Below are 135,831 nucleotides of genomic sequence, written 5' to 3'. Positions count from 1 at the left end.
GTCATTGCCCTCCTCTCAGACAGGAACTGCGCATTTCCATCACCACCATGTTCTGCTGTGATTCTCCATCCCTGAAGCTGAACATGAGGATGATGCAGATGTAATAGCTGGAATTAGATGCTCTGCCTGACTTCCCCATGATCCAGCCTGCGGAGGATACCACATGTTCAAGCTTGTGTTTCTCCCCAGGGACATTCTGATAATATCAAGGGCTTTTAGCTCACATTTTCACCACTGTTAGTTGAAGAAATTCAAGGAACATCAGAGAGATCATTTTTGCTCTGTGAAACACTGCAGCAGCTGCACTCTGTCAGGACCATAAAGATAACAAAGGCATGGATAAATCACATTACACTTGAAATAGGCAAAAGTATATATGCTTTATTTCAGCTGATGGTGATTCAAAAAGCTACCAAAGTTTGCAGTGGAATCTTTCAACAACAAAATCTTTCATCACTGTTTTTCTGAAGAAATTACTCAGCTAAAATGTGAATTCAGGCAGGGTCTCAATAGTCTGTCAATATGGAAGATCAAACCACATGAGCACAACCTTTTTTAGCTCTACATGTACAAGATAATGGCAAGAAAACATTCTCAGTAAGGAGGTTAGGCTATGGATTACCATAGAAGTCAGTTCAAAATTCTGGGCAACACAAAAAGAGTGTCCATACTGCAGGAAAGAATGTGTACAGGATGGTCTGGTGTTCTATAAAACACTTTGCCTGAAGATCCCTTGTAGTGATTTTGTTATCGTTGCTTTCCTTAACCTACATCCTAATCTTTATCTGGAAAAGCATTGCTAAAGCCAGCAATATTTACAGTGGATTGTTAAAGTATTTGCATTTGAACTATGAAACTCCTACAATTACAAACACAGGTCTATATTGGCATTGACACAAATGCAGAAATTCAAAGAGCAGCTTTCTACCCAGCCACTATTCCATATCTCTATAAGTCTCACCTTGAAAACTATCCACATTTTCTTATTCTTTCTTTACTCCAAGCACACTGATGCCTACAAAATTATGTAAGCATTTCACCCAGTGGATCAACAAAGAATCATAACAAACTTTCTGCTTTACTGAGTTTTGAAGTATACATCACTGTTTTATAGCAAGTTAGTTCCCATGTCATTATTTGAATAATATCAGTTTTGGAAAGCCCAATGATGTGTTTCTCAAAAGGTCACCTGTAGCAATAGGTGCATCAGCTTCCAATTTGTTACATAAAACACCTTCTATGGTTCTGTTTCAGAACCTGTATTTGTTGGTTTGTATCAAGTTTTACATATGTGGGTATTACAACTATATCTCTAATTTGTTCCTTTGCCATTTTTCTCCAATGTCAAGACAAATCCTAATGCTTATAAAAGAAGAACAAAAGCTGTTAGTAAAGCATTCAGAAATTCTACATCAAATTATTGTAAGTCAAACCAGGAATTATTTCAGGCTATTTTTTGCTTAGGTACTCAAGGTCTTTCATTCCAAATTTATCATCAAAACATTTCCAAAAAGAAAGAGAGACAGGGGTGGGGCTGATGGGTGGAGGTGGTGCATTTTTATTATCACTGATGCTGTCATAATGGTTTGGACCTCTGGTTTTACTGGCAAAAGGAACCCCTAGTCCTCTGATTTCACCAATTAGCCAGTTTTCCAATAAAGTATCTTTATTTGAAAATGTTTGATTACTTCATTATTTGACTTTCATTGGGGTTTATAAATTAAACGCAAAAAATACACTTAAAATTATGTTTATAGCCCTCATTAGAACTAATACTTCAGTTCATTTCCTGATAATCAACACAAAGCAAATAGTGATCATCCTTTGGTATGAAACAAAATTAATAAGAAAATAGCATCTGACAAAGTAAGATTCCACATATAAATCTTACTTCCCTGATGTGGAAATCCAAGCATGTAAAGTCCTCTCCAGTAATATTATAGCACCTGTTCCTGCCCCAGGAGACCACAGTTTTCAGCCTGGGAGGGCAAACAGTACCAAAGTGCTCAGGGATCAGAGTGAGCAGCAGGCTGGATTTCAGGAGAAGACAATACAAAGAGCAGGAGGAAAAGGAGCCCAGGACTGCTGAGCACCATGACACTGCCTCTCAGGCTCTCTCCATCATTTTCCATCACCCTGGAACCTCTATTTAAGAAGTAAAGGTGTAGTTCCAGGAGTAATGAGATTCAACTGCAAGTGTGCCCTGAGCCTTCCTTTCACCATGGTTATGCTACCAGTCTCTCTCCTCGCCACCCCATTTTGCCTGCTTCACATCTGCACTCCCACAGGAATACAGCTTGAGCATCAAAGCTTTGTTCCCAGCAGGACACTTTTCTGCAATCATTAAAAAAACACCCCATAATTATTAATAATTCTCATACACATGTGTAAGAGATTTGTGAAAACAAAGACAACCAAATTGAGAAGTGATTATCTAGGGTGGCATCATTTCATTTATCTGTCACCCATTGATTTAGTTCATTACATACATTTTCTACTTTCTTTTTTTTTTTTTTTAATGTCTTTTAATTTCCACAATGAAAAAGAGAAAAAAGATCAAATACTGAACCTTATTCCAGACAGCTCCCAAAAGCTTGTTCTCAAATCTTTATTCCACTCTTTCAATAGTAGACTACATTTATGCTGGACACAAAAACAAGTTAGTTGTTTTCTCTACCATACATCAGTGGAGCACTAGCGGGATCAAATCTCATCATCCCGATTTAGTGGGAATTGTTGTAGTAGAGTAACCCAAAGCAGATATTGCCCTTGGGAGAAAGGATCTGGATAAATCTCTGATCTGAAATTATTCCTTTCCAACAGTTCACAGTATCACCAAGAAACTCTTAAAAGATAGTGTAGAAAACTGTACAATATTTTCTATTAGTAGATACAAACACAACTGCAGATGCAAAGGCATATTGGAACAGGCAGGAGGTGAGAGTCCTGGAGTGTTCCACTGCTGAACAACAATTCAATATGAAGTGTCACCCCTATGTAGGAATTGAGACATGTCCACTACCAGAATAAGATAGCTCTTATATAATAATATATAATATTAAATATTAGAATAAAATTTAAAATAAAAATCTTGAGACACTTAAACCAGTAATCAAAGGTTAAAACATAGTTTTGCTCTACGATAGTTTTGAGAACCATTAATATCCATTGGCTTTTTAGGAAGAAAAGGAGACCAGCACAGTGATGACCTACAGCCCCCTGATAGCTCTTACGCTTTTTTCCACTTAAAAACAACAAAGCTAGAATAGATACCACAAGATAGGCTGATTCAAATAAAAATCTTGAAAACTACTGGTCCCCAAACTGAGCACACTCAGCTGTCCCTTGTCACTGGCTTTCTCTCTTCAAAAACAGGCTTTGCAATGTGCCCTTGAAAGTTATTATTTTAATATCTTGAAAATAAATGAGGCATACTGATAAGACAGTGAAGCAAAAACTGCATGTCTTCCTTCTGTGCTGCATTGTACTTATTAAAAAAAGTTTCATCACAAGCACCATATACTTACTTCTCATGCCACAACAGATAAAAATGAATAGTGGTCATGTACCAGGTTGACAGTTTAGAGGACATCAGGACCTCCAGTATGACCTGTTACCTGTGGTTTTTAATGTAGGTTTGCTACTATTCACACCATGTGCCCTTTCAAGGTATTAGCTATCATCCCAAGTGTTCTATTCAGTAAGGCAGGACTGGTGCAGACAGCTGAGGGATTTATCGACTGTTTCAGGATTGCAATACCTCTATATAGGAATTTAATGCTATCTTGACGTCAATATAAGTACGATAACACCCACAGTGTTCTAGTGATAACTGTTCATGAGCATTTCCAGGAATCTAAAACTCATTTGGGAGAATTTGAAGTGAAATTTGACATAAAGTTTAGAAGCAACACTCTGTACAAACTGTAACCTAGCTATCTCAATCTTTTATAATTTCAGAGGTTATATTCTATAGGCATGTTTACATATAGTAGGTACAGAGGACTCCTTGTCCTCCTAAACAGTTTCTGATCGATTAGAATCTGGCCAAACCATGGTGCAAAGTGAAGCATGTGAGATGTATGTGAAATGCTTGTATGTAAATACATGGTGTATGTAAATACATGTATGTAAATGCATGGTGTTTCTTAATTCTTGAAAACAAAGCTACATTTCTTAGATTTTTGTACTGAATCATAATGGGAAATGTTCTTGGCTCTCCAACAAAGTATGTGGGCTCAAGCCCCAGTATACTAAATACCATGCAACTATATAATGAGACCTACTTTCTAACACAAAGTTCATGATCTAATAGTCAATCAATGGTGAGGAGAAAAGAAGGTGAGATAAATAAAAGAACAGTTAAGAAGCATTTGTGAATAGATGGTGCAGTGTCTGTACCAAGCAATGGCATTACTATGAAAAGCCATTCAGTTCAACCTAAACTCTGCATTTCCTTGTCTCTTAACACAGCCTGGGTTTGTATGTTGATTCATACCCATGGTCTTCTGGGGACAACATGCGTCTTGAAACTCTACAGAGACTTTCTGCACATTTATGCACCAAAGCGTAGGTGTCAAGAGGTTTTCAATGTCTTTAAGAATTCATGTGTACAAGTCCCTTAAGTGACCACAGGAACAGCTAGACCATATTCAGCATTAAGGAGGGAAATTTCAAATAAATGATCACTTTTTTTAAGTTTAGTGGGGTTTTATCAGTAAAAAGTTTTGGAACTTGATTGTATTTGTCTTCTCCTGGAGACATTCACTGAAAACTACAGTAGTAATTTATTTTAAAAGCAAATATATGGAGATCAATGGAAAAGTAGAGATTTGCTTAATACTTCTATATATTTGTATCATGATAGGTTAAAAGAGGCTTCTTGTCTTTGTTTCAGAAAAATGAAGGAGAGGCAAATTGTTTTCTGGAGTGCAAATTATCCCCTTCTCTCTGACCGTCTTGGCCCTCCACTGATCTCAGCACCCCTTCAGCTAGCAGTGCCTGCCTGTTCCACTAAGACAGCCCTATTGCTTCCCCAGCACACAGTTCAGACTGCTTCCTTACCCAAACTTTACAAGTACCCAAATGCAGAATGGAGTTACATAAATTTAATCCCTGAGATCAGTGAAAATGGACTCCTTGGGAAGAGAGGTGTTTACTAATGATTAATGGGTTAAAAAAAAAAAAAATCCCCAAGAAGCACTGACTTCATTTATGTACATCCCAAGGTCATGACTAGCTCTAGACAGCTTCCTTCAGGTAAACTCCACTGAACAGAATTCCATTCCACCACACTGCTTTTTTCTGTTTCAGATTTAAAAAAACATACTCTGCATGCAGATTCTGCGTAAAATAAGACGTGCACCTTTTCAACACGTGTTTCACAAAGGCCAAGCAAACCACAGCAAAGAGTGCAGCATGGCTGCACTGTTCCATAAGTTATACAACAGAGTAATGGTACCCTGTGTTGTTATTGCATTGTGTTCTGCAGGGAGTGTCTGATATAGTATTCAACTTCAAATTAAAATAAGTAGATTAAGTCTAGTATAAATGAAATTGTGAAACTGGAAAGCAAACTGCAAAGTATATCTGTTAAAGTTTTCTCACTTATCTCAGCCTGGCTGGAGCTGTTCCCAGCACAGCAGTCAAATAAGATGCAATCTCCTTTTCACATGAATCCTAGAGGAATAAAATTACACTTAATTTGTGATAAATTACAGGAAGCTGAGCAATAAGTTAATGCTGCATCATGAATTTTATCCTTCAACAACTACTTTTAAAGAGAATGGTTCTACAGTCCTTGGAAACCAAAGGTGCTATCTTAGCCACTACACAACTGGACTGAAAAACTTTTCTCACAGAGTGAAAACAGCAGCCCAGTACACCTCAGCCTGATACAAACAGCTAGTAGATATGCCATTTTGCAGGCTGCCTGCTTTAAGAATAAAAAGGCAAGGTCACAGATGAGCTGGCTTGTGCTGATTCTGCAGTATCAGAGGGAACAAAGCTCAGGAAGCCTTGTCTTCCTCAAAGCATGGCCCATATCAGAGTCTCAGCAATTCATCAGCTGCATGGCACTGCTGGTCTGCAAGCATGAAAGCTAGAAAGCAAGAAAAATATTAGATTACCTCTTTTCATCCTACAGGCTGATGAAAAAAAGAATTATTGGCAAGATGATAAACATAGAAAAACAACTTTAAGAATATTTCTTTTTTCAAACAGGAAATATTTCACCTTGCCCTCAGATAGGACAAAGATCTGGCAAAAAGGAACCTTGCCTCTGCAAATGAGGTCACACTTAGCACAGCAGATGTAGTATTTCGAGGTGCGGAGCTCTACATCCTGAGTCAGTATACAGCACCAATAAAAAGTTCTGAAAAAGTATCAAGCAAGGATGTTTATGACATCAAGTTCATGGGGTTTTTTTATGAGGAGAATAGTACTACAAGAATGTATTTCTAGGCATTAAATAACTAACTTGATCAGTTCTGTGGTTTTCAGTTAGCAAATAGTTAATCTCTATGCTCCTGCCCCTCCAGAACCCTATCAAGGAAAATTAAGGTTTAGGTTTAGTAACATAGATGTAAACAGACATGGGTTTCAAAATCTTGACTTTATAATGTGCAGAGAAACTCCCTCTCAAGAGGGAAAACGAACACAAATTTGCACTGAAAACAGGTGAGGTTGAAGACGATCAGATCCTTGAGGATTTGATCACACAGATTTACAGCATGAAGAAATAAGAAATTGTTACTTGTTATTTTCCTGTGTTATATTTCAGTAGTGGCAAATCACTTACTTAAGAGCACTTTTCCAACCAAGAGTTCATGTATCAATCTAAGTTTTAAAAATTTCATGTTCTTTTTTTACATCCTATTATAAGAATAATCTTCTTTACTATAGTCAACTACCATATACCTGTGACCTGCATTAAGAGTATTTGTCCATGAAGAGATTTCTATTCAGTGCATTTATCATAAGACAATGAAATGTCAATGATCACTTTTCAAGAAAGCAAACGACTTTGATAATATAATAAAACACTGCTCTATATGCAATGGAATTATCTTCTCATTATCTTTGTATGAAGGACATCGACATCTTCTCATCTTTCTTAGTCGCAGGAATCCTGATAACAAAAAATTCTACAAACTCTCGTGCATATGGGAGTCAGTTTTTGATTAAGCACTTCCATTGATGCTCCATTTTGCGAGTGGTTTTGGCTTGTGTTTAATTTGGTGTAGTTATACTATGTGTTTGTGTTACACTCATGCATGTGAATGAACTCACTTTAAGTCAAGGAACCAACTCACACATTCTCTGCACTTGGGATTCCTGATTTAGAAGAATATAGATTATTTTGGCCCCACTGGGGCCAGAAAGAACCCTCAAAAGGTTTAAAATAATTACACATCATTTTCTGAAGAGCCTGTAGCAGAAATAAAAACTGTATACTAAAAAATTACTTTTTATTCACTTGTATTTCCTTCTGAACTTGTTACAAAGACCTTTTTTCCATAACAAAACATTTAGATGTTTAAATGATCTGCGAATGATTTTTCAGATGTGTTCACATCTCTTCTTTTGCACTGACTCTCGCCTTAGCCCACTGATTTCAATAAGAGCCACTAAATCTAAGAAGCCTACCAGAATGATGTTTCACTTAGGTTAAAGGGAGGTTTTATACAATTATGGAAGCCTCACTTCTTTTTCTTTTTTTTTTTTGTTTAATCTTTCTTTCTTCCTGACATTTTCCAGATTGGAGTATTAAATAGTTTCACTTGTGAAGGAGCTGCTAGATCCTTTACCCTAGCCTAGAAATTGTTCAAGTTTTGTTTCATTGTTGTTATAATTTGAACCATTCTTCAAGTCCCTACATCTGCCAGCCAGGCAGAACCTGAAATTTTGACCAAGCAGATAATAGGTGAAAACTTTAATTATCAAGAATATATATTTTTCCTCTGCAAATCAAAAAGGAGCAGAAAATTATGTCACTCCAATTACTTTTTTCTTTGCAGATCACCCTTGAAATGAAGAAGGATAGAGCATAATACCAGAAAAGCAAGAAAATAGATAAAATGATAGAATAATTGCATTTTATTCTGGCAGTTGTATGTACTGTCTTGAAAAGCAAAAAGAATTCATCATACACCTGATACATTTCTATAAAATCATCTGCTTCCTGCTAACAGCTTTTGTAGAGCAAAAGTCACGAAATAAAAGTATTGATGTTCATAGATGAACATGGATATGAAGAAACCTACTCATTTTTAAAAAGCTTTGATCTTTATTGTGGATGTCATTCTTGTTAACATTAGTCACTATAATTTTCAGATACAGAGTCACTGTCATATTTCAGAATTACCTTATAAACTGCAGTATTATGTGCCTCCTTTTATATAGTATTATATATTTTGTATTATATATATATTTAGCAGATTGTCATATCACCCAGGCTGATCTTGACCATTTTAATTACATAGGATCAACTGGGCAACAACAGAACTATCCAACATTTGACTGCAAATGCCTAGTAGCATCTCAGTTTCCTGAGGTCCAAACTTGCTTTATAATTTAGAGATGCTTAGTTTACGAAGAAGATACACAATATAAGTAGTCACACACAGCTGCAAATTATTTGACATTTTCCTAACCTCTGGTATACTACTACACTGCCAACTCTGCCCTAATTAACCATGAACACTGAGATTAGAAATGAAAATATAGTTTAAAATATTTTCCAGTAGTGTAGCGCAGAAATAAAACAAGCCATGTCAAAAGGTTGTACAGGAAACAGAAGGGGAACATTTTTCGAGCAACACTAAAAAATAATTCCAGCAACAAAAGACCTGTTTTTTTCATGAGACTACTATGGCAAAGGTTCATTACTTGAGTGTGTGAACAAAGAACAGAAGCCAGTGAGCCCAATGCAGAGTTTTGTGCACCCTCACAGGCAATAAAGGAATTACTCTACCATAATGACGTCTTGCATTATTCTACTAATAAAAAAGACCAGAACGAGAATCAAAATGACGGCATGACTGACTAGAAAGAAGAGGAAGAGTGAAAACTTACATGGGACCTACTTTGTTGTGAATTTCTCTTTGCTGATTTAGAGCATTTACAACCTGGGCACTGATGAAAGCATTTCAGCTTTAACTCAATACCATACCATAACATAATTTATTAATTTATTAGTCCTCAATGCTGACACTACTTAATGTTTCCTTCTACAAGAATCCTTGTTAACTTGAATTGTTTAGCTCATTTCTTCAGGACTGTAAGTTTTCTTACTTTCTATTTTGTTTCGATTTGGTTTCGTTCTTTAAATTCAGGGATGCCAAGTATCTACAGAAATATCTCTGTAGAAAAGACATCGATATAGCAAAGCACAAAAACAGAAGCAATAATTTTTTTAATTTTTTACAATCTCTGTTTATTATGTTGAACATCTCTGTAGATCTACACTTCTTCTGAACAGCCTTTGCTGTGAACAAAATTTTAGAGGCCTTTAAAAATAGTGCAGCTGCATCATTTTACTTCATTTCCAATAAAAAAACAGCCACCTTCAACTGATTCCCTGGGTATATGGAATAACCATCTGTAATAAAAACAATTGGCCCACTACACTAACTAGAATGGAGAGTTTGATGCTAGAAATGAATGGGTAAGTGAAAATAAATTATCTTAGTAACTACTATCCAAATTCAAATAATTGTGATGCAGTCCTCTCCTAGGAATGAGAAAAATTTTTTTGAACAAGGCGGCTTTGGGCAACAGTAAATGGAAATCAGATGTCAACATGGTATGCTTCTCTCTGATGGTAGCCTTTGAGCCTGTGGACTTTGCCTTTGCATTAGCCCTAAAGAAAAAAGTAAATCATAGTGCTTCAAGGAATCTATATTTAGCAGTAAGAATAAGCAACCATAATCCCCTCATATTTCTCAGTGTTGTAGGCTGGTAGTACTACATCAAGGACCCAGTAACAGCTAATTCCCCCATAACCTTATTGTTGCAACAAGACTATACATTCTTTAGAATTCCTATAAGTCTTATGTAAGGAAAATATAGTCATTTATAATTCTTACACAAGACTTTATTATTGGGCAAGCTGAGAGTAGCTTTCATGGCATGGAATCCAAAACAGAAATGGAGGGAGGAGTAGATGAGAACACCCGGGGCTAGTGGTAGCACTAATGCAAATGCAAAGAGCAGTCAGGAGACAAGACTTTGAAAAGAAAAAGAATGCACTTACATTGTATATGAAATGGTACATCGGGAATTTTCGAGGGGCACAGCAAATTTCCAACTGAAAATCCACCTGCCTTGTGCTGTTCACCCTTCAAAAGTTGCACACTTAGACTCTTCCAAAGTCCAAAATATCTCTGTTAAAACTAAAAAAGCAACCCATTGGTGTAAGATGACTTATCTCAGGTCACAGCTCTGCCCCCTGTTTGTTTTTGTTTTCTTAAATAACCTAACTGACTGTGAAATCTGTAGTAAGAATTTGAATAAGGATTCTCCTCAGTTTTCCCTTTAAACATCTTTCCACTTGTAAAACACCTCATCTCAGTTTTTCAGTAAGGAACCTCAGATTCAGGGTTCCTTTTGCTAGAAGCTGCCTTTGTAGTGCCTCTGCCAGCTACACTTCCAGAGCTGTCCTTCTACCTGCCTGCCACTCACCCATTTGTTACTGGAAGAGCTAATTGCAAAGTGGGCCCAGAGCACTTTTATCTTGTCATGGTTTAACCTGAGCTAGCAATACAAACATGAGAGCCGCTCACTCACCCACTCCCAGCGCCTCCCCCTCCCCCCCCGGTAGGGGAGAGAATCAAAAGGGAAAGGAGAAACTTGGATTGAGATAAACACAATTTAATAAAATAGCAAAACACTAATACAGTACTAGTAAATATATATATATATATATAAATAAAAGATACCCAAGACAATTCCTCACAAACTCTACCCACAACTGAGCAGCCAGTTCCAGCAAGCAGGAACTGGTCCCCAACAGCAAAAAAAAAAAAAAGAGGAAAAAGGCAGAAAGGCTCAGAAGCCTCTGCAAAACAGCAAAAGCTGGACTAAAGGTCCGGACTAAAGGACCAAAGACTCCCTCAGCTTCATCAAAAAGAGAGAATAGAAGAAAAACAACACACACAAGAGAAAGCAAGAGAACACGCCTGAGAAGCAGGAGAAAAAGGGGACAAGAAACCAGAAGGCCCCACTCTTAAATCTGGAACATGACGCTAATGGGATGGAACACTCTTACCGATCAGTTTGGAAGTCAGTCAAGCTCTGCCCCATTTCTGCCCCCTTTCCTGCTGTCTCACACCTGTAAGCAAGGCGCTCAGAATGTCCTTGGCTCTTAGACCAGAGCAATTAAAAATATTAACTCTGTGCTGGGGTCTTATCTGCTTGTTCTCAAACTAAGTCCAAATAATGAGCATGCTAGCTGTGAAAATGAAAGGCTTCTAACTGCATGAAGAAAATTAACCCATTTTCAGTCAATCCAGCACATATCTAGCATCAGTTTTTTGGTAGAGCCTGGACAGTAATATAAAGCTATGAGGTGGGCAAAAACAAAATCTGAAAATGTTTCTGAAAAGGAAATGTCAGAGGATTTCTTGAAAACCACCAGTAACTTCTGACACCTCATGTTCTCTGCTCATCTCAAAATTTGTTACAGAAGAAAACATATTTTGAAAATACAAGCCTTTGGTAACTGCTCCCTGTTTATAACACTGCTCTGCAGCAACAAGAGCGTTGTCTGAAGATTAAAAATACTACTATACAAAGTAACACAATTAGAATAACTATTTGAAATAAATTAATTGCCATAACACACATCTGGTAAGAAGGGTTTTAAACAAGGAAGCAATGTCTAAAATGCAGGTTTTCCTACAAACATATTTTTTGCAAAACTAAAATAAACATGTGTCTCACACATTATAAAAGTGTCTCCAGTTCTGAAGGCCACAGCAGAAGTACAGAAACAAATATCAAATCAGAGTAGTTTAAAATTATAAATAACAAATACAACAAATCTACAAGCAACCAAGCTAAAAAGCTGTTTAAAATGTAAAGATCTGCTGGTCCTCAGCAAAAATTGAGCAATACGTGGAAGAATACATACCTATGCTACAAGACAAACTCTTGGTTTAAAAATTATTTCCGATCTCCTAATGCCTTAAAACAACGCGGAGTCTTCAGAGAAGCCAATGTTCCTTAAGCTGGTGGCCTCCTATGTTCCTTCAGTTCTCAAAGGTCTAGAAACTTCAGCTTTTGAGAATTTTGTATCATCAGTAGTTTCTAATTCTGAAGGATCAGTTGCAAAATACTTGTACTCTCAAGCTGTTTTCCATTCTGATTTTTAATCTTCTGCTGGTGTGCACATGAAGATGGAAAAACAGCTTTGTCCTTTGACTCACCTTGAAGAAGTGGCCAAGCGAAAAGTTGCTACTACTGAACGATTTATAGGATTAATTCTCCTTCAAATGAAACATTTTACCTGTAACAACCCCACTGAATTTTTCATAAGTGATCCTACAACAGTTTGTTAGTATGTTCAGTCAACATCGGTCTGGAACTGGGATTTGTAATGTCATAAAGAGTGTAGGTACACACTCTTCACAGCTCCAGCCTTTGGACCAGCACTCCGTAGGGTCAAGTGTACTAAGGCTATTTTATTCTTTGATTAAGGGATAAACATGGAGAAAATCAGATAACTTGTTAGTGTCTTTTTATTAGCAAATGTACTTTATCTATAACTAGCAAAATGCCATTCCACGTGACTACATCCAGAAAGCATGTTGAAGAGCAACAAAAAAGGAAAACAAACCACTGCTAGAGGTAAAACACGTGTTTCACAACTTCAGAAAAGTCAGAACACAGGGGTTTGGAAAAACACTGTTTTACTGGTGTCAGAGGGAGTGACAGACTAATTTGCTAAACTTGAGAGCCTGTTACAAAAAATTGTAAGTGGGTAAAGAGGTGAGTTTAGTTCAGGAAAGGAAGAGTAGGTTGACAGAAACTTTCACTAGCAAGAAGCCAGTGAATGCTTATCACAACATGAAAGAAAAACATCTTATAAAATAGGAACTAAATTTGATTTTCACAGTTTTATCTTATCTTAATATGCAATGTACCTCCATTTGAATACATAGTACATTTATAAGCTTTTTTCAAAATATTGATAGTATAATATTGCAAGTTGTGCGTCACACTTACTGAAGGTGAAGGAAGAAAATGTGTCAATATATGGGCTTGCCTGGTTCCCATGAAGAAGCACACGGTACCCAGGTTGGTGTCCCAGTGCTTGGTCACTGCCTCCTCTCAGTAACTGGACTGCAGCTTTTCAGCCTCGTGAGGGGAAACAAGTCATGCTTGTCTTCCAAAAGGTGCTCTTGGGAGAACTGGAAGGCATCTGAAGCAAGATGTGAGTAGCCACCAGGATGAGGTACAAGGACATTTTCAAACATGTGGCAGACCTGCTGGAATAGAAATGTGCATGTTCATCCAGAGACAGGAATCGCTGCAGCCACATCCACCACTTCCCCTCCTGGCCTTCCTACTGTTCCTGCATCAGCAGCGGAACGGCCAAGGACATCACTCCAGTACAAGTTGGCATCCTTTACCCGCCAAGGAAAGGGCGAGCCAGTAAATGACAGGTGCTTAAAGCAATAGTAATTACATGTTGAGCGCTGTGAGACTGTGGGGAATGCACTGCAATGGATTGTTCTGCCTCAGATCCTCTCACTGACCTGCCAAACACCAGCTGGAAGGACAGAAGAAGTTGCATAATTGGAAATGGGTGCTCTTTCTCACAAATCGTCAAATCGTTTTCATCTCCTACCTGTGACTCTTTCCTCCTACAGCTCTCATGGACAGGTAAAAATGAAACACAAGAAGGTTTCTGGGTGGCATCTGCTTTGTCTCAGCTGATTTCCATATGCAGGAGATAGGGTACATTTTAAGTGTGAAATGGTTCTCAGTAACATACTATGGATCACTAGTCTTACAAAATACTGCTGGCCAGGAACCTCATTGCCTCAAGGTACTAAGTTCAGACTGATGCACTTAAAAATGCCTGCTTGAGACCTCTCACAGGGTTCAAAGGAAAGTTCTTACATTCTGCGCATTTATGGACAACTGACCAGCAGTCTGCATGCAAAACAAGTTTTATGGAATCAGTTTGCATCAGATCATGTGAACTGGTTTTATTTTAAGACAAGTGTATGAAATCTGTGACCTTCCACACAGGAAAAATTCCCCAATAATAGCAAAGTGACTGAGTGGCATCCTTGTGATTTGATTTTTATTTCAAGGTCTCACTGACGTTTATTTTTAGAACCTGCTCTCATTTCAAGTGCCACTACTGCCATATAAAACTGAAGCACGGAACACACTGTTCATAATAACCTCATACAGAGTTTTACGTATATACATAAATTTATCTGATTTCTGTTTCATTTTGCGCACAGTTCTGGAGGTGGAGGTACAAAACATGGATCATTAACTTACTTTGTTTTGCCAGCTCATCTGCCTCCTTTCTTATTATCCTGAGCTATGATGAAAACCAGTGGCAGGATTACTAGGAGTGTTTCAATTCCTGTGAAAAACAGCTTTTTGCTCCAGGCTTACAAATGTGAAAAGATGGGGAAAGAAGCTCAATTATGATAGATAGATAGATAGATAGATAGATAGATAGATAGATAGATAGATAGAAAATTCAGGTGCAATTTCTATGTATCATAAACCACAAAGACATTTTTAAAGTCATCTATGGTGATTTCATGTTGAGATTCTTCTAACACTGCCCTCTTCTTAGGACAGCAGGATTTACGACACAACTTATTTTGTGCACACTAGGTTTTTCCTGAATCTAAAACCAGAAGAAAGTTATTTAACATTAAGTTCCTCTTCACGCTTTTCTGTCTAGTATAGACGGCACTCAGATACAAAATGTTATAGGTTAATAATCTTGCTTGTACCTAAGTTCTACCTAAAAACTTAGCCTTGATGTTTAATTTTCAACACATACATAGCTTGAGTTGCTAGCATAGAGAGCGGGCCAACAGTTAGAGTAAGCAAGCTCAAAATCAGTGAACCACTCTGAAGACAGGTTTAACATCACTTCTTATTAATTAATAATTACAGAAGTATAGGTGAACATCATCTATATCCACAAATGACTTATCCTACGCAGTATTCAAACAAAAACTAAAGTACATATTGGCAGAGTTGGTTCACTTAATCAAGTCTGATTTCTTACTACAGAAAAACATTTAACTGAAGATATGCACAAAAAGACAGATGGTCTGCAAGCTCTGCCAAGCCAGTGGGTCTTGCTATTAATAAATCAATGACAAAAGCTATGAAAATTAATTTACCTACTGATAATTTTATCTCTTTTAAAGGTAAAGTCTCAACAACTGCTAATAAATCTACTCATACCATAGATAGTGTGTTTGATGGAAGGTTCATAACAGGGAAGACAAGCGCTGCATTTCAAAAACTCAATGTATAATGAAGGTCTAGTGTGATTAGCAATAAATTCAAATTAAATGTATGAAGCAATGACATTTTTAGTCAGTTTACACAGCACAGTTTTGAAGAAGGCTGCTCAGTCTGTATTGGAAGAACCTGCAATGAAGACACCTGTGCTGAGTAACTCCAATGGACATTAAAAAGTCCTTAATATTTATTCTAAGCACAATCACAACTGACTACAAGCACACTCAGTCATGGCTCTGGCAGCAGTTGTAGAAAGGAATTCATCTCATGAAAGTGAGAAAAAAAGCTGAGGAAGAAGACCTATACATGCTGTATGTAGGGAGGTGTCAAACTCAGTCATCTCCCAGTCCAGCACTTCCTAGCACCACTTTTATTATCTACAGTTAGCAAGGGGTCAATAACAGAGTATAGTACATAGGTGTTACAAACAAAAAAAGTGTATTCGCAATTAGGATTATAAGAGAAACAGTAAAACTGCCATCGCCTCAGTAGCTGTAGAAGAAAGTTGAAGGACAAAACCTGGCACTTTGAAAATGAGAAGCCAAATTTTCATTTGGTACTGCAGCAGCCTACCGCCAGAATCCCTGGCAGGCTACCTGGGCAGCCTTCAGTCATGATGAATGCACTGTTTTCACTTCTTTTTTCTGCACAAATTCTTTTGTTCTGATCCGAAAGCTTTCTATTTTTCTTTTCTCTCTCTCTCTTTTTTTTTTTTTTTCCAATAAATTCTAAAGTCCTGAATAAATGTTCCTGCACCACAATATTTACTGAACCATTGCACAATTTACGATCTTCCCATTTGGAAGAATTATGGTTTAGATTTTGATCTTAGGTTAGATAAGCTTCTGCTCTACATATCCAAACACTAATTTTTTTTTGAAGAATTACTTCTGAATCTTTAAGTTTTAAAAGGCTATAAACATGAAGAAAAGGGACTGGTAAGTTTGACATCAGCTGAAGAACAGAAGACAGCTGACTTTCCTTAACAGGAGTCACACAAGATGCAGTTTAGAAGAGGTGAAAAAATAAGCAGCTCAAACTCTAAGAACTTGACAGCATTAAAAATTTTCCAGTTCATGTATCTGTAGAGCTTGTTCTATGAATCATTGAAGAATAGTGTTGGAAATGGGTCTAATGTCTTGCAGCTGAATAACTCCTGGTTGTGTCATATTAGATATTTGTTTTTTTCTCTCTTCCTCAGAAAAGCTTGCTCAATTCATAGACGTCACAGCTTTTGGAGAGAAAAATTTCAAAGGAAAACATTTATAGTTTGGTAATACTGAGCATTTAAGTGCAGTGTGGAATATACTATCGTTCTTACAAGATAAACTCAAAGATAAAGTGCAAAAAAACATAGCGAACACATAATTAAGACCTTTATTTTGTGCACTCCATTAACCCTGGCCTGAATGTAAATAATTTTAAATTACTACATAGATAGTTCATGGCTCAAAGGGGCTGACACAGGACTTCAAGTACAGCAGCAGGCAGTGTGGACCTAACACCATCCTTTCCCGCTATGGGCTCTCAGTCTTTCCACCTCCCCATGCCTCCTTCCTCAAGGCAGTGGGTCAGTCCCCAGCGCCCCCTGCTCCTGACTAGCCCTTTTTTAATTCTTCTTTCCCAACAGAGTAAAGCTTGAGCTGGATCATGTGTTAAAGAAGGAAAGTAAGGGTTGGATCAATCCTTGGAGAAAATTCTCCAAGCACAACTGAAACATAATGAACTATTACCAATAAAATCCCAGAACTATGACAGTAACATTAAGAATCAATAGTTTGGGTAAATGGTGAGAGAACTTTTAAGTAGCTTTTTCTTCATCACAGCTGAAGTAATGCTGACAGTGTCAGGGCAGATTTATCTCCTTAGATATACAGTATGGATTAACTCTCAGGTACATTATCCATTTTCTTAAGTTATATTTTTTTTCCATATCAGCAAAATTGATTGTACAGCTACAAATAAAAAATACTTTCTAAATTAAAATATTTCTGCATAATAAACCACCATAATATCCACTCCACCTAATTAACTACTTTAGTTAACTTACATCAAGCCTGATTCATATTTATGTTTTGGAATAGCAAACAATCAACTCTGCTAACGCGAATTAATTTATTTCAATAAGGGCTTCCCGGTGACATATATCACAGCTGTCAAGGTTTTGATTGTGGGGTGACAATAAAATCATGGCAGATGTATTGTTAAGCCCATCTCCTACCACCTCCCCCTTCAGCCCCTTCCTCTCCCCACTTCCCACTCAGGACAGGCGATCTGGAGGGAAAGAAGGACAGAGAGAAGAGAGTTGGAAAAATTAAAAATGTTTTACTAATGCTACTAATAAGAATACAGAAAATAATACAAAATATACAAAACCAATCTTGAAAGTCTCAGCAACTGCAGAGCTGGCACCCAAAGTCCTGGACTGGACTCTATAGCCAACTGAAACTGGATTCAGTCTGTCACTAGGTCTCAGTTCGCAGGGACGACTCACAAGCTCTTCTCCTAATGTCAGCCAGAAGGAAAAAGGGGACGAGATCCTCGTGAGCTCCCACTTTTATATGAAGTATTCACATGAATGGGATGGTATACTCTTGTTCAGTTTCTGGTCACCTATTTCTCGTTGCCCCTCTCACGAGATGTACATCAATCCTTATCAATAACCTGGCATTCCATTTCTGTGTTTACCAAAACATACATCTGGTTTTCCAGGAAAATGCAGCTAATATGAAGGCTTTAGCTGACAGGCAAATTCAGTAAAAGAGAAACTTGTTTTTAACAAAACCAGGACAACAGTCTTCACACCAACATCAAATATTAGGATGGTTTGAGGAAATGGGTTCCTCACTACAGAGGCAAGCTCTCCAGGAGGGCTGCTCAGGACTGCGCTGCTCCAGGACACTTTCTAAATTTAAGAGCCCTATTAAATGCACAGACTAACAAGCCAAGTTTTTTCTTTTTATCCCAAGCTCATTAATGGAGAGAAAGGCATCATGGCAAGGAAGTATCAGTGGAGTTAATGATGCTCTTGTAGAGGGTAATATGAGAACAAATTATGGACGCACTGGAACAAAATCCTCATCACAAACCTGTAAACAATTCTTGCCCTCCAAACTGGGCTGACCCCAACTCACTCTTTCATAAACATACAGTCATTCCCTGCAGCCATAGAGCAGTTTTCCAGTCCTTATGTCTGCGGGATACCTCTGTGCCTTCCTTACAAACAGCTCCAGAACAGCCAGCAGAAATGCAGAAGCCCTGTAAGTTTCTTGAGTAACATTTACTTGACAGATCCCAGCATCACTTTTCTGTTGTTGCAGTAGAACAAAAGCAAGCTGTCCATGGCCTGCTCTGCTGCTCTCAGTAAAGATGATCACCGCAGCAATGGTGATGCTGCCACCACTCTAAGAATGCACATGGAACAGAGCAAGCAGTACTTCTGCTCCCTCAGCTGGATAAAGCTGCTCTGCTTCTCCCTCACCGTAGAAGTCAGAGAATGTGCTGCAGATGAGAAAGCAATAGCAATTCTGCCTTATACAATTAATCCATCCTTGGCAATGCTAACATGAAAAGTACTGGATATCATTGAGTAATGACATATGTAGGAAAGAATAACCTATACCTAAAATAGGAGAAACCACTAACAAAAACAGTATACAAAACTGAGCACTGATTGCATCCATTTGATTTTTTAAAACTCAGTGTTACATTTCTGAAGCTTATAGTAATTCTCCTTCTAGATATACAGGCCAAGAGAAAAAGTCAACTGAATGACAAGATTCAAAACTTTCAGTCAGAGATATTTCGGGTCACTGGACATTAACCAAAGAATCTCACACCTCTACTTCACTTTGCCAGGGAAGAGACTGTTAGACACACATGCCAAAAAGTGCAATGTCAATGATGAAACCAACATTGGCTAAAAGCAAAAAAAATTGCAGAAAACTGAGAAACTCTCTGTGCATACATGTACATAGGTGACACTGTAAGTGTACATACACTGCCAGTAAAAGATGATCAAGATAAAAGTTGATTCCAATTAGCACTTGCAAGTTTGATATTAATGTGATCAGATCATACTTAACTAACCATAAAATTCATTTCACTCTAGTTCCCACAACTGAAAATTGATCATCACAGATGAAGCTGTAAACACATCAGCATATCTGAAAAATAGGTATGCAAATTTAAGATTTGATCCTCACAGCCAGGTAAGGAACAGATGTTACTGTAGACATACTTTCCAATCACATTGGTTTTCCAAGCACGGTCCAGAGGCACCAGTAATGTGTAATCTACCTGCAGTGCTTGTAATGGGCAATATAAGCTACCCTTACTCATCCTGTCAAGACAGGTGGGTAAATTTTGTATGTTTGTAATTTTGTACATTTGTATACAAGGAACAAAGGGTCAAGAAATTCTAGACCTCTGAACCAAACACCTCATCGAGAGTCTGCTAGCAAAACAACAGCAACCAGATGATCACAGCCATAGAAATTAAAGCCATAATGGCATATTCATGCATTCCATCTATTTCCCCTAAAAACTCAATATCCTTGCCAGTTCTTTGTGCAATTCCCTCTCACTATTTTTATTGTTGCAAGTTTTTCTTTCACCTTTAGGGTCAGATGCACACTGAGGAGAAATGGCTTGGAACGGTAAAACCTATTCGTATATCTGCAGAGAACTATCTCATCTCTCTTATAATCATAATCTTAGTTTATCAGAAAAGTGGTAAGGAAAGGACAAGTGATTGTCACGTAATGTTTTCATATTTTAAAATTATTGCTACAGTTTATATTTCTGACTTGAACAAAAATAAAAGTATTTTTGAGCTAATTCTTCTGTGCTGATAACTTCTGTCCTTTAAATTGGAAAAGAGATGAAGTGTAACTTCTTGTTTGAAGTCTTGTTTTCACTTATTAATATATATATATTATAGGAAACATAAGACAGTAGGGTACGGCAGCAAGTATGTACTTTCAAAATGAAGGGAGCTAGCGATATGGAATATCTAAGAAATGTATTATTCAAACAATGCAGATATGTTAAAATTATAGAAACTAAACTGAATGGAAGATCTTAAGGTAGGCATCACAAAATTAAGGAAAGCCTGGAGGGAAATATCTAGCTTTGATTTCAGTTAATCCTTATAGAACCAAAGACACAATTCTCAGACAAAAGCAAAACCACAATTCTAAGCATAATTTTGCATTTTGAATGTGTCTTCTGAAAACTCAACATAACACACGAAATCCCTAGTGAAAGCTGATGCTTGATTTCTGAGAAGAAGAAAGTTAGAATCCAGGCATACAACAAAGAACCACTACTTCTTGAGTTGATGTCCTGAGCTGGAAGGAACTGACAAGGATCATCAAGTCCAACTCCTGTCCCTGTATGTGACAACCCCAAAATTCACACCACGTGTTTGAGGGCACTGTGCAATCACTTCTTGAACACTTTCAGGCTTGGGGCTTTGACCACCTCCCTGGGGAGCCTGTTTCAGTGCCCCACCACCCTTTGGGTGAAGGATAGGGTCAATTAACTCACAAAATGCTGAATACAAATATGTTACTAGTTTCACATTAATCATTCATCTTTAACAGGAGTTGCTGATTAGCACTCTCCAAAAGCAGTGATATGAAGGAATGAGAGCTGGTGTTTTCCAGGTTTATTTTTGGGCAAAAAGAAGTTTTGTTGCCACTAAATTCTGCAAACATGACATAAGCTTCAGACATGTCAATGGTCAGACATGTGCAGAGAAAGCAAAAGACAAATTTCCACTACAAGATTCTATTTGGGAGGGAAATTTGGGATAGGGAGACTGAGTGACTCCTGAATACAGGAACAGAAATTGCCTTTGAGAAGTAAGGATACAAACAGGAAACCTAACTGTAGGCAGTATTTCTCTATGTACTCAGCACATTGGCCTCCCAACAAACCTAAAGCACCAGCAAACTTTGTGAATTTTAGTAGCAAAGCAGGAAAGGTCCTGTTTGTCTGTATTTTTGGACAATCACTGCCTCCCAGGTGCAGTTTAATCACCAGCAGAAGCTCCCTGTGCTGATCACACATCCCCACTCAAGAGCCAGTCACCCTCCTCCACTTTCTGGGATGGCTGCTCTGGGTGCCCTCTTTGTATTCAAAGCCATCAGCCTTCACTACTCCTGTGGACTGCAACACAGCACCCGGAGGAAGGGTGGTCAGTGTGGGATGTCAGCTATCTCAACGGGAGCAGGAAAGTCTCCCAAGCTTTGGGACTGCTCCTTAAGACACAGTGATCTGGACAAGAAAATTGAGAAGGGACATGGAAAGCATGGGCCAAGAAAATCCCAGCAGGTCTGTCCCACCGCACGTGGTCCTGCTCCCTCGTTTGTACCAGCAACATGGCTGGAGTAAAGACATTGGAGAAGGAAGGAAGGAAGGAAGGAAGGAAGGAAGGAAGGAAGGAAGGAAGGACGGAAGGAAGGAAGGAAGGACGGAAGGAAGGAAGGAAGGAAGGAAGGAAGGAAGGAAGGAAGGAAGGAAGGAAGGAAGGAAGGAAGGGAGGGAGGGAGGGAGGGAGGGAGGGAGGGAGGGAGGGAGGGAGGAAGGAAGGAAGGAAGGAAGGAAGGAAGGAAGGAAGGAAGGAAGGAAGGAAGGAAGGAAGGGAGGGAGAAAGGGAGGGAGGGAGGGAGGGAGGAAGGGAGGAAGGGAGGGAGGAAGGGAGGAAGGAAGGGAGGAAGGGAGGAAGGAAGGGAGGAAGGGAGGAAGGGAGGGAGGAAGGAAGGAAGGGAGGAAGGGAGGAAGGGAGGGAGGGAGGGAGGGAGGGAGGGAGGAGAGAAGGAGGGAGGAAAGGAGGGAGGAAAGGAGGGAGGAAAGGAGGGAGGAAAGGAGGAAGGAAGGGAGGGAGGGAGGGAGGGTGGAAGGGAGGGAGGGAGGGAGGGTGGAAGGGAAAGAAAGCAGCACCAAAATCACAGCACAATTATGTGAGCTGAACATGATTATGGAGGCACAGATAGAATAGCAGGGTCAACCTGACCTTTTCCCCACCTTTTCGAGCTTTACAACCTGTTTCCTAGACAACTGCTTGGCCACCCCCACACTTTCCACTTCTATTCCCCTATGCACATCCCCCTTTTCAACATAAAGAAGGCGAAGTATTTGTAAGGAGGTGTACCATCTGTAGTGCTGATTTCTGTAACATCTAGATTTAATCGGGCATTCTCACACCTACCTGTTTTCAGCCAGCTGCAAACCAGAATAGGTTTCACAGAATACAACAAAACTCAACAGTCAAAATGAATACAGGGAACCACAGACTATTCACCTCTGGCCTGTATGATTCTTGCTCCTAAAATTCCTGCCATACAGTTTTCTGACATCAGATAAACCAGAAAGTAGAAAAGCATTTGATCTCTGTAATGATTTTTTCATATATACCTTTGACTCATAGAACATTGCTTATCAAGTCAAGAAAATTCATATATATATATATGTATATATGTATCTCTCTGTATATAACTCAACCAACTGAAATGTTTCTTGCTCTGGTTCTAGGGAGCATAACAACAATTTCTTGTAGTTTAAGCTTCAAGATATTGTTTGGTATGAGAAAGCATTGTAAGAAAATAAAACCTCAACAAAGTAAAGCATTATAGGGAGTAGAAGTAACTATGAATGAAGATTACCCCACATCCTGAGATAAGAGGCTTCAGAAACAGCACTTGTGCATCTTTTGTGGCTTTCCTAGAAAGTTTTGGTGCTAAATCCTGAATCCTGCTGACCTAAGTGGCCTGTCAAAGAAACAAATGTTCATAATGCAGCTCCCATATTACAAACAAGCACAAGGGTTTATTTAGTGAGTTTTAAGTGGTTTAGGAAATGCACACAGGCAAAGAAACTGAATCTGGTTGTCTACCTAAAATTCAACACAACCAAACTGGCTTGATAAACAGGTCTGAAATCCCAGTAGAATTTTCTATAACAAAAATCCTTTTTTTCTGTCTTGGCTCAAACACAATATACAAATTTCTGCCTTCTCCTATTCCACATTAACTGGACCACAGTAGCACTCCTACATTTTTTCTTCTCCATTTTAACATCCTTTTTCTCACTCCAGAAACCCCACTCTACAAAAATAATACAAATGTGCACCAGTCCTTATTTTATCAGTACATATATTTTACTGTTTTGTCAGCCCATCCCAATTTTTGTCCAGTGTGAACATTAAATTCAAGAACAACAAAGCTTATTCTGACTCCATCAAAACTTACGTTATCTTTTGAAACGCAGTGATGTCTGAAATCCTTTAGCCGGAATGAAGTTATTCTGATATTTTAGACAACACCAGCAGCAGTAAATAAATTAACCTCAGAATGTGATATAACCTATACGGCCATTATTGCCATTCATTACACACTGTAGATGATGAACAGGACTTTTCTGAGGCTTGATAACCAAAAGTGATGCCAAGATCCAGTTTATTACAACTCTGCCTCCTGTTCTAACCTGCACAACATAAAAATAATCACAATAAAGTGAAGGCATTGACAATGTTTTAGAAATTTGCAAAGCTATCTCCAGAAAATCACTGCAATACTATAAAAATAGGAGTGTCTGTCATAGGTAATCAAGGGACAGCTATGAACCTCCCACTGAACATATGCACATACACACACTGCAATTATTATAGAAAAGCTGCAAATGGTAAGAAGTACAACATGTTTACTGTTTTTATTTCTAAAGGACTGACCCTTGTGAATAATCATCCCATCAACAGATTCTAGAGGAACACAAGAGCTGAACTTTCAAACCTTAAAAAATTCTCATGTTTATTCCTTTTTAAGAACTATATCAACACACTGACCCAAATGAATAACTGATGACAAATTCCACCACCTCAAGTGGAATTTTTCAGCTAATATTTAACTGGGGGCTAATTTTTTTAAACGACATTTTATTTGTCTCAACTTTGTTCACAAGCACACTCAAACCACAGCATTATCAACAAACTATTGCATCATCTTTGTATCTCCATGAGCACTTTGCATTAAGCTTTGTCATCATTATTCAATCTTTTGTAATACCGTCATATTCCCACTGAAAGCCTATCAAGAAAATCAGTTACTACACATGAAGATCAGCTTTTGTTCACCGAATGAGACTAAAACCCTCCTAAAACAACTTCATGTCATCAGCCCTGACATCAGTGTCAGATTCTTTTACCCCTTTTTACAGCAAAAGGCATTGCAAAGAGAGGACTCAGAGCAAAGAAAACAGAAAAGAACATAAGGTGAAGCAGCCATAGTAAACTTGCTGCAGAAGTCTCTCTATAAAAAACGCAGCTGGTTTAATTTGAGCCTTATGTTTGGCTCAGTGGTCAGACACGCTTCATCAGTGGGAGAACATGTTGTTACTATATTAATACCTTAAGATTTGCACAGGTTTCTGAGGTGCTGGCCCCAGGAAATTCTAATTTCTGCTCAGTAAGAACTGCAGGTCAACCCAAAACTGAGCATGGAGCAAACACATCTACATCTAGGTTGCTCTATCACTACTGCAGGGAAACTAATACTTTTGCATCTGATTTATCTGAATTATTTTAGACTGCTCCTTTCTAGGGACCTAAGATGACCAGCTCTGATGTATGCACATCTACTCTAGGGTATTTATACTCCACAAGGCTCATCTCAATTTGAGCCTGTACTAAGAATTATGCAACTGCACAGGTATTTGCATATATGAAAACTATTCACACACTTCAAAAGGTTGGCCAGATGCATCATAGCTGAAACGTCAAGTAAATAGCTAAAAATCAAGTAAACTAAGACAGTTCTTGCTTGAATGCTGTGTACAGTTAAGCTTGTGATGGAAAAAACATTATGCAAAGTAAAACTATTTTCAGACATGCCACATACTGGTTCTAAAACTGTACAAATACACATATTGTCCCAGGTTTCTTAGTAATGATTCTCTAGAAATGCAAAACATCTAACTCTTCATTGCAAGAACCTTCTCTTCTGACAACTTGGCTTAAAATATTTTGTCTAATAAACACTGTCTCTTTGATCTGTGACAGCTCCAGACTTAACAGGCATCCAGCCTTCATCTAGGCTTTATCAATAAGGTTGCACAAAACTGATCAGCTTTGAATAGTGCAGAGCCTCATGTTAATAAAAAGCCCACCTTATCCTGTGGGATACCATCTTCCATCTTCAGGTTTTTGTTTTTACGCATGCTCCCCAAAAGCACATGCAGCTGGTGAACAGCTTAGTCTGCACTGCCTGATGCTTTTTTTGACACAAATTTTTGTCCCAGAGAAACAAATCTCCCACTTTATGTCTCTCATATTTACCTCAAACTTATCACTAGAATTATCAGAATCTTTGCTCTCAACCTACTTATTGCCTCGTTAATGCTCAGAGGACTGACATTTGCAAGCAGTCTGGTAAGTGAATTGCTGAAACCTTCCTTTGAAATACTCAGAGCTACATTCTCATTGTGTCCTGAAACACCTCATAACATCAGACAAGACAGCCCAGTATCTTTTATATAGTTCCCACAGATTATTTTTCCACATAGAATCCAAAAATGCTGTGCAACTCAATAAGAAAGGAAATCTGTTATGACAGGAATTAAAGAAGAAAAAGGAGATTTATAATAATACAAAGAATTTCAAAAACTGACATCAAGAACGATTGTGTATTCTTGATATATTGTAAGTAAAGTTCTGGCATCCACAGTTGTCCTGCAATAACTTGGGATCCACTTCAGACAATGGAGGAGGGTTGGAGGAACTATAGTTTTAGACTTCAAAACTTCAGTTGAATTTGCTCCTTTCTCTGATTCCATGGCTTATGCTACCTCAGGAAATACAATGGTGTTGCAAGCGTATACATTATAAATATATATCTCTGCAATCCCTCTCTCATTGCTAACAGCAGGTGTTTGTTATTGTGTGTAACTCTAGTCCAAGGATATATGTGGAACTCACAAAATGTTTCATTTTATATTGTATCTCTAGAGTAGAGCCTCAGATAAAATCTATGCTATTTATAGTCTTTACAGCTTATACTATTTTATCCTTGTTTATTGCAAAATGAAGATGACTTAGAAGTTCAGTTTAATCTGGAACCTGTACACAAAGTACCTTATACTTGCCTGGACTTAGGACTGCTTAGTGTTTTATTACTGTAAGATTGTACTGACTTCGAAGTGCAACCATAACTGTCGGCAAGAGGGAATAATACAGATTTCAAATGTAATTTCTACTGAAAGAGATGTTAAAGAAACTTTGAGTGAATTTAGTGTTTGGTGGACTGACAACTCCAGAGAAAAGATCATACAAAACACCCTCTGACGGGGGGGGTGGGGCAAATATCTTACTGTTTGGGTACTGTTTGGTTTTAGTTAATGAAACCCACACTTCAAAGCCATGTTTTCCACTGGTGAAACCTACAGTAAGGCTTTACATTTGTATTTGGGGCATGAAAAAATGATCATGAACAATCGGGTTACTGTCACTTGGCGGCTTACCGCTGATTAGGTGCTGTTAAGCTCTGAAGCTCTACAGCCTTATGCACCTTTGGTGTGAATTCATGGTGGAGTAAGCAAAGCATTGTACTGCCTATTTAGAACAGCGGGGGAATCATACACAAAGAGCATACTAATTCTGCCAAGTGGCAATTCAACACACCATGCTTTCTGTCGCTGCTGTATGAATATGGCTTTAACCACCAAAAAGCTTCTTCCTCCAAAACGAGAAGTTCTGGCAATATTCTGAATGTGTTCACATTCAAGTTTCAAGGGCTTACTTCACTAGGGCGGCTCTGAAAAATATATCAGTCCTGGTAAAAGGCATGGAAACACAGATGAGTGCATGCACATATACTAACATGTGTACTGAACAGAACATTATTACTCTAACACTATTGCCTGTGTTTTCTTCACATTTTCCATCCTTTTGTACTTATCATTTTCATAGAAGTATCAAACACTTCTTGATTGTTCCCATGTCAACTCCCATCACTTTCCTCTTTCTTTTTCTTTCCCACTCTATTTTTCCTACAGAATCCATTTTTTCTACCTTCTTTCTCCCTAAGTCACACAGAATCACAGAATGTTAGGGATTGGAAGGGACCTCAAAAGATCACCTAGTTTTCCAGAGTAGGAGACTCCACAACCCCCCTGGGCAGCCTGTTCCAGTGCTCTGTCACCCTCACTGAGAAGAAGTTTCTTCTCAAATTTAAGTGGAACCTCCTGTGTTCCAGTTTGTACCCATTCCCCCTCGTCCTATCAGTTCATTTCTCTTCAACTCCTGCTGAGGCTATTTTGCACTCACTTGTTTTCTGTAAGCAGGCAGCTGAAATTGTCCTACTCCAAGCTATGCAGAAAAACCACATAGCAGAGAACATAACCAGCCGTGTTCAAACTCTGCTGAGGACTCACTGGCAGTAATGTGCAATTCAGATAACATTAACCTGCAAGAGTGACACTGTAGAGTCCATGCTACTATCCCAATCTCCAGGCCAGAGAGAACTGGTTTAACAATGCAGTAACTAAAAAGGTGCACTTGGAATCATCCTCAAGTGCCAATAGAAGCAAATACAGAATATTTCTGAAAGCCTGAGAAAATCTCCAAAATTTCTACCTTCTGCTGCATGAAAGTCTGCAAAGATCTAGGGCCAGTAGGATTGTCTAATGATGCTGTTCGTTATTTAGTTACAGCTTTTGGCTAACTTGCTTATTCTTACAATCTCTAAAAGCAATGAAGCATATTAACAATGGCGCAAGATACATACATCGATGGTAGCTGATACAAGATACATTCATCGAAGGTTGAAAAAAAGAAAAAATCAACAAAACAAAACAACAACAACACAAACAAAAAAACACAATAAATTATAAAATAGGTTCAGAATAAAATATAAAAACAGAAGTGCCTCTGATCTGGTCTCCTAGGTATAAGTTGCTCTGTTCAACTCCAATATTAACTAAAAATAGGGAGAAAGTGAGAGAATACACTAATATTGATAAGTTTCTAAAAAAAAAAAAAAGTTAATGTCATTATTTTACTATTTACAAACAGATTTACATAAAGTGCAAACTAAACCAGATCATTCTGTGCAATGCCTGTTGGCAGTAAGACATTAAACATTTCAGTATATCTTCGGTGTTTAACTGACACTTATATCCTTATGTACTATAATAAAATAAGGGCCTTGAATTCCAGAGGTAGCAAGGTCCATGGGAGTGCTCATGCTGTCATGAAAAAATAAGTAAATATTCTCATCTCAAATTAGGGTTAAATATTCCTTACTGTTTTATTAACAGTCCGAGACAACACTGTTGTTTTTGTGTTGTGATATAAGTATGAGCATGTCTGGGTGCATATGAGTTTCCTCCAAACTAAAAAAGACATTCAGGGTTCATCTGTCTCCAGTTGTGAAAATTCACCTAAGAAAATAGGACAAAATTATTGAGTCTTTCACTCTTCAACTTCAGTGCAGACTTTGTGAAGAAATTCAACCTTAAACACTACAAGATCAAATAATTCCTTCTACAATTGATTTGCCAGCTGTAGGCCCCAAGGCAGAAAGTCTTACCCAAATCCCATTCTGCCTTTCCCTAAATCAGATGTCCTTCCTTTACAAGCAATCAAAATAAAATAGCACCTCAAGTTTTCCAAAGAGGTCATTACCTCCTTCTGGTCTTGCTCTTGAAATACCATCATTATCAAGGTTCAGATATTTCTTCTTCTTCATTATAGAATTCTGTAAGACACCTCCAGTCTGTGGAAATCCCTATCTTCTTGTTACCATGGGTCCACCTAGTCTTCATACCCTGACGCTGAGCAATTCTCTGTTGTAACCCACAGCAGTACTGTTTCTTTTCCACACCAATGAACCTTAAGATCCACTGAGATTCACCATTTCACCTTCCTTAGAGGGAGGATTTTTCCAGCCCACCATTTACCCTGCAGTTTTCCTCCTGAAAGCTCTCTACAATAAGAGACTCTCAAATCTTGAGGGATCTTAGCAGTGTGTATAAATACTTGATAAGGGGGATGAAAGCAGAGGGAGCCAGACCTTCTATGTGGTGCCCACTGGCAGGACCAGAGGCAACAGGCACAAATTGAAACACATGAAATCCCATCTGAACACAAGAAAACACTTTTTCATTGTCACAGTGGTCCAACAAGATGCTCAGAGAGGCTGTGGTGTTGCCATCTGTGGAGAAACTCAAAACCCAACTGGACATAGTTCTGGGTAACCTCCTGTAACTGACCCTGCTTGAGCAGTGGAATGGACTAGATAACATCAAGACATTCATTTCAACCAAAATTATTCAGTGAAATCTCATTTCCAGCTGCATGAGCTTGTTCAAAACCTTTCTCTCCCTGAGCAACTGGACTCTCTAGGTTTCCATTTCATCAGCCTCAAGGAAAATGTGACTCACAAGGGCTGACTCTGAACATGTTGCAAGGCTGTTGAGCATTTCCCAGCACTGAAGCTTCATCTTGCCTTCGTGTTGCTCTACTGCCCTGCTCAGTTGTGTTGCTTACAGTTCCTGTTTCACCGGAAATTTTTGCCAGTACACTATTGATCATCACTTCCAAATAATTAATAAATTTTTATAAGAATCAGTCCTAATACAGAACTTTGAGGCATCTCACTATTAACTTTTTGCTGGGTTGAAAACTGCTTATTCACCTTCCTGCTTTCCAACTCTCAGTTATTTAGATGTTAAAATTTTATCTCTGACTGCACAACCACCAAATGCCTCTATGCCGCAGCCTTCTGAAATTCCAGCCCCTGTCATTCAGCAATGCTTTTGACATTGGACAGGGATCTGGGGACAAGCAACACATGCTGCATTACAGTATCATTGAATAAAGTGCATAAATATCCTTGAAGATAGATAAGAGAATACAGGGCTCATTGTTTCCTACACCCACAGCTGCTGGATAAATGAATCTCCTGCCTGTTTTATCCCTGACCCGAGTGCTCAGTTGCCTGCATGCAAGGATTTCATTGGCGTATTTAAAAACTGAAAAGCTCAAGTGCTAGGGAACCATCAGGCACTTGCTACAGATGTGGTATACAAAAAGCAACTTCTGGTAGTACAGAGTGCGAAAATACAGGGCAGAGCATTTCAGCAGCTGAATGGGACAAAATGTTCTGCTGCAGGTACAAGTTATGCCTGTGCTCTTCCTCATACACGCAGCTGATGTTTAAAGATGGGGCGGGTGAACCATCAGGGTGAAGGTGATGTTTCCTGGTCTCTAATGTTTCCCCTGTAAGCTCAGTTAGTGAGTCAGGAGCCATAAGCTCTGTAAGCATGTACAAATTCCCTCATTCCTGCAGGATGAGAGTTTCTAGTTTTCCTCAGTACACTGCAAAAATGCAGGGAAATATCTGCAAGATACATTTGTCATTTTTTTTTTTAATTAAACTATAACCACAATAAATTTCCAGTTGAAAGAAAGATCATTTGGTTTAAAATACTTGAAGAAAATATTCAGAAATTATTCAAGGTGTATTTTTGAAACACTGTCAGGCAGCAAAATAGCCAGATCTACACTTTCTCTGCTCAGAATTTACCTGTCAGCAATTCTAATTTTCTCAAGTTGTTAAGTTAATGGATAATATTTGTCTATGCTGTATGATTGATTCACTGGGTTTCCTGAATAACTTATGAAGCCTTTTTAGCTTAGACCACAACCACCAGACAGGCCCCACAGTGCTCTGCTCCTTTCCTGAGTAGCACTAAAGATTTTGCTGGTGCAAACACTGGAAAAACAAATGTAACTTTTTGGTCATACATTCACTTCATTTAAACATTTTCTGCCTATTTTTAAATGCCGCTTTAATAGTCTTTCTTCTAGGAGGCAGTTAAAATTGCTGTGGGAAGTGATGACAACCCACAATCACAGTTAGTATGACTAATTTTTTGCTGTTGTTTTAAACACCAATGTGTCCCTTTATTAGCATTATATTCCACAATAGAATTGGATACAATTTCCAGAGGTTAATAAAATGCAGAAATTGAAAACTAGTTTCTTATCACCTGAAACATTACGCAAGCTCAGCAAATGGGTTTACCTACAAATAAATACTTATTGTAAATGTTCTAGGCTTCTGACATGTTTAGAAGTAAAAGCTTCTAAAAAAGTTTAGAAGTAAAAGGTTTCAATATCAGTTTGTATTTTATTAAGAGCAGGTTAAGAAATTTAAAGAGAGAAATACAATATTTAACCTTGACTCAAATAAAATACTTCTGTCAACCCACCATTTTTCCCTTCTTCAGAAAGAGAGTAAAAAAGTCAATTACTTGCACAGCCTAGGAGACATGTTTTGCCACCTGCCAACATCCACTGCTGACTACAGAAATGACACATACCTCAATGTGGGATGTGATTTTATTCTGTATAATCAACTTTTAAGGGACATGGTTTAGTTACATTTATGTATCGGTGGTGGAATTTGCTTGTTTGCAACAAATTCACTTTTGCTACTTTTCAGTTAATTTTAGACTGCTCTTTGGAAACTGGTCACCTATTTTGTGTGAAATTGAAAACAAATTCCTTCATGATCAATATTTTTAAGCAAGTAACGGATACTAGTCAGTGCAGTAGTATGCACTCAGCCTCTCAAATGGTGCCTAGCCAGTGTGGGGAGCAGAGAATGTAACATTTTTAAGCAATCCTTATGAATCCACAATACATTTTTAAAGGGAGTTGGGTGCAGTTAATTTGATTTCATTTTCTTCACAGTCAGCAAAATCTGGTATGAACAAGCTATTACACTTTATGAAAAGTTTCTACAGAACTAGTCAAATATGATTACTTGATGATTAGTCATCATTATTAGTCATAGCTAGCAGTAAGATGGAAGTTGTGAACATTTTAAAATTAGTAATTAATCATTTGGGTTTTGGAGCAGCAGCATTGAAGCAAGACAAGTAATCGAGTTTGGAAAGCCGTCAAAAGTGTACCTTAATGACGAAGGTGCTGCTTTTGCTAAGTGAAGATGTGGCATGTTCAGCAGTTCAAAGAACACCATGAACTGCACTTAAGAGTATCAAAGGAGTTTGGAACTACATACAAATTTAAAAAGTAAAGCATACTAAACATTATTAAATCTTATTGACTGCATTTCGGACAGAATGTCTGTGTTAATATGATCTATAGAAGTGATTTTATCAATGAACCATCAAAGAAATGAGCCCATCTGTTACAACTTGCAGCTACAAGCTGTGACTCCACTCAGGACTTTGGCCATCACCGCCGGTGCCCTGGGACAAGATGTCTGACCACCTGCTGGGACCAAGAAAACAGAGGATCACGAGTAGGTTTGCCAAGGGTCATGCACTACACAGTAGTCCCTTTTTGAACAAAAAATGTGGTTCAAACCGACTTCACAAGAGAAAGGATGAAATCTTAATGCTCTAGCATCCTTGACTTCAGGACAGTATTTGCTTGAATAATTCAGCTTTCAGAGCAACTGCAGCAGCAATTCCCTCAGGAAGATGCTGGAGCACTGCAGCAGCCAGGTTCCCTCCTGCAAATTCTCTGAGGCTTCCCTGGAACCATCAAACCCCTTCCCAATTGAGGCAAAGACAGCAGAACACCCCCTGCTACTGATCAATGACACCGCGAGCAATTGCTCACCTGACAATAAGAAGAGTTTTCCAAAAGTGCTCTTGAAGTGTCCCGCAGCATTGCAGCACCTGCAGGCAGCCACCGCGCCGTGCACGCTGCCTGCATCCTCCTGCACCACCATGACAGCAGGTTATGGGGAAATGGCCTGGCTCTGGGATTTATTCGCAAATGACGCAAAAAACCCCTATCGCTTCACTGAGGGTATGAGGCCACAACCTCCCTCACGGCGAGGCAGGGAACACCGTGACAGCACAAGACCTCTTCCTTGCCCACTGCAAGCATGGTGGGAGTTCATCCGTCTCACCACAGCAGCGGGTGCCCACCATGAGGAGGGAGGCCCAAGGGAGCTGCTAAAGGCTTAAAAATCATCTGTTTCATCGGTACACCGAAGTTCATTTATTTGAAGATGGAAGCAGAAGAGTTAGTCCTCTCAGTTTCTTTCAGCACATAGCTTCAAAAGACATTTAACTATTATAAGAGACAGAAGAAGTTTGTCTTCAGGTCACAGTCATTGCTGTCTTTGAAAGGGAAACTGATAAAACATGTAACCCTTAGAAATTTAATTGTGCTGCAGAAAAAAAAAAATCCCAATTTTTTTTTTTTTTAGCTTGAAAAATAAAGCTCAAACTGCAACAGGATCAAAGATCCTCCTTCACAGTAACTTCAGAAACTGTATTTTACTGCTTTGGTGTCAGGCAATTTGTTGTATTCGGTTTCCTTACTTCCTGAAGAAGCTAAAGTCAGAAATTTCAACAACAACAAAAAGGGTTAAAGCTTGCTGCAGTCCTAATCCACAGCCTTCCAGTGGACATCTAATCCTTTATATTAGGTATTACATATAATGTTTTTCTCCTGTTTTAATCTGAAATTTCTCCACTTTCTCAGTACTAGACTACTGCTGGGCACAGACGGACACTTGTTTTGCAGTGTGCTAACAGTGGTTGTCACACAAGGAGTTACGTGATGATAATTGTTTTCTTTTATAGCCTAAGCCTTGGAGTAAAATCTTCCAACATGAAAAGCTTAACACCTAGTGTCCTGGTTTTGTTAAAAACAAGTTTCTCTTTTAGTGAATTTGCCTGTCAGCTAAAGCCTTCATATTAGCTGCATTTTCCTGGAGAACCAGATACATATTTTGGTAAACATAGCAATGGTATGCAAGGTCACTGATAAGGATGGATGCAAGTCTTGCAGGAGGGGCAACAAGAAACAAGTGACCAAAAACTGGCCAACAGAGTATCCCATCCCATTCACATCATACTTCATATTAAAGTGGGAGATCACGAGGATCTCGTCCCTTTTCCTTATGGCCAACGTTAGGAAAGGACCTTGCGAGTCGTCCCTGCGAGCTGAGGCCTAGTGAGAGACTGAATCCAGTTGGCTGTAGAGTCCAGTTCAGGACTTCAGGTGCCAGCCCTACATCTGCCAGAGCAGTTGTCAGGGTCGGGACTTTCAAGATTGGTTTTGTATATTTTGTATGATTTTTCCTCTATTTTATCAGTAGCATTAGTAAAACATTTTTAATTTTTCCAACTCTCTTCTCTCCATCCTTCTTTCCTTCCCGATCGCCTGTCCTTAGTGGAAAGGGGGGAGAGGGAGGGGCTGAAGTGGGAAGCAGGGGGAAAGGGGGCTAACAGTACATCTGCCACGGTTTTATTGTCACCCCGCAATCAAACCTCGACACCTAATGACAAATTTAACTTGTTCCCTAACACATATGAATACACTTATTCAGAGGCATTACTCAGAAAGTTAATCACAATATTATTGTGCCATTATTAGCCAAAAGTATGTCCATCATTCCTGGCAGAGCCTGCGCCAACGTAAGTTATCACGCACTAAAATAAACTGCAGTTAACACTCCACCACATGAGGTAATGGGGGCTTGAATATCTTGGCGAATGAGGCAGGCAGGCAGGTCTGGCTTAGCTGTGCCCTGTGCAAGCTGCTGCACAGGGAACATGGCGGCTCAACCATGCAGCAGAAACGCAGAACAACCTGCCTTTCGGCCAGGGCTTGACACTGCAGGTAGGACCTCACTGTCTCTGAAATGTCAGGGTGCACCAGTCCGTGCTGCACAAGTGATTTTACTGAATGGTGATGGAGAAGTATTGCTTCGCGACCTGAGGTTCTTCTGTATGCCACAAAGTCATGCCATGCAGTGTCAAAGCTAATGAGGTCGACCAGACCTGTGCTAGCTTCACACCGAGCCAAAAGCTGAGGGTGTCTGCAGATTAACTATGCAACAAATGCAATTTCAGTCAAATGCTACCAGTTTCTGGTAACTGTAGTTCACAGCTCAATGGGACCATTAGCACACTGAGCCCATTCCCTTGCAAGTACCAAACATAACCAGCCAAAACTCTTAATTGTGAGAATTGATGTTGTAGAATGATTGAAGAAATGTCATGCACATAAGAGACAAATCGCAACAATTCTTCTAACAAACCTCCCTATGCGAAGGTAAAAAGCAAGAAACACTGAGTTATCAAACAACTTCTGGAGACAGACGCTGGCAGCTGGGTACAGAGGAGGTTTTGCATTCAGAGGTGCCAAGAGCCCCTGCAGCCTCTGCCACTGAAGCGCAGGGAGGATGAGGGAACTGTCAGGCTTACTCTGCAAACAGAAGGAACATTTCAAAAACAATTACTCCCTGAAGGGTCAGTAAAGATAAAAGCTCAGATTTTAAAAATCATCTGGCTATCCGGTAAGGTTATCAGAAGCATGTAGGTGTGTTTAAACAGCTAATTCTCCCTGGGGAAAAAAAAAAAAAAAAAAAAAATCTGTCTTAACAGCTTAATCATCCCTTAGCACAGCAAATAAAGTTGACTTCAACTTCGAAAGTCGAAGATCGGAACTTAAAAGGAAAATCTCAAAATGAAAAAGAGACTTTTCTCTCCCCTTCCACCCACCAGGTAGGAAAGACAAAGGCTCATTAGAAAGGAGTAGCTTTATATTGTCATTCCTGCAGCTGTACAGTTAACTAAAAAAACTCAAAGTGAGACTCACATTTGTAAATAATTATTTCAACCATGACCATCTGGGCTCAAACTTTTCAGTAACAATTATAAAGTATCCTGATTATATGCCTTTGATGAAAAAAAGCAATGAATTGAGCTACTGAACAACAATTTTAAGTAGTACAGGTACAGCCAAGAATTAATTGAATTAATTACTCATCTACCTTGGGGGAATTTCTCTGTGTTATGACAGGTAAAAAAAAGCAACAGAAGGAATTCAAAAAAGCAAGAAATTTTTCATAATAGAAATAAAGAAGTTGGTGACAAAAATGAAAATCCATATGTTCATATAGAGATATACATTGATATTCTATAATGCCTCTTCAAATACAATTTAAGCATTAACAATCTATGTTTTTTTTCTCTGAGACAATTGAAATGGGAATTACCTTTCTGTCATGAAGGCAAACTTCCGCTCACAGTCTTACCGCCTTCCTAACTCTTTCTGCTTGTATGGTTGAATGAATGGTCATGAAAGGGTAAGAGGAAGGAAAGCTATAGGTATACAATATCCAGAGAAGCAGATACTGATACTGAATTATACTGCTGTATTAACAGACACTTCTCATTAATATACATTACAAACTTCCTCCAGACCTCTCAGTTTATGACATAGCTTTGTGAACCAAAAAGCCAGTAATGATACAAAAAAAATGGTGCTATCTAGGACAGCATATATGATCTTAGGAGTCATGGAAGAGATACTTCAATTATAAAACCCTTATAATAAGTACCTTGTTAAAAAATAACAAAGCATTACCAAAGTCAGTTTAATAGCGACAACAGAAGCTCATTTCTATTTTCAACACAACTTTTATTCAGTGTTCAGTAGGCTCTTCCATACAAGTTGGAAGGCTACTTTTGTATTTTTTTTTGAAAGTGAAACTTGATGTACAAAATCTTTTTTCGGCTTATTTAGAAGCCTTGCAAAAATTCTTGTAGCTGTGCAACTACTTCTGTATCCACGGTTTCCATAAGTGCCTGAAAACCTTGCTCTCCCAGTAATTCCTGCTGTGCCTTTAGCTTCTCATAGATGAACTGCTGCAATGACACAGTGTGTACAGGGTCCTTCAGTGCAAGCTGTGGAAAACATAAGAAAAAATTACATAATAATACACTTTAAAATACTCTGTGATTTACTCATCTTTTATAACCTCAGCGCAAGACAGAAATCTTCTGCTTTCCGTTGTTCTTATTTGAGAAACAAGAAGAAATACTCCTGTAAAGCAAAAACCAAATTATTATCAAAAGCAAAATATCAGTTTAAAATTATTTGAAAAGCTCTCAAATCATGGATCCAGTCTGCTGTAGCATATCTGTAAGATAAAACAGTTTCAAAGCTGCTTTGTTAATTACTGCTGAATGAGTTTCCCGTAACTACTAAAAACCACATCAGATGTTACTATGATAAGCACTTTAGAGATGGTATGAACAACAGTCAGTTATATTTTAATAGTGTAGAAATAAAACACTAAAAAAGTTGAATTAGTTTAGATTATATGACAAACAACAGCTAAAATAAACTGTCCATATGCATAAAGAATAGACACACTTCTATATTAGTAGCTATACAATCTCATCAGTCCAGCTGGATTATGCAATCTTCTTTTGGGCACGGAGCAACAGCATATTTGTTGCTATTTTCCACATTTTAACTATCTCTTAATGAAAGCAAAAAGAGGTAAATGAAGGGGCTACATTGACAGAGGACCTATTCTTAATTTTAGTATCAGAAGACAGATGTGGGCAGGCTAAGGACATGGATAGTTCTGCAGAACTTGCCCATCAGCCCAGCAGGCTGCACGAAAGGGGATGGGAAGTGAAGATACATGGAGCTTGCAGCATCATAAAGAAATATGATGTTGAAATAAAGAGGAAATTACTGCAAATCCATTGTTCTTAGTATCAAAACTAAACAGCACTACTATTTATGCTGGAAGGTCAGGAAACAAAATATAATTCTGGATCTCAAAGCCTACTAAAATAGAAGATTTCTGAGCTCATAATACCTTGCTATCCTGCTATTTCGATATAAATGAGGCATATTAAACTTGCATATGGAGTGAAAGACACTATACCTTAAGATTATTTACTTATTTATTAAAGGATATTATACCTAAAGCAGGAGGAAATACTGATTGAAACAGACACATATATATGACAGAGTAAAGCATCCAAAAACATTGTAATTACCACAAAAGAGAAGTTAGTCTTATTTCTCATTAACAACTCCAGAGAAAACACAGGCTGCTTTTTAGCTTCTTCTATTAGTTATTGCAAGTCCTTTTTTCTCACCATGGTCACCTCACCTTTCATATTGTAAATCTCTTAATTGTTCATTCAGCATTCTTAATATTGGCTTCTTAGCCTTCGATCCTTCATAATTTCCTACTGTCCAGCTGTTTTACATTTCAAAAGTAAGATGTGATCCTTTCATCACTTATTCCTAACATTACACTCTTTTGAAAATGGGAGTAATTGCAAAAATACCTCAGTATTCTGCAGTAATTCTTCTGAGTAAATGTAATCTGGTCTCTAGAATATAAACAGAGTTTTCAAATTGCAATTTCAAATTTCTAAACCATAGTCACTCTAATCACGGTCTGCCAAGGTTAGGAATACCCTTTTGTAACAGCTTTGGCACAATCTACAGGGTAAAAAAGACTGTCCTGCCAAGTGAAGATTCTACCAGTTTCTGAGCAATTCTCATTTGTTAACCAACAACTGTCATTTGGGACATATAACACATTTCTAAGTAGTTAGTTCCTGTAAGTTCATAGCTGTAAACCAGGGGTGTCAAACTCGGGTATAAATGTAGCTACAATCCTAAAATTAAATTTGGCCCTTTGAAGGCAACTGTGAGGTTGAAGTGGCACCTGGTGAAAATGCATATGAGACCCCTGCTGTAAATAGCTATGTTTAAAAGTACCACAGGGAATTCTGCACAGAAAAACAGGTATTAAAATTACCATAGACAAGTGCTCTCAAGCTTGTGATCCCAATACAGCAGCAACCAGATGAATGGCATGCATTACAAAGTCACCTTTGAAAGAACCACCAAAAAGCCATTCTTTAACAAACTTATAGCCTGCAAAACAATTAATCTAGACATTTAGTTAAAAATATGACTTATGTGACCCCACCATAAACCCTTGTTAAAGTACTCAGAACTAGAATTGGAACTCAGAACAATTAGCCTTGAAATATCAACTTCATTTACTTTCTTTTTCTACTTTACCAAGACAAATTTATCTAAACAGCAACTTCATATTACATATTATTCTTTTGATACCTGCTCCCCTCCCACAAATAAAAGCTGACTTAAATGGTAAATAAAGCTCTCATTTCTCATATGTCAGTATTTACTAATAGCCTCAAGTCTAAATTTCTTCCCAATTTTAAGAAGCTATTAGAATGCAAGTACATGTGTAATGCTGTTCTAGCACCCCAATGATTGTTTTCAAACTCTGAAAAGAAGTGCTGTATTGTTTTGAAAAGAAAAAGTTTGAATCCTTGCTTATTTGCAAAGCTTGCTGGAACTCAAAGTCTGAGCAATCTCTAGCATCTATTACAACAATAATTACAGAGACACTCTCTAGCACCTCTCATACATGTTAACCCTCTAGCACCTGCCTCATGGCAGGTGACAATGGGTTTCCAAATAATCTTCTGAATCAGCTCTGCAATTCTACTGAAAAGTAATTAACAGTGAAAAAAAACTAACAAAAGTGAAGATGACAAAACTTAATATGTTACAGAACTCAAATTTAGTATTTTTTTAATAGAGCTGCCAGATTTGCACAAAACTAGGAGCTAAAGGAAAAGGCTATCGAATGCAATGCAACTTTGGTACAGAATTATTTTGATTTCAGAAGTATTATAATTCCATACTTTCTTTCTTGTAAAACTTCAGTGAAACTGATCAGCTTCACACGTAGTCTTCCCATTAGACAGGAAACTAGAACACCTCTGCTGCATATCTACCAATGTGGCAGTACACTCCCCCCGCACCTCCCCCCCCCCCCCCCCCCCCCCGCCTCCTCCCCCGCTGAGAACTGATGTGGCAGTTGCATGTGTGCACAGCCCCCCCTTCCTTCAATGGGGCAGCTAATGGCTCTTATTGTGAGACCCAGGCCAGAGTCGTTAGGAGAGAGGAGAGGACGCACCAGCCACAGCAGGGGGGTGCAGAGGTGCACGTAGCCACAGTATGGGGGTGCCAAGAAGCCACGAAGCTTCTAGACTGCCCACAGCGAGACCTGACCAGACCACAAAATGGGACTTCCTGCTGACGACCATTTGTGGTCTTCTTAGAGCTGCGGGTCTATGCCAGAAGCCTTCCCTTAGGCAGGATCGCTGCCTAAATTAACCTTCTGGGATTGGGACAGCCTCGCCGCCTCATTTGGGTGAGCGGTAACTTACTAGATATATCTTTGTATTTTCCTTGCTGGACCAGCAAGTGTATTCCATGCTTAAATATAAGCACGTGTAGTTTCCTTGCTTATACTGCAAGCATACTTTCCTTGCCAGACTCAGGCAAGCGTGTATCCTTAATACAATCCCTCATTAGACACGTGAGTGTATTTTCCTGGAGTCAGGGATGACTCTGTGTCCTGGTTTTGTTAAAAACAAGTTTCTCTTTCAGTGAATTTGCCTGTCAGCTAAAGCCTTCATATTAACTGCATTTTTCCTGGAGAACCAGACACATGTTTTGGTAAACCTAGCAATGGAATGCAAACTTACTGATAAGCACGGATGAACATCTCGCGAGAGGGGCGACGAGAAACAAGTGACCAAGAAACTGACCAACTGTGTATAACATTCCATTCACGTGAATACTTCATATAAAAGTGCGAGATCACGAGGATCTCGTCCCTTTTCCCTTCTGCTTATGGCCAACATTAGGAGAGGACCTTGCTAGTCGTCCCAGCGAACTGAGGCCTAATGAGAGACTGAATCCAGCTCCGGTTGGCTGCAGAGTCCAATCCAGGACTTTGGTTGCCGGCTCTGCAGTTGCTGAGACTTTCAAGATTGGTTTTGTATATTTTGTATTATTTTCTCTATTCTTATTAGTAGCATTAGTAAAACATTGTTAATTTTTCCAACTCTCTTCTCTCTGTCCTTCTTTCCCTCCTCATCACCTGTGGGAAGGGGGGAGAGGGAGGGGCAAAAAGGGGGAGGTGGGGGGAGGAGAGAGGGGGTTAACAATACATCTGCCAGGGTTTTATTGTCACCCCGCAGTCTTAACCCTCGACAGATAATTGGCGCCCAATGTGGGGCAAAGAGAAAGGGGTAAATTTGACAATTTTTGGCTTTTCTACTGCTCTGACGTACCTTTCAGTTTTCTTGGCACGCTGCCAACTCATAGAGCTGTGATACTCGCGCATCCGTTTGCTTTGGATATTATTTAGTTGTATTAAGGCAAAGTGAATTACACTGATTTAAAGATGTTATGGCATAAGTTGTATCAGTTATTTTCTACATTGTGCTCACTGATTCCATATCTGTGTTGGGCCTTCTTTTTAAATCGAAGTATTCGTTATATAACAAAAAGGAACTGGAAAATGGTCATGATGATATTGTGTGGTTTGTCACTGGTTTATTTCATTATACTGCAGCCGCTAATGAATTTCTACTCGCTTCTGCTTTACCTTGAAAAGCCTCCAGGAGAGATTAAAGAGCAGTACGGCTCTGTGTTTGCTAATTGGTTGAGCGAATCTTTAGAAAGGCTGAGTAACAATACTTTCGTTTTTTCGCTAGGACAGTTCGCAAATGGTTTAGAGAAATTTGAATATCCTTGGAGTTTTGATAGAACTGTGATGGTGTTATCTGGTTATCTGGTGAATGTGTGTCAGTTTATGCTTCTGTTAAGAGAAATGGCGTTCAACAGGAGGTTTGCGTCTCTTTGTTGTCCTGAGATTTGCAGTGCGTCTTTGGAAGCTTTAGCAAAAAGCACTCCAAGCTGCTCGAGAAAGAGCAAAACAGCAAAAGCTGCCGCTGCAGCCACTGCCCCCCCAATGGCGGCTTCCAAGGCTGAAGCTACAGCTCCTCCGCAGAGTTCCTCTGCCAAGGTCGCTGCAGATAACATTACTTCTCCAGCCTCAAAGGCTAACAAGGCAGCCCCCCCTTCTTCACACACTGGGCACTGTTGCTGCTGTAACCACAGTAATCACTGTGACAGTCATTCCGACTCTGGAAATGAATCAAATGATGGTGAACCCATATCAGCATCAGTTGCTGGTTGTAAGAAAGTCACTAGAAAGACTACCCGTGCAGCAGATGATGGCACAGGGCCAACATCAACTCAAGGGGCATCACCAGGACAGGGAGGAGATGAAGTGACCACCACTCGGTCCTTTTCTCCAGGTGAGCTGAGAGATCTGTGAAAAGACTTTAGTCATTGTGAAGGCGAGAATATTTTAACCTGGCTGCTCCGATGCTGGGACAATGGGGCAGAAACAATTGAATTGGAAGGTGGTGAAGCCAGGCAGCTGGGATCTCTGTCAAGAGATTCCACCATTGATAGGGCAGTTTCAAGAGAGTCTAATGCCACTACCCTCTGGACCCGACTCCTGGCAGCTATGAAAGTAAGATTTACCTACAAGGAAGACTGTATATCCAAGTTAGGAAAATGGAATACTATGGAGAGAGGTATTCAGTTTCTGAGAGAATTGGCTGTGCGAGAGATCATCTGTTTTGGACCAGACAACCAAGAGGGGACAGACCCAGATAGAATCAATTGTACACGACCTCTGTGGTGCAGATTTGTACAAAGTACACCCCCTGCATATGCTAAGTCATTGGCAGGAATGGTCTGGTCAGCTGGAGGTGTACAAGAGATTACTGAAGTGATTGAGCAGCTCCGGAACTTTGAGGACAGCCTTGCTGGTTCTCTACGGGCTTGTGTCTCTGCTCTAGAGAAACTGTGTGAAAAAGCGGATGACCGGTTTGAAAAGATATTGCAAGAAATCAAAGAACTCAGAGAAGACACATACCATTCACGACCTGCACAAACCTATGTTTCAGCTATTAGGAAAAGGCGTTTCCAATCTCGAGAGAGAGGACAGAGGCAGCCCACAAAAAGAGGTTCACTGTGGTTCTTCCTACATGAGCAGGGAGAAAACATGAATAAGTGGCATGGAAGACCTACCTCAGAACTTCAAGAACGAGTATGTGAGATAAAAGGAAAAACTCCTAGGAAGGTGGCTGCTCCAGTTTATAAAAGGAGCAGAAGAGATTCTGATGCTCTCGAAGGAACCTCTAATTCACACCCAGAGACTGTGCAAAACAGAAATTAGAGGTGCCCTGCCTCCAACCAGATGGAGGAAAGGGATAACAGAGTATATTGGACTGTACAAATACGATGGCCTGGTACAACACACCCCCAGCAGTACAAAGCTTTAGTGGACACTGGTGCTCAGTGCACGATATTTCCTTCTAATTATAAAGGAACGCAATCCATCAATATTGTTGGAGTGACTGGGGAATCCCAGGAACTGACTGTTGTAGAGGCTGAAATGAGCCTAACTGGAAAAAACTGGCAAAAGCATCCCATTGTGACTGGTCCAGATGCTCCGTGCATCCTTGGCATAGACTACCTCAGGAGAGGGTATTTTAAGGACCCAAAAGGGTATAGGTGGGCATTTGGTATAGCAGCTGTGGACACTGAGAAAATTGAACAGCTGTCTGATTTGCCTGGTCTTTCAGATGACCCTTCTGTTGTAGGACTGCAGGTGCCAATTGCTACCACGACGGTGCATCGCCGGCAATATCGCACCAACCAAGACTCTTTGATTCCTACCCAGAAGTTGATCTGTCAATTGGAAAGCCAGGGTGTGATCAGTAAGACTCGCTCACCTTTTAACAGCCCAATCTGGCCAGTGCGTAAGTCTAGTGACAAGTGGAGACTAACTGTAGACTATCGTGGCCTGAATGAAGTTACGCCACCACTGAGTGCAGCTGTGCCTGACATGCTAGAACTGCAATTTGAACTGGAGTCAAAGACAGCTAAGTGGTATGCTACAATTGACATTGCTAATGCATTTTTCTCTATTCCTGTAGCAGCAGAGTGCAGGCCACAGTTTGCTTTCACCTGGAGAGGCATCCAGTACACGTGGAATCGCTTGCCCCAGGGGTGGAAACACAGTCCTACCATCTGCCATGGACTGATCCAGACCACGCTGGAGCAAGGTAAAGCTCCAGAACACTTGCAGTATATTGATGACATCATCGTATGGGGCGACACAGCGAAAGAAGTCTTTGAGAAAGGTGAGAGAATAATTCAGATTCTTTTGGATGCTGGTTTTGCCATAAAACGAAGCAAGGTCAAGGGACCTGCACGAGAGATACAGTTTTTAGGAATAAAATGGCAAGATGGCCGTTGTCAGATCCCAATGGATGTGATCAACAAAATTGCAGCAATGTCTCCACCTACTAATAAAAAGGAGACACAGACTTTCTTGGGCGTTGTAGGTTTTTGGAGAATGCATATTCCTGACTACAGCCAGATTGTGAGCCCTCTCTATCAAATGACTCGTAAAAAGAACCAAATTGAGTGGGGCCCTGAACAACGACAAGCCTTTGAACAAATTAAGCGTGAGATAACTCATGCAGTGGCCCTTGGACCAGTGCGAACAGGACTAGATGTTAAAAATGTGCTCTATACCGCAGCCGGAGATAATGGACTTACCTGGAGCCTCTGGCAGAAAGCACCAGGAGAAACCCGAGGTCGACCCTTAGGTTTTTGGAGTCAAGGATACAAAGGATCTGAGGCCAACTATACTCCAACTGAAAAAGAGATACTAGCAGCATACGAAGGAGTTCGAGCTGCTTCAGAAGTGATCGGTACTGAAGCACAGCTCCTCCTGGCACCTCGACTGCCGGTGCTGAGCTGGATGTTCAAAGGGACGGTTCCCTCTCCACATCATGCAACCGAAGTTACGTGGAGTAAACGGATTGCATTGATCACACAACGAGCTCGAATTGGAAGTCCCAACCGTCCAGGAACCTTAGGGGTGATTACAGACTGGCCAGAAAGCAAAGACTTTGGGATGTCTCCAGATGAGGAGGAAGTAAAATGTCCTGAAGAAGCACCACTGTATAATAGACTTTCAGAGACTGAGAAGCAGTATGCACTGTTCACAGACGGATCCTGTCATCTTGTAGGAAAACATCGAAGGTGGAAAGCTGCTGTGTGGAGTCCCACACGACAAGTTACAGAAGCCACTGAAGGACAAGGTGAATCTAGTCAATTTGCAGAAGTGAAAGCCATTCAGCTGGCTTTGGACATTGCTGAACGAGAGAAGTGGCCAACACTTTATCTCTATACTGACTCATGGATGGTAGCAAATGCCTTGTGGGGGTGGCTACAGCAATGGAAGAAAAGCAACTGGCAGCGCAGAGGTAAACCCATTTGGGCTGCCACACTGTGGCAAGACATTGCTGCTCGGCTAGAGAGCCTGCCTGTGAAAGTTCGGCATGTAGATTCTCATGTGCCTAAAAGTCGAGCCACCGAGGAACATCTAAACAACCAACAAGCAGATCAAGCTGCTAAGATTAAAGTAGCTGAGGTGGACTTGGACTGGCAACATAAAGGTGAACTTTTCCTAGCTCGGTGGGCCCATGATGCTTCAGGGCATCAAGGCAGAGATGCGACATATATATGGGCTCGCGATCGAGGGGTGGATTTAACTATGGACACTATTTCACAGGTTATTCATGAATGTGAGACTTGCGCTGAAATCAAACAAGCGAAACGGTTAAAGCCTGTAATGGTATGGGGGGCGATGGTTAAGGTATAAGTATGGAGAAGCTTGGCAGATTGATTATATTACACTTCCACAAACACGTCAAGGTAAGCATTATGTACTTACAATGGTGGAATCAACCACTGGATGGTTGGAAACATATGCCGTACCTCATGCTACAGCCCGAAATACTATCTTGGGCCTTGAAAAACAAGTCCTTTGGCGACATGGTACACCAGAAAGAATTGAATCAGACAATGGTACTCATTTCAAAAACAGTCTTATAGACAATTGGGCCAAAGAACATGGTATTGAGTGGGTATATCATATTCCATATCATGCACCAGCCTCTGGGAAAATTGAAAGGTACAAGTATCTAGTGGAGTGTCTCAGGGGTCAGTACTGGGGCCAATATTATTCAATATATTCATTAACGATTTAGACAAGGGAATAGAGTGTACTATCAGCAAGTTTGCTGATGACACTAAGCTGGGAGGAGTGGCTGACACGCCAGAAGGCTGTGCTGCCATCCAGCGAGACCTGGACAGGCTGGAGAGTTGGGCGGGGAATAACCTAATGAAATTTAACAAGGGAAAGTGTAGAGTCCTGCATCTGGGCAGGAACAACCCCAGGTTCCAGTATAGGTTGGGAAATTACATATTAGAGAGCAGTGTAGGGGAAAGGGACCTGGGGGTCCTGGTGGACAGCAGGATGACCATGAGCCAGCACTGTGCCCCTGTGGCCAGGAAGGCCAATGGCATCCTGGGGTGTATTAGAAGGGGGGTGGCTAGTAGATTGAGAGAGGTCCTCCTTCCCCTCTACTCCGCCCTGGTGAGACCACATCTGGAATATTGTGTCCAGTTCTGGGCCCCTCAGTTCCAGAAGGACAGGGAACTGCTGGAGAGGGTCCAGCGTAGGGCAACGAAGATGATTAAGGGAGTGGAGCACCTCCCTTATGAAGAAAGGCTGAGGGAGCTGGGTCTCTTTAGTTTGGAGAAGAGGAGACTAAGGGGGGACCTCATTAATGTTTATAAATATATAAAGGGTGATTGCCATGAGGATGGAGCCAGGCTCTTCTCGGTGGCAAACAATGATAGGACAAGGGGTAATGGGATCAAGCTGGAATACAAGAGGTTCCGCTTGAATTTGAGAAAAAACTTCTTCTCAGTAAGGGTGACAGAGCACTGGAACAGGCTGCCCAGGGAGGCTGTGGAGTCTCCTTCTCTGGAGACATTAAAAACCCGCCTGGACGCATTCCTGTGCAACCTCACTTAGGTGTTCCTGCTCCAGCAGGGGGATTGGACTAGATGACCCTTTGAGGTCCCTTCCAATCCCAAACATACTGTGATACTGTGATGGTTTGCTAAAAACTACACTAAAGGCACTTGGTGGTGGAACCTTTAAAAACTGGGATTCACATTTAGCAAAAGCCACTTGGCTGGTCAACACCAGGGGATCAACCAATCGAGCCAGGCCTGCCCAATCAGAAATTCTGCGGGCTGTAGAAGGAGATAAAGTCCCTGTAGTACACATGAAAAACATGTTAGGAAAGGCAGTCTGGGTTACTCCTGCCTCAGGCAAAGGCAAGCCCATTCGTGGGATTGTTTTTGCCCAGGGACCTGGCAGCACCTGGTGGGTGATGCTTAAGGATGGAGAAGTTCGGTGTGTACCTCAAGGGGATTTGAGTTTAGGTGAAAATATGCAATACTGAACTGCATGATGTGAACTGTCATGCTAACAGTATTTAATAAGTGTCTTTCAGATCAAGACAGTGATGATGAAACCAGAGCTAGCTTCTTCGAGTGGCGCCTGACAACTTCTTTGAAGTTGATGTTTTTAACCCACAAACAGTGGTCATGAGATGCACTTGTACCATTTTTCCTGCCCTGGGAGACTATCGTGACAAAATGAACTTAATGAACTTTTTAAAGGATGGTCCACTGATTAATTACTCCTGTGTATATATGTACATATGTATATATATATAGTAGTAGTGATTAATTAGATTGCATTGATAGATTGTATTGATAAGGTTTAAGCATTCGGTTAATGGCATATTATAAGGGGTGGAATGTCCTGGTTTTGTTAAAAACAAGTTTCTCTTTCAGTGAATTTGCCTGTCAGCTAAAGCCTTCATATTAACTGCATTTTTCCTGGAGAACCAGACACATGTTTTGGTAAACCTAGCAATGGAATGCAAACTTACTGATAAGCACAGATGAACATCTCGCGAGAGGGGCGACGAGAAACAAGTGACCAAGAAACTGACCAACTGTGTATAACATTCCATTCACGTGAATACTTCATATAAAAGTGCGAGATCACGAGGATCTCGTCCCTTTTCCCTTCTGCTTATGGCCGACATTAGGAGAGGACCTTGCTAGTCGTCCCAGCGAACTGAGGCCTAGTGACAGACTGAATCCAGCTCCGGTTGGCTGCAGAGTCCAATCCAGGACTTTGGGTGCCGGCTCTGCAGTTGCTGAGACTTTCAAGATTGGTTTTGTATATTTTGTATTATTTTCTCTATTCTTATTAGTAGCATTAGTAAAACATTGTTAATTTTTCCAACTCTCTTCTCTCTGTCCTTCTTTCCCTCCTCATCACCTGTGGGAAGGGGGGAGAGGGAGGGGCAAAAAGGGGGAAGTGGGGGGGGGAGAGAGGGGGTTAACAATACATCTGCCAGGGTTTTATTGTCACCCCGCAATCTTAACCCTCGACACTCTGGCATTGTTTATTGTGAGTGTGTGTATGCAAGCTGTGGATCTCCATTATTCTTATTTTGCTGTACCCCAAATAATCTCCTCAAGTTGATATCTGAACCTGTATTTTATGTTACTGTAGCGCCAACTGATTGTACAAACCCCGTTTCTAATTGGTTTCACGGACTTTCCCGGACAGAATAAAAGCCTGTTTTGGACCTGGTTGTCCGCCTAAAACTAATTTTGGGGTCCCTCCATGACAACCAACATATGTTCTATCAGGACAAGTGAGGAATGGTAAAAAAACTCTGTTTAGTTTATTGCAACAAGCAGAATCTCATCCCTCACAGTTCAAATCAGCAGCACTGTAATCCAGTAGGGACTGTTGCAGCGTGATTAATGTTTGCTGCTAGAAGTAGCATCTAGTATCTGTAAGCCAAATGGAACTTAAGAGTCTTCAGACTTAATTAAGGAGCTAAAACACTAATTTGTTTTCATTTCTGTAAAAAATATTTCAAGTAAATTAAAGCATTTCCTGCAACAATAATAAATTTGCTTTCGTTTCACTCTACATTTTTGGAATTTATATTCAGAACTAAAAAAAAAAACCAACATTAAATGGCTTGGTATAATTAGTTTGATGACAATATTAGACAATTAGCTGCAGTCTTAGCTGAATAAGCAAGCACAATCATAAGTATGGAAGAACAGTAAGCAGTGTTCTTTATTCACTGTATTTTCATTATGGAAAAATTATAATAGTAACTCTTTGTCATAATTTAAACCGAGCTAGCAATACAACCACGACATCTGCTCACTCACCCTTTCCCTCTCCCTCCCCCCAATAATGGAGAGAATCAAAAGGGAAGGAAGAAACTTGGATTGAGATAAACATAGTTTAATAAAACAACAAAATACTAATACACTAATAATAAATATATATATATATAATCGAAATAAAAGATACTCAAGGCAATTTCAAACAAACTCCATCCACACCGAGCAGCCAGTCCCAGAAATCAGTGCCTGGTCCCAACAGCTGATCCCAAAGAGAAAAGAAAGAGGAAAAAGACAGAAAAGCTCAGAGGCCTCTGCAAAACAGCAAAAGGCCAAACTAAACATCCCGAACCAAACTCCCGCAGCTGCGTCCCAGAACAAGCAAGAGTGAGAATGCCCAAAAGAGAGAGAGACCAGAAGCTCCCAACTCTTATTAAATATGAAGCATGATGCCAATGGGATGGAATACTGTTATTGATCAGCCTAGATGCCAGTCAAGCTCTGCCCCATCCTTTTCCCCCTTCCTTAATGCCTCACACCTGTGGGCAGAGCACTCGGAATGCCCTTGGCTCTCAGACCAGAGCAATTAAAAACATTAACTCTGTGCTGGGGTGTTATCTGCTTGTTCTCAAACTAAGTCCAAATAATGAGCATGCTAGCTGTGAAAAAGAAAGGTTTCTAACTACACAAAGAAAATTAACTCATTTTCAGTCAAACCAGCACACTGGTATAAGATAAAACACGTACAATATTTTCAGTATTCTATTTGCTTTTTGGAGGAAAAATCATCCTTTTGAAAACTGAGTCTCCAGCGTGCGAAGCACAATATCAGGCCAGTATGAAACACAACTGTATCAATATTAATGCTGGCTGCATTGTCTCTAAATACCGGGTCAGGGACTATAGTTTTGCATATAAGTATGTATGCTGAGTTCTTAGGTGTGTGGCTAGAGTATTCTTTAATTGAACTGTTCCTGATTCTGAGAAGAGCAAAACACACCTATTTTCCAGCAAGAAAAAAAACCACACACACACAAACAAAACAAAACCAGCCAACAAAACACAAAAAAACAGTCAAAAAAAACTTCAACCAACCAACCAATAAAAACCCAATACCCAACCAATCAACCAACTAACCAGAAAACCTAGAAAATTCAAAGAGCTTCTTATTCAAAACAGCTACAGACAGGAAAGAAAAGGTCAGCAGGGAAATACACTTTACTGAAATGTGCTTCACACTGCTCAGTTAAAACCTGATTTGACTAGCTTTTGAATCTGGTTACTTTACAAACTGATCTTGAAAATATGAGAGTCTACCTCGTGGCTGGACTGAAGAAATTGATCTTCCACCTAGGTAGTTGTAAACAGCAATTTGAAGCAGAAAAGCTTGTATCAAAGCATTTACGAAAAAAAACCCAAAACATTTCCTATCCATTCAAAATCTACTTGTCAGCATCAATGGCAATCTGCAGAATTATCAGTTGCCTGAATCAATATTTATGAGGTGGATCTCTTTTCTCAACATCTTACGACAACACTACTGTCCAAAATCACACTTTTTTCAATAACCAATTATATATTATTCTGTACTAAACAGTGAACTAATCACTACAAGCGATAACACAAGCCAATGGAATGGCATTAGAATGCAAAAACAGTGATGCCAGAACAGTTCTTCCATTATGACTGTATTCATCAAAACTGTACCAGTGCCTTGTATCATTTAGGAGGGAAGAATTATACAGGTCATTAACCAACGTGCCCTGCTTTTCTGATATCTTTGCAGTGAAGGTAGTCCATAGCAAATCTAACGAGTGTAAATTCCTAAATACATATCCAAACTACTGAAGGCAACCTGTAACTGGAAAAATAGGAGAATTTCTGAAAGAAAGGTATTAAAACTTTAGTGAGCCAAAGAGAAATAAAATCTGAGTATAACCAAAGCAAACTAAGAACATGAAAGCACTAAATTTAAATTCACTTTATGTTTTTCAGATCTGATTAACAAACCAAACATACCTCTCTCCCTACAGATACATGGGCATATTGATCCCTATTGATGAAGATACATATCTATGTGTCTGTATACATATATATGTCAAAAGATTAACCAAAACCACTAAGGATAGATATTTTAATTGTGCAAACACATAGACTTTAATTTAAGCCCGCAAGCTAAAAGAAAATCTAACCAAATTTAAGAGCCTAGAGATGCTTTTAAGAGTAACTGAATTATAGAACTATCTAGTATATTTTTAAATCTGAAATTGAGAGACACTAGGAATTTCTCTTAAGGCATTACTAACACTAGAAGAATATGCAAGAGTTTTTGTGTAATTTTCTTTTTTTTTCTTTTTTCTTTTCTTTTTTTTTTTTTTTAAGAAAGGAACCATATATTGATTCATATTTAAAAGAAAATTCTAACAAACCAAAAGCATCCAGTGCCTTTAAAAAAAAATCCAAATTCAAACAAACCATCAAAAGCCATTCAAACTCTTTTCCACCCGTACAAAAAGGAATAAAGACATTGAGGTGCTAGAGCGACTTCAGAGAAGGGCACTGAAGCTGGTGAGGGGTCTGGAGCACAAGTCTGATGAGGAGCAGCTGAGGGAACTGGGGCTGTTCAGTTTGGAGAAAAGGAGGCTGAGGGGAGACCTTATCCCTGTCAACAACTACCTGAAAGGAGGTTGTAGCATGGAGGGTGTTGGTCTCTTATCCGAAAGTAGCAAGCGATAGGATAAGAGGAAGTGGCCTCAAGTTGCGACAGGGGAGGTTTAGATGGCATATTAGGAAAAATTTCCACATGGAAAGAGTCATCAAGTATTTGAAGAGGCTGCCCAGGGAAGTGGTTGAGTCACCATCCCTGGAGGGGTTTAAAAGACACGTAGACGTGGCACTTAGGGACATGGTCTAGTTGTGGACTTGGTGGTGTTAGGTTTACAGCTCGACTCGATCTTAAAGGTCTTTTCCAACATAATTCTATGATTCTATGTAGGTCAGTTGAAGCAGATGTGCAACAGGGCTACACCTGTCTGCTCAATCACCCAGTCCCATGTTTAGCAATTACTCAATGCCAGGCAGTTCAAACTCTATTTTATTTGACAATATTTGTACACCGCAGTTTTCTGTGTGTGGAACCAGTTCTTTGAACTCTTGCAATGAAAGTTAAATTATGAAACATTCACAGACTAGTTTGGACAGCAGCACAATTGCATGGTACCTAATCCAGATATGTTCATCTAAATAAATGTTCCTTCTTAAGACCTCTTGACATTAGAACACGGTTCCATGCAAGCATCAGGATCAATAGATGTTCAGGTAAAACACACAATCCAATATAACAAAGATTCCTTTAAATATGAGAAATTTGGCCTGTCATGGCATTTCAGTAAGCTTTAACTCCCTGCATTTTTCAATAAAACCTTTTTTATAATGTCTTAATTTTATAATGTCCAGATTTTGTGAACAGATGATGTCTGTTTTGGCAACACTTTCCCAAACTTGAAAGAAAAGCAGAAGCATAAATGTTGTGGCTGCGAACTTGTCATCAAACCATTTTCCTTTTTGATTCAATTGATGAATTTTTCAAGAACAACAGATGAGCCAAATCCAAAGGCAAAGACTTTAATTTTACACAAGGTAATCACAAAATCAGCTTTTCAATTGAGTAACAGATCTAAAACTTACCATTTTTTTCCTTTTGTCTTGTTCTGTGGGAGGTTCCTCATCCTCTGTAGCTTTGGGCTCTTCAAAATGAGACATCAGCATGCAGCTAAGAATGGCAATAAGAATAGTTTTACCATATACTACCATTAAAAATTATTTTAAAGGACTTTCAAAAACACTGGACAGAGACAAGGGAGTTTGATGAAAGTCAGGCAATCTGTGAGCAAGTTATTTTTTTCTGAGAACAATGAATTTAAAGAAGGCTGAATGCATGTTCTGTGTCACCTACACTCACGTAACAATCTCAGTTATCCTCTGTATTTTAGCTCAAGTTCTGCCTTAGAAATGCATTTCTGAATACAAAAAACAGACTACGTGGGTTTAAACAATAAATACAGAAAAACCTATGGTTTCAAACTAGAACTTCCCAGGCTTTCCAAGGAAGTGGTATACAAGCATTCTTTATCCTATTAACGTGAAAATCAAAGTGGCAGACATGCATGCAAAACTAGCTGTGATTTCTCATTGCATTCATGTTTTCCTGCGAGATCTTTAACAAGAGGACCTGAAAACTAATTTGGTCACTGCTGTTGGTTCTAGACTCTAAAATATGCAAGACACTGAACAATAATGTTTCAGGTGGTCAGAAATGAGTTAGCTTCTGCAGAGTTTTTTCTAGGCAGGTAAAGCAAAGCCTTTAAATTTCTTATTTTTTGTTTTGCTGCACCCTCAACTGGTACACACAAGGAACAGCCATATTATTTTTAAAGTAAATATAAAACCAGAAAATATGAAATAAACAGCTTAAATGCTAGTGGTTTTTCTGTCTCTTACAACAGTTTGAATGGACTTTATAAAAACACGGGGGAAAGCTATCCTACAGGAGACAAGCTTTCCATTCACTTTACATTCTATGCATTGGAAGAATACATAAATATTCCATTACTTTATCAATTTTTTCTCAGGGAATCTCGTTTAAAAATAAAAAGGATTTAAAAATCATTTGGGTGACAACAACTTGCAACTGCATATTAGGTATGTTTCATGGCAGGAAGGACACTTAATCCACACAAAGCGCAAAGACAGATGCATAATATTGCTCATTTTCAGCCCTGTACTACTGTGCGTTTTAATCACTGCATTCCATTAGCAGGTGAAATGTTCATGCAGCTAACTTGAATAACTTGTTTTAAAGTTACGAAAATGAAAAAAGTTGTGATTTTGTGTAAAAATACTCAGACTTACTCTGTTTAAATATATTCAGTATTCTATTGACACATGTTTAGAGCTCTATGAAAGACCCGCTGAACAGCATGGCAGAAGGGTCAAATGCTAACAGAGAAGCCCTTTCCTGCAAAGGGATTAGTTATTTCAAAATAGTACAGCAAACCTACTGTCTCCTCACCACATAAATGGTGTGATTTCTTGCAACTCAGCTCCCCTTTCCAGAAAATCTGAGGTCTTTAAAGCTTTCTTGTAATTATTACTACAATACAAGACATAAAAACTAGGAAACCTGGCTGAGTGTACTCTGTGTTGTAAGCCAGGGCACTGTGTAAACATTTTCATAACCTGATCAAAATCTGATCTGAAACCAGAAGAGACCTTTATCTTTGCATTTGTATTTGGAAAGGCTCTTCCAAAATCCCCTTGCTCTAACTACAGCAGCTTCTTCAGTTTTCTAGTTTAAATATATCAATGGTCAGCTGACACTTAAGCCAACAGTGTAATTTAATTTGTAGTTTTCCCTGTGTATGTTTACCTTCTCTTCATCTGTCAGTGGCTGCAGTTCTATATTACATCAACCTTGATTTTTCTATGCTAAACAAGCATGTTGTTTAGTCTCTGCTCTACAGTAATCAGATATTATGATAATCAGAGGAGTAACCAATTTTTTTTTCTGAATATGTTCAGGCTTAAATCATTCTTCTTCAATGTGGAAACCCAGAATAGTGCACACAACTTCAGATGAGTGCTCTCACTTTATTTACATTCAGATGACGTTGAAACATGTAACACAAAATGTCAGAATCTTTCAAACAGCCCATTCAGTATCTGTCCACAGAAATATGTCCTTGGTTCTGTTTGCCTATATTTTATGAAGCAAAAGCAATGTCCAGAGCTTGGAAAAGTGAAGTGACAAGCTCTACAAGTCTTCAGGCTTAAAATATGAAATTATCTAGGACAAAGTTTTATTTATTTCTCTGTGAGAACTCTTTTGGTAAAGCCACATATTTAGAAATAGAAAGGACTCCGTAATGTTGTCTCCAGTAGTAAATAGAACACAATGCCAAAGCCTGTTCTCAGACTTGGGAGTTACATCTTCTATACTGAGAGTTTGGACAAAAAAAAGTACTTTCGCAAGCAATTCTTGGGCATAGCTCAGGCTCAGCATGAGTGTGGACCATTCTCAGTGCACACTTGTGTTTGTACCACCTGTTCTAAGTGGAGGAAAACTTAATAGATTGCATGCAGGCTGTTCTGTGCCAGCTGGCTTCAGTGCCAGCAAACATCCCCTGAAGCAATTAATTAATTAGTTCAGATACAGTCTGTTCCATCACCAGTAATTATCTGAAAGTTAGAAAATGTTTGATTCTTAGCATCCAGGAAATACTGTTATTAGAACATACTGTCTGTAGGGACATGTTGCTTAGCATCTGTTTTTAAAGTCTTGCAAATCTCCATCATTCTAAAACTATGTAATCATTACAAAGAAAAAACAACATTAAGATCTCTGTCCTGAAAAATCCTTACTAGCCAGGTTTGTGGTGTGTGGTTTTTTTGTTTGCTTCTTGTTGTTGTTTTTGATTGGTCGGGTTTTTTTGTGGGTGGTTTTTGTTTGTTTTTGGTGGTGTTGTTTGGGGTTGCTTTGTTTGTTTTTTTACCACAGCTTTGATGGAATACCACGAGTAACTTGGGAGGCAGCAGGAAAGGAATGAGCGTGGTGCTGGGTGCCCGTGCAGTCTGAGCACCCTGACACCACCTTCCTGCCACAAATGAACCCTTGCTGCCAGCACTGGAAACTGTCATTTGAGGTATGCTTGTAGCAGCAGGTGTGTTAACTGGAACAAGTGGAGGGGAAGAATTGCCCTAGGTTTTCAGGTATTGTACACTAGGTCTATTCAATGAGGCTCAGGCATTTAGAAGATCTAGATTAAACTCCAGATGCCACACTCAAAGAAACTCTCAACTACGACCCTATCAACATACAAGCTTGTCCAACTGTAATTTTAGATAGTGAGCAAAAAGCAAACCTAAGCATTCGAACATTTTAAGGCATAATTTGGTAGAGAAGTTAATAAACAACATAGAAGCATACTGACTGTAATTTGAAGTCCTCTCTCCCCCATTACAATCATTTTTCTTAAGATCAAAAATTTCCTGTCTTACTAAAACATTCATTCTTGTGAAAACACAACTCTTATGAGCACATCTTAACTGTCTACAGATTTTTCCAATTAAAACACTACATATACAACAGTACTACAACTGTTGAATCCACAAAAATTAATTAGATTTTCCACTTACTCTTTGTATGTTCCTGTTTCAGGATCTTCAGCCATAACATCATGCAGCCCTTCCACTGAAATGTTGATGATACCACAAAATTTATCTTGGATAACACTGGAAAAGAACAAAATTTATCTTGGACAACACGGCAAAGAACAGGAAAGTGACTTAGCTAAAGGAACTAAACAGGAAATTTGCTCAGTAACTGTAGAGCACATTTACTAAGCAGTATTTTCATTGCTTACTGCTTAGCTGAGCATGCTATTAAGCAGCTAATTCAAATTCTTTTTTTTTCTTTTCATTAAAGGCTTCAAAAATATGCAAGAAACATCATTCTTAAATAGAGTAAAACCTCATGTGCCACTGTTGAAAACCTAGACATAATTGTAAATGGAATAAAAGAAAAAATACATTAGCACAGGACTCCAGAACTGAGTGGGGAGGGCAGGCTCTGGATAGCAAGAAGGTCAGAATACTGGCTTCTATTTCTAACATATACATACATTTTCTCCCACCATTATTCAATGCAAAAATCTACGCACAAACACTTCAGCAAAGGGTAGCTTGTAAAGATGGTACACTCTGTTTCCTCCATCCAGCCTTACCAGCATTCCTTCACCCTCCTAGGCAGCTGAGTGACTCCCCATGGTGGGTGAAAACCATCTGCACCCAGTTCTGCAGGAATGGTGCAGTAGGATGTCTCTGCTGAAACACAGGCATCTCCTGCCATATGAAAAACTAGGCTATTTCAGACAACTGCAAACAGCTGATTGGTATCACTCAGGACTTTGAAGAGACAAGCACCTTTTGCCAGCACAAGACAAAGGCCAGACTAGATAGCCCCACAACACCTGAAATGACACCAAACACTAAATTTAGACACTTGCTCCTTCCTTGAGAACTGATGTGCCTGTAGGGTGAGGACACAGAAACATGATGGATAAAGTAGGTGCCACCTTGCTAATGGAAAGCAGCTGTGACTGCTGTTTCTGCTGAATTTCTAGCTACTGTGACTGTAGCATCAGAGATGTGCTATTGTGGGACTTCCGTGCATCGACTCCTACTCTGTGAACCACAAGTGAAAAGATGTTCATCTCGGGAAGACTGCAAAAGTTCCAGCTACAGGCAGCAAAGAAACAGAAATGGCCTAACTGGTGATGGTAAACTACAACTCTTGTCCTGGGACTGTCATTGACAGGAGCATTTTATTACTCCCTGTCTGGAATTTCAGGATTAATCTTCCCCAAAAGAGGCTGCTGCTGTCTAGTGGCTTAAGCAGACACATCCCATATTTGGTTAAAGGTACTGAACACTAAGCTCCTGTAGTTTGATCCTTTATGTTTGATCACAGATTAATATATTTCTTAATATTATTTCATTTCCTTATTTCGGATGCAAACTAAAAAACTGGATAAACTGTAGCTCCTTCAACATTAGTTGTTGCATTTGAAAATCTTCTTGTCAGACATAAACCAAAGTTTTACGTATATGACAAAAAGACTTTACATAGCAATGGATGCTTCAGAAGAAAAGCATATCAGGTTAGAATACTAAGCATATAAATATTTCTTCTAAATTTGTTAAGATTATGATTCAGCTCATGATAATTTTGTTTCCAAAGTATTATTTTTGTTCCCTTTTCTGTTCAGCTACTGTTGAATGGCAGAATCTGAACTGCATTTTGAAAAATGAAACTCCTAAATTCCACAAAATAAAAATTGACACAATTTTCAGTCTGGCTTATTCTAATTATCATTGTCACACATATGCTTTGAAAGAGACTTTCTCCCTTGCCAAGAAGCTTGCCCATCTCATTCAGAACAGCAAATTATTACACGCTGCGAGGCTGAATCTCTGCGGGGTGCTGCAGACAGCGAGCAAACAGCCCAGCGAGCACACAGCACGGCTGGGAATGCACATGCTGGCTGCTTGGCAGCCTGCAGAACGAGCCCTCGGAGACAGGGCTTCTTCACTTGTCAGTGGTTTCCACCTAGCACACCTCCCATGAAAGCTCTTCCACCTCATACTTTTTTTTGAAACACATCTCTAGGAAAATGACATTAGCATGGTTAATATTTTCCAACATGAGAAAGGAAACAGCTGTCCTCAGATTCATGTCAACAGAGCACAAGGGGCATTCAACCAAGAGCAGATGCAAACACTTCGCACCTTGGAGAAATAAATTGTGCCCATACGTCTGCACTATTTAATTAATAGTATAGGTTGCTGCCTATTACGTGGTAGTTTTATTTCTTCCTTCCAAGCTGCATGAACAATCCCTAACTATCACAGAAATTCTATATTGGGAGGGGAGTGAAAAAAGTGTTTGACCCAATGAAGGCTTAGCCTCTTCATCAGCTGCAGGGCTAATTATGGTCAACCTATTCAGTGAGGTTACTTTAACACGTAAATAAATACTGTAGGCATAGTGCTCATTCAATTTATGAGATTTTTCCAAGCTTGCAGATTGACAGGAGGAGCACACAGGGAGGCCCATTTCAGTAACCTGTGTTTCCAAGGATTTTTAATATTTCCAGAAGAAACTGACGATACTGGTTGAAGACCCAAAATACTGTTCTTGACAGTTAGCTCTCAAGCACATAGAGAAATCATTCATTTCTTTATGTGGAGAAGACATTTTTACTTTTTACTTTACAGCATAAATGAGGAATGTTGTTTTATTTCTTTCTTCAGTGAAAGACTGAAAATTCATAGTAATGTTTCTTTTGAGGAAAGCAAAGCTAAAGAATGTAGAAGACCTTTCAAAATGGGTTAACTGCTGCCTGCATATTTCAGTATAGGTAATACCTTCTCCTTCCCCCCCGCCTTTAAATGGGACATGAAGTTTCCTCCTACTAAAGACTCACTGAATTGTTTACCAAGTATGGAATGATTAAACAATGCAACTATTTTTAGAATACAAGACATGTGCTGGTGAAAAATAGAGACAACATAGGCTCATTGTACTTTGAAAAAAAGTACCTCAATTGAAGTTCAATGGTAATACAGAATGCATCAGGCCTTATTTTCACAGAAGAATAAGAGAACAATGCAAATCAACGTAATACCTTTTTAAAGAGACTAGAATTAGTATGCTTGTTTAAAAGAAATAAATTTCAAAATCATATAGCAGATTCAGTAAAGACAGGGACACTGTATTTAGAGCAACTTCCAAAACAGAAAAGTTAACACTGTCCATATTAAAATCTCAACTCGGAACAAAGACATCATTTGAGCAGTTCCCCCCTTGAACTGCACATAATCCAGATCAGCAATAGAACAAACAACAGCATCAAATTATAACTGGTTCTATATCTACTCAGTTTCCATAAGTTCTCCAGATGAAACCTCATTTGTTTATGAAGCAAAAATAAGCAAAAGACAGGCCCAGACTTAGCAGATTATAGCATCTATAACCTTGTCTGGATCTAAAATACCCAAGAACTCAAAGATCCAATTAACACATTGCCTTCTCTCTCTTTTTTTTTTTTTTTTTTAGAAATAACCTTTTATGCTGCCTGTAAATAAAATTCACCTTGCCTACAACAGAAACAAAATTTATCATTTATGGCAGTTTGTACATAAACTCACATCTTTTATTTCAAAGATCGTATAATTTGTCAGATGAAAGAATGAAAGCTTTGCAAAGGAGAAAACAGACATCTATTCTGAAAAAGGTAATATTCATTTTTTCTCATTATGTCTATCATTTCTAATGCACTCAGGTATCTATTAAACATTTTTATTATCCTGAGGTCTTATGCAAAATTTCAGAATTTGGATTTCAAATACACAGATAGCCACTGTAAATAAAGCTTTTTCATCAGCTTAATAAAACTTACGACAAATTTTTAGCGGCATTTAAATCAAATGGTTCCCATGTCTGCTATGCATCTTCCTCAGCCTATAAGAAATGGAGGAAAAATCCTGCATGGGAAAACACACTTTTTTAGAGATTAAAGGGACGAGGATAAAATATCTTCTGCTTTTCTACATTTATCAGGATGAAGCAGTAAACACCAAAAGAAGGGAAAAGCTTAGTTTCCTATCTTTCCTAGTGTTCAGTAGATTTGAGAAAAATTATTTATTTTTATCTCATTAGCCAGGGAAAGAGGTGGAGTGGAGAGGGCAAATGGAGATTATTTTGCACTTCTGCAAGCAATGTAAACAATTCTTCTGCCCCCACTTCAGGAGCTGCACAGTGCTAAGTAGCTCCTAAAACAGTAACGTATCAGCCAAGACATTTCCCATGGAATTCTGTAGCTGACCATGAACTTGATTATCATAAAGTGCTATTTTGCTTCATGAGAGCAGACACAACCAAGTCTTCTAATGTATTCTCTAATGATTTTTACATTTAGACGTATGAACCACATGTGTACATGAAAGGATCTGTTTCCTAGTGTGAATATTTAAACACAAAAGCTAGTAAATTCAAAAGAAAGGCATTTCCCCCACAACTGCATGATGAGTCTCCCAATTCCCTGTTAGTCTAATCCAAATTGTTGACAAACTGAGTATCAGAGGATGACTCCACACCAAGGGACGGTTTCCACCTGCTCCAATACTTGCTTGCAAAAGCAGCTCCTTTCACGCTCCATCACCACAGATGGTGAGACTCACACCTGGCAAACAACTGCAGCTTGTCTGTGGAAAGGACACACTCTCAGAGGGAACCTCTCCTGCTCTTCTGTAGAGAGCAGCTGTGGAAATTGGAGCCTAAAACAGAGCAGTCCCTGACAGATTTCTTTGAGAACTAGTGGTTTTTTTTTTCTGTCTCAACTTTTGCCTACTCCCAAGAATCTTCTCTAGCAAAGGCACATAAACATTTCTATAAATGAAAACTTAACTAGTTTCCATTGAATTTTAAGTCCGTATTTCTGAAGACATCAATTTAAAATTGAAAATTTAGAAATACAGCACATAAAACTGCAGAACCTATTAATGCGCTGATTGTGCAGCTGTTATTAAATGAAAAAAATTAGCACTTATCACGAGTAATTACATAGGAGAGGCAGAAAGGAACTGAAATGGGTTGAAAAGGAAGAGACTGTAATGGATTAGCTACCTAAAAAAATCATGAAGCATGAATTAGACTCAACATTTTCCCTCCTTAAAAACATTACCCATTACATTTAACATCTGATTTACAACTAGAAAGTTATAAAAAAAGTTTTGACTCAAGCAATCCAAAATAGTCTAAGCTTTTGTTCAAATAGCTGAATTAAGTGTTCCATTGAATGAAAGTATTTGACCTATTATACAGGAAATTACAGTAAAATATATTGCGATATAGTAAATTGATATTTCATTTCATTCAGCAGAGACAGATAGCAAGCAACAGAGGCACACTTGCATATTCCCACCCACACCATGCAGTGAAGGTCTATACATGTACTGGTAGCAGGTGATAACGTGCCATTCCCGGGAATACACTGTAGATGAACAAACGTGGTGACGGAGACGCAACAGACGGCCACACACATGAGTTACATCAGCGGAAAGCAGGCAGGCTAGAACAAGAATCTTGAGGGCCATTCTGGTTCATCTGTAGAATGCCCTGGTCTCCAGGCTGGATCCTGGAACAGCAAGATTCTTCTAGGCAACTTAAATCAACCCCATGAGGGACAGACTCCAGAAATATTGTCTTCCATTCTTCCTTGAGCAAAACGATCTAGCTGTAAATTGTGTTGCTTATACACTAAGTAGTTGAAGTTTGTAGGGCACAGGCTTGTAGAAGACAAGCAGTATCTACAAAAGCAAGTCCCATGCAATTAACTGAAAACTCTACAAGATTGGACTATTTGGAACCTATTTTTGTGACTTTTTCCTAAATTAAGTTTGAATTACTGGAGTAACAACAACAATCTCAGAAATTCAGTTTGTAAACAAAGCTACAACACACTAGACATAGCCTGACAGCAACATAAACTGATCATCAATATTTAAAATAAAAATATAAAGTAAAAAAATGCAAACTCTATAGTAAAATAATATCCATCTTTTGAAGATTAAGCTTAAAATTAGGTCTCCACTAAGAAAATGCACTTTGACCTGACACTTCGAATATACGCTACAAATATGCGCATATCTTCAGTAAATAATGTAGCATTATGTATTTAAAGTATAGTTTATTTCTTCAGTTTATACCTCTTCTCCAGCCAAAAACTACCTCAAACTGTTACTATATAGATAACATAATATCCTTTATTGACAATAATTAACCAGCTCTTTTACATTAGACATAATAAACTTAGTCACTTGTTCAATCCAACAGAAATTTAGTTTCTCTATTAATGCCAGCTTCAGATATTATCATAAAATGATACAGATACACAGTAACAAAAAGTTCACTTTAATATATTCATTACACAGACTGAATACACAACTTTGTATATTAAAATATACCATAGGTATGAATAAAATTTTAATAATTTCATTTTTTTTCCTCAAGACTTTGAATATGCTAAGTGTAAATATGCCTTTTTTGTTTCCCACTGTGATGGTTAATAGAGGCAGAGTAGAAAATGCATTACAATAAATAAATAAAGCATTATTTTTTTCTCACTCCTCCAGATTTTTTATCTTCATGGTCCTGCTAAAAACTGATATTTTTGTTGCTTCAAGCTTCAAATTAGCTATGGAATTTCTATAGAAACTTATACCATCAAGTATTGCGAAATGAAAAGAAATATATATGTACTTTACATAGCACATGTACTTGAGTTATAGGTCAAAGATTCCTACAACAGGGACAGAGGATAATGTAACTATCCACATCAGATTTAAATGACATCTAATAAAAACCAATACATTTCAAAACATTCACAAAGCAAATGACGATGACCAACCCAAATTATATCAATTTTCACAATTCTATCAATCCGTTAATTTTCATCAGTGCAGGCACTTTTAGGAAATTGAGTTCTTGATTTCTTGACATTTCAGATACCAGTAAAGTTAACATCAAATCAAAACAGAGAAATTACAATGATGAATGTTCAAACAATATGACCTGTGCCTGACTTTCAGATGGTGTTCGCTTGAGCAGCCTGATTTGGTCCAGTTCTGAATGCCCCACTGCATTCCGAGTTAGAGACTGCACTGGGCCAGTGATGTTGTACCTGCCAGGCTGATAAAAACCATAATATTCTATCCTCTTTTCCCCTGAGTTTTCCAGCACCTTTAGTTTCTGCCTAAACTGAATAATTTTGCAGGTTAAGAACAGGATCACTGTACAAGCCAGAATGAAAAATGCTAGTAAAATGTCAAAAGCCTGACTCAATTTTTCAACCTGTTGTGTACAAAGCAGGGGTGTTTCTAACGATACAAGAGAAGCATCTGTTGGATACAAACCTTTTCCTTCTACCGTTCTGTTAACAGGTATAGTCTGTGCTGGTATTTGCACTGGTAATGTTCGTAATACTGTAGTTGTCTGTGATGGAATTTCAGCAGCATTTTCTTCATAGGGAAACGGGTTAGCAGATGTAGCGGTAGTTCCTTCCCAGAAAGCAACATATTTAGTTTCTGCATTGGCAAGCTGTTGCGACTGTTCAAATGTGTTGTGCCTGTTTCCCTTATGCCATGCCATCAGCAAAGTGGTGGGGTTGTGACGGACACCTACGGACGCCAGACTCTGGGCTGTTTCTGGGCTGGGAGTAGGGCTACTGCAGTTTGCAAACTGAGCCCACTTAATGTAATGCAAAGGTCTGCCACGCATACGTGGGGGATTCTGACAATGAATTTTTACAGAAATAGGAGACGATGCTAGCCAATTAAGTAAACCAAGCATTTTGCAGCTGCAGTTCCAAGGATTATAATTTACCTGTAGATGAGTTAAAGACACTAAGGGCTTGAGTACTTCAGGTTGTAACTCTGTAATATTATTGAATGCTAGACTGAGTATTTTAAGTGACTGTCCCACTTTTTCAAAGGTACCACTGCCAATACTTGTTATTTTATTTCTGTCTAACTGCAGATACATTAAATTGTTCAATAATGTAAAAGTGCTGGAATTTATATTTTCTAAATCATTGTAACTTAAGATTAACTGGCTAAGGTGGTTTAATCCAAAAAATCCATTTACAGCAATACATTTAAGCTTTATGCTTTTTAAAGACAGATATCGAAGCTTGCTAAGTCCTTTAAATGCAAAAGGATGTATTGAACCAATGGGATTGTGAGACAAAGAAAGTCTTTCAAGATTTTTGAGCTTTCCAATAGCATTTGATGGCACAAGTGTTAAGTTGTTACCTTCAAGGAACAAATATGCAAGGTTTTCAAGATGATGAAATGCTGAATCTGATATCCGTGAAATCCTATTATTGGCTAGGTTAAGTGTTCGGAGATTTCTCATTCCCAAGAAAGTGCCACTTCCAAGGACACTGAGACGATTTCTTTGAAGTGTTAGATATCTAACAGAAAGGAGATCACTAAATAATCCTCTGGGAACAAAAGCTATTTGATTATTCTGAAGGTATAAACAATGAAGATTGGAAAGACCTTCAAAGATTCCTGGATCCAGGCGTTTAATATTATTGTTATTTAGATGCAAGTAGCAGAGTTTGGGGAGTTCCAGAAAAGCTTTTGGATGCACATAAGAAATACTGGAATTATCCATATAGAGTGCAACAAGCTTCTGCAGGCCTCTCAGTTCATTTGGAGTGACACGCGATACATTATTCTCACTGAGGTACACAAGAATTGTCAAGTTCCACGGGATGCTTGAAAGCCCTAAATTACGACAGCTAACTTGTCTCCCTGTGCAGAGCTGGCAAGCAGCTGGACAGCCAAGAGCCTCCTTCTGGAGCAGCGACAAAAGAAAACAACTAAGGACATACAGGAATGCTCCCAGGCAGGGTGGAGAACTTTGCAGACCACACATATCCCTGTCTTTGGCCTTCTCAATCATCTCTGACTTTGCTAGTAGAGATAAAAAGAAGTTTATAAATATTATTAATGTGGAAGTTTAAAGATTCTATGCGTACATTCCTTAAAATATAAGCGTAACTTTCAAGAGTGGTATTTTCTATATTCTCCTTTGATGCCAAATAAGTAGTTTTTAAAAATAAAAGCTTAGTAAGTATAAGTTTGAACTACACTGAAAAAAATTTCAAAGTAAACGAAGAATGAAACAATGTACTGCCAGCCTAGTCAGAAAATATTTAATTGGTTGCAGCATAAAGGCAACTAAGCTGCCAAAATAATGGCTTCTAGTAAATTCAAAATACAGCTTATTAACTATTTTTTATAGTTAACAAGAACTAGGAAATTTTTCAATAGCATTCAAGTAGAAATGCTAACTGGAAACAAGTTGCCTTTCACTGGCAGCTCACTTATAATTTGAATTTTACTTTTATAATGCTGAGTTACATTCAAAATAAATAAAAACAATTCCTTACCCCAAATCTGAAGTTCATTATTTCTGTTATTTTCCTGGTTTGCAGTTCATTGGACTTAGTTAAAAGCTGACCGACTGTACTCATCTGTGAAAGCTTTTTGAAGGCAATCTTGTCGCGTACTAGAGCTCTCACATTTTGCCCTAGGATTTGCAACTGTTTGCTCAGGAAACTAAGAAAGAAGTGGTTAAAGTCAGGTTGCCATGGATACAGGAAACCCTGGGACAGGAAGCCAGTTTATCTGTGCTTCAGAAGTATTGTTGGAAAGGAAATCTGAATGATTTGTTTCTAGAAAACTACAAACTATCTTAGCTTGTAACTGTTGCTGGTTTGGCTTTTTACTGTTTTCAACTAGCAGAGCTGAAATAAGTTTTAGCTAAGTTAGGTATTACTTTCAGATTGAAGCGCATGCACTTCTAAGAGTACTGCTGTGCTATTTTTAATCCTTTATCTACCATCCAGAATCTGAGATGTTTTATTAGATCAACAGCAACACTTACACTGTTCCATCTCTCTGCAGAGCCAAACTGCGGCCACCGTGAACACATGCACACACTCACACACACACACACTCCAGCAGAGAGGGAGAGGAGGGAGGCTGGGATGGCAGAGCCCAGGAAATCTCAGATACGAGAACCGCACAATGTGGTATTAAACTGCTCTGTATTCCTTATACTGCAGACTTGATCCACGTTTTTTAAGTCCTTCTTTAGGCCACTTTTTTTAAAGCAAATTTATCCACAGAGGACTATGTATATTCTGACAGCCACACCTTTGGTGCACGACTCTCATTTCCTGCAGGGCTCCTTGCGTCTCCCCTCATCCTCAGTGTACCTATCACAGGGAACAAACACCTGCAAAGTGCAGCCGTATCATCAAAGGAGGAAAGAGGAAACAACAAAACAAGGTGGTAAATTAAAGATTAAGCCTACAAATAACAATGTAACTATAAAAATCACAATTTATACTGTAAAGCACCATTCTGCTCTGCAAAACGAAGCTGATAAAGCAGTGACAATTGGGAAGGATGGAAGGGCACCTGGCACAGACAGCAAGAAGATCAAAATATCTTCAAAGCAAGATCAAAAGCTCTGTAGCTTCCTCACAAGTGGAGGAGAGCGAGCAGGCGCTGATCTCTTCTCTCTGTTGACCAACAACACTCGAGGGAATGTCAGGAAGATGTGTCAGCGAAGGTTTAGGTTGGACATTAGGAAAAGGTTCTTCCCCCAGAGAGTGGTGGAGCACTGGAACAGGTTCCCCAGGGAGGTGTCACAGCCCCAAGCCTGACAGTGTTAAAGACTGGACAACGCCCTCAGACACATGGTGTGAACTGTGGGCTTGACCTGTACAGAGAGAGGAGTTGGGCTCGATGATCCTTGTGGGTCCCTTCCAACTCAGGACATTCTACGATCTGTTGCCAAAGCCAAGGAGGAGGCACAACAGCAGAAGAATCAAGTAATTTCAGCCATAATGATCTCATACAGAAAGCAGAAGTTTATGTAAGGGGCGAAATATCACCCAAATATCTCTGTCTACCATAATACACACTGAAATGCACGACTCACATGAGCAAAGGAAGCAGAATAGACATGGCCATGTTTCTGAGAGCCCTTCTTCCAAATTCTGCCAAAAGAAACTTGTATTTCTGAAGTTTTTATAAAAAATAGTTTTGAACATTTTTTTTTTTCATTTGGAATCTGTAAAACACCCAATAGTCCTTCAATTTTCCAACTTGAGCTAGTTAAAATTAACTAGATGGAGGGGAATTTTTTTTAATTTTGATTTTGTTTTCTTTTTTAAACACAGACAAAAAATTAACGACCTTCAATTCTATCAGAGTTGATACCTCTTAAAATATCTAAAGTAAGAAATCAGCAGAACCAGTGAAATTGGTCCATGAGCCACTTCAGACAAATCCTGCATCAGTTACAAGCCAGAATAAGAACTGCATTTGGTTCTTTTTTTTTTGAGACCACTAAACCAATAGAAAAACTAACTGTTCTTTAGACGTAACTATTTAGTTTTACGTTTTAGTTTTTCATATTATTTAACATAATGGTTGACATAAAAGAATGTAAAATAAAATATATGACATGTAATTTCCTTAAAGGAAAACACTGCATAGTCTTGAACAGTTCTCAGGATGACTAGGGAAGTATCCTGGATATGGGGGAGAGAACAGTAAGAGTAATTAAAAAATATTATCCAGGTCATATGCAGGCAGGTGAGTGTAAGAACAAAGATTAACAAAAATAAAGAATGACTTCAAACAAGAAATTATCTCTTGGCTAAGCTGTAACACCTATAGGCTATTTATGCCAATATTTACTTGGCTAAAGAAGTCATTAAAAATTATTTATTCCAAGATGTGCTGTGTGAACCAACCCCATAGTGCTCAAAGAAGCAAGTCCCAATCTAAAAAAAAGTTTTAAGAGGCAAATGTTAATAGGTCTACCTTCTTGCAAAATGCCAAAATTAACACATTTAGAAAGACTGAAGGTCCATGAGATATCAGACAGCATGGGAATTTAGAGAAACCAATACAGTGGCCAGATAAACAAAAGCTGGTTCCTAGCAAGTTGCTTCTATGTGTCTTATGTGGCTTTAGATTCTTCACTATTCACTGCAATATTTAGTGAACTGTTCAAACTATAAAAACAATAAGAAATATACTCAATATGAATGCATTTCAAACTCAAAGCAGTTTCCTACATTTCAAACAGAATAACTAACTGGCCTTCTAGAAACTGATCCAAAACTAAATCAAATTGTACAGTTTTCAGCAGCTATTGCCTGCTATTTTACGGGACAGGATGGGTGTGCTCTTGGCATTAGCAACAGATAGCTTCTAAAAATTTTACAAAAAGAGAAAACAAACAATTAGTCCATTTCCTGAAAACTACTACAGACAATACCCATATGGAAAATACAAAAGCTATTTCTTCCTTAAAAATGCAAACATTCTTTATGCTAGATATTTCCTTTATCTCGAGATCTGATGTTTTGTTTTAAACCCTCCCTTTCTCATTAAATTGTCTGAATATGAAATGTTGATTTATAAGAAAATACTTAATTGTAGGAGTTCTTGCAGTGATATTGGTTGTGCTGTTAACCACTTCTTGTCACCAAGTATCTCAGCTACTCTAAGGCAGTCTCAAAATTCACAGAGCATAGGGACAGAGAGAGAGGTAGGTGTACCAAACAGCTCAGAACAAACTCAAGTGGAAAATCAGCTACAAATCAGTATTAATTTTGCTTTTAAAGTTTGTTACGATAATGTGATATTTACATATTTTTAATAATATGCTACACTTTAGTCACTGTTTGTCCAATAACTAATTCCCAGACAAGGAGACTGCACATTACAAAGGACAAAGGTAAAAAGTTTGAAGAAAGCTGTTTAGTCTGTTTTATCATATTTTGCTGTTTTTTATATTACTAAAACAATCAATTTTAGGGTAGACTATATTTAATAGAGTTTTAGGCAAGGCTTCTGAATTTTTTTATACAGGCCACAAACTAAAGCAAGATATCAGCAGCAATCAACCTCTTATCACTGCAGTTTGTTTTCTGCTGCAGAGCAGCTGTATTTAGTGACAACGTACTTTGCCATCGCTTGGTAAAACCTGTAAACAAGCCTTACGGGTCTTAGGGGAAATGATAATTTGTTCCTGACCAGTCCATACTAACAATTAGCTGTAGGAGAAAAATTAATAGAAATTGTGAACAATGGAAGTTTATTGAGTGCATCCTCTTGCCAATGCTATGATGAGACAAACAATTAAGGAAGTCATGGTACTATATATAACACTTGGAATGATGCAGACTCTGATATTCAGACTAAGACCAAAGCCACATTTTTCACTCATATCATTAGAACTGCACTGCTACCTGTCAGGCAAACTAAACAAATATAAGGCCAAACATGGATGACAACTGCAAAGTCATAATTCAAAGAGCTCCTTTTAATACTAATAGTCTGTTAAACGTGTGCATGAGCACACTTTTGAATAGAGGAATGAAAAAAAGGAGGGGAAGAAGGGCCTTCAGAGTATCACCTCTATAAGGGCAGATATGCAAATTAGTTATGTACCAAATTCTGACTTCATAAACAAGGATGTAACTCTCTCTGAAGGAGAATATAACATTTTATTAGGCATTTTCTTGCCATTTCCTAATATTACATATAGACAGCTTCTTCAACGGAAAATTAAATTTCTAACAAAGTAACTGAAACAAATGACACAGGCAAATCTTCTGTAATAACCTAATGAAGATTTATAATAGCATACTGTAAGTACTTGTATTCACAGAATGCCAATCATCTAATTGACAGAACTCATAGTGGCTGACATATCAGATTTGATATACAGTGAGAAAAAACAGACATTCATTTATAACTATTAGAAATGAGCAGAGCAACCTGCAGAACCTCTTGGGCTCCTAACCTTTTCCTCAAAATAAATTCCTCAGACAAACACATTTGAATTAAAGTGGAAAAAATAACACTGGTATCTTGAAATACTACTCGTGTGCCACAAATCAAAAAGGAAATAGACAAGATCAATTAAAATGCTTTGTGTTTCAAGCTAAGTAGAGTCTCCACTACTATGGAGTGGTACCACTCTACACTGGTAGATCCACCAAGAATGAACCCATCCTCAAGCACCAAAATTAGTGGACTGTTTTGGAAAGTGCTGACTTTGAGTAAAAGCAAACTTAGCAACCTTCCATTCAATAATTATATACGTAGCACCAATAACACTTACCAGCAAAAGGGGAGTGCTAAGCTTTCAACATAGTGTCAAATGCTACTCGTGCTTACAGTTAGGTATCAAAACAAGCTAAGTTAATCACTGACACAATATCTTTCCAAATCCTGTTTGTGTTTCCTATTAGAGACTAAAATATTCATAGAATCATTTTGGTTGGAAGAGATCCTTAAGATCATCGAGTCCATCCATAATGTAAATTGGGCACTAAACCATGTCCCTAAGAACCTCATATACACATCTTTTAAACACCTACAGGGATCGTGACTCCCACATTTTAGTGACCAGCCTGTTCTGGTGCTTCACAACCCTTTTCATGAAGAAACCTCCCTGGCACGACTTGTGGCCATTTCCTCTTGTCCTGTCACTTGCTACTTGGGAGAAGAAACCAAAACCCTCCATGCTACAACCTCCTTTCAGGTCATTGTAGACAGCGATAAGGTCTCCCCTCAGCCTCCTTTTCTCCAGGCTAAACAAACCCAGCTCCCTCAGCCGCTCCTCATCAGATTTGTGCTCCAGGCCCCTCACCAGCTTCATCACCTTCTTTGCACTCTCTCCAGCACCTCAATGTCTTTCTTGCAGTGGGGGTCCCAAAACTGAACACAGGATTCAAGGTGGGGCCTCGTAAGTGTCGAGTACAGCCGCACAATCAGTTCTCTAGTCCTGCTGGCCACACTATTCCTGTCACTAGCCAGGATGCTCTTGGCCTTTTTGGCCACCCGGGCACACTGCTGGCTCATGTTCAGCTGGCTGTAGATCAACACCCCCAGACCCCTCCCTGCCAGGCAGCTTTCCAGCCACTCTTCCCTGAGCCTGTAGTGCTGCCTGGGGTTGTTGTAACCCAAGAGCAGGACCCGGCACTTGGCCTTGTTGAACCTCATACAACTGGACTAAGACCATCAATGCAGTCAGTTCAGATCCATCTGTATGGCCTTCCTACACTCCCAACATTCCTATCACTCTTAAGCAATTTCAGTATTGTTTGTGTTTTACCAAGAGACACAAGTAATGAATGGAGGAATAAAAGAAGAAATCTGCTTTGCTAAATAATCATTAAAAGCTTGCAATATTCCAAAGTAAGCACATTACAAAACACTGTAATGCTGACATTATACAAAGTGACAAAAGTGCAGTAAACGCGCTGATTATTTCCAGATTATATAGTTACAAGAATGGGAATAGGTACAATTTTAGCTGCTTTGGTCTTATGAAATACAAAGAATGCTGAAGATGTGTGTCTCAAAATGCAGCACCTAAGATAGTGGTGGTGGCCCATGTCCTTTCCACAATGGCCTAAAGAAAAGTTAGGCTGCTGATTCTAACCACGTTCACTAGGCACTATCTTGGGGACCAAGTGCATAACTAATAAAACCCAACCCAACATCTGCTGTACTGTACTAGAATCATGGAGTAGAATAGCAGGTTGGAAGGGACCACAAGGATCATCTGGTCCAAACTTTCTTGGCAAAAGCGCAGTCTAGACTAGGTGGCCCAGCACCAATACTCTTCAAGCTATAAGTTCACAAACAAGCCATGACAAATGGCTTGTAGACAAACTGGATTATGACTGAACAAGACCAGGAAATTACGATATCTGTGAATGTATTCATCCAGGTTGTCGTCATATCTCATGTCTCACACCCCAGTTCAGACATTATTCTCTTCCAAACTTCAAGTCCTTTCATATTTTTCGAAAAACCCTCACTGTTCTAGCTACTGTGTGTCTAAGCATACTTCCCTCATGTACTTAGCATGGGGACACTATTACTCCTTAAGTGTATCCTTACTGCTTAAATCTTGTTACTGGACCCTACTATTATATGCTTCAGTTTAAAGACAAAGGTCTTCATTTTAAGAAGTACAAAGAGCTTTTAATAAATTAATGAAAACGTACATGTAGAGATATGAGCAGCAAACAGGCATTAAGAGCATGAAATGTGGAAAATAATATGCATATATGTGCATACGTTGGTCAGACACAAAAAATGCTAACGCTGACTGGCCAGAGCTAGGTAGCAAATGCACAAAATTAGGTAGTATTTAGTTTATCCAAAAACCCCAAGTTACACCAGGAAATTACTGCTAGGTGAAAATGTGCTGCAACACACTAATCAGGAAAGAAACTCTTACTGTTCTTTTTTTTTTTTTTAACACAGACTCTAAAGACTAACACAATATGCAGCTGTCTGTAGGAAGATAAAAAAATGGTGGATTGAAGGACCATATGCATTTAATGATAAAATACAATGGTACTATTGATACTAAAGACATTATTGCATGTATCTCTGGATGATATTGCCTACACAAGCAAGCTATAATTTGCTAATAAACTGTCACTTTATGACCTGCTTAGTCCAACTAACTGGCCTGAGAACCACTGTGAACTACGAGTGCTCTAGAGTGGTTCCCATCTTATCTATCCTAAAATCCTTCACTTGTGACACTGTCAGAGGCACAATATATGAAACAGGAAATTATTTCTGCCATACTGGTTTTAAATGAGTAATAATAGAATCTTTAGCTTCCTATAAAAATGAGAAAGTCCCAAGTCCACATACATACAGTTATGAACACGAGACCTAACTAGAAAAGTACCTAAAAGCAATGAAATAATATTATACAGTTTGGAGGGAGAATACAAAAGGTCACTGCTTAATACTTTCCCCAACATTTTATCCATAAAGCAACTCAGAGGGAAAAAATGTGAGTATCTTTTTCTATTCCCTCTCTTTCTAAAATAACTTGATGCTCTTGGGACAGCTCCAGCTGTAGGTTAGAGGAAACAACTGGCAAAAAGAGCAAAGTCCTCAGGAAGTGCAAGACACAGTGCAGATGACTGTTTTCCCTACAGCAGAATGTTGAAAATCGGAGCTTGCTACTGGTACCACCCTGACCATTTTACAGGAGCAAGCTGAGGGTAGAACGGCACCCTCAGCTTGGCCTTCCCAAGTGAATCTATCTCATAGCCATTCTCAGGAAACAAAATTCTGTCTCTACAGCTGAGAAATCTTGAACAGGCTGTGGATGTCCAAAATAATATCTAACCAGGAAGCTTGTCAGTGAGGTACTCCAACAGGAAAAATTACTTAAGCTTTTCTTGAAAACACTGTATACACGGGTCAAAATATTTTGTTTAAATACTGTATTATACTTAAAACATATTTTCTTAGACTTTGCAAATGGACTTGCACAAGAAGACTGCTTTTGAAAAATTTGATTTTTAACACAAACTTCATATGGGAGATGCAGCAAGTATATACAATATAATCTCTATAAAACTGGAAAAACAGAGTGACTCACATTGTTCCGTAGCAGAAGGAAAAATCACTTGACAGAATCGGCTTCACACATTCTGTCTGAAGGTATGTTTGGCCCTGGCAGTCTATCAGTTGTATAGCAAAATTTTCATAACTTTGACATAAATACGTCCACTAAAGAGAGGCTTCTTTATTTGAGAAGCAGCTTTCTTAAATGATTTAAGGATATGAAAAATAAAGCTGTAATTTGCAGAAGCTTTTATTATGTTAAGGACTGCCAGAAATATTTGGCTCTTACAGCAGGAAATTGGAGCAGCTGAAGGTAGTTCAAAATAACACAGTTATCTAAAGCAATTTCTATTTTCCTTCCTCTCTTTAAAAGAAACTTCACAGGAAGACAGGCATGTAGCTCAGCACCTTAAATTTTAGACAACACCTCTTTGAGAACATTTCAAATATATTCACAAGTATTATAACACTGTTACATTTACTGAAAAAGAAAAAACAAATGCTTTTTCATAAAGAAGCTGCTTGGTTCACCTTTGGCTAGGTGTTTCTCTTGATGATCGGGGACAATAAAGGGCAGCTTCTGTGTACATCAAAAACAATGAACCCTCTTTAAGTTTTACATGTAATAGCTCCCTGATTTTTTAGGTAGCCACTACATTATTTACATCTTTACAGACACTAACTTGGATTTAGGATTTGTCAGCAGCATCTAAACTCCCATTAGATAATACCTGAGCCTTTTCAGGAAATCAGACTGATTTTCCGGCAGACTAAACAAACTCATGCAGTCTTGTCTTCCTGACTTTCAAACAGACAAGAATAATCTGAAGGTAAGTATGGACTGAACTCTCACCAAAAGGTGTTATACATGAATTCTAGCAGTGACAATTTAAAAGTCAGTGTAACACTATTCATTGTTTTCATTAAAATATTTAATTTTGTATGTTTATTGAGCAAAGAAGATGGCTAGAGAAAGAACAGTAAAAACTGCTTGCTATAGAAATCTACAGTGCAAAAACTGTTTCAGTCTTTCACAGCAACTATTCCATTTAATATCATAAAGGGGAAAACCAGGATTAAAGTTCAGATCTACCCACAACATGAAAGAAAACTGAACTAACTTTCTTCCCTGGAAAGGACACCAAGCCAACTAAAGCAACTACTTAAGTCACAGATGAGAGAAGCAGCTAGCTCAATATTAAGAAGAGAATGGACAATAAAATATGCAGTGCTGTCTCCTCGCTTTTACTAAATCACATTTTCCATGACATAGAAGAAAGGTTATTATATTGCTACAAAGGCAAACATAAATTAATATAATGTAGCATGAAACTTCTACTTTAAGTGTCTCTTGGCAAAAAGAGGTAAGAAAACTACTTATCTTTGAATATTTACCTGTAGAAGTGTGAAATACCTTAAAAATATATCTTAAAAATATCTTAAGGTCCTTTGAAGCATTCCTATTTAAGGTATTGTACATTTCCTCACCTATTCAATGATGGCAGAAGTGAAAGCAATGCCAAAGCAGACAGTTTTCTTCTTTCTGGCTGAGTGATGTTATCCATCCGATCAACCCACATTTCAATCATGTTACCAAGAACTTGGTCCAACTGCAATGGCAAAAAGAATATTCCTTTTAATTCCTGAGTACTTCAGCTTATTTAGAAAATAATTTTTCTACCAACTGAACACATTATTTAATCTGGGAAAAACACCATACAGTTATGAATACCAGACACAAGTAGCAAGCCACGGGTACTTTTTTAATTTTCTGTGTCAGTGTTTCTAGGCCCTGAAATCCTCTCACTATTAATTGTAACCTAGAGGTTAGAAATATATTTCATTCGTGGGCAGAGCAGTGATTTAGGACACTGAATTACTCAAACAGTTTTCTTATAACGGTCTAACGCATATAAAGCGCGTGAACTTTTTCTCTGTTTTACCTTCACTGGCAGCAAATAAAAACACTTGTCTTTACCTGTTTGAAAACTATATTATACCCAAGGAGAGGAAAATTACTAAATTTCCCTTACAGATATAGTACAATATCTGTAGCAAAGAACCTCAGTAACCTCATCAGTGAAAGCAGAGCACAGTGATCCTGATACTCTTGAGGTAATCCTCACCAGAGAATGACTAGAACATTATTCTTGGTGCAGGACCCATCGAGACAGCACAAGGAAAGAAACTCTTACCCTGCAATGCCATGCAAACTGAAGAGGTTTATATGGTTTATTGTGGGATGCAATGAGAAGATAATTTAGCAACTGTATAAAACTGTTTATGAGGTGTGTTAAGGTGGTTGTGGGAATATGTAAAACTTGTTACAGGATGTGCAGGGTTAAGACCAAAAGAAGGGAAAGAGCCTCTTTCCAAGGCAAACTGGAGAGGAGCAAGCATGGAAAACAGATGGAAAAGTTCTCTTGGGTCAAAAGAACACAGGTCTGCCACATGCAATCCCACTGAAGTATCAAGACAAAATCCTTACCTCTTGAGCCAATTCACATGCCATCTGGCTCAAAAGTACTGAAAAAAAACTTGCATTTTGTAGTAGAACTCTACCCATGATCCCCAGATAAGTGGACATAACCACTGGATATCTCTGAAAGAAAAGTAAATAAAAGCAAAAGGGGCTCAGTTTAATTACAGAAAAATACTTAACAAACAGCGTGCAGATCCATGGAAAACACCTGCATGCATCCTTTATATATTGTATTAAATTAGAATTAAATTTGAAATTACACATTTAAAAGCCTCTAAGACCACAAGACTGAGTGAGTAATCATTCATTACTAGAGTTTGTCGATTCTTGCAACAGGAAAACTATGTCAATCTCAGTCATTTTCCTCTAAACAGCCAAGACAACCATGCAAGGTAATTTTACTTTAAATTTAAAAACTTGCATTGTAAGGAATAAACAGTATATTGTACCATTAAAAATTACTTCGAGGTTTTACTATGGTTTAAAAATACTTTTCACAGTTTTAGTAACCCTATGAAGTTCTCAGTATTTTTGAAATTGTTGTTATTTATTTTACTGAGACAAACAATAATACATTATCCAATAACTGATTTGCAAGTGTCCCAACATTACCTTGATACAGTAATAACCCCTTTGTTTTGTTATCTTTTGTTATTACTCTTAATTTTAAAAGAAGCTACAAATTTATTTGTATTGAATCCAGTATCTAGCCATATAACAGTAAGTTTTTTGTAGAATTACCTACTTGACAAACAAAATACCAATATTTACCTGAAAATGATAACCCAGGCTAATACCTTTTTGAATAGGGAACAATTAATTTATTAAACTCTTAAATCAGAACAATTTTAATAATCCACTCTCCATTTCTCCATTTTTGTGTCATCTTAAACTTCAAACTGGCTTTTTCTGTGTTCTATAGGGCAAAAAGTACATCACTAAGTAATATTACTTAGCTTAATCTTGGAAATAGCTTAGTTAATAATAATGGGAGACAAATACCAAGATCTGAAAAAAAGCAAAGATTTTGATCAGAAGCCAAAAGCATAGAGAATTCCACCCACTGATTCTGCTGTTTAAAGTATTTTTTTCTCCTGCTAATACTGCAAGGTTCAACATAATTAAAGCATATTGGTTTTTACTCCTTCTTATCCAACATGGAAATTTGTTGAAGGTAGAGAAGAGGGAGAACTTAGTATATCTAAGCAAGCAAAATGCTAAAGCCTGTTCTATCTCACACAAAGCATTCTTGTATCCATCAGCTCCTCATGTCAATTAGACAATATGCCAATTAGAAAAAGAACATCAAGTCAACCTTCTCTTTGTCTGATTTGTTTTCCTCTGGTCCAGCTACACTTAAAAAGGAGTAGTACAAGTGTCTTTAAAAAAACAGCAAAAAACTCCAACAACTTCAAAGAATCTGAGTGTAGAGTCATAGCAACTTTTCAGCATTAAGAGTGAAGTAAGAATAGAAAAACATTTTATTAAAATGAACACTAGATGACGAAATAAGTGATGGATATGTTGCTTCGACTCTTGCACTACTACGTTACTTTTACAGACTTCTCAAGTAGCTGTCACGGATCTGTCAGGTGCTCTTAAAGTAAGAGAAAATGCAACATCAGTATGATAAAACTGGACCAGATAACTGAAGGTACTTTCCTGTTCTAAAGGAAAAGTAGATAATAGTTAAAGAGTAACCCTTACCTCCCCATCTATAATTCCCCTGAATATTGATGGCAGAAGCGGTTGAAAAACTTGAGGACCCAAAACAGGGTTTACTTTCAGGGCATTTTCCACAACCTTAAGAACAAAACCAAATTAGACAATTAGTAAAGTACATTTAAAAATCTTTACTGATCTGCTTGTCTATATATAAAGTCCTGGTAGAATGATTACCATTAAATACCAACAAACCCCAGGACTGCTAGATGTATATTCTATTGAAGTATTCTGCAAAGCTGATCTGCATAACAGACCTGATGAAAACCAACATGCCAAGTGAAACCCACCTAGCCAAGCACCTGCTCATAAGCCTCCCCATGGCCCTGGAAAAGCTGGTGACGTGGGTTGGAAGGAAGGACCTTGACAAGGCTCCAGGAAAAGCAGCTTCATGAGGTGGGCTAGCAGTGAGGAGTGACAGCTGTTTAAGGCTCATTTCTATACTTTTGTCCTGTCACTGAAGAACCATTAATTAGGACGTACCATCTCTTTGCAGGTGATCAAATAATCACAAGTGCTCTCAGATATGCTATTCTTGATACCCTGCTCTGGTTCCCAGTTTTTACATTCTTTACCCTTTACTTCTCAGCTTTCTCGCCCACCATGAGCTGCTCCCTGAAGTATAATTTTTTCCTCTGTTCTTCAGGCTTTCTTCTCCCCAGCTGTTTGGGCTTTCCTCTTGCATCAAGACAGAGAGGGGAAGAGGCTGTGAGAATAATGGGCTGATATCTGCTCCTACGGGTAAGTCAAGATAGAGACCACACATTGATACACTAACGTGTATAAAGCATATAAAGGTACCTCCTTAAACAGTCTTCTCAGTCTCTAGCTACTTGCAGCTCAGAGGGACTTCCTCAAGGAACTGCTCTTCTGTGCTCTTGTCCAGTTTCCCCTAAATCTCTTTCTTTTTGAACCTTGTTCTTACTAGTTTCATTTAATGCCCACTATTTCTTGCCTTGAGAGGTGTTAAGCAGTTGACCCCTTTCAATGCCTCTCAATTTTGTAGGCCTTTAACATACTGTTAAATGGAGGTGAACATAAGTTTTGTCCCACTCATCTCTTCCATATGCTGGAAGTTTTGTCCAAATCATTTGTTCCTTGTACAGTATTTTCAAATCTTTTATTGTCTGTCTCGGATAATTAGAAAACCAAGTCACATTAAGCCTCAGAAATCTTGCAATAAATAGTCTTGTCAGTTCAAATTAGTGTTTTTCAACTTTGTCTGTTTATTTACTCTTCTAATATCTATTTTAAATCCAGCCAAAGCTGTTTGTAGGAAAATATTTCAGAGAACACTCCTGGATACTTCTGTTCCTGATATTTACCTTAGGGGTTTTTGTTAAAGAAGTCAGCATAGTGACGCCTAACAAAACATTTTCCTTTTTGTAAAAATACAGGGATTATATTTCAATCATCCTTCTGGAAGCAGGACGGCATACTAGGAATGTGTTCAAAGAATAGTGGACAAACCTTGTGGCTAATGCAAGGCAACACTGGGAGCCAAGTTGATAAATGGTACTATATTAGCGCAACATTCCATTTTAAAGATCTAATTAAAAGGTGCTGCATCAAATGTTTGTCCAACTACAGACTCTAAATAATACTAAAGAGGAACTGACATTTTAAACTCTAGAACTAGAGTCCCTAAGCTCCTCATAGCCAGAACTACAAATGGAGAGGACTATCAACTTCTGCTGTTTTCCTGTCCTGGGGTTCTGCAAGCAGCTCTGCAACCCACCAAGGAGGTAGGTGTGATCTAGGTTCTTGCCTCCCTTGCATTTATAATGAACTGATTTCAAGTCCAAGATTTTACAAGCAACACATAGTTCCCAGTTAGTGCAGCCACTGGAAATGTAAGTAGTGATACATGAGTATTTCAGGAAATGGAGTATGCACTGGTAGCTGAGTAGTAATACATGAGTATTACTACTCAGCTACCAGTGCATACTCCATTTCCTGAAATTCTTCAAAAGGCACATTTAAAGTATCATGGCAAACATTTCAAAAGCGATGAATTTCATAACATTTCTTTCACAGCAGCATTTGAAGTTTGTGCAAAAATACTTTTCTTTGTACTCTGAAAAAACACTAGCAATTCTATTGAAGCAGTTGTTGCCATTGCAATAGCAACTTATGCCAAAAGCAAAGACTTTGAACAGTACGTCAAGGTACAAATTCAAGCACGCTACACAAAGGAATGTGATAGAGAGGACATACATCCAACATGCAAAGACTGGAAAAGCTTGACTATAGACCTTTTAGGTTCTAGCAGTCATACAGAAAGGGAGAAAAAAAAGTGAATCTAGATCATTCAGTGCATATTCAATCCTAAAAATCATCCAAATGTTTTTTATAATAATACACGTGTACGCAGACTTATTACTTAACCCTTATCTTGTCAGTTTTTCAGATATGCAGTTACAAAAAGGAAACTGTATGATTATTTTTCTTATTGGCATTGAATACTGAAAAGGAAAACTAATATGAAAAAAAATTCTAAATGTAATACTACTGTTGCTGTTCTGTGTTGGCAAAGGGATCAGTTCTCGTTGATGAGGTACAGACAAAACTCAGATTAAGAAGGCTAGATACTGTAATTAAATAATTACTTTTGCATAATTTATTAGAAACAGTCTAGATTAACTTAATTATTAAAAAACTAGTACGACTTTTTACTTTAGAGTTGAACACCTTCTTAATGTTGCATTTTCATTCAAATAATGAAAGGTATGTTTTCTCAAATCTGAACCAAGCCAAAAACTGAATTAGGACAAATCTTCAAACTTATTAATCAGATTGATTTTGCTCTTTTATTTTGTAATTAGAAGTGTAAGCATCTTTTATGTTATACTGTGGTACTCTTCTCCATTCTAGAATTCAATTAGAAATACACACCTTTGATTAGTTTTCTACAACTTTCATGAGTCCACTGATAGCCAAAGATTAAATCAAGTTACTATGACCCAAACACAATCTTGTTTTGCAACTCAGTGCTCTCAAGATTTTCTGTACATTACAGTGTCACCTTTGCAATGCAGTGATTAGTCACCTGGCTGTTTAAGTGAGCTGTTGCAAGGCTGCAGAACAAACTATTTTCATGAGGTTCCAAGCTCTCACTAACCTCCTTTCTCTAGTAATCTAGAAAATACTCAGATGGGAAAGATATCAGGGAGTCTTAACTTAAATCCATCTATACAAAGAGGACTCAAACTAGCTTAGAACTCATTTATCTAAGGACAACACCCCAAAATCACATGAGGTAATGAAGGCATTGCAGAGAGGGTATAGGAACAGTGTGTTAGGGGATTATTTTTTAGGGTGCTGTATTTAGGGCTACATTAACGTTCTCTTGGGAAAAGTAGTATTTTAAAAAAGTGTGTGTGTATACACTCTCCATACACACACACACAAACTTTAAATATTCAGTTTCAAATACCACTGACTCCAATGTCAATGTGTGCTAAATAAGCTGTTTTCTTCTACATGTTCTACATTTATCATACTTGAAAATATTACTCTAACCTGATAAAGCACTACCAAGAATAACAGCTTTACAGATCTGAATACCCAGATATTATTTTTATTACACTCTACCTTTAAAACTTGAACTTGACCTTCAGTAGTTATGTCCTTCAAAAGTTCACAAAATGACCGGCATAAGTCAGTAGCATAAGTCTGAAATTAATTTAAAAAGGCAAGCATGTTTTATAACTATGTATACATTCCAAAATTCAACACATAAAGGATTACATATTGTCCAAAGACCTAACTTCATAGTTTTTAAAATGCTTGTATTTCCTGAACCAAGTAAAATCTAATCTAAGCATTTTTTAAACATTACAGGTTTTTTAAACAATCAATCTCAATGGATTTTCTAATGGGATTTTCTAATGAAGAAAGTTTGAGAACAAGGCATAATATCTCTAGTTAATTTCTTGCTAGAATTTATTATCATAATTTTCATCTCGTTGGATATTCAGAGTAACTATTACTAGTCTCCATAGGACCTTTTCAGGTACCAAAATACTAAATCAATCCACAAAACATTCATTCTAAATAATAATCTTTCTCAAATCTTATTTGAGTGTCCACTATGTGCCATAAAGAGCTAGCATTAGAACAATATGTGTGTATACACATAAATGACTAAGAGTACAAATGTTTGTGTGTACATTGTCTTCCAACATGAGAAAAAAAGATAGTTTGCCAATAGGGAGCTACGGTTCTAATATGACTCTTTTTGTAACAGTAACATACCTGTAAAAATGTAGATGATGATAAGAATATATAAGCATTAATGATTTTAAAGCAATTTTTGAGGTTTTCTGAACTCATGTCTAGAAAAAAAGAAATCACAATTCAGAATGTCATCACCAAACTGAAGTACAACTAAAATGATTCACACTAATCTTGTGTATATTCACAATCAAATCAAGTCTCACAGGACCTGGTCCACAAAGGCAACTAATACAAAGCAAAAACTACAAGACAATAACTTTTATTACACCACCTTCAACACAGCCAAATCAACTACTTCTATGTAAATGGTTATAAATATTTTCAACAGTCCTTTTGGGTCTGAGTTAGCAAAGCTGCACTGTATTTATTTACATACACTGTTCCATTCCCACATAGGTTTGTCCCCTATTATTGTATATGAATACCTCTAACAAGTAACATTTATGCAAGACTTAAAAATGCTATAATCTAGGGTAAGTAGATAATAAATATTAAAGATAGGAAAGTCAAACAATAAAAACCTGCTCTTCATTTTCTAAATTAGAGTTCTGCAAGCCCTCTTGGTTCCTGTAGCCACTGCAGAATTGATTAATATATGAACAACACAAACAGTAGAAAAAAATAAATCAGAAATTTTAGTAGTAAAAGACTTACCAAGAAGGGCAGGCATGTTCTGAAATATCCTCAGGAGGTCAGATGTAAGACATGGACTATTCTCCAGAGTCACTAACCTGAGAACAGATTAAGTGAAATGTTTTACATGATCTAGGGATAACACTAAGCAATTATTTTGACAGATGTAAAACAGTGTAACTTCTATTAACGTCCTCTGTGATCCTTAAATAATGCGTAACGATTACTTGAAGTACACTTCAAGTGTCCTGTTAGTCTTTAAAACACATCCATCACTATAGGCATGGATTTTGCTAAGGTAGGAAAAGAAAGAAAAACATGCCACTGTCTTTTTTTAAAGACAATTTAACCTCCCTAGTACAGCACTGAGAATGTCAAAGTACTGAAATAGGGAACTCAGAGAAGGTGGGTAAAGAGAAATATTCACAGTGTAAGGACAACATGTGTAGTACTCTACATCTCAAAGGAGCAGCTGTGGTAGCAATCAGTTCAAACCTCTACTTTTAACTACATACTTAGTATTGTTTGCAGACATTTATAATCTTGAGGTTTGAAAACAGTAGCTATAAATTGAATTAATACTTAAAGCCACAGCAACACATTCCAGTTTGTTCCTAGACATTAGGTGTGGGATTACCGTATTTAAATAACATTTATGATCATGTAAAATATCTTAGCTGTTCCCCTGCTCTTGGCTCAGGAAGCCATCCCAGCTATCTCTGCCAGCTCCATCCTGGTTCCACTGGTGCTCTAGGACACCTTAAAGTATCATATTTACATTCTTCTGCATAGGCATCAGAATAACAATTTCACCATCAGTCTTATGAAGAACATATGAAAGTTCTGACCTGATACATTAAAAAGGCCCCTATCTTAAATTTTTTCAAGATCTTGTACTTTGACTTGCTCCCCCACCACCAATATCTTTATGAATTTTAGTTTTGCTGAATACAACAGATCATTCATAGGTTAAGCCTCTGCAATTAAAATGTCCATCTACAATTTTTCAAAGAAATCCCTTGCTATTTTCATGACAAACTCAATATATTCCCATTCTGCAAAAATCAGATGTGCTGAACTCAGTCCAGGTTAACTTTCCTTCTCCTAGAGTGTCAGCTGCACCAGGAACAATGGAATTAGCCACATGGTAAACTAATCACAGCACCACTTGTTGGTTTATGTTCAGTCACCAAATAGCTTGAGATCTGAAAGAAAACTTCTGCATCTTATCCCTGTAAACTTGCCATCTCTTCCAGCAACCAGCTTGGAGATTCACTGAGTTACTTGCTTCCAAAGTCAAGCGGATCAAATTGTTGGTTCAGCATTTACATTATAGTGAGTCTACAGTTTTTGTCTTGCTGTTCATTGCCACAACAGAACTATATCTCTCTATCACTGCCAGAAAATGGATTATCTACTCAGCTATTTTTAATTATGTTTCTGTTATTAACTTCCTAACCTCACCTCTTCTGAACAAAGGTATGATACAGATAATGTCAAGGTAAGATAACAAAAACATATACATTCTTAATACGTCAAAGATTTGTAAAAGATTTTTTTTTCCTCTGGGGATAAAAAAATTAAATTTTAAAAATTAGAAATTGATAAAAAACATTCTCACCACAACTCTAAACCATCTTCCAGAAGATAGACATGTGGAGGTTGAGAAACATCTGTACTTAGCTGAATAACTGGAAGTAGAAAAGGATAGAGATTTTTGCTGTCTGCTCCCAGGCCCTATAAAAATAAAGAAAAAACCCAATAAAATACTTGAAAAAACCCTCAAATCAAGCATTTGAAGAACAGCACATAAAATAGTTCTGATGGTGTTCTACTTGCATACTGTAAATATGCATTCAAGAAGTCAAAGGTTGAACTTGCATCTAAATGGTTCAACAACAATATATAGTCTGATACTCCTGAGCTTTCTCTCAACATGTCTTGAGAAAACTGCATGTTTTTTAATAAAAGTAGTTGCCTTTTTTTTTCTTGTTGATTTAGAAGAAAAAATTATAAATAATACCCATTATTATATTCATTGTTTATTGTCTTTTGGGGAAAAGTCACAGCTCTAACAAATACTAAATAACTAAATGCCAAATAAAATGTTCTAAAAATCAAGAAAACAATTACTCTTTGGACCTATCACTTACTACACCTTTGACATATTCTGAGATTCAGGAGGAGGGTTTCTTTTCATTGCTACACAAAGATTCACAAACTGATGACAGTGATTTATTTTTTAAGTTATCCATGAGTCATACACAAAGATGTCTTCCAAAGAATGCAGAGTAAAACTCTTTTTCAACAATAATTTCATAAGAACAGCTTATTAAAAAAGATGGGTTAAGATAACTATTGTCATAACTAATCATAAATTTAAAATAATCCTAAAAAGAATGGAATTCTTAAATCTGTAACTACTTAATGTTTTGTAATATTACTACTTAAGAGAACTGAGGCTAGCTGAATGCTGCTGTTGCACAGCTATTCTTTTCAGAAACTGTTAAGTTAAAAATTATTTGGTGTTTCTCAGTTAAGGCTTCTTTGTGGAATTACTCATTTAAACATACTTGTCATAGAAGAAAAAGAAACTTGCAGAAATTTGCTTAATTTTTTGGGGTCCACCTATACTTTTGGCCATAGTCCATATTAAAGAAGTGCTTAATACCATGGATTCTGCAAGCAGTATAACTGTGCATGGTTTTATTTGTCAATCTTTTCTCAGGAATGTATTACAACTTATTTGAATTTTTACTGCCAACAGCACAGATATTTCTACATATTTCCAGTTTAAGGATTATTTAGTTATACCAAGAGTTTTTCTTTCACTGATAAGAAATTCAGGTAATTTTAACTAATATCTCTGGATAAAGCAAGCAGCTAAAAATTTCTAAAGGAGTTCAAAATTGACTGCAACAGTATTACAGTAAACCCCTAGAGGAATTAGAGAACATATTGTACATGTATAGAAAAACAGGGAGGAGAGGCAAATAACCATTAAGAATCAAAACTACCCAAACAGATAATCTTAAGTGCCATCATGCAGCACATACAGGACAAGCAGGTGATCAAGCCCGGTCAGCAAGGGTTTAGAAAGGCAGGTCTTGCTTGATCAACCTGATCTCTTTCTATGACAAGGTGACCTGCTTACTAAGGATGAGGGAGAGGCTTTGGATTTTGTGTACTTAGACTTTACTAAAGCTTTTGACACTGTATCCCACAGCATTCTCCTGGAGAAATTGCAGCTCATGGGCTGGATAGGTGGATTCTGCAATGGATAAATAATTGGCGGGATGGCTGGGCCCAAAGAGTTGTGGTGAACAGAGCCAAATCCAGTTGGAGACCAGTCATGAGTGGTGTTCCCCAGGGTTCAGTATTGGGGCCAGTTCTGTTTAATCTCTTTATCAATTATTTGGATGAGGGGAGTGAGTGCACTCTTAATAGGTTTGCTGATGATACCAAGTTGGGTGGGAGTGTTGATCTGCTGGAGCGTGGGAAGGCCACACAGAGGGATCTGGACCAGCTGAATGGTTGGGCTGAGGCCAATTGTATGAGGTTTAACAAGGCCAAGTGCCGGGTCCTGCACTTGGGTCACAGCAACTCCAGGCAGCACTACAGGCTTGGGCAAGAGTGGCTGGAAAGCTGCCTGGCAGAGAGGGATCTGAGGGTGTTGATGGACAGCGGATGAACATGAGCCAGCGTGTGCCCAGGTGGCCAAAAAGGCCAAGAGCATCCTGGCTTGTACCAGGAATAGTGTAGCCAGCAGGACTAGAAGAGTGATTGGGCCACTGTACTCAGCACTGGTGAAGCTGCATCTTGAATCCTGTGTTTAGTTTTGGGCCCTTCAATATGAGAAAGACTTTGAGGTGGTGGGGAGAGTGCAGAGAAGGCCAATGAGGCTGTTGGGAGGTCTGGAGCACAGGTCTGACGAGGAGCAGCTGAGGGAACTGGGGCTGTTTAGCCTGGAGAAAAGGAGGCTGAGAGGAGACCTTATCGCTGTCTACAACTACCTAAAGGGAGGTTCTAACATGGGGGGGTGTTGGTCTGTTCTCCCAAGTAACAAGTGATAGGACAACGAGGAAATAGTCACAAGTTGTGCCAGGGAAGGTTCAGATCGGACATGAGGAAAATTTCTTCACAGAAAGGGTTGTCAGGTATTGGAACGGGCTGCCCAGGGAAGTGGTTGAGTCACAATCCATGGAGGTGTTGAAAAGATACGTAGATCTGACACTTAGGGAGTTAGTTCAGTGGAGGATTTTGCAGTGTTAGGTTTGCAGTTGGACTCAATGTCCTTAAAGGTCTTTTCAACCTAAATGATTCTATGATTCTAAAAGGTCAAAACTCATTTATCTGAATACAGATCATCAGCAACTTCAATTTAGATACAAGGTCAGTCAACAAAGCAATTAATGTTATATGGCAAAATCTGGGACCAAAAGTTATCTACATTCCTTTAGTTTTGAGAACAGTTAAGATACTAAGTGAACTAAACAAACTTAGCTGAATGAACAACCTAATGAGACCTAATGTTGATAAATGCAAGCTATATATCATAGAAAGGAAAAGTTTGCTACACCACACAGATAAAAAAAAATAAAATCTACAGAAAAACAATGGTCTGAGAATCACTATGTTCACCGTTATTCTCAGTACTACTGTCACTTACTTCACTTATGAGCCACAGTCACAAACAAAGGTAAGGCATTAAAATAGTTCTGGCCATTCTGTTTTAAAATGGACATTAGAAAGAGGAGATACTACAGTATAGCTAAAACATCCATAATGAGCATTGATAAATTCTCAAAAGGAAAAAAAAAATATATCAAAGAGACCGAAATACAAATAACGGGATGTGATACAAATCAATTATATAACAAAGCAAGTGGTTCAGAGTTGATATTTTCTCTGTTTCATATAATAGATGTACAGGGCACAAGAGAACATCATAAAGTTAAGAAGTTTAATATGGGATGAAATAAAGTATTTTTTCCACACACTATAAAAAAATGTTGCAAAAATAATTGCAAAGGGACAGATAGATATCAGAGGTTAGCAGTGGAAAGGTAATGGTAAAAATTGTAACAATAACACTTATGATTTAAACATGTGATGCTAATCTGAATCAAAATCAAAACTGCAAGAACAGGTGAAGGGAAACTTCTTGTGGTAGCCCATATCTTGGCCTGTGATTTAAAAGTGGCTCATGTTTACAGAAAGTTTGACATCAAAACAGAAATTTCACATCTCTGGAGCTGAATTGAAAGTAATGGGGAAACATGTGCCTACACAGCAGAACCAAGTCAGAACTGTATATAACAATTGTAAGAAGAGATCGAGATTCCTAATGCTGGATGTGAAACAAAGGGAGCTAGAACAAGCTCTTTCACATAAGGTAACTAAAGGAGATTTAATTCCAAGATTACAAAATCAGAACCCTCCACAAACACAAGCAGATCTGCCTAAAGAACTGCTTTTACCATACCAGCCCCGAAAACAAAACAGTTTAGTGCTTAACATTAACCACGCTTATCTTCACTATCAGAGAAAGACATTTTTATTATAAGACTGAGAAATACTTAGAAATGGCCTACAAAACCAAAATATACCTTAATTTTACCTCTATATAGACACATAAACACAGAACACATGTAGGCATGTCTGAGAAAGAACTCTAAGAGATATTGACAACATTTATTGGATTCTGATCCCTTACCTGGACAAGATGGATGAGGGTGGTTAAAATTGCACATCGTAGCATATTGTGCTCCTCACTCTGTTTCCAAAGGAGTGGTAAATACTGAATCAAACAGTCTACATATGGTCGTATCTGAAGTTCAGAACACAAATTCACTTCTTAATGTATGAAACAAGGCCATTCATTTATCCCAAGCATAACTTCTGAAATATTTAAGACCTGCTTTTGCCACAGTAAAAATAAAGATTTTGCTTTGATTTACTCCTCTTTCCTCTTCCTAAAACACCATTTTCCACACTCTGTGACTGAAGTCACTTCTGACTGCACAGTGGTTTGAGAAGAACATTATTACCTATAGTAAAATTTGTGCATGGCAATGAGGCTTAGGTAGAAAACAGAACACAAACAATACTTTATTTGATAGCCATAGATATTTTCATATTAATATATGCTTCACTTAGACAGGAGTCCTAAACAACAGCATTCTTTAAGATCACCAGAAGCAGTCCCATGAAAAAAAAAATAATGCTGAATAACCTCCAAAGTTACCCATGCTTTGAGCAGGGGTTGGACCACATAACGTCCAGAAGTTCATCCCAACCTAATTTTTTTCTGTGATGCTCTACAATAACAAAAAGTTAAGCTGTTTGTCTTCAAAATTATTTAATTAGGAATTAACCTAAACAGACTTAAACATTCTTTCTCAAATTGTTTTTTCTGTTTCTTCTCTAGCTGATCTAAAATTCAGGGAAATCTGCTGTTGTGTTGACTTTTCTTACAGCAGACAATTAGGAAAGCTACATTTGGCTCTCAGACAGGATTACTTGTGGAAAGAGGAGATAAAACCATGCATTATTTCTGTGCTTAATAAAGCAATGCTGCAAAAAAACCTGACACAATATCAATCAACAGTTCATTTTCGAATTCTGCAAAAGCATCTTCAATTTCTTTACGTTCTAGCTGAAGAATAACACTAAGAAGAAAGCACTAAAAATATATGTGAACTTCAAACTCTTCATGCAGTTAGGAGAGTGCTGTATAGGCAATTGTAACCCCTATCAGTGAAGATAAGATTACAAATTTAACTGCAGAGTCCCTGCGAGTGTGAAGCATTTTGACTCCCAAAATGTCTCTTAATATGTAAGATTTAATAAAATACTAGTTTAGATATAAGATGAGACAACTAGATTTGAAAGTGAAAATTAAAAAAAGAAAACTGAAAGAAATGCATTAAGATAAGCAGTAAAAGTCTTCCTGTACTCTAAAAGATGAGTCGATACAAAAAAATATATGGTAAATAAAGAAAAGCAGTAACTGAGCAAGAACATGTTACAAAAAAGATAAATGAGAACTGGAAAAGAACAAGAGAACCAAGGAATGCAAATAATGCAAGCATTGACCATAACAATAACTAGTCTATTAATCAATTATATTTTCCACTATTTTTATGTAAAGCAAAAAGTCATCCTCTGTATTTGAAGTAGAAAGTTAGCACTGAAGTCTGTAAAAAAAATACCTGCATATTCACTCTTTCAATCACACAAGACAGAACGTGAAGTACATGCATTTTGGTGTCACACTGTGTTACTTCCTGAAGCAGCTGAAAGAGCAGTGTAAACATGGGTTCTAGATACTGAAATAAAAATAAATAAGTACAGATTAGACCATTAAAAATACAACTGGTGACATGAATTGGTGATTTTTGCATACTCCTACCACTCTAAGACATCTGTGAACTTTGAAAGACAATTGCAAAGTATGCAAAATGTTACTTTTTCATTGGGAAAAAGGCACGCTAGCCAATCACACTAACCAACCACTGTCTAAAACAAGATAAAAATATTTAGAGAGACTCTTTAATAAAACTATTCAAATGTTATCCAGTTTGAACATAAGCCATTCTCATGTTTGGGCAAGTATAAACATGACTTCACAGATAAAACATTATAAAGCTGAAGGGCATCTCTCCAGAAGGAGCACTTTGTTAGGGTCAAAGCTAAGGTAGGCTCTTCCAGCTTTTGGGTCACAGATGAAATTTAGATACTGAACAGTGTAGATGCACTCTGCATTTTTGTTTTGTTCATTCACAAGAGAGCTGTAATTAACAAAGAAGTCATAATCAAACGAGAAGAAAAAAGCACCTGCTATGTTTCAGTGATTAAAATAAATGTTGTATGTTTAGCTTAACATTTCATTGTTTACTTAATGACAATAGTAATGACCACTGTAAAGAATGCAAATGTAGGAGACCAAGACAGTTTACGTTTTTAAGGTGCTATTTTAATCACACACTTATATTTAATATTTTTGTGAAACAGTAGATTGAAAAGTACTGTGTGAAACAGGCATACTGGAAAGTCACGTTGGTGAGCAGACTTGTTGAAGACAGAATGCATATTGTCATAGCATGAAGAAATTTAGCGTCTGGTAAAATATATATTTATGCAGAGAATGAGAGTACTACACCCAATGCTAGGAAGTTGTAATAGTCATAATAGCAACACATTTTTAATTGCCTGTCTGTGTATTGTACAACACCAACCTTAGCAGCAACAGTATGAGTCTTTACATGTTTTGGCCTATGAAAACTGAAAAAAAAACCCAAGAAACACACACACACTAATTACTAAATACTGTGGTTTGAAATGAAACTGGACATTTTTTCCTTCTTTCCTCTATAGATCTATCTGCTCATCAGAATATGTTCATATAAATGGTCTTACCGGTAGGAACTGGTCAGTTCTGAACTCAAAGTCATCTACAGGTAAATAACCATTAAGAAAAAATAATACAGACTGTAGAGGGATACAAGACTCAAATAAGCAAATATTCCATGGATATTAATTCTTCATGTTATAATGTTTGTGTAAGTTTAAAGTTGTTTATTTTCCAGTAACTCTGAATTGAGAGCTAATCAAACATCTTTGTCCATAAAAGGATATCTAACTTCAGTGTCGTAGCTGTCTCAATACGGACCTGAAAGAAGAAAAGTCAAGATGTATCTATCACACATATGTCCAGTAAGCCTGTTGTTTATCAATATAATATCTGACAATATCAAAGCAGTTGCTGTTTTGGCAATTGAATCATTCTGTGTGTTCTGTCACCCTCTAAGAAATGTAGTTAGTTCAACACAAACATTTTCATTTCAGTATCCTTTACAGTTTATTTGGCATTGCTAAAGTGGTACCACCTGGAGAAATTTCTCAGGTAAAACCTTCATGAAGGTCAAGAAAGAATTAAACAAGAAAGTAGCCTGTGAGAAAAACTCTTGCAACAGAGAAGGAGTTTAACTTGGGATTATCTCATGGCTTGCTGTCACTCACAAAGCACAGATTCAAATATAGTCAAGAAGCTGGCATGTTCTTCCCTGGTAGATGTTCAGATGCTCCAAAAGTGTCAACCAAAAACAGTCACGAGATCGACACAGAAACACATCCTGCTCTGCTAAAGCTGTCTGGAATCACTGAAAAAACTGTTATGACTGCCATAACAGAGTAGCTCTATCAGTTGGCTGCTAAGTCTGTTTAAAAATTTAAAAAAGTAAAAATAAAAAGAAAGGAAGAAACAATCACAAAAACAGCTTCTTAATTCAACCTTGCCTGCTGGTCTACGGAAATCGTAGCTTAAAACCACAGAGTTGTACTCAACCAGCTTAGCAACAAACGCTGTTAGCACATAACTATTGTTGATGCTAAAATAATACTGTATACTGCAGGGACTAGTCACAGAATAACGATGTTTGATCTACACAAACTGTTCATTTGTTTATAAATTATTTCTCTCCAGACCCTTCACAATTTCTTCTTACAAAAGACAGACTGTCACTATTGTCATTCATTTTCGCACTGACGTAATCACCTAGTGATTATCTTAAGGGCTTGTTTTATGTCTTTGACCTTATTGTTCAACATGTCAACAACTAAATACCCCCACAGCTTCCCAACAGATTCTCTCTTGCAAAACAACAGACTGCAAGGTGTGAAGTTCTCAATCAAATTTACATAAGGTATGGTATTTCTGTTTCAGCTGTGTTTACAGAACATCACTCATTTATACTTACCACTAAGTCCTGGTCTTGAAGCAAGTTACGAATTGCCTCATATAACATAGGTCTCAAGTCTGATTTGAATTTTACAGAAATCCACTGCCCAATCAGCCAAATTACTCTTCGACGTATTGGTTTATATCTTTAAAAGTGGGGAAAAAAAAAATGTACTCATTAACTCATCATATTTGCCGTTGTAGAACACTTTGATGAAAAAGAAAACTAAGAATCACAAGGAAAACATTATTCCCCAATAGAAGATGTAGTTTGTCAAGACCAATATTAGAACTTTAATGAAGAATTTTTTTCATCAAAATTCTTTACTAGAAGGCTCAGGATACACCAACTTAGTCAGAAAAAGGTAACTTTCATCTTAAATGACTGAATCTTGAAGATCCCAGTAGAGATACAGTTTATTCTGCACATAGCACACCGATAAACTAAACTAAAAATAAATCTTAGATTTATTACCGCCACCATGGAGTCTACTGTGATCACCATACTTTCCAGCAATTTCATTGATATTCCTTTTAAGCTAAAAATTTTAGGTCTAATACTACTTGAAAATGCAAACTTAAGTACTGCATTACAGCAACTGCCACAGTATTTTGTGTCATCAGTCTAAGACTATTCTCAGAAAGAACGGACATTACCTAATCTTGCACCACTACTGCAATAAAGGTACAAAACAAACAGCTTTTGAGTCAATACAAAGAAGTAAGAACCAGAAAGGCAACGAGCTGGATTACCTAACATAATGATTAAGAAAAGCATTCCATAGAGCTGCTGTTTTTCTCAACTGATTATAAAAGCTGATGGGCAAAAGCAGCTCAAATTTAAATGTTTAACTTGCACACATATAAAGTTAGGCAAGATGAACCCCATCCACACAATTTCACATAAATCATTTTGCTTTGTTATCCTAAACGTATTTTTCGTTTTATGAACTTCTGTCATGTAAGCCATTAAGACAGCAATTTAAACTGAAGCTATCAAGGCTTCTGTATATTTAATAAATGTGATAAACATTCCGATAACCATGAGATAGTTAACAAAGCACAACTTCAGGGAACGTGAAAGTTGTGGAAGTTGCATGTATACAGCAGTTCATCAGACTGGAACATAAAGTTAATGAGGAATAACAATTCAGTTTTGCTTGAGATTTACTGAGTCGCAGTGAAGCATGAACCAGCCATGCTGAAACACAACTTACACAACATGTTGCCTTACTAACATGTCCTTCTATTTATTCTAGAAGCTGTGATGATACAACTTCTATGCTTAGAAAGCTCGTGCCCAATACATAATCTTGCAAAAATCAGAATATTAAAAAAGAGGTTTGTTTTGAGATTGGCGTTGGATAGTTTTCAAACAACTATCACATAAAGAAAAGTTTTAAATTACACGACATAAGTCTCCTGATACAAAGGATTTTCAACTTTGGTGACATCTGTTGTACAATTCATACATCCTACATGTATCTTTATAATTCTTTCTCCCTGGTAGAGAAAAAGATAGTGTGCTTTTGGGTTGTTGGTTTTGTTTGTTTGTTTGTTTTTTGGGGGGATGGTGCTTGGGTTTTGGTGTTACTGTTTGTTCATAGGTGCTAATCTTTGAGGTCCTACCTTTTCTACATTCACTCCTGGGAAAAGCTCACCTCTTAGAACACCATTAGTTTTTACAGTAAGAGCATACACTAAGTATAAGCAGATGGAGCCTGCTGGACATAAAGATTTCATGGGAAAAGTGACCATATTCCAAAATAAGGCAGCAATAGTCATAGGACAGTAGCTTTACGTGGTCTGTACAGCATTCAGACATTCAAGTCCAAAGTATCTCACTTGATACCAAAGTATTAAGTGTGACATTGATACTCTCTCTCAGCAGGAAAAGTTTTTTTAAGATTGAATTATTGTGAGAGATTGTATTCAGTAAAGTATTTTCATATTATGGAAAAGTTTCTCCTTACTTCGTACAAAACCAGATACCATGGCAAGTGATAAATTTTGCAATGCAGTGTTTCTAAATATCTTTAAGAATATTTTTTCATTAATCCTATATTTCTCCTACTGCTATGGCCACAGCTGACAGTCTCACTATCAACAGACAATGAAACATTCAAAGAAAACAAAACAAACTCTACAGTCACTGCTGACAAGGCATAGGCTTGTGCTCCCAGACGTGAACCAATTTGTGAACAAGTATGCTAATCACCATGGGACATTCTTCAGGACAGCAGATCATGCCTTCCAATTTGCTTTATCTCAATGGTATATATATTCCTGAAGCTGTCGTTAAAGCAGCACTCCAATCAAACTACTAGCACAGTCTCCCTTATTGCCATGGTGGTCTCCAGCACTGCTGACAGTAGAAGCAGCTGAAGCAAATGAAGCTTCAAACTTTCAGATGACTCCTACTGCAAGCTACTGTCCCCACAGGAATTTCATCAAAAATGCCAACCAAATGGTTAGATCAAGTGTCTTCCCTAGTGTAAACACAACCATATCAATTGTAGAAGACTTTCCTCAGTTTTACTTAATCCTATATGGGTGGATGGTATAAAAATGCCAAAGCTACAAATACTGTGGCAGTTTTATTCAGAAATCAATGCTGAGGAGGTACAACAACAAAAAAAAAGGATCAATCATATATACGAGATCTCTCATTTTTTCCTGCTCTTCTGTCATTTAACCTGTTAGAGTACTTGGCCACTGGTAAAAGCAAGATGAAGTTGAGATCATGCCAAAAAGAAAAAAAACAAAAAAAACAACGTAATGAGAAAAAGGTAAACAACTGTGGCACTTACTCAGTGACTCTGAAGTAAGGTTAGATATCCAAAAGTAAAGAATTCATTTTTAAGAAGTATATTATAAGGCAAAGAAGCATTTCAGTATTTTTAAGTGCACCAGGATCTTACACTCTACCTTAAATTGAACTGTATTTGTAAAGAAAGTGTCTGTAATTGGCATTTGGAAAAGATGGCCATTATGGAAAATCATTTACAATTTATAGTAGCTCCTAAGGGTATTAGCAAACAAATTAGTATATATTTCAGTTAACAATTATGTGTGGTAAGATTAATGGCAAATACAAAGAAAAGGAATAGTAAAATTCTTCAAAGGCCATTAGGGTCACTGGCAATTACTCATAGGAAAAACAGGAAATACTTATTCAGAGCCAAAGGATGACTGAGAACTCATCAGATAAGGATTAGCACATACAATGGCAGTCACTGTCCTTCCCCTGAGGAAGTGTGACAGTTTCAGGAACAGGGAGGAACACTCTTCTAGGCAGTTGTAGACATGGACTGAGACGCCAAAAGCATCTTTCAAAATATCCTATGACATCCACTAACCAAAACAAATGTTTTCATGTGAAGGCCACCCAAGTGAAGGGAACCTTGGTGAGAAAGGAAACCCCCAGCAGATGGGCCATGTAATACTTTTGATGTAGAACCAGCCTGTAATCATTCACACTTTACAAGACAACACAAATCCTCACTTCCTCACTTAATTGCTGGCAAAATCAACAGAAGAACACTACAGAGGGCATGTATTGAAACTAGCGGAGAAGAACAAATCACTGTTTAGGCTGAGCTACAGTTTTACAGAGATTTCCACTGACTGCAGTTAGCCTTTGCTGCCTGAAGGCCTCTGGGGTCTCAGAAGGCCTACGTATCTCTCTTTAAGTGAGCAAAGGTGGCTGTCCTGAGAAAGATTAGTCAACTCAAATACTTGCAGGAGGACAGACTCATTATTTTTACACAACGCTGGTAGTATCTGCCACACAGTAATTCAAACATAAACAGAAAATTTCATGAACGCTATCACTTCTGTGACTGTATCAGCTATCAATATTTATTTCATAACACTGCTCATTTATTGGATACATTTAAATTTTTCAAGTCTGCAATTACTTGACACTATATGTTAAAAGATTTGTATCAACAGTTCATATTTAAACAAAGGTATAACAAACTAAGGTGTTTACCTGTTGTGAGAAACCTGTAGTTCTGCTAACAGTTGATTCTTAAACCACTGATCAAAATCCACACTGTCAAATAGTTCATACGCAGCCAGTCCAACTGCATTAAACACTGGGAAAAATATATATTTATGCTTATTGTTTGCTTAAATACGAAATGATTTTAGTATTAAATAATCAGACTGATTTAAGTTTCTAAAAACATTTTGGATAACCTGAACGTAATAGAGAAAACAAAATTAAGCACAACTTTCTGAAGAAAGGTATTATCAGACCATGGTAAAGCTAACTCTGGAAGAATGTTTAGTAAAAGAAAGATATTACAGAATAAAGTCCAAAGACATAAGACTGATGAAGATCTTATTGTGACATCAGGAATTGTTCCGTTAGAGGTCTTAGTCAACTCTTCTCCTTTGCCATAAAATCTCCTTACTTGTACAATGGACAGAGTATCTCCGTGGGAGCCCTGTACCTCACTTATTTGCAGAAAGGAAAGGAAAGGACAGTAAGGGAGACTGTCTGGCTAAGGGTTTGTTTCACAAAAAAGGTGAAAAAAGCACCATTTTTTTATATAAGTGTTTTGAAAATAATGACATCAAGTGCAAGGAGAAATAGGATTTAGGTCTTACTCTCCCCGTGTCTTAAAAAACATCTTGCAAATTCATCCTGCAATTTTTAAGAAGTCAAGCACATACACAAAAGCAGCTCTGTTATTTTAAAAGTAAAGCAAAATTTAATTTACCAGCATCTTTAATCAGTATAGCACTGGTATCTTCCATGTTGGTAGGTCCTACAAGACAACATTAAAACAAAGAAAAAAATGTAACTAAAACAAAGAACTAAAGCAATTTGGGACTAAGTATGCTATGAAATAAGACTGCCTCACTATTTTTGTTTTATTCACAAGTCCAGTTATTTCAGTTTCCATATTTTTTCAGGGAACATATGTAATTAAGTCTCAACTATAATCAAGTCTCTGCTTTCATGCTCTATTTTTGATGGACTTCTTTGGGACTGAACAGTTTTAACAGCAGCACGGCAGGCAGAAGCATACATTTTAAACCAACAGACTCAAAACTCACAAATTGCTGAAGACTATTGACAATGTGGCACTATTTCCAACAGTTCCTATACACTTTACATATGTGTACTTGTGTACTTAACACTTTATAAGTAAGATTTTTCCAAAATCTTAAGAATTAATAAATAGTTAATACCATGTAGTATTATTTCAACAGAAGGAAAAAAAAAAAAAAAAAAAGAAGGCAAGCATACATGTATCTTTGATCATGGAATTATTAACTTCCATAACTCTTGGAAAAAACAAAGTAACTGTTAACCCTGTTGTAAGGATACTTTTACCACTCCCAGGACTACAGCAGAGCAAGGCATCCTGAAACTTAGGTGCACAAAGAGATTCTGGAGGTGAAGTCAGAAATCACCCTCGGAATATGAGTATTTATTTCTATTTCTAATAGAAAGTAATGATCCAGTCTAATAAGGACAAATATAAAATGTTTTAAGTCAGGTGACATACAATGCGGGGAAACAACTAAACCCAAAATGACAGGAAAAACAAAGCAGTAGTTACTACTCGTTATCTTCCATGGCCACTATAAAAATCAGTTTGAGGATGAAGAAAACCTGAATCATTCCTCAGTCTATGAAGACTTCAGTCATCTGAGGAATGGACACCTCTGCTGTGAGGACAGGCTGAGGGAGTTGGGGTTGTTCAGCCTTGGAGAACAGAAGGCTCTGGGGAGACCTTATTGCAGCCTTTTAGCCTGTTGTGATAGCACGAGGGGAAATCGTTTTAAACTCAAAGAGAGGAGATTCAAGCTAGACATGAGGAAGAAATTTTTTACCATGAGGGTGGTGAAACACTGGCACAGGTTGCCCAGAGAGGTGGTAGATGCCCCATGCCTGGAGACATTCCAGGCCAGGCTGGATGGGGCTTTAACCAACTTGATCTATTTGAAGATGTCCCTGCTCATTGCAGGGGGATTGGACTAGATGACCTTTGAAGGTCCCTTCCAACCCAAACTATTCCATGATTCGAACAGAAAAACACAAAATTTGCAAATCTTCGTATTTGGAAAGCCCTCTACAGTCTCCAAAATGAGGGCATAACTTGAACTTTTTCTTTTGAAGGTTTGTTGTTTTTTTTCCAAAGATTTTTGCAAAGATATGGCAGAATTACCATAGACTGCCTTGCAACATTTGATCAGAAAGTTCCCAGTAAAAAGCAACCTACAGAACTTAATTAATCAATTTATTGTCAACTATTCTCAAGAAAGCCTCATACCTCACACAAGTAGAAAAGCCCTAATCTTTGCCAGTCATCTAAAAGAGTTACAATGAAAAGGAAATAATCCTTAGGATTTTCTTTTCATATATATACATTGCATTTCCTTTATGGTAGCTTTAAAAATAATTTTAAAATATTAACACATTCTTTCAAAAATGCATAATGAATGTACTATATATAATTAGATATCACAAAGTTTAACAGTTGACAAAAGTGAATGTAAAGAATTCTACATTTTACAGCTCCTTTGTTTGTTAAAGAACTTACCTTGTAGACTGTGAACCATTTCTAACAGCACAGGGCTAAGAGTCTGATTATATTCATGGAAAATATCAATAAAAAGAACTTCCGTGCATGGCTGAAAAAAATAAAACATCTGGTTTAGAATCCATCAAAATAAAGGCTATTATTATACATTTTATGCTGAAATTTTAAGTGCTGAATATCTTGTATTGAAGATCATTTATAGCAAAATTCATATCATATGAAATACCACTCTTCTTATTATACAGTATGCTTAACTTTTGCAAGATTTTGACAGCTGTATCTTATACCAGCCAGTTCTGCAGTAGAAGAACAATGGATCTGGGGAGTGACACAGCTGGTGTTGAGGAGACAGTGACCACGCTGTAGGTATGTCACAATTTCTTTTTGGATTAGCTCTAGTTGAGTCATCTGGACTGAATAACCAGTTGCACTTGGAACACACTAGAAGAACAGGGTTGGGTTTTTCAGTTTAAAATGAAAGTAACTCAGTAAATAAACTCTGAGATCTCTCTGCAAAGCAAATCCCAGCAGTGATAACTGGGAGATTCAATACAACAAAGCACATTTTTTATCTGAACTAAAATGCTAATGTAGATGCATCTGAAACTTTCTTCATTCATGTCTACTAACAAAGTCGTAAGTGATAATACAAGTTACCAGTTCAAAGAATAAGCTATTGCTAGGTTTAATAACCATCAGATACTACACAATACAAATGCTGAAGCAGACTCCTTTTACCTCCCTCCTCGAACATGAAGTGCATAGTTTCCAGTGTATTTCAGCATGCTTGAACATTGATAAATTAACAAAGTTTATACTAATTTTAATGAATTTTTTTAACTAAAGATTCTTTTGAAAAGCATGAGCTTATCTTTCTACCATCATCTCTCTTGGCTACAAGACTATCAAGAAATGCATCCAGAAACACTGAATGGTTTTTTTTCCAAAGTGTAACACTTACTCTGAGGCTGTACTTCCAAGAATCTCCTCCTGTCTCTTCTACCGCTATGATTTCACAAAAAAAAAAAAAAAAAGAAAGAAAGAAAAGTATTATTTCAACTACAGTTCAAATAAAGTTTAGTAGGCAGATATTTGAATATCACAGACTACTGAGAAATTTCTCATCAGGAAAATCATCTCTAGAAGGAATATTTGGAATATTTGTCCATGTAAAAGACTTCAGAAAACAGCCAGTATTGCAAGTAGACAATTTACAGAGGCAATGTGGATATGAAACTCCAGTATCTAAATAAACTGCAGCCAACTATACAACACGTTTCTTACAGAAGCTTTCTGGATCCTCTTCCCACATCATTAGTTCTTCCTTTGTCAACAGGAAATAATGACTGACTAATCTCCTACATATTTCCGTTAGTGTTGGATATGTGAAAAATGCTGTCTTAATCTTGTGTGCTTCGAGAGTTTCAGGACTACTATCTGAAATTAAAAAAAATTTCAAGTTACAATTAAGTGTCTTAATGATCAAAAATTGATAGGTAATAAATGCTTATTCTCAGAAAAAAACTGACTACTGGTTTTAGTCAATTACAGCAAACATCCCAGTTTATCAAAGCAAGGAAAGCTGTATCAAACCATTTGATGAAATAATCAACAAAACTTCACGCTCCTTGTGGATTCAAAATTACTTTAGCAAGTCAGTGTCTATATATATTAATATTTCAACCATCAAAATAAGAATTACTAATATAGAGACAGAAGTGTATATTATTAACTATTAAAGCATTAAGCGCTCCAGAAGAATGTCTTAAAGGAGTTTTACTGTTGAGAATAACTAGAAAATTGTCTTTCAAGATATAAAAATGTTTATGGTAAATAGCAGCAGTACCTTCAATGTTTTTGGATGGCTTGTAAGCATAATTTTTTACAATCATCTTAATGAGATTCATGCACTGTACAATAAACCGCTCAAATACAATTCCTTCACCAGCCTCTGTGAATACATAGCTTACAGCAAACTCCAATGACCTCTGAATCAAAGGGGTGAATGAAAAGGGATGTTGATCCAGGAAGTCCAAAAGCTAAAAATTAAGGAAGCAGAAGAGCAAGAAAGATATATTAAATGACTTTTTATGCAAGTCTTTTATTAAATGCTTTCATAAACTAGTTCTCAGAAACAAGTGCTAATTTACATAAAATAATAGAAAACTGCATGCAGACAGTAAATTAGGAACAGATCAGTATCGATGCCTAATGAAGCATTATTTTGCCCTGAAATTTTTGACTCAAGTTTTTTTGTTGTTTTTTTTTTTTCACATTTTCAACAAGAGCAGCTTGCTAGCAACATAGTATATAAATCATATCAGCCACACTTAAAACTCTGAATGTTTTAGCACATAATTCATCCCTCCTAGAACTATTCTAAGTAAAAGAGGCATGCGGGGAAAAAAAAGAAAAAATTGTTTTTCTCCCCCTCCACTGCAGTACAGCACTTTCTTCTTCAGCTTAGCTCTTCCAACTAGTGGTCTAGAATGCACTGGTCAGCTCCTTTAATGTACTCCACTACTTCAAAAGTGCTTAAGCCTAAATTCTTGTACCTGAATTTCTACAGGTGCTAGATTATTAAATAGTGTATTTTCTCTTCAAGTCTATAAAAAAGAAGCATATGCCTCACATGCTTTACTTGTTAGTTCAAAGTAGGAAGTACTATGATAAACACTAAGAATGTTGCGTCAGAGCACCTCCAGCTCAATTTTGGTGAATCTGGCTGATGCTTCCCACTTCTGACTATTAGGCTGAATATTTAAATAAGATCCATGGCCCCAAAATAGGATGTGAAAACAATGAGAATTCTGTAGGTTTTATATCTTTTAAAAAACAGCAAGTGAAAATGCTAAAATTACTTTCTGAAATTTATGCAATTAATGGTTGCACAGAATTAGGTGACAACCTCAAATACATAATACAAAAGTCACAGAGGGTAAAGGAGTTTTTTGTCAATTTTCTGTCAATGAACCAAAAGTGGCTAGTCATTCCATAGAACAGGGCCTTAGAAACAGCAATCTAACTGCTTGTAAAAGATAGGATGAAAAGTTTGTATCTTCTTTATTCACTAATGCTGATACCAATGTTTTAGCAAACCTGCAATTCTCTTATGAGCAAAATCTTAGCTAAATAATTTATTTATGGAATTCATTTAATTTTGTTTGAGCTAAGGAAATGTATTCTTCACTCCTACAACTTACATCAGCATTTGTAAACAGACCCCTTTTTCTTAAAAATAATCTCAAATATATTTCATAACAAAGAAGTTTTAAGTTACAGTACCTTCTACCTCTTTAAAAGATCTGAAAGCTATTGGATTTAAGGAACACACACATCTGAATGGGGACTTCTGCTCCAGAGCAGTAAACTATTCAGTAACTGAATGGAGAATTTACTTACCACTTTAGTGAACAGAATTATAGTCTTTTCTAGACGATCTCTGCATACGTTTTCTGCTCTTACACTTCTACCTGGTAAATTAGATATTTAACAAATATCATTTTTTTCAGACTTTCATTTTCTTTCAGGATAGCTAAGTTTTTTTAAAAAATAACACTGAAGGACAACTTGTTCTATATATAGTTCAGGGATTATGGCAGCCAGAAAAAAGTTCTATGGCAGAATAAATTAGAAGTCAAATTCAAGGTAAGAAGTTCTGGGGGAGGCAGAAATTAGCTATTTCAGCTGCAGTGGGATTCACTGTAACTGATCAGAATAAAACAATAAAGACATTACTGTTAACTCAATGACAAAAGACAGTTAAAATAATGCCAGAAAATGCTAGCAAAGGCAAGAAGTAAAAAAGCATTGAAAAGATGAAAATGTCCTTTTATTAAAACTATGGTATATCCTTACTGCATAACACTACATGCTTTTCTAGAAAGTCCACCTTAAAAAACAATTGATTATGGACACGGGAAAACATTCTCAACTTACAAAAACCAGATAAAAGTTTTTACTAAAAAAAAAAAAAAAGCCATAATTAAGGCACACAGGCAAAAACCATGACATAATACATGTAAACACTAATCTTCTAAGGTAGTTGTTCCTGCTTTGCAAAACAACTTATTGATTAGAAAAGTGGAAATGCAAAGCTTCAACTTGGTTCTTATCTTAGAACATTCCAAATCCACAGACCTTATGTTCTAGGAGGTCACAATAACCACCAAGCTTCGGAATGTGTCAGCTTTCAATTCAGTTTCTTAACGCTAGGCAATTATCTAGCCAAAAACTGAAAAAGGGCCAGAAAGAGCACAACTATAATAGAGTAGAATGGGCAAACAGGTGCATGGAAAGAAACCTGTATTTTAGAAGCGCAAAAAGGGTATTCTATTTTGGAATTGAACACAGTGACTGTTTTAATTGAGATGGAACACCTCTGATCATCTCCTTTTCCCTTGCTTCAGGTAAAATCCCTGCAAATGCACTAACACCTGCCAACTACACTTACATTTCTTGTGACTGTGTTAACCTGTGGTTGCCCATCCCAGACTACTACTCTTTCAGTTAAAAAGAATATAGAGGTAAATGTGATCTTTATTTCCCATTTGACAAAAACACATGGCAAACTCCAGGAAAAACAGAAAACTCTCCTAAACAAGAAAACTCAAGATGATTTGGTTTTTTCCTAGCATCTACATATTTTAATATGGATACTTTGTCAATCCATGGTTTGAGATGAGTATTTTTTTACATGGGCATTATCACACAAAGTATAATTTTGGTGGGATTTTAATCTGTTGACATAAATCAGCATTTTAAATGAAGCCATTTCAGACAGTTCAGCAGCATTTAAAGTAAAAGCTTCGGACTTAAAAAAAAACCTCACATATAAATGATTAATGATGATGCACTAAACATTATTGTGCCTTCATCCAGCTTCTAATATTTAATAACCAATACAAGAAAAAATATTCAGATACTTACTACACTCCAGAAACTGTTTTAGACGTTCAAACACTGCATTTAGAAAACCCTGAAAAATATAAATGTGCCTTTAAAATATTAAGTTTATTTTGCACTATATTATGCAGCTTATGGCCCAGATGGGCTTACTATTCACTGGATAAAGAACCGGCCGGATCACTGGGCCCAAAGAGTTATGAAAGAAGCCAAATCCAGTTGGCAGCCAGTCGTGACTGGTGCACCCCAGGGTTCAGTATTGGGGCCAGTTCTGTTTAATCTCTTTATCAATGATTTGGATGAGGGGAGTGAGTGCACCCTTAATAGGTTTGCTGATGATACCAAGTTGGGTGGGAGTGTTGATCTGCTGGAGGGTGGGAAGGCCACACAGAGGGATCTGGACCAGCTGAATGGTTGGGCTGAGGCCAATTGTATGAGGTTTAACAAGGCCAAGTGCCGGGTCCTGCACTTAGGTCACAGCAACTCCAGGCAGCACTACAGGCTTGGGCAAGAGTGGCTGGAAAGCTGCCTGGCAGAGAGGGATCTGAGGGTGTTGATGGACGGTGGCTGAACATGAGCCAGTGTGTGTGCCCAGGTGGCCAAAAAGGCCAAGAGCATCCTGGCTTGTATCAGGAATAGTGTAGCCAGCAGGACTAGGAGAGTGATTGGGCCACTGTACTTGGTGCTGCTGAGGCTCCACCTTAAATCCTGTGTTCAGTTTTGGGCCCCTCATCATAAGAAAGACATTGAGGAGCTGGAGAGAGTGCAGAGAAGGCCAGTGAGGCTGTTGGGAGGTCTGGAGCACAGGTCTGACGAGGAGCGGGTTAGGGAACTGGGGCTGTTTAGCCTGAAGAAAAGGAGGCTGATGGGAGACCTTATCACTGTCTACAACTACCTAAAGTGAGGTTCTAGCATGGGGGGTGTTGGTCTGTTCTCCCAAGTAACAAGTGAAAGGACAAGAGGAAATGGCCACAAGTTGTGCCAGGGAAGGTTCAGATCAGACATTAGGAAAATTTCTTCACAGAAGGGGTTGTCAGGCATTGGAACGGGCTGCCCAGGGAAGTGGTGAAGTCATCATCCCTGGAGGTGTTTGAAAGACGTGTACATGAGGTTCTTAGGGACATTGTTTAGTGCTAGAATTAGGTTATGGTTGGACTCAATGATCTTTAAGACCTCTTCCAACTAAAATGATTCCATGAGCAGAAAGCTGAGTCAAACTCAGTTCAGATGTGCTACTACCTCAGAGTCTAAGAAGGAGATAGACTGTTGGGACCGTGCTCTGGCCTCCCTGAGACAGGAATGGCCACCAGTAAAAACACAAGATCAAAGGAGTCCTGTATCCTCCCCCTGCCAAACTGCAGACAGCAGCTCAAGGGAAAGGAGTGAATGGCCGCAAATCCACACTCAGGCTGCCAGGTGAAACCCACCTCATCCTCCTAGGTGTCTCTGTACAACAGGTATGAGGCTCTGGATGTAGAAGGCCACAATGGATGAGGAAAATGAAGGTACATCTACACCACAAGTATTGACAGAATCAGAAAGGCATATCCCCTGTATTACAACCACCTCCATGATGAAGAAAAGATGGGTTGTAGTTGTAGGTGACTCCCTTCTGAGGGGAACAGAGGACCCAAACAGACCCTTCTCTTAGGGAAGCCTGCTGCCTTCGTGGGGCCCTGGTTAAGGACATCACCAGGAAACTTCTCAGACTGGTACAGCCCTCAGCCTACCACCCATTACTAAAATAGGGGAGATTCAGGCTAGACATGAGGAAAATATTCTTTACAATGATGGTGGTGAGACACAATGGAACAGGTTGCCTGGATTGGCGATAGATTCCTCATCCCTGGAAACATTCAAGGCCAGGCTGGATGGGGCTCTGCACAACTTGATCTAGTTGAAGATGTTCCTCTGAATGGCAGGAGGGTGGGACTAGATGACTTTTGAAGGTCCCTTCAAACTCAAACTGTTCTATGATTCTATTATCACCTTATATTTTTTAACTGAACCAATTGATTCTTCTCGGACAAGGCAGCTCGCAGACTGCATAGATGATCCAAACCAAACTTAGTACGACACCAACAGCACAGAGGCTCTAAAAGGTGGTGGTATAGGTAAATATAGATGCATGCTTTACAATCTGCTTATCCATTTCTTTCATGTTCTCAAAGTCCTAGTTTAGGATGTAGGTCATAGGTACCCAATTCCTCCAGCAAAGCACTGTTTGGGATTAAGGGAGATGCTTGCATTCCCTTCTTCTCTTCCCACTTCTCTCAACACCCAGGTGGGCTGCATACCACAGGTTTTCAATTTGATCAGACAAATTCTATCCATACAATTTGACAAGACAAAGATGCCATCGGATTCATCATTAAAAGAAAACACCATCTTCAAATGATGGGGGACAGCTCACGTAAGACAACTTCCAGTAGGCATCAGGGGTGTCACTATCATGTGACATGTAAACTGGAAGGGGTACCTTTTGTTTTTTTTAACATCATGCCATTGTTTAGGTTCAATCTAGGATCTGACAGTTCTTAAATGATGGGAGGACAAGTCTGAGAATGTGTTCCTTGATCTTACTTCACATGACACAAATGTGTGCCATTCAATGATTTTTAAATGTAGCTCTAGCAATACCTGCAATCACCATAGAAATTTCTAATCTAGAACCAGAAATGGAGATATATTACTTACCATCACCTCTGAACTCCAATGAGGTTCTACAAACCCATGGACTGTCAGTTTACGAAGCACTAGGAATAAAGAAGTTACTTGTGTAGATAGTTCTCAGCCCCTGTTCCAACAGATTTCAGATCATGATTACAGTTACAGTTGCTATGCCTTTCTTCTATTTCTCTGTATTAAAAAATGCACTTAATTTTGGGCCTTTGGATTCCTCAGCCATACCTAACGTGAACCTAATCTTGTTGAAATTACTTAAAAATACATCATGTGTAAAATAATTACAAGAATTCCAAGAATTACTGAATCTTCACAAGGAATTCTGAAAAAGCTGTAAGTATTCAACCTCTGAAAGGTTCTGCAGCAGAGAAAGGGCCAAGTACAGTCAACTATGGCCCACACATCATCTTTTAACTTTCTCAGATTTATCACTGCCAATAACCCAGAGAAGCCACACACTGCACCTTCTGAAACAAAACTGGTATCATGTACATTGCAAGCACGGCACACAAACCTTCCAGCTCTTCAAATCAGCAAAGTACAGTAAGGCTATATATTCATTCTACAGAAAAATACTCAAGCATAACCTTAAATCCAAACTGACTACTAAGGTTATCTCTTCATTGAACACAAGATACACTTAACACAACAAAATAACTCAGTTAAATGCCTAAAGATAGCAAAATGTAAAGCACATAAAAAAGCATCTTGTTGTGCCCTCCTCTTTCCCATCTCCTACACTATGACTTCTTAAAACATGCATATCAGAATGGTACATACTGAGAAATAAAGAATACCTTCTCCCCCTTCTGCCTTCCCGGGGACAGCTGAACACTTGCCTGCTGGTGGGAAGCTGTGAATGAATTTTGTATTTTGCTTTGCTTGTATGTGCAGCTTTTGCTTTTCTTATTAAACTGTCTTTACAGTTACACACAACTCTTCCCATTTTTTTATTCCAAGTCTTGCCCCATCCCACCAAGGGAGAATGAGTGAGTGGCTGTGTGGTACCTATTTGCCAGTTGGTGTTAAACTACAACATGTTCCTAATATGCACAGCTTTGTCAGAAAATGGTAACTCTTGACCAAAGAAGTCTTAATTGTTCATTGTGAAGAAACTTATTTGATCCCTTGTATTGAACATCATTCTATATTATTACCTTTCAATGACAACAAAGTTCTTTCTAGTGAATTTGTGGCTGCAGCTTCATCCCCTGCACAAATTTGCTGAAGGAATGTATCAGTATGATGATTCCACAAGGAAAACGCAAAGCTATAAATACCTGATGCAAGCTGCAAAAGGAAGAAAGACCAACAATGTATTTGTTTTCCTGAATTTGGCTATAGCACAACAAATTCCTAAATTTTAAAGGCCAATTTAGACTGTACAATTACTTAATACATGTTCTTGCATATCACAGGACGCAGTGTTTCACTCACTTTTTTGTTGTACTGAGTCATACTGATCCAAAGATATTTTCCAGAAAAATACACTGGCTTAATTTGAAGATGTTATGATAGACTCACCTGCTTCCCTGACAACTTGGTCTATGACTCTGCCACTTTCAAAATAACTACTTAGGCCTCCTTATCTGATTTTCATTAAATACAGCCACAGATCTATAATACAGTACAAGGCCTCAAAAAGCTATCACCTCTCCTCATCACCTCCTCTCCCACAAGACTCGAACTATTTGTCTTATAGCATAGTTAATATCGAAATGCACTTACTGTACGTGCCTATCTCTAACAAAAACAGTGTTGAACAATGCCTGTGCTGAAACTTTATTTTGTAAATAGCTGCAAATCCTGACTTTTTGCCTCAAATTATTTAAAATATAAAATGACAAATAGTTTCTAATCAGCTAGCACTAAACAAATCTCAGACTTAATTCACATTACAGTTTCCAAACAGTGCTTACCTGATAAAGATATCTGAAATATAAACAGAAGATAAAGAATTTCTCACTCAGTTGTGGTAGCACTTGACAGCTTTATAGTTAAGGAAGAAACTGCATTCAGTCTGTTACACATTACATCAGTGGAGTTTAAAGCACATATGAGCTGTTTATTTGGTTGCTTTGACTGAGTAAGAGTCTGACAATAGAAACTCCTGATAATTATTCAATGATGTGTTCGTGGATTTGCAAAAACACATCACTGAATAATCACCAAGAATTTCCACCTACTTATGTTTTGGGGGTTGACTTTGGATATTAAGGGGATGTCTCTTTTAAATAGAAAGTACTAATACTAACCATACTAGCAAACAGACCAACTCAGATGAGGAAAAAAAAGAAGCAAAAATAGCCCTAATAGTAGGATATATTCTGGATAACCTCACTTATTTGTAATCAGATCACTGTACCTTAGTGCTGAAAGAATTTAAAACAATATCTGCTTTATTAAAAATTGGAGAGGACAGAACCACAAAAACACACACTGTTCATTAGGAGGACCCACCACGTTTTTACCTTTGAAGTCATTCAGCCAGCAATTATAATTTGTATTACTGCAGGACCTAAAGACCTAATCATGGGGCTAGGCTGCCTTAAATTCCTCTAGCCAGTAAAATAGGTAAAGCGCACTCATGGCAGTAAATACATACCCAAGCTAAAGAAAAAATATGGAATACCTTCATAAAGCAAAACTGTTCATGATAAATAGTAACAGTAAAAGCAAAGATGGCAGACTTGTTTCAATAGTGGATTTCATAGGCTGCCACTGATTCCTATTTAGGAACATATTTCAAATATTCAGTCATCTTCAATGCAGCAAAAAACTCAGAATCATAAAAATTCTCATTGAAGTTCAACAAGGTGACTAAACTGAATGGTGTGTATCCAGTAATGGAGAAGGTACCCAAAATCTTATTGTACTTCATGGTAGGACTGCAAAGAAAAGTGGTTATAGTTTAAGACAGTGAAGTTGTGCAGAACTTCACAATTTCAGACAAAAATTAGTTATTCAGATAAACTATAAAAACATAACAGCATTCTTGCAAAACCAGGGCCAGGAAGCAATAGGAAGACTTGAAAGCTTAATGTCAAATGAATTAGGGGAAAAAAAGGTAACAGATATTTTCATTGACTTGCAGTCATTCATTATATCACTTATCCAATATGTGCAATATGCTGCTGCAGAAAAAAAAAAAAATCAGGTTTTAACACAGGTTTTAACACATGCAATTACTTTATTCCTGAAAGTAGCAGTAGATTTTTATTAGATGGAAAAATTAAACTCACTAGTTTTACTTCCAGGAACCACCATTGTAATTTTGTAGACTAAATCCAGAAAATAGGCTCAAAAGAAAATGGTTGTTTATAAGCATATCACTAAAGGTATATAAGCAGATATTACATTTTTTTCTACTGGTACTAAAGCAGCTAACTGTATCTTTTAGACGGTTAATGTAGTTATAATCATAACTGTGCTATTCACCGGAAAGATGGAGTTATAAATAAGTTCCATTTACAAGTTAGTGTATCACAATTCATACATCATCTAACATTTTTCTTTTTAAACGTCAGGTAACAGTGTTCAATAAGGGACACCTTATCTGTAAGTATGGCCTTGTAATCCAGTACCATACTACATTAAAATTTGTCAAGTATTTCCAAAGCTGTACTAAAAAAAGTTGAAACCATAACTACTTATTTGAAAGTATCAAGAAAATTTGCATTCTGTTACTTAAACTTTTAGAACTTTAAGCTTCCAGAACTTTTAGCTTCAAACAGCTATGTTCCTTCTCGACTGCCAAAGTCACATGCCACCCAACAGATGTAAATTGCCTTTACAGGAGACAGAAGAAGCAGATGTCAGAGTTGTCTGATTTTACCATTATTAAAACAAAACCCAGTCCTTAAATATAAACCCTATTGTGACAGATGCTCAGAAAATTACCTTTTCCCACCTAAGGTTCCAAAAACTGTGAACACACACAGTATTCCCAACACAGTGAAAGTGGATGCTCTGGAAATAAGTGGTTTGCATGGTCTCCAAAACTGCACTGCATTACTTACATCATAGAAAAGCTTCCTATCTGCAGCAAGCCGTTTGGATGCCAGGGTCTTCGTAACATGATAAAAGGTAAGTAGTGCTCTGTGCTGTCGAAGATCATCCTGGACTTTCACAGATTCCAGAAGAGTGGGTATAAGTTCTGGCCATTGCCTTGGGCAGTCCACCCTGGCAACTTTAGCAATCAGTACAGAAATCTGAGTCGCTATCTGCAGGAAAGAAAAACAAAACATAGACACCAGAAAGTCAAAAGTCATTTAGGAGACATACAGTGCAGAAATTAACAGCCAAATAAAACCTGAATCAAAAAAGCCTAGTATGGATTGTCAGATTTGTGTGAGAGTGTGTGTGTGTGTGTTTTTTTCCTCAATCTGTTTTTAAGTTTGTTGAATGCAAATAGATCTGGAGAAAAAAAAAAGTCTTCCATTTTATATTTATCATAAATATTTACATAAAATGCTAAGCTGGCTATCTTGTTTAAATTTTACATTACAATCACTAAATTTTTTGTTCTAGAAATCACATAAATGAAGAAACAGATATTTGGGAACCACTTTTTACTTAGTGATCTTTTCTAATGCTTTCTACAAACAAACAGATTGCTGAATACATATTATCCTTATTTCTGCGACACCTGACTTTTCTTTTTTAGACAGAAGTATTCCCTTCCCCAGGCACGTGTGCCTGTGAGCCATGGTCCCAGGTCCTCACACCATGGGCCAGGCATGCTTACACCACCCCCGCCATCTGGACTTTGGGTACTGGCACCAAATCCCAGTCACAGCATTAGCTGGCACCTACTCCTTGCAGCATGGACACACAAGAAACAGAGTGAGATGACACAGGAAGATTGTTAAGGGATCCAATCAGAAGACAGGACAGACAGCAGTGATTAGCTTCTGGGTTTGTTCACACATGGGTACTGAACAGCCATGGTTTACACAACTGGCCCCTTCTATACCCTCTTTCTGTCTATTCCCCACTTTGGTGCTCCACAACTCCCTTCCCCCGAACATTCCTTAATAAATTTTGCATAGTCCCACATAACCCCACCTCAAATATCCAAAACCATAATTTCTTCTTTCCCCGTTCTTATTGCATTTCCATTGAAAAGGCCCTCAATTAGACAACCTTAATGAAGCAGATGCTCTCACCTTCAACATACCCTTACAACTACCACCACACTTCCAGTCTAGGGAAGAAGTCCCCTTCTTATGCCATAGAAAGGATTCTAAGCAATTTACTGGCATAAAAAGCAATAGCTGCCTCCTTTACTGCTTCCTTAGCTGTTTCATCTGACACCTGACCACCCCATAAAACTTCCTACAATACTGATTCCTACCCACCTCCTCAGGGAGAAGAATTGCTTCAGAAAACTCACAAAGTTTGCAAGGAAGGACAGGGAGTCTTATTTATTTTTGGATCAAGTAATACTGATTGGCAGGAGGGAGCAAATAAACTCTTCTCCATACATGATACAAGAATCTACCTCTCCAGGGATGCTAAGAGCACTTCTTCCTTAAGGACTGGCTTTTTAAGTGAAAACAATCTCCTGTCACATATTTCAAGCAGTATTTTGTTCCTCTCTTCACTCCATATGGTAAATATATTGAGAGAGCACAGAAATTATGCTCCCAACATACGGTATGTTCTGTTTTTCTTTCCCCCCTCCCCTGGAAGTCAGCTCGTATCATCACATCTCAATGCTATGTCTAACTCTTATATTTTTGTGTTGTGGGTTTTTTTTCTTTTTATGCATACAGGAGTCATATTTTTTCTGCCTTCAGTGATGAAGAATGCACAAGTAGATAGCAACTGTGCTATGATGTATCTGTGACTGGAAAAGAGCATCTGTGACTGGAAAAAAGCGCTCATCAGAAACATGAGATAACAAAATTCAGGCATACCAGGCAGACTGGGGACTAAGTGAAAGGTGCCTCTGAACGTAAACAAAGATACCTACAAGAAGGATTAGGGGACAGGGTAGAAAGGAGGGGAGATGGACTCTTACATTCTTCAAAATCACAACAATAGTTTGGGTAAGCATTTCAAAGCAGATTGTTGACGTAAAAATTCCTTCACATCTTAAAAAGCTACATCCCAAAAACATCATAAGGACACACAAATAAATCTATAAAGCTGCTAGCCTTTAAAGTGTTAGTTAAAAAGGTTACAATCTCAGTCTGCAACTATAGTCTCAGAATGGGATACATGTCCATCAGCACTGGAATTTATAACTATAAAATACACCATTCTATTGTCTTAGAAGACAAATTGATGAAATACTAATGAAGGTGTGAAAAAACTGTTGATAAATTTTGAATTGTTTCACATACAATGCAGTTAATATTAGGTTTTTAGAAATGTGAATACCACGTAACCACTGCAAAATTAAGTATCTGATTAATTTTATACTACCTAGTAGTAGCATAAATGTCACAGACTTTATGGTCTAAGACAACATACTTAACAGTTCTTTTTGGTTGAAATAAAGAAACAAGTAATACTTGGTCATATACCTCTTTTTTTACACTGAAACTGTATCTGCATTACAAATCTAAATATATTTTCAAAGTCTATCTGCATTTTTAAAAATTGCATTTGAAATAAAAACTTCAAATTCTAGTCAAAATTGTCATTGCACAAAAGTCTTCTACAAATACTCAACTACCCTAGTTTTGACACATTGCTAAAATCCTACAAATAACGTTAATCCCATCAAGGAATGCTGAACAGTTGAAACTGAACTGTCTGCAGAACGGAAGTTTCTTTACTATACTTTTTCTTTTTAAACCTTACCTTATTTAAATCATTTAGTACTTCGTTGGAAAAGTTCTATAAGACCTAACTCAAAATATTTGCAAATATTTCCTTGCAGAATCTCATACTTGCATGAGCAAGAATAAATTAGCAGAAGGCTGACTCATTCAACCAGCAAATGCATATTCTGAACCCCTAACAATAGCTTTATACTCAATTTAACAATAAATCCTTATTCTAAGTTGCTTAAAATTAGTCACTTTTTGTAAGATAAGGCACTATCATGCTGAAGCTTTATTATGCTTATATAAACTCATTAATACTGTGACTAGATATGTGACAACAATACTGCTTAGGTGGGCTTATGCAGTAGCATTCTCAACAGCTCATTCCCACTACACGCCCACCACACTTCCTCATAGGGCAATACTGGGAATCAGATCAGAGAACAGATACAGCTGAAAAAAGAAAAATCACTTGGGGAGAGAAGGCTATTTTTGAGCTACATCCATTCCCTGAACCATCCCTCCAAATGGTTGCATAAACACAGCAATGAACAACATAAACTACCACCGCAACAAAACACAAACTCTTTAAAGAGACAAAACATGTTGAACTATTATCCATGGAAAAAGATCTTACTTCACCATACAGATCTGTCTGAAAGGCAACATGGAAATTGCAACTCATAAACTTTATTGAACACTTTGTAAGGAGAAAAAGCAAATTATATACCAATACAAGCATTTGAAGAGTAATAATTAATCGTCCACCACTGACCTGATTCACTGGCTCATTAAAGTTGGTAATAAGTCCAGCACGCAATGTAGCTTTTTCTTCCTCAGAAAGAGCACTGTCAGAATATATTTATTAGAATATTATATAATGTTCAATAAAAAACAACTATTAATTCATATTCAGAATTACTTTCTCATCATTACTAGAAACAGAAGTTAAATGATCATTTCTCTCTGTGCATCTGTGTTTGACTGGATGAAGATTACTTTTATAATCCATTCTCTTGAAACTAATATATTTCAGTTTGATAAACTACCAACATATAAACATCCCTTCTTTTTCACTGTCTCCAAGACATTTAACAACAGAGGGAACAGTGAAAAAGATAAAATTAAACCCCAAGTTTTGATGTGACCTTTGTAAATAGAAATGGCAAAAAAGCTCACAGTAAGATACCCTAATATATTATGAAAATAAGGGAAGACTGCACAAACTATAAACTGATTGTTATTAGACAGATTTTATATAGTTATCACTGTGGCTATTGATGACTTGTGTATGACTTGCCCATGTGCACTAAAGGAGAATGACAAATAGGTGTCCAGTTTAAGTCAATCAGGTTATCAAATGACAGCTCTTTTTGCAAAAGGAGTAATCATTTTCCGCTACAAGTCCATTTCTACAAGCAAGTCATATAGCCACACTTAAAAATATGAATCCTTTGAAAGTTACACCTTTGAGTGAAAAATATATTGATACAGTCTTCAAAAATGCAAGGAAAGCTAGTAAGAAGAATAAATTCTAAGCCATAAACGTTAACTTTCCTAACATGAAGCTTTACACTATCTTTATACTTCCTTCTAAGTGACTTATACAAGTTTACGACTACGAATTAAAATATCCTATCATTCCAGCACTACTTCAGACTTCATGTGACTGACGTAAATTTCTAATATATTTCAGGCAGGAAACATAACAAACTGCTTTTAAAAATGCTTTGTTGTTATTTATAATTATGCAATCAGAAAAAATGATCAACTTTTGTTAACTAACAGCAGCTAGAAAGCTGTTCCTTGTACATAAAAAGACATAAGTTATCACACAAGGTTGTTTAGATAACACTTTCATCTAAGACTGCAACAATTTAGAAACATGCATGCCATCACCACATCCCAATGAAATCTAGTTGCTGGAAATTAAGAAGAATGAAAACACACAGCAGAACAACCAACAACTTCAACCACCCTGACATGTGCTGGAAAAGTGGCACAGTGAGCTGCAGGCAATCCAGAAGACTCCTGGAATGCACTGAGGATAACTTCTAGGCCAGGTAAGAGACAGCCCTACCAGGGGGGATGTGACACCACACCTGATGGCCACCAGTGCAAGTGAGCTAATCAGCAATGCCAACACTGGAGGCAGCCTGGGCTGCAGTGATCACACACTCATGGAGTTCACAGTCCTGAGGGACGTGGGACAGATGACGAATAAAGTCAGGGCCCTGAATGGTAGGAAAGTCAACTTCCAGCTCTTCAAGGAGTTAGTGAACATGACCCCTGGGAAACTGCCCTCAGGGACAAGGGAGCAGAACGGAGCTGGCAGAGCTTTAAGGACACGTTCCACTGAGTGCAAGAGCTCTCCATTCCCAGTATAAGAAATGGGGTAAGGAGGGCAAGAGGCCGGCATGGCTGAGTCGAGACCTGCTGGACAAACTAAAGGGCAAGAAGGAAATGCACAGGCAGTGGCAGCAGGGACAGGGATCCTGGGAAGAGCAGAGGGGACACTGCGGTTGTGCAGAGATGAGGTCAGGAAGGCCAAGGCGCAGCTGGAGCTGAACTTGGCGAGGGACACAAAGAATAACAAGAAGGGCTTCTACAGGTAGGTCAGGCAGAACAGGAAGGTCAGAGGTAGTGCAGCCCCTCAATGAACAAGACTGGTGGACTGGTAACAATGGATGAGGAGGAGGCTGAGCATTCAGCAACTTGCCTCAGTCTTCACGAGCAAGCTCTCTTCCCACACCTCTCAAGTGGATGAACTGCAAGAGGGGACTGAGGGAGCAAAGTCCCTCCCACGTTAGTGAGGATCAGGTCTGTGGCCACTCATGGAGCCTGAACATACATAAGTCTATGGGACCTGATGAGATATATCCCAGGGTCCTGAGGGAATTGGCTGATGCACTTGCCAAGCCGCTCTCCATGATATTTGAAAAGTCACGACAGTCAGGTGAAGTCTCTGGTGACTGGAAAAATGGAAACATTGCACCCCTTTTAAAAAGGGTAGAAAAGAGGAACCTGGGAACTACCGACCTGCCATCCTTACCTCTGTGCCTGGAAAGATCATGGAACAGATCTGGCTAGGAGCAATGCTAAGGCACATGGAGGACAGGGAGGTGATTCAATACAGCCAGCACAGCTTCACCAAGGGCACGTCCTGACTGACCAAACTAGTTCCTTTCTATGATGGAGTGACTACATCAGTGGACAAAGGGCAGGCTATGGATGTCATCTACCTGGACTTCTGTAAAGCCTTTGACGTGCTCCCCCACAACATCCTTCTTTCTAAGTTGGAGAAGTTTGGATTTGATGGGTGGATTGTTTGGTGCATGAAGAACTGGCTGGATGGTTGCACCCAGAGAGTAGTGGTCAATGGCTCAATGTCTGGATGGGCACTGGTGACAAGTTGTGTTTCTCAGGGGTCTGTATCAGGATCATTACTGTTAAATATCTTCATCAATGACACAGGCAGAGGGACTAAGTGCACGCTCAGCAAGGTTGAGGATGACACCAAGCTGAGTGGTGCAGTTGACACACCTGAGGGACAGGACACCATCCAGAGGGACCTGGACAAGCTCGAGAAGTGGGCCCATGCAAACCTCATGAGGTTCAATAAGGCCAAGTGCAAGTTCCTGCATCTGGGTTGGGGCAACCCCCAGTATCAATACAGGCTGGGGGATGAAGCGATTGAGAGCAGCCCTGTGGAGGAAGACTTGGGTGTACGGAAGGATGGAAGATTGGACATGAGTTGGCAACGTGCTCTTGCAACCCAGAAGGCCAATTGTATCTTGGGCTGCACCAAAAGGAGTGAGGCCAGCAGGTTGAGGGAGGCTATTCTGCCCCTCTACTCCACTCTGGTGAGACCCCATGTGGCGTTACACTCTCGCCCCACCACCCCCCCTCTGCTGAAAACTGATGTGGCAGCTGCATGTGTGCAGATTCCCCTTCTTCCTCAACACCTCCCCCCCTCCTGAAATGGGGCAAGTTAATGGCTCTTATTGTAAGACCCAGGCAAGAGTCCTTAGGAGAGAGGAGGGGGCGCACCAGCCACAGTAGGGGCTTGCAGAGTCGCAGGCAGCCACAGCAGGGGGGTGCAGAGGTGCATGTAGACACAGTAGGGGAGTGCAGAGAAGCCACCAAGCTTCTAGACTGCCCACAGCCAGATCTGACAAGACTATAAAACAGGGTCCAGCTGAGGCTGCTTTTGTGTGGTCCTCTCGGAGCACTGGCCAAATGCTGCTGCAGAGAGCCCTCCCACAACTGGGACACTGTCTAAGGTAACTTCCCGAAAAATAGCACTGCCTCATCTCCACATGTGGGTGAGTGATAACTAGATGTTCCCTCGCCAGATAAGCGAGTGTATTAAATAATTCCTTGCCGCTTGGGTGGGTATTTTCCTCACTAGACCAGTGAGTGTATTCCATGCTTAAATATAAGCACATGTATTTTTCTGGAGTCAGGGATGGCTCTGGCATTGTTTATTGTGAGTGCATGTACGGATGCTGTGGATCTCCATTATTCTTATTTTGCTGTACCCCATATAATCTCCTCAAGTTGATATCCGAATCTGTATTTTATGTTACCAAAGTATTAACTGATTTTATAAACCCCGTTTCTAATTGGTTGTTTTCCCGGACTTTGCCTGGACGGTATAAAAGTCTGTTTTGGACGTTGTTGTCCGCCTAAAACTAACTTTGGGGTCCCTCCGTAACACCCCACCTGGAGTCCTGCGTCCAGCTCTGGAGCCCTCAGTACAGGAAAGACATGGACCTGTTGGGGAGGGTCCAGAGGAGGTCACTAAGATGACCAGAGGGCATGAACACCTCTGCTGTGAGGACAGACTGAGAGAGTTGGGGCTGTTCAGCCTGGAGAAGAGAAAGCTCCGGGGAGACCTTATTGTGACCTTTCAGTACTTAAATGGAGCCTATAAGAAAGATGGAGACAGACTTTTTAGAAGGACCTGTTGCGACAGTTCCTCGGATCAGCTGACTGAAGCCAGTTCGGCCAGAGCCAGGAGCGAAATCTCGAAGCTACAGAGGTAAGAGAGGGTAAAGAGAGGGGTTTCTGGTTGTTTTCGATTCCGCTACCCGGGAGTCCCCGGCAGCCCTTGCGGAACCGGCTGACGTGGCGCGGCTGTTACCACGGTGACGGAAGTCACACCCCTCCCCCTTGCTTTGAAAAAGCCTCCGGGAGCCCACCAGGCGCTGGAAGGTGAAGTGCTTGTGAGGCAGGTGAGCATCACCCACACGGTGCTGCAGCAGCGACTGGGGCTGCTTGTGCAGTAGGGCTTAGAGGTTCTGTCACTCCTCGCTGTTAGACCTCTCACCTGTTGCTGGTGACACAGACTGGGGTGTGGCAGGGCAAGCAGACTGGACACAACTAGCTCTTGTAGGTGAGTTTGTCCGGGGTTTCATTTTGTTTTCTTGTCCCCAATTTAACTAAGGGTAGCAATGGTTTCTAGAAAAAGGAAAGCTGTTGCTGCCGTTAACACAAAGAGTGTGTCTACACAGACACTACCTGCCAAGAAGGATGCAGCCACCCAGGCTTCTGGCTGCGCAGAGTGTCTGTGCCTGGCATTAGTACCAGAGAATGGTATGGGAGGCACCTGTGTACGATGTGACCAGGTCAATGACTTACTGTGCCTAGTGGCAGAGCTTAAGGAAGAGGTGGAGAGACTAAGAAGCATTAGGGAGAGTGAAGAAGAAATAGACTGGTGGGGTCAGGCTCTTTTGACTCCTAAGGGTGTGCAACAGGAGATGGCAAAGCCTTGTCCCTCCTGCCATAAGGCGGATACAGCAGATCTAATTGATGGGGGGGAATGGAAACAGGTCCCTGATCGGAGAGGTAAAAGAACCCTCTCTCGAACCCCATCACCACCCTTGGTGCCCTTAACAAATAGATGTGAGGCCCTGGACCCTGAAAATCAGGCAGAGGACAGCCAAGAAGATCCACCTGGAGAGCCCCCTGGATGGACCTCATCAACAAAAAGAATCACAACTGCAGCTGTAAGAAGAAGAAAAAACAGAAGAGTGGTAGTAGTCGGCGACTCTCTTCTGAGGGGAACAGAGGGCCCTATATGTCGCCCAGACCCATCCCACAGGGAGGTCTGCTGCCTTCCTGGGGCCAGGGTGAGGGACATTAATAGAAGACTTCTGGAGCTGATTCAGCCCTCAGACTACTATCCCCTGTTAGTAGTCCAAGCTGGCAGCGAGGACATCAACAGAAGAAGTACCAAGATAATTAAAAAAGACTTTAAAGCACTGGGTCGGTCAGTTCATGGGACGGGGGCACATGTGATATTTGCCTCAGTTCCTGTGCTGGCTGGGATGGATGAGGAGCTAAATAAAGAGAGGAGCAGAAAAGCCCATCTCATCAACAGGTGGCTTAAGGATTGGTGTCACCATCAAAATTTGGGGTTTTTTGACCATGGGGCAAGCTCCATGGTACCTAGTCTCCTCAAATCAGATGGGCTTCACCCTTCTAGGGAGAGCAAGAGGACTATAGCCCATAAGTTGGCATGGCTGATCAGGAGGGCTTTAAACTAGGTTTGAAGGGGGAAGGGATTGAAACTGGGCTCTCCAAAGATCAGCCTAAGGATGGAAAGCCCGAATTAAGGGGGAAATCAGCAGCCCACTTGAAGTGCATGTACACTAATGCACGCAGTATGGGCAACAAACAAGAGGAGCTGGAAGCCATCATGCAGCAGGAAAGCTATGACATAGTTGCCATCACAGAAACATGGTGGGATGACTCATATGACTGGAGTGCTGCTATGTGTGGCTACAAGCTCTTCAGAAAAGATAGGCAGGGTAGGAGAGGTGGAGGGGTGGCTTTATATGTTAGAGAGTCACTCGACTCTGTTAAACTTGAGGTCAGCAGTGACAAGGTTGAGTGCCTGTGGACCAGAATCAGAGGGAAGTCCAACAAGGTTGACATCCTCGTGGGTGTCTGTTATAGACCGCCCAACCAGGATGATGAAGGAGATGAATTATTCTACAAGCAGCTGGCAGATGTCTCAAAATCGACGGCCCTTGTTCTTGTGGGTGACTTTAACCTGCCAGATATCTGCTGGGAGCTCAATACTGCACAGAAGAGGCAGTCTAGGAAGTTCCTAGAGTGTATAGAGGACAATTTCCTTCATCAGCTGGTAAATGAGCCTACCAGGGGCAAGACCCCGCTAGACCTACTGTTTACAAACAGAGAAGGGCTGGTGGGAGATGTAGTGGTTGGAGGCCGCCTGGGGCATAGCGACCATGAAATAATAGAATTTTCAATACTCAGAGATGCAGGGAGAACCGTTAACAAAACCTCTATGCTGGACTTCCGGAGGGCAGATTTTTGCCTATTCAGAAGTCTAGTTCAGAGCATACCCTGGGAAACAATGCTTAAAAACAAGGGGGCCCAGGAGGGTTGGACATGCTTCAAGCAGGTGGTTTTGAGTGCACAGGAACAGGCTGTACCAGTGTGCCAAAAGGCTAGCCGGCGGGGAAGACAACCGGCTTGGCTAAACAGGGAGATTCTGAATGAAATCAGAAATAAAAAGAGACTTTACCGACTGTGTAAAAAAGGGCTGGCTACTTATGAAGAATTTATGGAAATAGCTAGATCATGCAGAAAAAAGATCAGGGAAACAAAAGTGCAATTTGAAGTTAATTTGGCCAATTCTGTCAGGGATAATAAAAAGTCCTTCTTCAAATATGTTAATAACAAAAGGAGGGCCAAGGAAAACTTCCATTCTCTGTTGGACTCTGAAGGAAATATAGTTAACAAAGATGAGGAGAAAGCTGAAGTACTTAATACCCACTTTGCCTCAGTTTTTACCAGTAAGACAGGTGGCCCTCAGGACAACTCATCTCTGGAGGTGGTTGACAGAGATAGGAAGCCAAATAGGCCCCTTGTATTCCAGGAGCAAATAGCTGGTGATTTACTGAGCCATCTGGATCCTCACAAGTCTATGGGACCAGATGGGATCCATCCTAGGGTGATGAGGGAGCTAGCAGAAGAACTTGCCAAGCCGCTCTCCATCATCTTCCAACAGTCCTGGCTCACTGGGGAGGTCCCATATGACTGGAAATTGGCCAATGTTACCCCAGTCCACAAAAAGGGCTGCAGAGCTGACCCTGGCAACTACAGGCCTGTCAGCCTGACCTCGGTGCCTGGCAGGGTTATGGAGCAGATCATCCTGAATGGAATCACACAGCACCTTCAGGATGGACAAGGGACCAGACCCAGCCAGCATGGGTTTAGGAGGGGCAGGTCCTGTCTGACCAACCTGATCTCCTTTTATGATCAGGTGACCCAGCTGGTGGATGAGGGGAAAGCCGTGGATGTGGTCTATCTGGACTTCAGCAAGGCCTTTGACACCGTCTCCCATAATATACTCTTGCAAAAGCTGGTAGCCCATGGCTTGGACAAGTGTACTCTACGCTGGGTTAAGAACTGGCAGGAGGGCCGGGCCCAGAGAGTGCTGGTGAATGGGGCTGCATCCAGCTGGCGGCCAGTCACTAGTGGTGTTCCCCAGGGGTCAGTGTTGGGTCCAGTCCTGTTTAACATCTTTATTGACGATTTAGATGAGGGGACTGAGACCATCACCAGCAAATTTGCTGATGACACCAAGTTGGGAGGGAGTGTCGACCTGCTGGAAGGCAGGAGGGCTCTGCAGAGGGATCTGGATAGACTGGAAAAATGGGCTGATTCCAATGGGATGAAGTTCAATAAGGCCAAGTGCCGGGTGCTGCACTTTGGTCACAACAACCCCCTGCAGCTACAGGCTGGGCGCAGAGTGGCTGGAGAGCAGTCAGACAGAAAGGGACCTGGGGGTACTAATTGACAGGAAGCTCAACATGAGCCAACAGTGTGCCCAGGTGGCCAAGAAGGCCAACGGTATCCTGTCCTGTATCAAAAATAGCGTGGTCAGCAGGACAAGGGAAGTGATCCTTCCCCTGTACTCTGCATTGGTGAGGCCACACCTGGAGTATTGTGTTCAGTTCTGGGCCCCTCAGTTCAGGAAAGACATTGAAGTGCTGGAGCGGGTCCAGAGAAGAGCAACACAACTGGTGAAGGGACTTGAACATAAGACCTATGGGGAGAGGCTGAGGGAGCTGGGGTTGTTTAGTCTAGAGAAGAGGAGGCTTAGAGGTGACCTCATCACTCTCTATAACTACCTGAAGGGAAGTTATAGCCAGGTGGGGATTGGTCTCTTCTCCCAGGCAGTTAGCAATAGGACAAGGGGGCATGGGCTTAAACTCTACCAGGGGAAATTTAGGCTGGATATTAGAAAGAAATTCTTTACAGAGAGAGTGGTCAGGCATTGGAATGGCATGCCCGGGGAGGTGGTGGACTCGCCATCCCTGGAGGTTTTTAAACTGAGATTGGACATGGCACTTATTGCCATGATCTAGTAAACGGACTAGAGTTGGACCAAGGGTTGGACTCGATGATCTCTGAGGTCTTTTCCAACCCAGTCGATTCTGTGATTCTGTGACACAGCAAGAGGCAATGGTTTTAAACTAAAAGAAGAGAGATACAGGCTAGATATGAGGAAGAAATTTTTTACAGTGAGGGTGGTGAAACAGTGGCACAGGTTGCCCAGAGAGATGCCCTGAAGACATTCCAGGCCAGGCTGGACAGGGCTCTGAGCAGCCTGATCTAGTTGAAGATGTCCCTGCTCATGGCAGAGGGGTTGGACTAGATGACTTTAGAAGCTCCCTTCTGTGGAGAGTTTTTGGAAGAAAGAGGACATGGGCTGTGTGCTGTGAACAGGCCAGAACTTGATGTGGCTGAGGTGTAGGCCAGGACCTGCATGGAGGGTTGTCTGGAGACACCAAAGACAGAACGGAATTCGCTTAAGTAAACAGAAGCTGGTCTATCCTCAACCCAGGCTGCAGGAGGGGCGCTGTTGTCACTGCGCGTGAACAGCTCGTGGACAGTGCCCTGCAGCTAATCACCATAGCGGGGGGACGCGTGACTGCAGAGAGTGGCCAATCATAGCCCGTGCTTGTCGCATGACCACTAAGTAAAGAGTATATAAGGGTTGTTAAAACGTGTATTGGGGGACATCGATATTCAGTGTGTTGTTAAAACTTTCATTAAAGGGCATTGATGTTAAACTCATATTGAGTCCGAGCCTCTGTCCTCGCGGGTCGCCTGTCGCACTCAAAGAGACTTACCGTGCCCAAATTCTTCATTCTCCACACCCTTCCAATCTAAATCTATGATTCTAACCACTTCCTGTTGTCTGACCTCAGGCACAGACACTAACCTACCAGTTTTATATAGTGAGACTCAAAATGGTGGCTAAAGCTCCCTAAAACACAGCTTTTACACTAATCTAGAGAAATACTAAATACGCATCTCAAAATAATAAAAAGCAGTGGTAAGATTTAGCCTAATATCAAACATTTGCAACAACATTCCAATTTTACTTTTTTTCCCCCTTTGTATATAACACAAGTACTCACTATTTCCTAAGTCAAAGAGTTACCATTCTTAGTACACAAGGGGGGAAATTTATTGTTTCACTTTTGACTCAGAGCTGTGCACTAAGTCCTACTTTGAAAGGTAATTTATAGCACTCAGAAAACACGTTTAAATGACTTTTAATGAAGACTTAGGCTTTAAGTTATTTCTACATAAAATTAAATTATGCCCAAAAACATTTAGGTAATGTTTACAAGGATTTCTGCAACAGTAAATGTTTTTCTGCAGAAAACTATTTCAGCTATTAATGTAAAGCCACGAGATGACATCCAATTTCTGCGGTCCTCTTTTTTTTTTAAAAAATGCGGTGTATAATTTCCACATGTACCTGCATACTTTAAGTAGTTTCTAAAACTTGTATACCATTTTTAATGCAAATAAGAAATCAAATCTCAATTACTTGTATCTTGTACAATATCTCACTTTCAGGAATAACAGAAAGCACCTAAAACCTGATTTATAAACAAACAAAAAAATATTCTACTATATTATTACATTTACCTTGTTTGTGAGGAAATGAGGCTCCTTGCTTTAATTACTCTTTCATAACTAGAATTATATTAGTCATACCATGTTCATATTCCAAGAGGAGCGAGAATTCAGTTCATTGCTAACCATTAATGAAAATGCCATAATTACACTTTCACCATTACAAACAAAACAAATGAAGGAAGCAAAACAGATTCATAAGAATGAACACCTCAAATACTGAAGCTTATGAGCAGAGGTGGCAAAGAGTAATAATAATAAAAAAAAATAACAAAAAATAAAAAAATAAACCAATGCAGATATAAGTGCTATACTGCATTATGTGGCAGGAATTGAAGAATCTCCAACAGTTCTTCAAAGGATGGAGGAGTTTACCATTTAGATAATACGACAGTGGCATCTGCTGGCGACCAGATTCCCTGCTACACGCTCACCCATCCGCAAGTCACAGACAGAGCCACAAACAGAGCCACAGACAGCGGTATCTTTATCCTCTTTTAATGTGCTGCAAGAAAAGCCCACAACACCTTCCAGAAATCATAGAAAGGCTAGAAATTGGGAAGAATATGTATAATTCAACAAATTATGTCCCTTCAGCACTGAATTACTCCAAAGCAAAAATTAAAACAAGTTCTTCTAGAGATTAACTTGTAAGTATTTCTGTGGTTGCCACTCACAATTGGCAACTTCCAAGTTTCTGATCTTTTTCTGTGTTCACGGTATGAGGAAACACGTATCCAAATATTTTAAAAGTTCTTTTGGAGCTTTTTTTTTTAAAAGATTCTACTATTTCATAAGCTAAAAATCCAGATCTCAAGAGTTATTTATAGTTATCACTCAAACAAACAAAACCATGGATTTGAGTTGCCAACACGGTAATCAAATCAGAGAACAAAATCCATAAAAGACAGGATTTAACAGGATTATCTGCAAAATTAAAAACATGTTCAAGAAAAGGAACTCCTAATAAAACTCCAACTCAAGAAAAGCCATAAACCAAAACCATGTGCACATTCATAGAGTGAAATCACCTTCTGAGGAGGCTGGCAACACATTCAAAACCAGGCCACACCATGCCTTAAATGAGGGTATGACAACCCCAGGCTCTTGCCCGCAGCAACCTGGGAACCTGCCTGACAAAGCACACAGGAGAAAGTTCACAAGACCATCTCTGAAATAACTCTCACTGGAAAATGCTGCTTTAAGCCCAAGGCAGGTGGAGAATAAGCAGCATGAATAGGACAAATAGCATCAGTGAACGGGTACAAAACGAAAACTATTTCAGAAAACTCACTTTTTCTTAATTAAAAAAAAAAAAGTTGTCTGTATTCACTGTTCTGTAGCTATGTATTTTAGCAGAATGAAACACTCAGATACTGTCCTGCTCAAAGAACTCACCATCAGCATTTTCCTGCTTTGCAGAAGTAGCAGCTGAGAAATCATGAATGACCAGCAGAAGGGGAAAGCTAGTTCTGCCTGATTCAGCTGGACTAACTTCAGCACACTGGTACAACAGAGGTATTTATCTTACTGGGAAAGTTTGTGAAAGTTCCCCACAAGTACACAAATATTCAAGAGAAATTTTTCTGAAAGAAACTATCTTTAGCACTAAAGAATTAAGGCTGTATGAAAATATTACCTGTCTGCAAGAACTCTCCTCCAATTCTCATAATTCTTCAAACTACCTGGCAAATTTCAACTGCATTTGGCAAAAAGCAGAAATGTCAACAGTATGATCTTTTCCGTAGCTTTTGTGAAAATCAACAGCTGAGTAAAGTAGATAGACCTGAGTTCCCATCCCACTGAGAAAACACAGGTATAAAAAGGCCTTTCCTTTGAGAAGCAGCAGAAAACAGTCACCTCCAAATCCAACATCTGCTCTACCAAACAGGATGGATCGGAACACGCTTTGAGGTACTACCATGGATGGACACGGGACAGCTGCTGATGTGATAGACGAGATGAAAGACAAGAATTTTGCAAGGACAACAAAAATGCAATATATACAGTGAAATATTCAAAGATCATAGTATCTAAAACAAAACTGGTTCGCAAAGCAATCCACTGAGAAATCACAGCTTAAAAGCAGCATTTCTCAAAATGCCCTCAACATAAGAGAAAAGCAATCTGGGTGAGTGCAAAATACTGATAGGATCGTACATACAAAAATTTAGAAGTGAAATTAGAAATAGAGGAAAAAAATAGACACAGAGTGAAAACTTATTTACCACATGGAATCTTTACCAACAGCCAATATTTTAAAATAAATATATATTAATTGTGCTAAATCTGCAAACAGAAATATTAGAACTGGTCTTATTTCATATAGAATATATACTATTTCATACAGAATTACTTCATGGAATCTTTAAAAATATATGTTTTATTGTCTATTATTAATATTTATATTAATATTATTTTCCTCTTACATAAAAGAGAATCCGAATGCTTCCAGAAGTTTTGCAAAAACTCTAGTACTTTCCATACTAATGAAGGAGTACTACTAAAATGTTCCACAGATGTAGAATTTCATCACTTTTCCCTCTTTCGATGAATGTTCAGAAAAGCTTACAATGTAAGCCAAAATACATTAACTTATCTCAAACAAACACAATGAAAATCATGCCATACTTTTCTGAAGTAGCTTAGAACTATGACTCATAAAAAGTGGGCCTGGAATTACAAGTTGTTCCCTACAGAACCTCACAATGATGTCTCACCTATTTATATTACTACCATTTAAGAGAGAGACTGAACACTTCCAAGCCTTTCTTGGTTCCTAAAAACAATGAAGGAAAATTGAAAACCTTTTTGAAATTAGCCTGACTTTTTAAAGGGAAAAGAAAAAACTCCACATGGAACAACCAAAAGTATATAGGGCTGCAGGTATCACAAATTATAACGGCATTACTTGTAACTTTTAAGTAAATGATTTGGTGCTTGAGAACACTGGTTAGATTTTTAGCTTCTTTGGAGAACTTTTTTTTGTCATGCATTATCAGAACACACATACCAGAACAACAGACAATAAAGACCAGAACTTGCTGTCATGATAGCAACTTCCTCCTTATCATGCACATGTTCAATATGAATTATTACTCCGCTTAAATGAAATTCCTCCTTCGTAATCTCTCCAAGAGGCTTCCTACCTTTGCCTTCATCTGCTATTATCAGAAAATCCAGGTGCTAACCTTATAAAGCTTATCACTTCACTTCAAAATCTCGTTTCTACAAAATAGCCTTCTAACTCAGTTTTTAAAAGTAAAACATGAATAGAGCTATAAGAAGAAATACAAAAGCAGGGTGGTTCAATAGTGAGTCCTAATGTTGAAAGGTTTTATCTGTTTCACCACGAATTCTAGAATAACTTCTGTCAACCATGGAATTTGTTCTTTTCCAGTTTGACAAGTGTAACAGAAACTACTGTAGGAGGTGAGGTGAAAGAAAATCAGAACTTACTGTGGTGCAACACGTCTCCAGTAGCGATCAATTCCATTTTTAAAGTACAGCACAGCTAACCATCTTACGTTCACATCCAGGGTATGATTTGTAAAGATATTCTGTTTCAAAAAAAAAAGATTAAGTTAAAAACTGATCAATACACCACAGACAGGATAGAAACTGTATTAACACATGCACTGGCATATGTATAAATACAAACACCACTGTATGTACAGGTGTGTATAAACAAAATGAACTAGCCAGCATTTGACAGACATGGTAAACGAAGTGTTAAACATTAATTTTTTAAGATTACAAAAATGCTTACCACTAGCCCTAACACTTGATTCATAAAAAATAAACTAAACGTATATGGCAAATGTATTTCTAATCTCGTCTGGCTGAACAGGGAATAAAAAAATAATAATTACCAGCACCAGCCAGCTATTACACTCTTTAATGACACAGCTGAATTCTGATTAGAATAAGAAATTATTCTGTATTGTGCAGTGCCACAGACTTCCAAGACATTTCAGGAGATTTCTTTGTGATCTTGACATATGCTGAGAACTGTCCTGACTACCAATGTTGACTGCAAAACAGTAACCTGGAAGGACAGCAACTCTTACACTTGCCTATACTTATTCAAGAAAATCAGCTTGTACAACTTAAAAGTTAAGTATCTAAACACATACATAGATCTGTATCTATCTATATACACTTTTATGTACCTATCTGTATATACGAAGTAAGAAAGATTATTTCATACAGTAACAGGGTAAAATAAACCAAGCAGGAGAAGTTAAAATAAATATAGACCATTGAATCTTAATACAAGCACCACTGCACCAGACGGATCCCTCTCGAGGGGGTGAGACATTAGTCCCTGCTTTATGGAGCAAACAGATGTGAGCTCAGTGGTATCATTACACAGTGCACTGCACCATTTGTATAAAGTGCTTTTAGAAGGCTACTAAAAAGGGTCATGAAAAATGCAGGGATTCAGGTCAAGAGCATCTGCTAGTTTTGGCTGCTGTGTCTGAAGAACTAAAAATAAACCTTTAAAAGAAGCTGGAACCTCATCAAGCTTTTCAATATGAATTCAAAACTTATCATTTTATCAAACTCTATTTCTACAATACTACCAGCTTTCTAGACGTAATGCCCAGCACAAAAAGAATCCTCACAAACTCCAATCACTAGAAAGCAAACACAAGCCAACAAGGGTATTGACTCCAAAACTAGCAACCTAAACACCAAAAAGGTTGTATCCCACTGATAAGCACCACACAACATGGAAGGATCTATATGTAACACAGTCACAGGGGAACTTCTACAAAAGCAGACATAATGCCACCAAATCCACAATAAAGGTGGTTCTGGTCCATACAAGCCTCCCTCCCTCACGTTGCAGTAAATGTCATTCCTTTGACAAGGGTCCTCTTGGCCTTCTACCATCTAGAATTCACAACAGGCCAACAACAGGGTCAGCACTAGAGCCCAGCACCTCATGGCACTACAAACTGGATTTCCTCCTCCTTCTGAACATCTGGGAAACAAGCCTGCTGTGAGACACAGTGATGACAAACGCCTGCCACCACACAGAACTGGGATACCAGCAGCTGGACCATGACGACTCAAGGCTTTTCTCAGCCACAGGTCATGGTGCCACAGTATTCTAGAGCCACATCTAGAATTACTCAACGTTTACTTCATTGCACTTTTCCACTGTGTCTTACCAACAAGACTGAATAGAACCCTGGTTGCGTCTCCCACTGTTTCAGTTGCTCCTCTGCTGGTTTCAGCACTGCAGTATCTTGGCTGGTAGCTTGGGTCAAGACTTGCAAAACAATACTGCTGGCACTGTTGATATCCATGAAAACCTGAGAACATTTAGAAAGGAGGAGAAACACTGAAGAAAAAAGCCAGATAATATAGACAGGTATTTTCCATTCCTATCACCTAAACACCCCACGCTCAGTTGTCGTTAGACTATACTGTGTAGGATCACATTACACCCACTCACAGGCAGCATCAAGGTACAGCAATTAAACTATTTTGCTTTCAGAGATCACTCAGCAGAAAAAGCAAGCATTACATCCATTATTACAAGTACATTTACTACCTTTGAGGAATTACAAGAAATATTTCTATTTTAAACCAGTTACCTCTCTTGTGAAGGACAGCAAACTGAAAACAAAACCACTGCTAGTGATGACCTCAAATGCAGGCGGAGAAAATCAGAGGCTCGTCTGAAATAGAAGAGAATGCAGAGTATTATCATTTTTGTATGGTGGTAGCACCTCTGGAATAACGTGTTTCAGAAGGGGGGAAAATCTGCTGTGTAAGAGGAGCCGGGAGAGAGGAGTGAGAATCTGTGATAGAAACAGTGCTGCAGACATGAAGGTCATTCACACTCCCACACTCCTTCATCTCCTCCTGATGGCAAAAATCCAAGATCCACTTCTGTTCTAGTCTTCATTCTTTCATTCCTTCCTAAGAAAGTGTCTGCACACACAGTTGACTTCAGAGAATATTCCCATGTTCTGCCATGCTCCTTCAATGGTTTTCCTGAGTAGTCAATCCTTTTGATACAGGCAAATTAGTAACCAAGTACTTTTCCCATAACACTGAAATACCTCCAAATTCTGGAATCACATGTCAGTTACAAAAAGATATCAGGGACAGCTATACATCTGCCAGGGAACAAAACAAAGGATTCACAGAATCACACAAATTCACAGAATGTTAGGGATTGGAAGGGATCTCAGAAGATCATCTAGATTCCATCAGTAGACACCTCCACACTTCATTTTTTACAGACTTCAAAGAATGCAGTAGAACAACTCACTCATGTCCGAGCAATTAATTCTGTACTTTTTTTGTTATCTTTTGTTAAGAATTCAATTAATTCTTTTCCACTCTAAGGGGGTGTAAGAATAGATTCTCTAAAATGAGAGGGACACAAAGTGGTAAATATATCGTCCAAAACAAGACAAGTACACACTGGGTTGTGTTAAGAGGAACACAGCAAGTGGCTCTGAGGATGTCGTCATCCTCCTCTCCTCAGCAGCAGCCGAGACTGACTCTAGAACAGGGTCTTCAGGTTTGTCATCACTCCTGTCCCTCTGCCCCCTTTAAGAAATAAGTGCAGAAACCGTAGAGAGGCCACAGCCACTCAGACAGTCTGACGTCTAAAGCAAATTACCCACAAGGAGAGGCTGAGGACTTGTTCAGGGAAGTGGAAGCTCAGGGAAGACTCAGTAACACAACAAACTTCCCAAGGGGCAGTTGCAAAGAGGACAAAACCAAACACTTCTCATCAGCACATAAGGGAACTAATATATAACTACAAAGCTATAAACTGCAGCTAGGGAGGTTCAAGCAGAAGCTCAAAAATGTATTTTCCTGCACATTTGTTTCAAGGAAAACACAAAAACCAAAGTTTCCACTCCTTAAGGCTGAAAGAACCACCTAAAGGTCACCTTCTGAAACGAAGAACAAGAATACAAGCATTCATAGTTAAATGAACATCTACAAAGTTATTTTTACAAAAATTGAAACTAAAACATAGGTCTTGAAAAAGTCAGCATGCAGAAGACATAAAGGAGAAAAGGACAAAGACCAAGGTGGAACACAGGAATAAAGAACAGGAGTGAGCAAGACTGACAACCATACTAAGAGAAGTCAGACTGCATTAAAAATATTGAGGAGAAAAGGAGAAAAGGAGAAGAACAGCCTTATAGGGTAAGTGGAAAGTATCAAACTGGCCAAGAACTACTCATAAAAAGAACAGCCAGTAAAAAAACAATTATATTGAGACTATTTCAAGGATTTGCTTGGGTATAACTCATAAGAAACTCTATCAGAGGGTTCCGTATTGATGACACAGAAAAAGCTGAAGACACATATAGAGACAACACAGGCCTATTTTTAATGTTTAACAGTAAGCTTATAGGATCAACAATCTCACAAAGATCAATCGCATTCCTTTGACTTCCTCCTAGTTCCCCTAATTTTAACAGATCTGTAGAGATATGACAAGACTTTCTAACAAATTAGTGTGCAACAGCTGAAACAGGAATGCAACTTTCAATCTGCCCTCCTACTCTGAAACAGCTTTAAATCATTTCAGTTTAACTACAGTTTAAACCTGTTTCTGATAACACAGCTTGAAAATTTTATACATAAAGCTCAGGGAACAACAGCTTGTATTCCATCATTTACACACAGGTGCTAAAACGCCCTTCTGCAGAATGGTACAATGAAAGAACAAGAGAAGAAAGGCAGAGAGTGATAAAGAAAATGGTGGTAAAATGCAGTTTCAAGAAATCAAAACTCACAGGGAGAACAAGATTGGGGTAGTTCTCACATACAATGAATGCTAGTTTGAAAGCCATGGCAAAAACACAACAGACATCACTTCATCAGAGACACAAGGGAAGCAAGGTATGTAAAGACAGAAAATGGAAGCAGTATCAGTGTTGCACCTAGAGCCACGTACAGTCCACACATGTTGTTGGCTTCTAAGGTAACAAAGCAGAGAAACAACTCACCTTTGATTTACGGTAGAATCTGCTTTACTGTAAAGCTTCCAATGCTGCTCTTCAACCTGCAGGAAGAAAATAACCACTTTTAATGAAGGCAAATATTTGTCCTTTCCTACAAAAAACAAGCTGTGTCAATAAACCAACCACCTTAATGCCTCATATTGTTCTGATGCCATCTTGTCAATTCCACCCCTACTGAAAACTGTTTAAAGCAGGGAAGAGCTCTCTGGCATGAGGTGACAGCTCTTCCGACTCCGAGAATGCACTGCACTTTACGCAATTTGAAAATAAACCCATTTACCCTGGCTGAACCTGCCTTACCAGGTGGGTTGGACGAGATGATCTGCAGAGATCCCTTCAGACCCCAAACATTCTGTGACACTGGGATGCACTTGGCCATTGCCGAGAACTGTATCAGCCTGGCCGGTCTGCAGCAGCCAGCTCAGGGGCCGGCACACCACGGAAAGGATACGCGGGCAGCATCGGGCAGCATCGGGCAGCTCGGCGCAGAACCGGAGGCGAGCAGCGGCCTGCGCGGGTGCGGAAGGGCCGCCCCGCCCGCTGCGCCGCGCCGCGCCTCCGGGGCTCCTTCCCCTGAGCGCGGCCTCGCTGCGAGCCGCAGCCGCTTCGCGCCCTCGCCCCCGCCCGGGCCTGCACCGCTCGGGCCCTGCGCACCCGGCCCCGCGTCCGGCCACGAGCCCGCCACGCTGGGAGCGGCGGGAGGCGGCCCGGCACGGCGCGCGAGCATCCCGCAGCGCCCCAGGTTCCGGCCGCGCGGCCCCGCACGCGACTCACCGTTGCCTGCTGGTCGCGCCGCGCGCCGGGCCGGGCGCGCGAGACCCCGCTGCTTCGGAAGCTCGCGCCACGCGCCGGGAGCAGCCACTGCCGCACTCCGCCTCCCCCGGCGCGCCGCCGGGACGTCACTGCGCCGCGACTTGCGGCCGCCTCTCCCCGCCGAGCGGACGGGGGCCGCCGGGACCGTCGCGTGCAGCTCCCGCCGCAGGGGGCGGGGACCATGGATGTGTGGGCGGGGCGCCTGGCGCGCGGCACCGCCTGACGTCAGCGGCTTCTCCGTGGAGCGGGGGCCCAGTCGTGCTGCTTCACCTCGTCCCCGGCGGGGCAGCCAGCCGGGCTCACGGCTGCCCGGAGACGGCCCCTGGGCTGCGCCGGGCCGCCCGCCTCAGCCCCGCCGGGAGCCGCCACCGGGGCACGGCCTGCGCGCGGCGGGCGGGTCGGCTGCGGCGCCCGGTGCGTCACAATGCGTGATGGGGCTGTTGCTGCTGGCGCGTGCGGGCTGCCGGCGAGGGAAAACGGCTGAAGAAAACGGGACATTGCGACATAGTTCTAGTGATGTGTTTGAGGCCGTTGTCACCAGCTGTAACGCCTGAGAATGGTGTTGCGGGGCTGTTGTAAAAATCTTCGGTGTTATCGTCGAATGACAAAACAGCAGGTTGTGAGGGACCTCAGGGACCACCTGGTCCACACTTCGGTGACACAGTCACAGTCTAGACGAGATGGTGCAGCACCCTGCCATCTGAATCCTAAAAGTGTCCATTGTTGGGGAATCCACCACCTCACTGGGGAGATGATTCCAATGGCTGTTTGTTCTCATGGTGAAAAATTTCCCTTGTGTCCAATCATTATCTCCCCTGGAGTAACTTGTACCCATTACCACTCGTCTTTTCCATGTGACTTCTTATAAAAATCTTCTTTGTGGCTTCATTTAAATATTGGAATGAGGTTTCCCCTTAGCTTTATTTTCTCAAGGCTGAACAAGCCCAGTTCTCTCAGCCTTGCCTTGCAGAGCAGCGTCCCAGTCCTCTGATCACCTTTGCGACCTTTCCCTGGACCCTCTCCAGCCCACCCACGTATTTTTTGTATAGCAGGGACCAAGACTGAACACAGCATTCCAGGTGTGCCTGACAGGCACTGAGCAGAGCGGGTCAATGACTTCTTTGTCTTCGCTGCTTATGGCCGTCTTGATGCAGCCCAGCTTCTTGTTCACTTTCTTGCCATATCTGTGCTGTGAATAGCAAATGAATTTGTATCCTGTTTTCCATTGACAGAAAATACCAGAAAACTTCAAAATTGCAGAAAAAATTCAGTCCCAAAAAACAAAGGTTACCACCCTGAAAAACAATGTCATTCAATGGATATATATGATTTCAGTAGGTATTTTTGGTTTTAATTTATGCCTTCCTTTTAAGCTTCTTCACATTCTATCTGCACCTGTACCCATGTAGCACAGCTTAGTATTGGGTTACCCAGGAACAGTACTAACTCTCCATACTAGACAGTCCTGGCTCCCAGTCCTGAACACGAACATGTATGCATATATAGGGATATGCATTTTAACTGCTGCTTACAGTATTTAGAAGCAACTAGATAAAAAACCCTATTTCTGTTATCTATATAATAGACATTTCTATGTCTCCTCTAAAAATGGCTTTGATATGAGGTTTTATTGCAAAGAGGAGGCAAAAAGCTGCTGCTCTGTATTTTAAAATCAGTAAATTCTTTCCTGGCAAAAGTGAGGTGCTGGACTTCCAAGTGACTCTGTTTTCAAATACACCAAATAACATGCATTGATGCTGCCGTAATTGAAATCTACGTTCTCTGATCATGGACTTCACCTCACTATATTCTTGCACAATGCTTGACAGTACAACCCATAGTCTGGTCTGGGCAATGGAAACAGAGTTACAGTCATTTTTCTTGTTGGGGATTATTTGTATTAAAGTGTATTTAAACACTTCCTTTTGATGCAAAATGCCTGTGTCTTCCATTTGTCCTCTGGTAGTGACACACATTCCAGGTCTGTCCATAACCTTTTCTTGGAGAAATCCCAGTAACTGCTTCTCAGAAACAAGAGCATTGCAAAAACGTTATCGAGGTACCTGAAACTACCGCCATCCTTTACCCCCTCCTCGTTGCCACCAAACCACTCTAGGAACCAGCAGAAAACTACCCAAGGGCCGGTGCTCGTAAGCATGGACAGAAGGTGTGGGGGGTTTTGTCAACTGTAAATTCAATTTTAATAAGAAAACCCCCCGGCACTTCGGGGCAAGGAGGAGTTGTAGCCTCAATCAAAGCTGTCAGTGAGTCTTA

General features: G+C 39.0%; 2 protein-coding genes across 2 annotated transcripts; both read right to left on the bottom strand.

Moving 5' to 3' along the window:
• Nucleotides 1–36,970: 36,970 nt before the first annotated feature.
• Nucleotides 36,971–133,720, bottom strand: IPO11 (importin 11). The gene is made up of 32 exons (XM_065045266.1): nt 133,519–133,720; nt 132,730–132,785; nt 130,342–130,425; nt 129,913–130,056; nt 128,192–128,292; nt 114,534–114,606; nt 110,999–111,202; nt 108,137–108,269; nt 106,992–107,050; nt 104,319–104,367; nt 102,792–102,862; nt 101,236–101,428; nt 100,674–100,826; nt 100,351–100,394; nt 99,390–99,480; nt 97,557–97,604; nt 96,821–96,926; nt 92,846–92,972; nt 91,725–91,758; nt 91,506–91,546; nt 90,299–90,415; nt 88,801–88,914; nt 84,706–84,821; nt 83,106–83,182; nt 82,470–82,549; nt 81,807–81,887; nt 78,198–78,293; nt 76,497–76,610; nt 75,497–75,618; nt 56,591–56,686; nt 53,084–53,168; nt 36,971–37,257 (listed from the first exon to the last, which is right to left on the bottom strand). Exons 4-32 carry the CDS (start codon nt 130,048–130,050, stop codon nt 37,093–37,095), a joined length of 2,928 nt encoding a protein of 975 aa, XP_064901338.1. The 5' UTR covers nt 130,051–130,056; nt 130,342–130,425; nt 132,730–132,785; nt 133,519–133,720; the 3' UTR covers nt 36,971–37,092.
• Nucleotides 62,758–66,136, bottom strand: LRRC70 (leucine rich repeat containing 70). The gene is made up of 2 exons (XM_005500384.3): nt 65,974–66,136; nt 62,758–65,494 (listed from the first exon to the last, which is right to left on the bottom strand). The coding sequence occupies exon 2, from the start codon at nt 65,481–65,483 to the stop codon at nt 63,558–63,560; it is 1,926 nt and encodes a 641-aa protein (XP_005500441.2). The 5' UTR covers nt 65,484–65,494; nt 65,974–66,136; the 3' UTR covers nt 62,758–63,557.
• Nucleotides 133,721–135,831: the final 2,111 nt, after the last annotated feature.

This window comes from Columba livia, chromosome Z, assembly GCF_036013475.1.
Source record: "Columba livia isolate bColLiv1 breed racing homer chromosome Z, bColLiv1.pat.W.v2, whole genome shotgun sequence".
In the NCBI taxonomy this organism is placed as follows: domain Eukaryota; kingdom Metazoa; phylum Chordata; class Aves; order Columbiformes; family Columbidae; genus Columba; species Columba livia.
The sequence above is the reverse complement of the archived record's forward strand: the minus strand, read 5'-3'. Positions and strand labels throughout refer to the sequence as shown.

Bases quoted from the DNA above. Each gene is read 5' to 3' on its own strand.
- LRRC70 (XM_005500384.3), bottom strand. From the start codon at position 65,483: ATGATTGAGAAGGCCAAAGACAGGGATATGTGTGGTCTGCAAAGTTCT.
- IPO11 (XM_065045266.1), bottom strand. From the start codon at position 130,050: ATGGATATCAACAGTGCCAGCAGTATTGTTTTGCAAGTCTTGACCCAA. The intron at 107,051-108,136 runs GTAATAATATAG...CTTTATTCCTAG, and splicing joins AACTTTGTTGTCATTGAAAG to TGCTTCGTAAACTGACAGTC. The intron at 97,605-99,389 runs GTAAGTTCTTTA...GTTGTCTTGTAG, and splicing joins AATGGTTCACAGTCTACAAG to GACCTACCAACATGGAAGAT.